Genomic DNA, 142,132 nt, shown 5'->3' with positions numbered 1-142,132 from the left:
CTTTTTTGCACAGTTGAACCCATCACACCCCACCCAAAATCACCAACACAACACTTTGAACATGTTAGATTTTATTAAAAATATTTAACATTGTACAAATATTCCAACACAGTTATGGTACCTGAACACTGTACCAAAAGCATTAATTTTTATTAAACTGCTGATTAAATGGTCTTGCAAATGTTCCTATTTTAATATTCTCATGTTACTGTATGCGTATCAGCAATGTAATGTTTGCAGGCGCTTTCAGCTCAATTATAGAAATAGCCTTATAACAGTACTAGACATCATAATAAGACTCATTAAAGTACAATTCTATCTGTGTTACTCAACAGGCTAGAGAAGTCCCCTTTGTCCAACCGTCATAAATGAGACATCAAGATACGCAATGTTCATGGGATCCTGACAAAGTTACTACAGAAAATGAAAGCCCTTTTTTATATTTGAGGAATTCAAGTTTTCCCCCATAATGCTTCCTTCTTTTTTGGTCCCATGAAATGTATTTTATTGTTAGTGTATAAAAGCCAGTAAGTTTGCACTGCATTTCCTTAAGTTATATGAACCCCTCAGCACTACTTGAGTGATCCTATTGCTAATTATAAAACTTCCCTAGGATAACACGGTATTAAGTGCATCTAAAAGTTCGACACCCCAATCATTTCTATCACTGATACATGCATAAAACGTGTCAGAAGAGAAACAAGTACTTTAACACAATGATACAATCACTGCAGTTCTTAAAAGTATAATTTCATTGTAGTAATATACAGCTACTCTATAGCAAGCTTACAGATAAAGGTTTACATTCATGACACTGACTAGCCCATTAATACCTAGGAGATTCTCCCTAGACTGATACGTCCAACCAACAAAGAAGGCATAAGAATATTGAGGAGGTTCTAGGCATGAAAATTCATAATTACTTTTAACCAGTGCTTATGTTATACTACAATTACTTTTTATGTGGTAAATAGTCAGAAATGCCTAATTATTACATTTAATTTCCTCAATTTATACTTTATCATCATAGAATCCCCTGAGTATGAGATTTTGCTCTTCAGTAATGACCTAAAAATCTACTCTAATTCTATCAATATCTACTAATCCCATCAGCTGTCATGGGTTTCAGACGAAACACAAGTTGATAGATTTGTGTTACTGCTATATTCAAGGTCCTAATATTTCAGTTATGTAATTTCCTCTTGACCTAAAATCATCATATCAAATGTACTTTTAAACTGAGCCCACTCTTGTTTGTCAAATTGCTAAAACTTTTAAGTTTCATTTTATAACATTAGTATCTCTTTTGGAGGACTTTAAAAAATAATTTATCCTAGTGTTTAAACCTTCCATTCTATTAACACCTTCCTATTTTTTTTTTTTTTTTTTTTTTTGCGGTATGCGGGCCTCTCACTATCGTGGCCTCTCCCGTTGCGGAGCACAGGCTCCGGACGTGCAGGCCCAGCGGCCATGGCTCACGGGCCCAGCCGCTCCGCGGCACGTGGGATCCTCCCAGACCGGGGCACGAACCCGCGTCCCCTGCATCGGCAGGCGGACTCTCAACCACTGCACCACCAGGGAAGCCCCACCTTCCTTTTTTTTTTTTACTAACATTCGTGTGCAATAAATATTTTTAAAGATGCATTATAAGCTCATCTACCCCATAAAAATGTAAATATAAGGCAAATATTAGAGGGATTGAAATCACATAAAATAAATTTACTGTTTCTCCAAGAGATTTAGAGTCTATCTTGACCACTTAAAATATACCCTGAATATTTCATTACTTCATACTTGCAGGCCTTTCCTGCTTATATACGAATTTGAGAATAAAGAGTATGAAGTACTTATTATATGTTCCTATTAAGAACCGTATTACCTAATATTAAAGTCTTATTTTTCTACAAGGCTGACATAAATGCCCACTTACAGAATATGGGCATTCTCCCAAACTTAATGACCCACTACTGACAAAAAAAAAAAAATAGGAAAAAAAAAGTTCTTACCAATAATTCCACTGGTTATCGTCCCCAGCGAACCCCACCTAGCAAGTCGACATCATGACATGTCAGGTCAGGGCAGCCTCAACCTCGCTTCCCTGATAGTCAGGTGATAAAAGGAAGGAGTTAAAACAGGAAAAGTACACTTGCAGATTTCTGGATAACATCTGAAAATGATTAAAAAACAGAAACAAAACAAAAAACCCAGAGCTTCTGGTAACCTCTAAATAAAAAGTATATATGTATATATATTTAAAAGGAAAAAAAACTTTCCTAGAAAGATTAATAATGATCACTTCCAATTAAATATTTATATTAAATTACTGACCAATACATTAAATATGCAATATTTTTAAAGTTTAGTGTTTGCATTTCAAAAATAAAAACTAATCAACAAACTTCTAATGCAAAAGTAAACATGCCTTGTCAATGGATTTGTCATTCTGGATTCTCTAGTCAGTCACCCAATCCACTGTCTTAGAACAACTAAGTTAACAGAAGCTCCCATTCTCAGAGAAACATAAACACACTTATAAATCCAGTGCACTCTTTCTATAAGGCTTTTTCTTAGCTGCTCACTTAAGTGGCTTCACATAATAAAGAACAACAATAACAATTCTTCTATATACTTTGGTTGGTTTTAAGAATACTGGATAGTTCAATATATTAAACTTCTCTTTGGAAAAATCAAAATGGTAAATTTTAACATCTTCAGAAGTCTTTTTAATTGACAAGTGATAGCCTTATAGCAAGTATTTACTGGAAGGGTTTGGTTTTACAAATAATACACAATTAATAAAACGTAGGTATGATTATCCAAATGGGCAGGAGGCAAATGATGCAATGAGTTTCAAGAATATTATATGGCTTTATGCTAGGAATGGAATTTTACGTCCCTTCTCTTCTGGAATTTAATATATATAATTTATTTCGATGCATGCTGACCTTTTTAAAAAGAGGGTTCAACTCCTAAATCACATTTCAAAGTCAAATGAGAGAAAAATTATCTACTAACAGAAAGCATTGGGCTTTCTTATGCAGAATAACCCCAGTAACTAGAATAACTGAAAAACAATTATGCTGAACTCTTTTGTTTAAAAAAACTACCTACAGAACCATAGTAACTCAATTTCCACATCAATTGATCAAATAAACTTGGAATTATTAAAAATCTGGCTACTTATTAGAACTTTTTTGCTTTAAAAAAATTAAAACACCATCATATAAATACATACATTTAAGCAACTGCTATAAATGAGTGATCAAATAAAAATTAGTATTTCATTATGGGGAGGGGGCATATATATGTCAATCTCGGGAGGGTACCTACAAAGAAGAGGTCATCCTCAATATAAAGTAAAAATCTTTCCCAACACAAACGTTACTGTAGCAGGCTCAGAAATAAAACCAAATGAATTAGGTTGGGGAACAAAAAAGATGGCAGGAGAGTCAGAAATCAGATTTCCCAGAACTCATAATTTGTGCCTATTTAAGAAAAAATCTCATGCAAATCTAGAATAAAAATCTCCTCAACTGACATTTTTCAGGTTTGTATATTATTTAGATTGTTAAATTTATTACTTCTGTGAAAATTTAAGCTCTGAAGCTATTTTCTCGGAATAGCTTATAATAAGACATCAACAAGGGAAAAGCTCTAGAGTGAGATTTAATGCTTATAAAGTTTTGTCTGTCTGTTAAAAAACCTATAAGGCAATATTAGAGGGACACCTCTATAGATATATTTTTAATTGGTGAGAGCGAAATATAATTTGTAATTAAAGAAAAGGATTTTGACATGGAACCTAGGTTTGATTCTTATGTTCTTACTAGGGTTTATATTTTAGGATGGGCGGGGAAAGCACATAAATTACTTTTTCAGAATCACTTCTATTCCCATTCCTAATTTTGTTCCTAAGAACTTTGTAGCTGGTAACATCTAAGTTGTAAGAAATACAAACAATTCAAATTTTATTTCTAGATCTTCTCTTCTTTCCAAGAAAAATCAAGGTTTTACTTAAGTCTAATTTAGATTTATAGTTATAGCTTCAAATTGTATTTTCAAAGTTTAAAGGCAGAATTTAAAGAATGTTTGGTGTCTTTACTTGCATACATGGGCATGAGAAAAACCACCAGATCTAAGCTTCATCAAATAGATACCCATGTTAACTTGACCCTATTATACACAGCAATTATATATAATTCCTTTATTAGCTTCCAACATAAAAGGAATATTAACAAGGTCTGTTAACTTACTGTACTATGTAATAAGTGTACTTTTAAAGAGAAATCAGATATATTGACTTTCATCAGCAAATATTCATTTTCCTCCTCAAAGTCAAAAAAGAAGCCATGAAACCCAAAATATCTACCTGAGCTCACAAGGAATTAAGTGGCTTATAATTTTGAAATCTAATACTCCACTCCTGTCATAAAAGACACCAAACAAGAACAAAACACAAAATAAAGGTGTGCCCATTTTAATTATTCTCCAATGGCTTATTTTTATAATTTAAAAACATTTTAGATTCACCTAAGAATAGAAGGGAAAATTTTATTGGTAATTTGAAAATGATAGAGTTTTCTGCACTGTTAGGGTCAGATTCTTTTGTTCCTTTTATTCTCAAGCAAAAAAAAGTAGTTACAATAAATCAGAATTTCTCAAGGAAATGGAAATAGATGCTATGACTTGGCCAACAAAACTTTAGCCATTCGAGTAGTAAAAAAAATTAAAATAAGAGGTATTAACAGAAAGTCAGAAGTAGGACTACTGGATATTTTTAAGCCTCTCTTAATAAGGCATGAGTGCTTCTCAGAGTAAATTTACATAGCAATAGGAAATTATATTCCTAAACCAGTAACTGAAGTGGTAGTCACAATCATGTATACTAAAAGTTTACATGAAGTTTAGTCCGCAGAGCAATTGACGCCACAGTACTAACATTTTTTCCTGTTATGTACATTCACTCCAGCAAATAAGGTCTTCAGACAACAAATTATCCTTTATAGAAAGAATGTGGGTCAAAATAAATTGCAGTCTGCTTCCCCAACCCCATTTTATTTAACGCAAATTATCCAATGCCTGCAAGAATGTTCAAAAGCCTTTGAACCTGTTTTTAATAAAAATAAAGGATAAAATTGCCAAATTAGGAAAGACTATGAGAGAACATCAATCAGTGCAGTGCTATTTGGAATAAATACTAGAATTTAGTCTAATTCTCAGTCTGATATCCACGATACATACTGGAATAGACAAATTTTGCATGAATTTGATCACTCACATAGGCAGTTATAGTTGGAAAACAATATTCCTTGCAAGGATTACGAATAAAATAATGTTTTAGGACACAATTGAATTTGAAATAGGTAATGTTTTGAATAGATTTTTGAGTTTTATTGAAATCTTACATGAACAAGAAATTGGAAATACAATCACATCAAAGAACAAATTGTCACGGCTTTGACGTTTAAGCCAAACAAATTTTGTAGGGCAGATTTCAAAAAGGTGTGAAGTTATAACAATTTAAAAACACAGTTGACCTACTTCTAGGAATGCAAAACATACAATCATAGGTTATTTTCAATACAAGAAAACTTAAATTTGTTTGCTTTAATTTCTTAAAACTACTAAGACAAAGCACTAGCTTGTATTTTTATTTACAGCATACTCCATACTGCTAGGTAATCTATCCCAAATCCAAAAAATGAAGCTGTCCAAAACCAAAGGTTCTGCAAAATCATGATTTAACAGTGTGCTCAGCTTGTTTTGAAGCTAAAATGAAGCCTGAAAGGATAAAAGCATTGTAACTCCCAGAATAAGGGAACTCTGCAAGCCCAATAATGTCCAAGAGCATTTATGAAAAGAGGAAAAAATAAAAAGACTTGAGTATATACACAATAGTGATTTCTTCAGCCCAATACAAATGGCAGCAAACTGCTACTTAAAGATGAAACAGATAAGCCAATTTTTTTTTTGAAGGATGTAGATCTAGAGCCAATCGTATCTTGCCAGTATCATTTTCAAGCCCTCACTTGTCTATTTCCACTGTTGCCCATAAGTATCCTGATAAAATTCCTGGTTGTCATTATTGTAACCATAGTTACCAGAATAGTCACCACCTTGCTGAAGCGGCTGTTGAGCGATGGGCTGGGAACCCCAGTTCTGTTGGTTGTTGGTCTGACGGCGCTTGGAATCAGGTTGGTTGTACCCATCTGCCTTTCTCTTGCCTCCTACATTGCCCCCACGGTTGCCCCGAGATCCACGGGAACCACGGCCTCTCTGCTGTTGTGCAGGACCCCCTCTGCCACCCCTAGAGCCTCTTGGTGGTCCCAAAGGTGCCCCCCTTTGTGAATAGCCAGCTCTACCTCTTGGAGGTGGTGCTCCCCGCCCCCTTGGTGGTGGTGGAGCACCTCGCCCTCCCCTTCCTCCTCCTCTTCCTCTTACTGCATAGCCATCATCATAGCCGTAGTAGGGATCTTCATAGCCTCCACGATAGTCATGATAATCATAACCATAGTAATCATCATAGTAATCTTCATAGCCATAGTAATCTGGAGGGTAGCCATATCCACCTCTCCCCCCACCACGACCCCGACCTCTAATTGGAGGTGGCATACGAGGAGGAGGGTGATAGTAATAATCTTCATACCTAGCAACGGAGGGAAGGGAGAAAAGAAAAAACAAATTAGTTTGCTTCAAGACTCTTCCTGACTTTTTAAATTACCTGATCTCTGTTACCAAGTTATTCTCTGTTCAAAGATGTATTTACTAAAATGTAGACTCACGCAGTGCTTCTGGAGGCCTGTCTAGCAGCTTGGCGCTCTTTCCTTTTCTTGTCTGGTGGCTTGGCTAAGACTATTTCAATTTCTTCCCCTTCTATTTCTTTGCCATTCATTTCATCCATGGCCTATACAAAATTAGGAAATAAATTTACTTTACACATAACAGTACTTTAAACATAACAAACATATCTGTGCCATTAACACACTTGATAAGCAATTTACTTCACAACTATTTTAATTTGCAAAATGAATATACCCACCAAGTTAAAAAAAATACACAAAGGAAGTACTTGTTCCCCTCAATCTTACTTTCTTATGTGTAAATTATGTTGAGAACAAAACTGATGTCCTACCATTATATTTAAAAAGATAGGGCTTCCCTGGTGGCACAGTGGTTGAGAGTCCACCTGCCGATGCAGGGGACACGGGTTCGTGCTCCGGTCTGGGAAGATCCCACATGCCGTGGAGCGGCTGGGCCCGTAAGCCATGGCCGCTGAGCCTGTGCGTCCGGAGCCTGCGCTCCGCAACAGGAGAGGCCACAACAGTAAGAGGCCCACATACCGCAAAAAAAAACCGATAAAAGATTGGGGATTCCCTGGTGGCACAGTGGTTAATAATCCGCCTGCCAATGCAGGGGACACGGGTTCGAGCCCTGGTCAGGGAAGATCCCACATGCCGCGGAGTAACTAAGCCCGGGCGCCACAACTACTGAGCCTGCACTCTAGAGCCCGCGAGCCACAACTACTGAAGCCTGTGTGCCACAACTACTGAAGCCCACGCGCCTAGAGCCTGTGCTCCGCAACAAGAGAAGCCACCGCAATGAGAAGCCTGTGCACCACAACGAAGAGTAGCCCCCACTCTCAGCAACCAGAGAAAACCCGCATGCAGTGAAGACCCAATGCAGCCAAAAATTAAATAAATGAATAAATAAATAAAAATAAATAAAAATAAAAAAAGATAAAAGATTGCCAGAGAGCTGCCTGTTGCTGCTACTTAAATCCAAAAACTTAATTTTAAATAACTTCCAAGCTTAGCCAAACCAAAGCAGCAAATTCACAACTGGAAAAACTGCCAGTAGTAACAAACTTTTCAGAATTCAAATTTTTAAACATGTGGCATTCAACATGTAAGTCTTAAACTGTTGATCTATAAAAATTTTAAGGATTTGAAACATAAATGAGGTCATCAGTGAAATTCAATAAGATACTGACCAAAAAAAGCCTAGGTCCCCCCCACAATGCTTAACCTGGAACACACTTTGCCTGAATAGTTAAAAGCACAAGCCTAGCAAAGGCCTGAACTAATGAAGATTCAAGTACTCACCTGGAAAGCAGTAATCAAAAGTATTCTAGGCTCTAGTTTTTCATTTATGTAGTTCCACCTAATAGGCTCTGCCATAGGGTTCAGGGTTCAGGTAACTCAGTAACAAAGTATCACCTCCTCACCACAGCTTTTCTGTTCCCTATACAACCTTTTCCTCTCTGGATATACATAATAAAATGCTTTATCCATAAAGAATATTTAGTGCTTTACAAGTATCTAGACAAAGATTAAATCAGTATCTTCCTCTAACTAGTTTTTCCCCTTTACCACCTTAGCTTTTGGCTGCTTCAACTAAAGCAACTAAATGAGTCTATAAAAGCTTCCTGGTATAAACAAAAGAATGGAGCATCTGTCTACTCTCCCCTCTGGCCATCCTCATTTCCAGTTACTGAGCTAGAAATCTTGTAATTTCAGAGACTTCTTTGGCAAACCACCCTTGAAAATTATTTTAAATTACGAACAACCAGTTATTTAATACCAACTGATTCAAAAGGAGTATTTAGAAGGTATACATGTATTAGTTATCTGTCCTTCGTACCACTGGCAATTCAGAAGCCACACATTAAATTCTGTATTAAGCTGTGAATTTTATAAGCAATATTGTCTCACTAATTAGCTTCCATCAAAAAGCAAACCAATAAATTCTAACTAGTCAAAGATTCTACAAGGCACATTTTAAAGCAGTACCCTGAGCAGGAAACAAAAACTGCTCATATTAGAGGTGGCATCACTTTAACCGACAGAACATGTAGAAGAAGAACCAGGCCTGAGTCATCAAGGATTTCGGATCTATCTACCCAATTACATAAAAAAGCTTTTATTTTGTCTTGTCACCCCCCTCCCCTCCACCCTCCCCCGCCTTCCGCCAAAAAGGAGAGAGGAACAAGAGGAAGAAGAAACCTGAAATTTCACCCACTAAGGATGGTACTGATCCATTATCATCAGAAAGCAGCAGAGTATTCGGGTTATATGTTCTAGACACCTTATGAAAAGACTTGTTTCACACTTTCCAATACTATCATCAACAAATAAATTAACTATTCCATGCAAGAAATATTTCTAACAACTACTGAAACTGGCAAAACACAGTCAATACTATGAGGATTCTAAAATGACTAAAGAAAGGCAAAACTATGAAGAACTAACCATTCCCTCAGAGCACAGCTACTGAATTAAATGTGTTGTACTAGGTATAAAGCCATGTACACTGCTCAGTTCCATTCACAGGTCCACAAACCAAGGTAAACAAAGTAGTTACGATACACTCATTACCATTTTAGTATTTATACCGGCTAATTACTATTCCTTGTAACATTTTCAAGGTATCATGCTATCAAACCTTAGGCTTATAAAAATAACAGAGAGATTAAAAATAACTTGCCTGAGATCACAAACCCAGTTAGTAATAATTAGGCTTTGAAATATGGAGTCTTACCTGTTATACTACTACCACTTCACAGAGATTATTAAAAGAAAGTTCCAGAGTTCGGTAAAAGCTGAAAACAATTTTATTTGCTTTTAAAGTACTTTATGTGTTTAGCAAGTTTCAACAAAATTCAAGTATCAAAAAACAAAATTAAAAATTTTCTACCTTAACAGCTGCTCCTCTGTCTTCGAAATGAACAAATGCATAATCTTTCAACTTCTTCACTCTTTCAAGTTTTCCGAATTCAGAAAACGACTTTTCCAGTATTTCTTCTGTCACTGTAGTAGCCAAGTTTCTCACAAATAAAACTTTCACCTAATATAACAAATATACAAATTGGCATTGGCTACTTAATTTTAGCTGAAGTCCTATATTAAAGTATTTCTTCTTATCTTCATGGCATAGGCTTTTCTTCTCTAAAACATTAAGTATTAAAAGTGCTGTGATCTGGTAACTGACTATACTGCTGAACTGAATAAATAAGCATTTTCAGAACTCTAATGGAAAACTGATGAATTCATAAAAGTGCTAACAAAAGATCAAGATAAAAAAATTAATTACATGGGACTGAGCAAACTGATGAGCAATGATTATAATTTCTGTGACTTTCTGTTTGAATAAAAAAAAAAATCCCACAAGGACTCAGAGGCAGAAAATATACAAATCAATTTTCACTGCAAAGTAAAGGAGCTGTTACAGTGGAGGATTCCTGGACTGAATGTCAATATTATGACATAGTATGAGTGTGTTTCGTGTTTGGTGATTGCAATCATTGCTGCTTTTGTTGTGGTCATCCATTTACAATGCTTGGTGTCAGTTTATTTATCTCTTGTAAAAATAAAATACAGTGTGTGTGTGTAAAAAAAAAAAAGTATATTGTAACTTGGATGCTAATGATACTGTGCTACTGTATTTCTGTACACTATTTTTAGTAAGATAAATGGTATACAGATTAATGCTAAAAAAAGTATACAAAACTGTTCAAAAATATGGTATTGTAAATCTACTAAAATGTTAACATTATAAAGAAAATAAATGGCAATTTATGGAAGTGTTAAAAAAAAAGTGCTGTGATACAGACGTGAAGAACAGACTTGTGGTTGCCAAGGGCTGGGGACGGGGGGCGGGGCGGGGGGAGGGATGGACTGGGAGTTTGGGGTCGGTGGATGCAAACTATTATATTTAGAATGGATAAACAAGGTCCTACTGTATAGCACAGGGAACTATATTCAATATCCTGTGATAAACCATAATACAAAAGAATATTCAAAAAATTGTATATATGTGTATAACCGAGTCACTCTGCTGTACAGCAGACTGGCAAAACATTGTAAATCAACTATACTTCAATTAAAAAAAAAAGTGCTATGATAGAAAGTATGAAAAGTACCAAGAAAATGATTCTGTTAGTTACCAATTTATATAAATTATCAGTTCCTTCTCCTGCCATGTCGTTAAAAGTAACTAATACTGTGAACAGGACCTTCAAGGAACCAAAATATATTTATTACTACGTTAATTTACAAATTTAATATGGTCCCTAAGACCCCCTAAAACAACAAATTTTTGTTTTTACCCCCCAGAACTGGATGTGTTGATTCTAAAGTTCATATGAAAAAATAAACAAGCAGGAAGAGCCAGGAAAAAAATAAGAACAAAATTTAGAGACTAGCCCTACTAGACATGACAAACTCTATCAATTCAATGTTTAAATCATTTAATCAGTGTAGTGTTAATCTGAATAAAGATGAAAATTGGATCCATACCTCACACTATACACCAGGATAAAGTCCAAATAGATAAAAAATTTTAAAGGGGGGGGATGTTGAAAGCATTAGAAGAAAATAAAGGCAATTCCTTTATGTAACACTGACCTTGGAGAAGGCTTTGTGACTTAAAATCTATAAACGACGAAGGACTGAAAAATTCCACTACTGAAAAGAAATGACTTCTACACAGTAGAAAAATACCATAAGCAAAGTCAAAAAACAACTTATATCACAGAGTTAATCTCTTTCATACCAGATCTCCAGAAAATAAGAAAAAGATCAACAGAAAAACAAAATGAATGGAAAGATAGGCAAAATTCATGAATACATGGTTCATACAAAGAAACACAAATGGTCCTTAAATGTATAAAAAACATAAACTCACGCATGCATAGTAAAGAGAAGCAAATCATAACAGCTTTGAGGTACCATTTGTTATGAGATTTGGCAAAACCCAGAAGTTTGGTCCTATCCTCTTTTGACAAGGATGAGGAACATCAGCCTGTTGTATTCTGCTGGTGGGGAGCAGAATACAAGTACACCTCCTACAGAGAATATGGTCAGTATCTTAATAATTACAGATGCATTTACCCTTTGGCCCACAATTCTACCCTCAAGAATCTATCCTACAGACATATTTGCACTTGAATTAACTGAAACAATATAAGCTTACTCACTGGAGTACTGTAATAACAAAAGATTAGAAACATCCAATGCCCAGCTGGTTGAATATACTATGGTATATGGTACATCTACAAAATGGAAAATTGTGTAGTCAAAAAATTAAGAAGAGCTCTAAGAGCTACTTTGAAAAAAATGCGAGGATACACTGTTGCTAAGATTTTTTTCCCCATTTTTATACCTCCAAATACGGATCCAATTTACAGTCAATGTGACAGATAAGCACTTGTCATAGTTTAATTGGCAGCATTTTATAATTTCTTAGTGGTACATAAAATAACGGTATATTTCCTTAGAGCTGAAATATATGAGATGAGATGAAATATGACAGTGAATAAAGCAAACACAGATCATTAATACAGCTACCAGTAACTGTTTGTGTAAAAAGTAGGGAAGGAAAGAATATATACTAATATTTGCCTGTGTTTGTCCAAGGAAGCACTAAAAGGACAAACCAGAGACCATTAACACTGGATGTCTACAAGGGACAAGGAGGACATGGTAGATGGGGCTAGAGGTGGAAGTAGGACTTCCTACTTAGGATTTAGGATGAATTTCTATGTATAATTTTGATTTGTGAACTAAGGAAATACATTACTCATTCAAAAAAAAAAAAAATGAACACACCTACCGAACAAAGTCGCCTCAGATAAACGGCTATCTGAGTAAAAAGGATTTTGGGAGAAGACATTAATTCAAGGGAGGAAAGTTTTCCACCTCTATCATTACACCCTTTGTCTTTCTCAATGTTGTCATACTGAAGTCTGATTTCTACATTAGACAGGCCTCCAATTGGTTTATTTACCTTTTTTTTTAAAACTTAACATGGACCTTTTATTCTTTTCTGAGATGAAACCAAAGCATCCTATATAAAAATTACTAGTTGAAACTGTGTTTAAAACATTCAGTAGGAAAAAGGTCCCTTTAAGAAAGATATATTTATGTACACCTGAAACTAACATAACACTGTAAATCAAACTATAATCCAATATTAAAATTAAAATAAAAGAAAGATACATTTAGGCTCTTTGGTTCTGGTTGATTATAAAAATGACCCAACTTGGCAAAAAAATCTTCAATGAATGATAACACTGATACAGTGAATCAACAGCAGAAGCTTTACACTATTGGGTATACTCCCCCTTGCCCAACCCTGGAACAGAAAACAATAAAGGAGCATTATTCAATCAAGTTTATTCAAATCGGTATTGTTCAAGTTTATAGAGGCTTCCTTTTCATTCTGAAACTTGTTTTTGATCCAGGAAGAATAGTTACTAGAATAAAATCATGAGGTTTTTCTAATCTTATAAAAAGATTTAAGATGAATTTCAATCTGAAAGGTTACCAGAGGTATGTGAAAAGGGGTCGAATAAGCAAATTACTAGCTACACTTTAGATATTCTGGGGGATGTTATTCCCCTCTCAATCTGTAAGTTATTTTTAAAATGTTTTTATACGAAATGCAATACAGGCTACAGTTTCCACAAGGTAGATTCAAAGTTGTAAGAGATCTTGTAAAGAGATTTATCCAACTCCAATAAAACAGATGACATCCAAATTCAGTAAGTTTGCTCAAAGTCACAATTGTGACTTTGTGAAGAAACAAGTGGAATTAAAATCAAGCTAGTAATAAATAAAAATAAAAAATCAGGGCTCTTTAGATTCCCAGTTCCTTTCCTTGACACCTATCTACTCACAGAATATGAGAAAAAGAGTGAGTGACACATCTGAGTCTCTCCAGTTCATTCTCAATGAATCTTCCTTGCTTAATCCAAAAATGCTTTTGCTTACAAAAACTTTTACCATGCTAGTATAAACCAGGGCTCTCCTCCAAACTAATCAAGAGTGAGGACTGTCTCCTCAGAATCTGGAATAAAAAGCTTGAGGAAAAGACTTCTCAGTCCAGAATAATCCAACCACTCATTTATCACCATCCATAGAGTTGCTGCCTCCGAAAAGGAAAGAGACATACACCAAAATACTCGAAAACTCACTAAAAGCAGCAGAGATGCAACTTCAGATGTGTCCCTTCAACCCCAGGAGTCTCCCAGAGGAAAGTCTAAGAACCAGAACCCTTGGAACCATCCTTTACCAGGCAGAGATCCTGGCAACGCAAGTACAGGACTTAGGAGGAAAGTGAGGGCCCGCTACAGGACTTGTCATGCATACTTTGCCACTACGGTGTAACAGGAAACGTGATAACCCTTTGCCCGTCTTCATGGAGACAATACTCTAAGGGAGCTTGATCATTAAAAAAGAAAAGCTTTAAAAAAAGAAAAACGGGGCTTCCCTGGTGGCGCAGTGTTTGAGAGTCCGCCTGCCGATGCAGGGGACACGGGTTCGTGCCCCGGTCCAGGAAGATCCCACATGCTGCGGAGCGGCTGGGCCCGTGAGCCATGGCCGCTGAGCCTGCGCGTCCGGAGCCTGTGCTCCGCAACGGGAGAGGCCACAACAACACAACAATGAGAGGCCCGCGTACCGCAAAAAAAAAAAAAAAAAAGAAAAAAGAGAAGAAAAGCTTTAAAAAAAGAAACATGGGGCTTCCCTGGTAGCGCAGTGGTTGAGAATCTGCCTGCTAATGCGAGGGACACGGGTTCGAGCCCTGGTCTGGGAGGATCCCACGTGCCGCAGAGCAACTAGGCCCGTGAGCCACAACTACTGAGCCTGTGCGTCTGGAGTCCGTGCTCCACAACAAGAGAGGCTGCGATAGTGAGAGACCCGCGCACCGCGATGAAGAGTGGCCCCCGCTTGCCACAACTGGAGAAAGCCCTCGCACAGAAATGAACACCCAACACAGCCATAAATAAATAAATAATAAATAAAAAAAATTAAAAATGAAGGCAGTTTAAAAAGAAAAAGGAAAGTAAACTATAAATCTCAATAAAATATAATTCATGGCCATGTAATAAAAGTCACAGTATGGTCAATGAAGATTATAACTCATAATCACCAGAACATTACTTCTCTCTTTATTCAGTAAGACCTTGTCTTTTTTCTTTTCTTAACTTTTTTACCTTTGTATCTCTCATAGTGCCTAGCACTAAACACTTAATTGAAGGGATTTCATTTCAGTTCCTTTTACACATTTAATCTGCAGAAAAAGGAATGGTTAATGGAAATTGCTGGATACCAAGACAGACTGTTAAATTTGGTGTCTAAATAGTTAAGATCAAGGGCTACAATTTGTATTTACTGTAAAATTTGAAATATTCGAGCATTATTCTGAGTACAAAATTTAAATGACAACCGCACCCCCAACCCAAGCAATTGCATTTACCTTAGCCATGACTTCTGGATCTGGTTCTTCCACAGGGTCAGCCCATTCAACCGTAACTACATTTCCCCATACTTTTACTTTTCCACTCATCAGCCGGCGTCTGGCTTGTGCTGCTGACTTGTGATCCTCATACTCAAGGAAGCAGAACCCCCGATTCTTCTTTTTGTCATCGGGTTGATGATAGAGAATAACGTCCACCAAACCCTCTGTTAAACCAACAGCCAGATATATAAGCCAAAAGCATCCACCACACATTTAGCGATTAGGCAGACCTAAATCCACTTGCCGAAGAGCAAAACATAACTGAAGAAGCCTCAAAATGATTTGCTAATTACCTAGTAGACAATTAAATCAGCGTTATTAGATATGGAGCTAGGGATAGTATTTTATGTTCCCTTTTAATTTTAGGGATCCTGAAGGTACAGCCATAAACAAGTCCAACTACTGTATTCTGACATACAAGAATGTTTTAGAGTGTTTGACATAACGTGAGCTTAAAATTTATGAAAATACTACCAAGGAACTTAAAAACAAAATTATAATATAAATCCAAGAGAACATTCAACAACTAATCATGACCAAAAATCATCCTTGAATCTAACTTTTTAAAAGTTACTATTTTTACCAAGAATAAAAGTAATTGCTTAAAACCAGTGTACCTCTGGTCTTAGTCCTGTACCCTCATCTTTCCATATATGTTCTTTCTAGGTGGTCCCTACTTTTAAATACCATCCATATCCTTAAGAGTGCTTAGATTTTACTCCCAGCAGCAAGATCCAGAATGTGATTTGGATGTGGGAGAGCTGAAGTGAAGGACCAGAGATGAGGCAGTCATAAACTAGGAGGTTACAGCACTGGATGGTTCATCCACATAGATGTTAAAAGTACTAACAATAAGTCAATTTCGGGCAGAAGAGAAAGACTGTGAACCAGAAAAAATCTTCAATTAATGCAAGACTGAAACCAGAAGAGCAACAGGTGACAGTTTGAAGGAGGGAGAAAGGATTGTTTATCTGTAGTATATGTCTGGATGACAAAAATGTAAAGAAATAATGGTTTTTATATGGGATGGAGAAGTAATCGTCTAAAAGTGTTTTTTTAAATGCAGCTAGCATTAGTGGATCTCCATTAGCATTTAAAACAATGAAATGGAATAGGAAATGTAAGACTAAATCATATGCAGTAAGCGAAAATATAATTTTGTTAAATTTTGTTTCAGTTATATATAAGTGTATATAAATCTGTGATATAAAATGTTCTTTTCAATCACTTCCATGAATTTAAAATTGGAAATTTGGAAAAATCTGATCTAGACAACGTAAGAGGAAGAAGGAGGATTAAGAACTCTCATCCCCTTAGCCCTAAAGCACATTGAATGTCAAGGGGGAAAAAAGCCTTCCTTCACTTGAGCTATAGGGCAAAGACTGTGTCAAAAGCTAGGGTTCAATTAAGGCAAAGTAAAGAGGACATTCCAAGAAATTGAGGCTACGAGGGAAGCTGCTTAGTCCAAACCACTAAAAAGAAGAAGGAGGCAATTTAGACACTGAATAGACATGTGAATTCTTAGATTAAGATACACCTCGTTTTTTTGCACCTATAAATAGTACCACAGATTTCCCAAAACTAATTTCTAAATACATTTTTGTTTTACCTGTGACTTTACTGAATTCTTCCAGAATGTTTTCTTTAGTCTTATTCTTCGGAATTGATCCAACAAAAAGCCTGTTGTTTGCCACAGAAATGCACACTCCAAGGTGTTTACCAGGGCGAATTTCATAGCTGTCACACTGAAAGGAAGAAAAGAACCAGACACCCCACAACCACCCCAAACTCAGAACAACTGATCTCAAGCTAAAAAACTGAACAATTTAAGGTCAAATACTCCCTGCCTCATGAACTCACGGAGTTCCCTCATGCTTGCCGTAACATAAAATGTGTATTTTTAAACCTGTTACAGCCTCTCGTTTTAGTTTTAACCTTCACTGCTATTCACTTTATCTTTAAAAAGATCTGATCTCATATTTCAGTATTATCTATCTGAAGATTTTCTCCCAGAGAATTTCAGAAAAAATACCTGAGACTGATCATTCATCTGCCCTTGGAGATGAAATCAGATATAGATAAGCCACAGGCAAAATAACAATATATAAAGAATACCAGCTATGTTTAATCAATGTAAAGAAATTTAGAAGAATTTCACATTTTACATAAAACATAGAATTCCAACATCTGAAACTACATGTCGAACACAATACTTATAAAATTATATGAAATGATACGAATAAAAAATGTTTCATTTAAATGGCTATGGTGATGATTTCCTTGATAAACTTTAGCTTTTTAATGGCTTAACATTACTTACCTATTAGTTTACTAAAAGATATGTAATTTTTTAAAAAAATCATCCATATGTTGTCAGAAACAAGGAAATAAAGCTTTGAAACTTCTCGGTACTGAATAAACAAACTGGAAGGAAAAGTCCGTAATAAAAACGAAAATCTGGGTCACGCTACAAGTAAAACTAATTTTGAGGCAACTAATAAAACCAAAAGCCTTGGTGAAAGAGGTTACTATTCTAGAAGAACTAGAACTAGACTAAGTGAGGCCTTTAGCTGTCTGGCAAAAGAATATGCCAAGGAACAACGATATTGCTATTTTGGGTTACTGAGAGGGTTGTATCTTAACAGAATAGGAGTAAAGATATACTTAATTGGCATAACTGTTAATACTACTACTACTACTACTCTGGAATAAGTACAAAGGGTAAAAGGCCCTACACAAAGGAAATTACTAGATTGGTTATAAAACAGTAGAAAAAGAGAGAAAGATTAAAGACAGAGAGAACTGGAGGGCTTGGAAACAAAGAGATAGGAAAGAACAAGAATATACTTAGAAAATAAACTGTATGATTAGGCTATGACAAAAACAAAAGAGATTCATAGCCATTTCCTGAATTGTGTCCTAAAAGTCACTGTTGCCCAGTTATGTTCCCGAGAACCCAACCCAGACTTCATCACACTTTAAGAACCCTACCCTAAAGTTTAACAGCAAGAACTGACATTTTTGTCTAAGATCAAAAGAGAGACCTGCAGAAGCCAAATATTCAATGAAACTTTAGATACTAATCACTCTAATAAATAACTTCTTAGAATTACGGGAGACTTTCTCTAACACCTTATTTCTTGGGTACTTTCATTTCTTTTTTACTTTTATAATCAGAAAAAAATAGCCAATGGTCACATACCAACTCAGTCAATATAAAAACTCTCAAAGCAAAAACTAAAGAAAGTGAAACAATGTTAACTGCAAATGTTTTTAATTGAGGTATTTCTCTCAAATGACTTGCTAGACAGTGGGCATTTGCTTATCACATACCAGTTTAACAGCTTCCTGTGCAGCTTCCTTTCCACAGAAGGTGATAAATGCATACCCTCTGTTCTGACCAGACAGTGGATCCATCATAAGACGTAGATCCCAAATGGGACCAGCCTTTTCAAAAAGGGGCACCAACTCATCCTCATATAAATCTCTCGGTATTTTACCTACAAAGACCTGAAATAAAACCTCTGTGTTAGAATCCCAATGTAAGCATTTGATTTTAGAGCCACAAAGCCCAGTTGCCTTTTTTTTAAGGGGTGGGGACAGAAAGATGGTTAAGGAAAAATGGGGACAATTTGAATCTTGCAAAGCTAACCTTAGTTTTTATTATAATGACTTTCAAGGCATCAACAAAGAACAATATTCTATATTGAAAAATGGAAAATGATTAATAAAAGTGTGCAAAATTTGTAGTAACTCTAAATTCTGAATTTTTATAATTTGTTTTTTTCTCACAAAAAACAGAAAGGCATGTATAAATCTTCATGGAAATACCTCTGCATTTTTATAAAAACAATAATTGAACAAAAAGATTGATGAGGTCTTCCTCATATTTTCTCCTCAACTCCAAATTCTTTACTACTTAGAACTCCAGTGCTGGTACTTCCCTGTTGGTCCAGTGGTTAACACTCGGCCCTTCCAATGCAGGGGGCGCGGGTTCAATCCCTGGTCAGGGAACTAAGATCCCACATGCTGTGTGGCTTAAAAAAAAAAAACTCCAGTGCTTCAATCTATCCCTTTCTCTATCAGGATATTACATTTTAAGTAAGTATGAAAAAAATTTTCAACACTTGAAGATTTTGTGTGCTTAGTTAGAATTAAATAGTAAGTAGGATTAAGTTATATAAGAATGATAAATTAGAATCAAACAATCAGAAACCCTCTCAGTATTTAATATCAGACTACAATTTTCTTCAAATTTCCACCATGTCAGCAACATTGAAAATAATCTTTTATGTTAAAACATTTGCAATCCACACACAAAGTCTTAAAGAGTATATTAGTGTTTGCATGAGACGAATTTTTTAGTGAAACTCATCTACATCAGCATTTCATATTCTGAAATGACCTGATTAATGAAGTAATAATAACAGCAATCCAAAAGATGCCAATATTATTACTGGAGATTAAGTTTCTGGTATTAAGCTCTACTACAGTTGTGCTATCTTAAGACAATCCTTTTCAAAATAATCAGATTCACCTTCACTGCTACCTGGTAAAACTTGAGGTCTTCTTCTAAATCTCTAGCACAATTCTCACACGACAGCTATTCTCATTTGTCTACTTCCTTAAAGTCTCCAATCCCCGTTCACTAAACCTCATTCTAAGGAGATCACCTGAAAAGCCATTGGTTTCCTAACATTCTTTCCTCTCAGTCTTAAAAACCTTTCTCAACATCTATTTTCACTTCTTTCCTTTATACCTCAGAAATTTACCTCCTTTCCAAAAAAAGGTTAGCTCCTTAACCCTAATAAATAAGCCCATTTCTTCTCACTACCTTCTTCTGGAAATAATCGCAAATCTTCATCTCTTCAACTGTCCTATTTTGCTCAGTGCATTCTCTCCTTCCCAGTGGTTCCTCCGTCTTCAAACATGCCAAATCTCCCATAACAAAACAAAATACAAACAAAAAAACCCTTTTTTAGCCTGTATCTTTCCTTTCACTTTTAAATGCTTTGAACACATGGCCCATATCTGTTTTATTTCACTCATGCAGTTATTCTTTTCAACACATCTACTGTATGCTTAGTACTGTGCAGCTACGAGAAGTATAAATAAGACATCAGGCATCATCTGAGTGACATCCCTACAGAACCATCTTTCTAATAAAAGCTCACTCTGAAAAGTACTTGCATCTACGCTCTCTTTAACTCTCTAAAAATTGGCTGCTTCTTCTATCACTAAACTGTATGCCCTAACGTCACTAATGGACTTCTAAGGACCAAATTCAGAAGTCTTTCCTTCCTCAGTCTCATCATCCTTGCCTTCTCAACAAGCATTAACACTGGTGATGTTATCTTCTGAAAATTCTCTTCCCTTAAGCTTTCAGAATCCTCCACTAACCTGGTCTTAATCTTTAACTACTCCTCTATCCTTTCCATGGTGATTTGTCTATCCATCTAATAATAATCTGCATGTTTCCCAAAGTTATGGCCCTATTTCCCATAATTCACTGTATTTTCTTCACTCATAAGGATCATATCCATTCCCAAAGGCTACAACTCTACAGTCATCTCCCAATACATCCCATACATCCTGAGACCTAATTCTATATCTCCAACTACCTATTAAACATTTCCTCTGATAGTCCTGATCTTACCCCAAATCATCAGTAAGTTCAGCAACGCCAATTTCTGGTTTTCGATTATAAATGTATGTATAGATAAGAATGACTATGTATCAGAATATTAAAAGTTGTTATCAATGCATGAAAAAAAACTACTCTAATTTTATTCTCCTTATTATATTTTCTAAATATTTTACAATAAAGGTATAATATATTTATAACAAACGTTTCCTTTATCCGAAAATCAAAATGACTAAAACCCACCCTTGTCAGTTGGCTCCTCTGATTTTCCCCACATTTCTCTTGGTAGAACGTAATTTCTGCTCTCCCCCTCCACCCCAAGATGACTGAGGAAATAATACTCTCATAAAAACCTCAGATATTTTTAATCCCTCCCATCCCCATCCATATCCAATTTATTTTTTAAATATAAGCTGAAGTTGCTCCAATGTATAATGCTACCCTATACAGATAACTGGCTCCCTTCCTATTCAGAGAACTTGTCCAGACCTTTCACGAGACATGGACTCATAAGCCATGCATTTTTCTACATTCTAGAGATAAGAGTGAACACCAGACAGGTCTAGGCATTAATGAAGCTTATATTCTACTGACAAGAAAAATTTTTAAAGATAAACAATATGATTTCAGCAGATGTTAAAGGCTAAGTAAAATAAAAGCAAAGGGACTTCCCTGGTGGTGCAGTGGTTAAGAATCTGCCTGCCAATGCAGGGGACATGGGCTCGAGCCCTGGTCCGGGAAGATCCCACATGCCACAGAGCAACTAAGCCCGTGCACCACAACTACTGAGCCCGCATGCCACAACTATTGAAGCCCACGCGCCTTGGGCCCACGCTCCACTACAAGAGAAGCCACCGCAATGAGAAGCCTGCACACCGCAATGAAGAGTAGCCCCCACCCGCCAAAACTAGAGAAAGCCCACACACAGCAATGAAGACCCAACGCAGCCAAAAATAAATAAAATAAATTTATTTTTAAAAAATTAAAAAAATAAAAGCAAAGCAAAGGGGGACTTCCCTGATGGCCCAGTGGCTAAGACTCCATATTCCCAATGCAGGGGGCCCGGGTTCAATCCCTGGTCAGGGAACTAGATCTCACATGCATGTAGCAACTAAGAGTTTGCATGCCACAACTAAAAGATCCCACATGCCGCAACTAAAAAAAAAAAAAAAGTCCTGCGAGCCCCAACTAAGACCTGGCGCAGCCCAATAAACAAATAAATATTTTTTTTAAAAAAGCAAAGAAAAGGGATAAAGGAAGAAGAGGCTGTATTTTAATAGAAGGGCCTCCCTGAAAAGGTGAATTTGAACTGAGACCTAAGAGAGAAAATTAAGTAAAAAATCTGAGGAAAGAGCATTCCAAGGTGATGGAACAAGTACAAAAAGATGGGGAGTACAACTGACATTATCTGAAGAACAACAAATAGGTCAGTGATTAAAATAAAAGATCTGGGACTTCCCTGGTGGCGCACTGGGTAAGACTCTGCGCTCCCAATGCAGGGGGTCCAGGTTTGACCCCTGGTCAGGGAACTAGATCCCACATGCATGCCACAACTAAGAGTTTGCATGCCACACCTAAGGAGCCCACCAGCTGCAACTAAGACCTGGTGCAACCAAATAAATATTTATTTTAAAAAAATAAAATAAAATGTCCACACAGGAGACAGTGATGGGAAAGACAGAACAGGAGCCAGATTAAGTTAAACCATGGTTAGACGTTTGAGTTTTATTTCTTACGAAGACAGAGGATTTGAGCAGACAAATAACTAGGTATTACTTATGTTCTAAAAGGAATATTCTGGGGCCTCCCTGGTGGCGCAGTGGTTAAGAACTCGCCTGCTAATGCAGGGGACATGGGTTCGAGCCCTGGTCAGGGAAGATCCCACAAGCCGAGGAGCAACAAAGCCTGTGCACCACAACTACTGAGCCTGCGCTCTAGAGCCCACAAGCCACAACTACTGAAGCCCGCACACCTAGAGCCCGTGCTCCACAGCAAGAGAAGCCACCGCAATGAGAAGCCCACGCACTGCAACGAAGAGTAGCCCCCGTTCGCCACAACCAGAGAAAAGCCCACGCACAGCAACCAAGACCCAACGCAGCCAAAAATAAAATTAATTAATTTTAAAAAAAGAAAAAGAAAGAAAAGGAATATTCTGGCAGCTGGATAGAAAGTGGACTGTATGGAAAAACAGGCTGACCAGTCAGCTTAATACGGCAAGGGATGATGGTGGCTTGGTGTAGTAGGGTGATAGCTTAAAGGTAGGGAGAATTTGAGAAACAGTGAGTTTTTAGTTATGTGGGATTCAAACCTACATTTACCTTGAGCAAGTTTCTCAATCAGCGAGTCTCAAGATCCTTATCTGGGAATAACATCAGCAAGAGGGTTCAACTGCCATGTGAGCAGAGAGCCCACATCTTGATCCTCATTTTATTCCCAGCACTGAACACTGCCAGGGACACAACAGCTGCTCATCTTTGAATGAATATACAAATGAACATCTACCTCATACTATAACTTACACACTAGATTCCATCCTTTCTTTCTTACTCAAGGACACTTGGTCCGGCAACAATTTTATCATCAATTTCTCCCTTTATACATGGATCATTCCTATCAGCACATAGTATGTTATAATTTCTCCCTTAAAATTTAAATTAAAATAAAAAATAGGGGCTTCCCTGGTGGCGCAGTGGTTGAGAGTCCGCCTGCCGATGCAGGGGACACGGGTTCGTGCCCCGGTCCGGGAAGTTCCCACATGCCGCGGAGTGGCTGGGCCTGTGAGCCATGGCCGCTGAGCCTATGCGTCCGGAGCCTGCGCTCCGCAACAGGAGAGGCCACAACAGTGAGAGGCCCGCGTACCGCAAAAAAAATAAATAAATAAAAAATAAAGAATATACCTTGATTATAACACCTTCTAGCTATTGCCCCGTTTCTCTGCTACCCTTTGTAGCAAAATTGCTCAAAAGAGCCATATATACTTGCTGCCTCAAATTTCTCATCTCCTTAGTCTCTTGAATCTTCTGCAAATCTGGCTTTTACCACCATTCCAGTCAAAGTCATTAATGCCATCAATGCTGTCACAATCAAATGTCAATTCTTAGTCTTCATCTTACTTGGGAAGTTTGATATAATTAACCATTCTTCCTTCTGTGAAAACTTTCTTCACTTGACTTCTGGGACACCCCACTCCTGGTTTTTCTTACCTCATTGGCTCTTTCTTCTCAGTCCCCTTTGCTAGTTCCTCCTTGTCTCCCCAAACTCTAAATGTTGAAGGACTGCAGGAATCAGATCTCAGACCTTTTCTCTAGCTACACACACTTCCTTGGTGACACACCCAAACTCACGGTTTTAAAATACCATCTAGAGACTTCCCTGGTGGTCCAGTGGTTAAGAATCCGCCTTCCAATGCAGGGGATGCAGGCTCGATCCCTGGTCGGGGAACTAAGATTCCACATGCCGCAGGGCAACTAAGCCCATGCTGCAACTACTGAGCCCGCACGCTCTAGAGCCTGTGTGCCACAGCTAGAGAGCCTGCGTGCCAGAATTACAGAGCCCACACAGTCTGGCGCCTGCACGCCACAACTAGAGAGAAGCCTGCACGCCACAACTAAGACCCAAGGCAGCCAAAAATAAATAAATAAATATATATATATATATTTAAAAACCCATCTAGTTGCTTATGCCTCCCACATTTATAATCTCCAGCCAGAATTCTCCTATGAACTCCATGATATAAGCAACTGCTCACTCAACAGCTCCATCTGGATGTCTAAGAGACATCTAACTCATAACATGTCCAGAACTGAACTACTATCTTTCAATCCCGCTAATTTGCTCTTCTCTATAGCCTTCCTCATTTCAACAAATGGCAATTCCATCCTTCCAGCCGCTCAGGTCATGAGTCTTAAAGTCATCTTTGGTTCCTTTCTCTCATATCTCCATATCCAACTCATCAATAAATCCTGTTAGATATGCTTTCAAATTATCCAGAATCTGACCACTTCTCACTAGCTTCAGCCATATCACCCTACAACATTATCAACTCTATAAATCAGCATTAACAGGGCACAGCACTTTAAAAAAAAAAAAAAGCTACTGATAAAAGGTATCCTGAAACAAAAAATACACAAGAGTAATTGGTATTAATTCTGAAATGTATTTTTTGGTGTGGCTAGGTTCTCTGGCCACACTAGGCCTAGCCTGGTTTGAATATTTTTAAATTTGAGAATATCTGTATTTGAGTATTTTAAAACTGTTCTGGGAAGAAAATTTTGCTTTATATTGTTTCTATTAACATAATGCAGTTGTGCCTCATTATTACATCATCCACCATCCATATTTTCTCCCTACCCATTACAAATACAGGCAAAAGCAAAGAAAGCACATGCAGTGGCACTATGAAAATACAGTTGAGGGGCTTCCCTGGTGGCGCAGTGGTTAAGAATCCACCTCCCGATGCAGGAGACATGGGTTCGAGCCCTGGTCCAGGAAGATCCCACGTGCCGCGGAGCAACTAAGCCAGTGCGCCACAACTACTGAGCCTGCGCTCTAGATCCCGTGAGCCACGACTACTGAAGCCCGCGTGCCTAGAGCCCACGCTCCGCAACAAGAGAAGCCACCGCAATGAGAAGCCCACGCACCGCAACAAAGATTAGCCCCCGCTCACCCCAACTAGGGAAAGCCTGTGGGCAGCAACAAAGACCCAACGCAGCCAAAAATAAATTAAAAAAAAAAAATAGTTGAACACACCTAAGTGAGGAAGCTAAGTGTCAGATTATTATACTTCTTTCATAACACGTCTATATTTTTAGAACCATTCAGGTTTGCTTCATTAAGCATATCTAAAATGAAAAAAATCTGTATTTTCAGGAAAAGCAATTTAATGATTACCTTACAGAAAGAATTCGTAACAGCAAGCTCCTCATACTCTAAATTATCATTTGAATGTTAGAAGTCCAACTTATAGCTTTTCCATAAGAATACTGCTCTATTTTAAAAGAAACATCAGGGAATCCCCTGGTGGTCCAGTGGTTAGGACTCCATGCTTTTACTGCAGGGGGCATGGGTTTGATCCCTGGTTGGGGAACTAAGATCCCACATGCCCCGTGGCACGGCCAAAACAAAACAAAAAATTAAAAATATAAATAAATAAAAGAAACATCCACAAACCTATGGTTAACTAAGTGCCCAATATTATAATCACTGAGGTCCATGAAGAAACATGCCAAAAATACTGATTTGTTTGAGAAATAGGAGATGGTCTCATTTCAAGATCAATTTAACTTAGGACATTAAAAGAACTTAAAAAGGCTGAAGATAATTAGTATTCAAAAACTAAGATCACTCTTTTTAAAGTTTTTAAGCTCAATTTTTAATTAACTAAAATGTAACATAAATGTTTTCCTTTTATTAACTTGTTGAGCCATTCTGGCTCCATATGAGCTGTTCAGAGTAACCACTCAATCATGTGCAGGTTAATCCTCCCCCTCCAGGACCAACAGAATCTAGTGAATACCCTAACAACAGTTCTTCCTTTACTCACTAGGCATTAAGGCTTTGAAAGTTTTGGCTGTCTATTATCTATCCACTCATTACTTCAACAGTAATAGAGGAAGCCCTCTGAGACTCTGGAAGGAATCAACAGAAGTAACCAGACAGCTAAACAGTGTCTTTTTTTTTTTTGGGGGGGGGGAGCTGCATAGGGTCCTAGTTGTAGCACACGGGGAGTCTCCGTTGAGGGGTATGGGATCTTTCGTTGCGGCGCGGGCTCTTTGTTGTGGCACACAGGCTCCAGGGTACGTGGACTCTGTAGTCTGCGGCACTCGTGCTCTGTAGCTGAGGCGTGCAGGCTTAGCTGTCCCACTGCATGTGGGATCTTAGTTCTCCAAAAAGGGATCGAACCCGCGTCCCGTGCATTGGAAGGCGGATTCTTTAAGTCCCTCAACAGTGTCTTTTGATTATCTACTAGGGTTGTTCCCTTATCCAGCTCCTATTCACTATTTTGCAAACACAGCAGCTTTTCTTTATATGTAATTCAAGTCAGATGCTACAAAGTCATATACTTACAGGTCTGTTAAATACACTGGTTCTTTAACACTTCAACTAGCTAATACACCAAAGAGTTAGATCCCAATCTACCATTTCCTTTGAATTCCTCCACAGATCATCAGTGCTATGCTCTTTAAACAAGAGTTTATTACATAGACATGATCACCACAGAGATTACATTTGTCAATGGAAACAAATTAAAACAGTTTTACAATACCAGCTGAAGAATACAAAGATACTGTGACACATGGTAACTAGACTTATCATGGTAACCATTTTGAAACTACAGAAATATCAAATTACTGTGTTGTGCACCTGGAACTAACATAGTGTTGAAAGTCAACTGTACTTCAAAAACAAACTCATAGAAAAAGAGATTAATCTGTGGCTACCAGAGGCAGGGTTGAGGAGAGGATGAACTAGATGAAGGTAGTCAAAAGGTACAAAAGTACTAGGGGTACAATGTACAACATAATATAATTAGCACGGCTGTATGTTATATAAGAAAGTTGCTAAGAGAGTAAATCCTAAGACTTCTCATCACAAGGAAAAATCATTATTTTTTTCTATTTCTTTAATTTTATGAAATGATGGACACCCACTAAACTTAGTGTGGTCATCATTTCATGATGTATGTAAGTGAAACCATTATGCTGTACACCTTAAGTTTATATAGTGCTGTATGTCAAGTATTTCTCAATAAAACTGGAAGAAAAAGGAAAAAAAAGATACAAAGATACTATAACCAGACTAAGTCTGAGAGCCAAGGCACACACACACAAAAAAACGCATTTCAAAACTGATACTTATCAAAAAAAAAAAAAATTGATACTTAACATTCTTGTGTATTTCTCATCTCAAGGTCAATGCTTAGCAACTATGTCCATTAATGAGTACTCACTTATAGGGTTAATTTACAGTAGATTTTTATTTATTTATTTATGGCTGCATTGGGTCTTCGTTGCTGTGCTTGGGCTTTCTTTAGTTGTGGTGAGCAGGGGCTACTCTTCATTGCGGTGTGCGGGCTTATTGTGGTGGCTTCTCTTGTTGCGGAGCACGGGCTCTAGGCACGCGGGCTTCTGTAGTTGTGGCTCTTGGGCTCTAGAGTTGCTCCACGGCATGTGGAATCTTCCCGGACCAGGGCTTGAACCTGTGTCCCCTGCACTAGCAGGCAGATTCTTAACCAATGAACCACCAGGGAAGCCCTTTACAGTAGATTTTATCCAAAGATAAAACCTCATAGTCTTCTGATAGCTTAATTTTAATAATGTCAGTCTCATGTACTGACCCTAATTTCAACTTCCTCAGTCAAGAGCTAATAATAATTTTGGGAGACTTCCCTGGTGGTCCGGTAGTTAAGAATCCACCTTCCAATGCAGGGGACGTGGGTTAGATACCTGGTCGGGAAACTAAGATCTCACATGCTGTGGAGCAACTAAGCCCGCACGCCTCAACTAGAGAGCCCAAGTGCCGCAAACTACAGAGTCCACACACTCTGGAGCCCGCTCACCACAACTAGAGACAGAAAACCCGCATGCCACAACTAGAGAGAAGCCCGCACACTGCAACGAAGAGCCCGAGTGCCACAACGAAGACCCGACGCAGCCAAAAATGAAAATAAATTAATAAAATAAAACATTAAAAGAAAGAGCTAATAATAATTTTTAGTAACTGTAATGAACCATAAAAGAACAAAAACCCAAACCTTAGAGCATCAATATGACACCAATTAAAACCAATTATGTACCAAACCTATCATCAACCCAGTATGTTAAAAAATTTAATTTTCAAAACATATAGGCCAAATCTCATGAAATCTAAACTTAAGGGAGAAATCCAAACTTTTACACTGCACTCTTATTGCAACAAACTGCTTGACAAGAGTGGCTTAGGCTGGTGATCTCATATAGGGATTTTTGCTGCAACCATATCTGCTGTAGGTAATGATATCTAACATAGAGAAAAACGCACGTTTCTGCTAAAGAGAGAGTGCAATATAAGAGAATGTATACATATTTTACAATTAGCATACTATTTGTTTCTAATTGGATACTCAAAAGTTTACTCTATTAAATTGTTCAAATACTTCCAGTGAAATCTTAAAGTACTAGCAAACTCTTTCTTTATCTACATAAAGCAAAGATAAAACAAGTTTCCATTAAAGAGCTCATTAATGAAACCAATCTAATAAAAAAAGTTTATTTCTATAATTATGAGATAGATACAACCAACTAATTTTACACCAGGCTATATTCGACATTGTGAAGAACAGAACCATATGATACAATTTTTACTCCTAAGGATTTTATAATTAGTCAAAGAAACAAAACTAAGAAAATGTAGCAATAATTGATAAGGATATCACATGGTATACTACAGATAACTTTTTCAAAATGTATTCTCCTCTTGGAAGTGTTTCAAGCTGCCTCAAGAACAAGAAAAAGGGCAAAGCATCAATTCCATTTTTATTCATTTTGTATGAGGGCTTAAGGTAAGGGAAAAAAAAAATCCTGATGCCAGGAACAAAATTTAAAACCATTAGAAAAAAATACATATGGTGTAGGAGTCCCTGTAAGAAAGCTGAACTATATTTCCATACTGCTTAAAAATAAAATATAAATGTAGATTTTGTGTGTGTTTTTTTTTTGTTTTTTTTTTGCTGTACGCGGGCCTCTCACTGTTGTGGCCTCTCCCGTTGTGGAGCACAGGCTCCGGACGCACAGGCTCAGCGGCCATGGCTCACGGGCCCAGCCGCTCCGCGGCATGTGGGATCTTCCCGGACCGGGGCACGAACCCGTGTCCCCTGCATCGGCAGGCGGACTCTCAACCACTGCGCCACCAGGGAAGCCCTAAATGTAGATTTTAAAGGGTCACAACATAAATAGAACATTAAAGATAAAGGATGGTGGAGGGGAATTCATGAGAGGACAAAAGTGAGTGAAAGGCTAAAGATATCATTCACTTGTATATTGTTTCAATGACACTTTCTTCTGTAAGGAATGTAGATGGTTTAGAGTCCCAATCCCAACTCTATCAATAATTATATAGCATTAAGTAATTTTTTGAGACTCAAAACAAACATATGTAGCTGATACAGGTATCACAAAAAACAAAAATGCTTAGAGCCCTTTTAATAATGTTAAATATTAAGAAACAGAACATTAATTGTAATAACGTATAAAAGAAGTTCAGGGAACAAAGACCAATAACTGTAAACATTTACATACAGAGAACATCCTACATACAGAGAACATAATTAGAATTAGCTCTGATATACATCTAAAGTGTTATGTTAAATGGTGATGTCTTTATTTATCGATTCACAAACCAGAAATAATAATCTTTGCTTCTGTCTACCTGAAAAGTTAAGTTTCAGCTTTTAGAAGGGTGCCACTGACAACGTTTAAGTAAAGTTTTAAGATTTCTTAGAATTCTAATATAAGTAGGAGATACATAACAATACCACCTAAATATTTTAACTGACATCGTCACCTAAGGAAGCTACTGCCATCACTTTGTTTTAAAGAAAATCCTGTAAGATTATCATTTAACCTAGTTTAAATTTTAAGTTACGAAGTCTGGATTACAGTACTCAAAGAAAAAAAGCATAACCAATTATTTGTCAAATACTGTGTGCCTACTATACTCCTGGCACTACGCTAGGCACCAAACAGAAAAGGTCCGTGCAGTAACAGGGCTTACCTTCTGGCACACAGTTTTTTCCCTTTAAAGGATTAGAATAGGCTATAGCACAAAGGTATATGAAGAGACCTTCATGAAAACACAGATGGAGGACGGATTCCTTCTTTGTTCAAGTATAGACCAATGTGCTCAACCTTTTATCTGATTCTACATCCCTTCCCTTGTGCAACCCACTCCCTTCAATAAATCTCTCTGTGAACACTGAGTATCTTCTATGTGATGAAGGGGAGGGTCAAGGAGGGAGGACAAGCACCATTCAAAATTCCTGACATAAAACAGAATAAAGCAACTGTTTCTCCTTAATAACCTCACCCCAAGGACCTAAAATGGTGTTGTTAGTTGCATAGTTTTAGTAGCCAGTTCCAAAAACTCTACATTCCTTTACAAAGTGTTTGGGTATCTACCAGTCACATGATTATCCCTACTTATGATGGCAGCAAAATACAGATGGATATCCAAAAAAATAATAATAGCTCTTTGAAAAAAATCAATTTTTCCCCCATCATACAATAGGTAGAATTATTTACAAACTGGAAAGATTTCAGCGAAGAGCTGAAGAACACTTACTTCTGTTCCAATTCCAGGTTGCATGCCAGAGTACACACTGTCTGGTGGAGGACCACCATACTTCCTCTGTCCTGTGGTTACATCCAGGGTATAACCAGTCCTCTCAAGCAAGGCCTAAAGATAATTATACATAATTATTTATAGTTGAATATTAAATATCATACACACACAAATCAAAATATAAATCTTTTCCAAAAGGTACCCTAACATCTTAGGTTATGTATTTCAGTTAGGGGAAAAAAATCACGAAGTTCACGCTGGTTCCTCTCACACGTGTTGACCTTTACTTCTCCTTTCCATACATTTAATGGAAAGAGTTGCAGGCAAGTTAAGTCTCCAAGCACACATCACTTTTTTGTTATGAGAACAGAAAAAAGGGGAAAGGATTACTAAAACTTCGACATAAGCTGACCCCAGGCTACCTATTCATACTTATGTACCACAGTATTCCTCATTTTGCACCCCCTCTATGTCAACCAGATTTTTTCCTTATTTGCTCCCTTTACGTAGCATACTTACATCCAGTGACTCTTTTCAAATGAAATGTTCTCTATCCCCTTTCAAGAACATTGTGGAAAGGTTGTATTAATTCCAGTGAGGATGCTGGCATTAAAGGATATCAAAGTGATTTGAGAGTCCGTATCATACTGACAATAATAAATTCATAATACAACTAACAAAGTTCTCTATCCTTAAAAAAAGCAGAAGTCCTAGCTCTTTTATGCAACTTCTCTAATTTACTATTTCTCACATCATCCTACTCTTTCTACTGTACTCAAATAATTTAACCTTTATTTTGTTTAATCCTGTTGTTTTGTACTCCTACTATACCATAAACTCCATAAAAACCAGACCATTTCTCATACAGCACAGACTCAAAACATCTGGCAATTACCAAATGAATATACTCTCAGGTTTCAAAAAACAAACTATGTTTCCTGATTTCCAACCTTCCTCACAACATTATATTAGGTATTAAGAGGAATCATAGAAAAGAAGATAATGTCCTTGCCCTTAAGGGTTTGTATTCATATGAAAGGCCTACAGAACAAAGACACATGGAAAAAAAGAAATGGAATCTACCTAGAAAGGAGAATTTTACACTTCAGGTTTTTAAAATCACAGCATGTCAGAGCAGCAAGAGACTTCAGACATCACCAAGTTCAATAGTTTTCAAAAATATCTCTGGAGGAACCCCGGGATTCCAGTTACCTTAGACTCTCCATTCTTCTACCTTTGACTATTTTAACCACAGAAATACATGTAATATAGAATACACACAAAACATATTACATATTATACATTACTTGTATAATATGTAATATACACATATTACATATATAATATGCACCTTCTCAAAAGCAAATAGCCAGCTTTAGGGAAATCATACACATCTATCCAGTGAACAGCAATAAGTTTTTAAAAAACAACCATTACAGCAAATAGAGTTTTCATCTATTAGTTAAAAGATATAAGAATGGGATTGTGGGGCTTCCCTGGTGGCGCAGTGATTGAGAGTCCGCCTGCCGATGCAGGGGACACGGGTTCGTGCCCCGGTCCGGGAGGATCCCACATGCCGCAGAGCGGCTGGGCCCGTGAGCCATGGCCACTGAGCCTGCGCATCCGGAGCCTGTGCTCCACAACGGGAGAGGCCACAGCAGTGAGAGGCCCACATACCGCAAAAAAAAAAAAAAAAGAATGGGATTGTGCCATTTTACAGATGAGGGAAAAAAGGTACAAAGGAGCTTTATATAAGCTAGTTACATGATAAAAACTATATTTCTTGTCTAAAACGTAAAATTGGACAAACTTCAACATTAAATAAATTAACTATTTCAAACTCAAAAGTCTATCACTGCAGCAAAACATCAATAGCCATTTAATTCTTTTACTAAAAGCCCTATATTCACCTTTCAGTTTATCTAAAGACTAATAGTAATAATAATAATGGCTCATAGTTACACTGTTCTCGCTACATTCCAGGCATTACTCTAAGCACTTTGAGTATCTTAATTCCTTTAACCTTCACACTTCATGAGGTAGGTACTATTACTGTTCCCAGTTTACAAACAAAGAAACTGAAGTAAATAAAAACTGAGAAGGAGGAAAGCAGTTATTAAAACACCTCTTCAGGGCTTCCCTGATGGCGCAGTGGTTGAGAGTCCGCCTGCCGATGCAGGGGACACGGGTTGGTGCCCCAGTCCGGGAAGACCCCACATGCCGCGGAGCGGCTGGGCCCGTGAGCCATGGCTGCTGGGCCTGCGCATCCGGAGCCTGTACTCCGCAACGGGAGAGGCCACAGCAGGGAGAGGCCACAGCAGTGAGAGGCCTGCGTACCGGTAAAAAAAAAAACCAAAAAACCACCTCTTCAGCAAGAGAAAAGACACAAAATACTTGGAAAGAAACTGAAGAGACATGATTGAATCAATCTAAAAAACTATTATTGGAAGTATCAATAAATATGTCATTCATAGCCAAAAAAACAAGGAATAAGGGAGAGTATGTTTAGGAATTTTCACCAAACATACAATTAAATGTCTGCCCCTAAAATTCTTCTTATGTAATTTTCCCTAAATCATCTCATTTCCAAACACTAGTTTTTCTTTTTCTTTTTTTTTTTTACGTGCAGTAAAAACTGTTTCTAGGGCTTCCCTGGTGGCGCAGTGGTTGAGAGTCCGCCTGCTGATCCAGGGGACACGGGTTCGTGTCCCGGTCCGGGAAGATCCCACATGCCATGGAGCGGCTAAGCCTGTGAGCCATGGCCACTGAGCCTGCGCGTCCGGAGCCTGTGCTCCGCAAGGGGAGAGGCCACAACAGTGAGAGGCTCGCGTACCACAAAAGAAAAAAAACTGCTTCTAGGAAACATGAAAAGAAGCATTTGATCTCATAATTAAATTTAATTTCATTGCAACCATCCAAGTCAAGTTTTACCTTGATCTTTGCTTCATCGGGTCCCTTTGTAGACTCTTGCACCTTGCTCCCCTGTTTCTCCCTTTGCCTGTAGGTCTTCATAACTCCACATAAAAATGCACTTTTGTTCTAGAACAGCCAAGTAATTCAATGAAAAAGAATCACCAGGAATTGATGAAGGGTCAAATACATATTTAAATTTCAGAAGACCAGAATTTTAACAAAATATTTACTCATTTATTCACTCAACAAATATTTGCAGAGTGGTTGTTACATGCCAGACTGGAACAGACAGCAGTTAAGACACACAAGACCTCCGGGGAGCTTACCTGCTACACTGGCAAAACAGTCTTCCATGGGTTGATATTTAAATGTATCTGGGCTATTTTGCCAGGTGTCCTGAATTTATTCCTCCCACCAACATTATTTCCCTCCAAGATAATAAAACAGGACCACATAATCCAAAAATATTACAAAGGAGTGGGAGACTTTTACTTTATGCTTGTGTTTCTGAAAACTCTCTGCCATGTAGATCATTTTTTCTTTAAGCTTATTTTTTAAAAGAAGCAGAGGTAGTCAGAAACAAAAATACCACTCCTCCACAGGAAAAAAAGTCACAGTAAAATAATTTCAGATCATTAGTTGTTCAAAGACATTTCTGAATAATGACCTTACCTGAACATGTGATAAGTCACTTTCCTTGAACTGCTGTAGTACAGACAGAGCTCCTTCTTCATTAAATTCCCTGAGAGCATCAATGGCTCTTTCATCAAGATCGACATAAGCTACCAAGCCTAAAAATTAAATTGAAAAGGGGTAACATTATTGCAACAAAGGGGATAATCCAAACTGTGCTATCAGTGTTTAATCAAGAATTGTTATATTTAATACTATCACTAACTACATTTTCATTTAACTATATGCATATAGGCAGCTATACAAATACTATACAGAAAGGTCAAGAGTACAAATATGAAAACAAAAGATAAAATGTCAACATCTATAAACATAAATTTCAATCCCCATATCCCCACAAAAACCAAAAAAATCCTAACCCCATTTCCCACTCCCCAAAACGTTTAAGTTCCGGAAGTTAAATCTGATGTACACATTGTACTACAGATTAAGCATTAATATAACATGATAGGGTGATAAGAACACACTGTATTTCCCAAGGAGCAACCTTCAAATTACATGCACTGTTGGAGTTATTGCTAACCACACAAGAAGTGGGGAAAAAAATAAGAGAACCTTTTTTACTAAATAATTCTTTCCACTCTCCAAAAAGTGTCACAGGCTTTCCCTCCTTAACACCTAAGATAAAATGAAATTCATCTATTTATCTGAACATCTACTTTGCTGCAGTCAGAATGTGGAAAGGCATAATTTTAAACTTTTCTATAAATGCCAGTGCAGCTTGATTAATCAATTCTGAAAGTCATATTTTAAGGCATTTTTTTGTTCTTCATAAGTGTCACAATGAGATTTTAAAAGATGCTGGGGCATTCACAACACTGTCAATGACAATTTTTGCAAATGGCATTAAAAGGACTTTACTGTGGACTTAACGAGCAAACTATACAGAAAATATATGCACTGCATTCTATATATATACAGTATATTTAACTGCACACAGAACATTTACTAAGTTTAATTTCTTAAGTCTGTTAAATTTTATATTTCTCAATATATTTCAGAATTGATCCAAAGTAAAATGGAAATATTTGGCAGATTAAAACCCCCAAATCCATATGAACTAACATCAAAAGTGACTCCATTTTGGTAAAGCCAAAAAGAACTTTACTCCATAATAAATACTGTCACTTGTGAGGTTACTTTTAAAAAACTGTTGCCATGATTTGTTTTAAGAGCTCAAAATGAGCATGCCTAAATAACTGGAGTTTCCTTACTTGAATATTCCATATCACCACCCAAAGACACAACTCAGGATACCCATCAGTCCGTTCTGTCAATCCAACCCTACACCCAAACCATCAGCCTCTTATCAGTAACAGAACACTCTACAAGAGAGTATCTCGAAGCAGATCACTGCCAATTCTCCATGGCAGAATGTCACAGAAAGTTCCTGAGGACTGATTTTCAAATGGGACCATCACCCAGGAGTCATTTTGAGAAGTCATTTTAATGTCTAAAATTATCTTGAGCTTCTCAGATTAAAAAAAAAAAAATGTTTTAAAGACAAAAAACCCCCAGATATTTGTTACTACGGTACTTAAGACATGTTTGTGAGACAGTTCAATTCTCTCTCCCAGAATCTGGATAGGCACACAAAACACAGAGGAAGAAAGTTTCCATCTATGGCCCCAAAGGGGGAGGACACATTTATTTATGAACAACACTTCCTAAGGGGATACATTTCTCTCCCTCTTTAGAACTTCAAACCACTTACAACCACCATATTAAAATGTTCAAATTTCCTTAAGCACTTAACCATGGGACTCCTAGATTTAAAAAAAAACAAAGAAAGAAAAAAAAAGCAGCTGTTACAAACCAAACACTTCCAAATTACTGAGAGTTGTGGATTTCTGTCTGTTAGAAACTAGACAGGCCACAAACTCTCAAGGAGTCGGACATTTATTATCATTTCAGACAATACAGTCTAACTAGTCCTCTTATTATGCCACCTAATCAGACCTAAGCTGTTTTAACAATCACTTTAAGAAGCTAAAGTAGAAAAGTAAAAGCAAAATGATGACTGATTTAGATTAAGAAAAAATGTAAAATTTGATATGCTGAAACATATATATTAATTGATGGTAAATCTAAGACAAATTGATGTACTGTTCTGAAACAACTAAGACTGCATATTCAACACTAAGAAGGCTTTGAAATAATGAAATAAGAATATCAAAGTCAAACCCAATATGCCCTCAATGAAGGGAAAGTAACATTCAGCTCTATATAGATCAGAAACAATAATATTTAACCTTAAAAAAAGTCTATAAAATTCAAAGTGGTTTGCCCTCACTTTCATAACCAGTCAGAAACAAGAAATGTATATTATACCTGTCTGAAATATTTCATCAAGTCTTTCTGCCACCTTCTGTGGGAGGCCTGCCTCTATCAGTGTCTTGTAGTGTTCTGTGTGAGTTACACTGGAAGTATCCATTGGTTCTTCCTCTTCTTTTAACTGTACCGCATTACCATTCACCTGATTAGCCATTTTATTATGCTGCTGGAAAAAATTCAGGAGCTATATTACATTAAGCCAGAAATAACTAGTTTGTAGGACAATGCATGATTTATCTAAACTAATTTGTATACATGCTGCTAATAACTTCTATCAAAATATTATTTTATGATGCCTTTTCTGATGTATCTGACCTAAATTTGCATAATAAGTCTGTAAAACCATGGAAAATGTACATGGAAGTGTTATTTAAGGAACTTCATGTACACTAGGTTAAATAAAGGCTTGAATTTACTTAAGGTAGAATCACTGATTAACAAAAGCAGCTGTTGTGTCCTGACGAGCTTATCAACAAATCACCACAAAATCCTAAAAAGCCCCTCAAGCTCTCAATTCTTACACAGTTTTAAAAAGTTTCGTTTAAAAACAGAATGAACACCCACAGACAACTTAAGGTTCAAGGACTTTCAAATTTTCCTAGCTCTGCTTCAAATCCAAGATAGGTGTGAAATAAATGCCCTGTTGTCTCTAGTTCAACATTCTGGTGATTTGGGTTTTCTCCGCCTCACTTAAAACAAAACAAAAAACACAACTTGACATTAATTTTTGTTCTAAAATTAATTTGCTATTCCCATTCACAGATTTAAAAGAAAAAATGACCAGGTTTAAAAGCTAAATGATTGTTTTAAGTCCACATAAAATAAAAAGTGAGCTACAGTTAAGGTTGCTTCTCAAAAAAAAAAAAATCATGAGTGTATACTGAATTTTTCGTATCAGTAAAATAAACCTAAAAAACATATTTTAGAACGGATAACTAATTTCTTCCAAATAGTTTCAACAAACATTACCTAATTAGGATAAACTTAGGTCAGATGTCTCAGATTAACCTACCCAAATCATTTTGGGTGTTCGACCTGTACGTAATGCTGAAGTGGATCAACTCCCTGAAGAAAGAGATTAAATAATAAAACCATACAAGGCCAGTCTCTATACTACCTCCTCAAAAGACGGAATTAAAGTTAAAATGCATTTGTCTGTGGTGAAATTATAATGTGATGAAGGTAATAAGCACCAGAATAAAGACATTGCAACGAATACTGAAATAAAGGACATGAAGATGGATTTCAAGGAAAAGCCTACTTTTCTTGATGAAACTCAAGATACCTAGTCAGCTATAAAGAAAATACAAGTTTCCTAAAAAGCACTAAAACCCATACGTAAGATAACCACACCTCCAGACTGCTTATCGAAACACTGTGCAAATGCACCAGGTGCAGTTTTCCGACTTAAAACAACTTCATTTCAAAGTCCACCGATACTAAGTTGAAGTTAATGAAAACGGGAGGAAGACTGAGAAGGAGGTAATACAGGGTAGGAAGAGAGGAAAATGCAGAAAGGGTTACTTTGAAAATGGGATAAACAATATCATGACTTCTTATGATTACAAAACATTATTAAGACTTAGTAACCCTCTAATGTCTACACAGACGCAGACTCCATGGTTAATCGCTGGGTGGATAAATGTTTCTCAAGGCAAGCCTCAAATTCTGATGAACTGGCAAAAACAAAAACATTCAAAACTGGCACTTTTGATCAAGAAACTACTTACAGTTTAAGATGAATAGTTTACTGATTAATACACCTACTTCTATAAAGATGCATCCTAAAGTCCAAAACATCTTTGTGAACATTGAGTTTTCCATGCTCCCCCACCCCCAAATACGACCATAAGATCATCAGAACTCAGAAGTTCTCCGTATCACAAGACCCTTGCAGTATTGCACCTTGGAATACTATTAGTTACGGAAAGAAAGCAAATTTTAACAGAAAAGTTCAACGAACATCTGTTAAGGTGGTATTTTTTAAGTATGTGTAAAGCAAAAAGACAAGTTGCATATCAAGCACAAGACAGAAATATTTATGACTACCATCCATTGCAAAGGCTCTCTACAAGTTGATTCTGAAATTGTTTGAAATTTACAAAAAAAGTCTGTAAACTTTAACAACAACAAAAACGTACAACTATTAGAGTCCAGAAAATAAAACCTTTCGGATCAAGGAAAAAGCTCTCTTCAAGCCAAATACAATGTGCTCATTTTAAAAAAGACTTTCATGTCATATGAGACCATTTAAAACTCTTGTGTGTATTCAATACGATGCCACACAGCCAAACCATATTTCTGGATGCAGCAAATACACTAATGTGACTTAAGTCATTTGATCTAAACTTTTTTGCGAAAAGTAGAAATTTAAATAAGGACTCCTGGGAGATTTGGGAAGTCTGGCACTAGCCCCTCCCTGATTTTTTCTGAACATCTCGTGAAAATTCTTCACATTTAAGAGACCGGCTTTAAAAGAACCAACGAAATGAAGACTAACGGTTATCTCATGGCTTAGGAAGTGTCAAGCCCTTAACCTACGACTGACTCATGAGACATAAATTCAGCCTCCGGAGGACAGCAAAAATCTGAAACAGGTAGTGTGAAAGGACTGAACCCTTCAAGAGCCCCGTGGCTTCAAGTTTTAAATTTTGGCAATTACGGTTTTTACCGCAGAAGAAAAAGAATCGCCTTTCCAATTTAGTGCGCCTACGACAGTCTTAGAATTAGGTATCTCAGGCGCCGCTCGAAGGCTAAGTTTCATGGCCTCTAGTAGTCATTTTTTCCTTCAAATCTCGACTCGAAGCATGCAGAATGGAGGAGGGGAGGGAGGCTTCCTACACAAACCAGCCTTTTGGCCTCTGCTTCACACAAAAGTTTTCTCCCGGCTCAGGTCACCCGGGGTTTGCATCCCGCCCTCTGCCCACCCGCTCCCCATGCCGGTCCGGATCACCAACACATCCCACTCGTGGCTAGGCCGGAAGAGACGGGAGCGAGACGGCTCCGGCGGGGAAAAGCAATGGGGCCGCGGGCGCCCCAGGCCGCCGGCCCGGCCCGGCCGCGTGGAGCAGCGGGCGGAGGCGGGAAAAGCGCGCCCGGCCCGGCAGCCTGCGCGGAGGGCGCCGGGCCGGCCGGACCGCGAGCCGGGAGTTGGAGGGGCGGGGGGAGGATGAGCGAGGGCGAGGAGACGCCTCGGCTGGGTCAGGCCCTCAACTGAGCGGCCGGACGAGGCTGAAACCGCCACCAGCCCATCCCCACCCCCACCCCGGGGCCTCGGAGCGAAAACGAAACTGGGGACAAGGCGCCGTGCCCCGGCCGGGCCCAGTAGGGTCAGATCGGAGCTCCCGGCCCCTCCCCCCGCGGGCCGGCGCGAGACTCACCGGGGCAGAGCTGGGGCCGACGGCCGGGCCCGTGAGAATCAGCGCGAGGCGCTTTGAAAACGACTAGAAATGGCGCGCGCGCCACCCCCTCCCCCCCTCATGGACAGAGACGCGATCCCGGCAGCACGCGGGGTTTCCCGGAACTGCTTCCAGGGACTCCGAGAGGCCGGGCAATCACCGCGCGCGGCGGCCTGAGGAGCAGCTCAGAAGACCAATAGTAGCGAGAAGAGGCGCACCACGCCGGACGACTTGGGAGCCAATCGATGAAGCCGTCGGCTGAGCCAATGAGGGAACTCAGCGCCGCCGGCTGGGGAGCCTCCGGGGCGGGGGCAGGAACACAAAGGGGTCTGTGGCGAAGCCCCGGGTGGAGGCGAAGACGCGGTGCTCCAGGCCCAGGGTGCCGAGGCTCCTCCCTCTTCGTCTGCAGCCGGCGCGAGGCCGAAAAAGTAGGCCGCCTCCGGAGCCCCGCCCCCTACCGTCAGCACCGGCTTGTTCGGCCGCGGCCCTCCCGCCCCTTGGCTGGCGCCACAAGCGCCTGTAATCCCCCCGGGAGCCGCCGCCGCCGGCGTTCGCCCCAGACACGCCCACCGCCACGCGGTCCGGCCTCCCTCTTGGTCGTCTTTTGGGCGCTAGTTAGAACACGGTGTAAGGATTTGGCTCGTCTGTTTTGTTGGAGAATTTCTTCGTGTAGAAAATCATCCCATGGAACGCTCGGAAAGCTGACTCCCGGGCTCCCTTCCACACATCGTTGGGAGCAGCTCAGAATGTGAGGGAAATCGCTAAAGTGGGCGTTTCTCAAGAGCAATGTTACCTACAAATGACAGAGCAGAGACCTTTCTTCACGGGGTTTGGAGCTAATGAATATTCACAAGGTAGATAGGGCAGATGTATGCATCTACGAAACCAAAGGAATCGTGCAAGGAAAAGGGCTCATTCCCAAAGGAGACTAATCCCGTTATTCCTAAACATTTCTCACCTTCCACCCCCTACTGGTTTGTTCCCTGTCTTGCCTTAGTCCAAACCTATCTCATCCCACGGCCCTTCCTTCCCGACCCCATCTCCACTGCCCCATCCCTCTCGGGAAGTGGAGTAAGCCAAGCGGTGGTCTGCAAGATTTCCAGATAACTTCGAGGATCGTTTAAATTTCCCAGAAGCTATCAACCAAAAATTAATTATGGAAAACCTATGTGCCCGGTACTGGGCTAAACGTCACGGTGAATCCAACTTTTGTATTATGGGGTGTGAAACTTATGCTGGGATCCTTTAGAAAAATAATATAAAATGATGAGTGCAAATTTAGGAAGAGTCTTGGAAGGGCATGGTAAAGGGACTTTGAAGCTTAACCCTTATTAGCTTCACATAAATCTGCGTCTAGCTCGAGGGTTCTTAACCTATTTTGTGCCATTCGACAGTCTGGTAAAAGCTATGGATCTTTTAGGTTTTTAAATGCGTAAAATAAAGTAAAATACATAGCATTACAAATGTTGAAATACAATCAGGAAATACTTTTTTTTTTTTTTTTTTTTGGTGGTACGCGGGCTTCTCACTGTTGTGGCCTCTCCCGTTGCGGAGCACAGGCTCCGGACGCGCAGGCTCAGCGGCCATGGCTCACAGGCCCAGCCGCTCCGTGGCATGGAGGGATCTTCCTGGACTGGGGCACGAACCCGTGTCCCCTGCCTCGTTAGGCGGACTCTCAACCACTGCGCCACCAGGAAAGCCCGGTAATACATTTTTAAAACTCTTGTGACATAGTAATCTTTTTCTTTAAATATTAAATATCAAGATCGTGAAGCAGGTCAAACAACTACTGAAATGTAAGCAATGAGGAGGTATTTCAAGAAATCCCACAACTATAATGTGTATGAAAATATCTGTGATTCCTATTGGTGACAGAGTGAAAAGTACTGCTAATTCTCTGGTTTGTTGCCTACATTCACAATGGGGGAAAATGCTTAATTTTGGCAGTATATTAGTGAGAATAAAGTTGTTATTTCATTCCCTTCCAAGTTGAAGGGCCAGTGAATTCCATTCAGAGATTCTTTTAAGTCCATTTAACACAGGATAAGAACCCCTGGACTGGATACTGTAATTAAAGTGATTCTATCATCCAATATTTTCTGAGATAATATTTCAAATATTCACCCATATGGTCCTCCTAAGTATTGTAAGGAACGGCACCAAGAAATAAATGGAGGAGAGCTTCAACAAGCTTTATTTGGGAACGCTCCCGGGCGAGGTTCACTGGTCCGAGTGAAAGGGGCCAGAGAAGTCGCGCCCGGGCGAGGGTTTGGGCAGAATTTATAGGGGAAGAAGGGAAAGGGGTGTGGTGAATCTGGGAGGGCGCAGGGTATTCCTTATTTGGTGGTCTTTTCGGGTATCGTGGCAATATCTGGTGCCGGTCGCATCAGTCTTGGGACCGTTAGTCCCGCCCCTCGAAAGGCGGGAAGGCTGGGCCCGGTGGAAAGCCCCCAGGTCAGTTCCTGGAACTGGGTGGTCCGGAAAGTCTCCAGGTCAGTTTCTGGAACTGGGTGGTCCGGAAAGTTTCGGTCTGATGCAACCTGTGAGTCTAATTGCGTTCCCCTGCCTCGGGCCAGTTGGCCTTACAAGTATACTCCACCTTTTCAGACCATATATCTTGATTTTTTTGAATTGGAAAGTATGGTCATCTGAGCTTTGCATTTCAAAAACAACTGTGTGTGTGTGTGCATTCGTGAATGCAGTATTATACAGATATTTGTTGTACGCCCTCTACATATAAATCACTGTGCTGAAAGTAGGAAATATAAAATGAATAAAACAATCTGTCCTCTGAGAGCTTACATTCTAGCTGACAAGTCAGGACAAGTATACAAATAGATATAATAAAAATGAGTTGCTAGGGAGAGCTCCAGCTAACCTTTTTTTAACCTTTTAACCTTTTTCTTTTTAAAACTAGCTGTATTTTTTTAGTAGATGTTTTTATTTTATTTTATTTGTCTGTGCTGGGTCTTAGTTGCGACATGTGGGATCTAGTTCCCTGACCAGGGATTGAACCCAGGCCCCCTGCATTGGGAGCGCAGTCCTAGCCACTGGACCACCAGGGAAGTCCCAGTAGATGTTCTTTATTACTTTGAAGAAGTTCCGTTTTATTTCTAATTTGTTGAGAGTTTTTTAGAATGGATGTTGGATTTTCCCAAATGTTTTTTCTCTATTGATCATGTGGTTTTTGTCCTTTATTAGTACAGTAAATGATTTTGGATTTTAAACAAATCTTGTATCCAATTTGTTTTTGAGCTTCTCAGATGTGTAGATTAGTGTTTTCTATTAATTTGGGGATTTTTTTGGCCATTCTTTCTTTCCTTATTTCTTCTTTTTTTTATACAGCAGGTTCTTATTAGTCATCAATTTTATACACATAAGTGTATACATGTCAATCCCAATTGCCCAATTCATCACACCCCCACCCCCACCCCCCCGCAGCTTTCCCCCCTTGGTGTCCATACGTTTGTTCTCTACATCTGTGTCTCAATTTCTGCCCTGCAAACCGGTTCATCTGTACCATTTTTCTAGGTTCCACATATATGCATTAATATACGATATTTGTTTTTCTCCTTCTGACTTACTTCACTCTGTATGACAGTCTCTAGATCCATCCACGTCTCAACAAATGACCCAATTCCATTCCTTTTTATGGCTGAGTAATATTCCATTGTATATATGTACCACATCTTCTGTATCCATTCGTCTGTCGATGGGCATTTAGGTTGCTTCCATGACCTGGCTATTGTAAATAGTGCTGCAGTGAACATTAGGGTGCATGTGTCTTTTTGAATTGTGGTTTTCTCTGGGTATATGCCCAGTAGTGGGACTGATGGATCATCTGGTAATTCTATTCTTAGTTTTTTAAGGAACCTCCATACTGTTCTCCGTGGTGGCTGTATCAGTTTACATTCCCACCAACAGTGCAAGAGGGTTCCGTTTTCTCCACACCCTCTCCAGCATTTGTTGTTTGTAGATTTTCTGATGAAGCCCATTCTAACTGCTGTGAGGTGATACCTCATTGTAGTTTTGATTTGCAGTTCTCTAATAATTAGTGATGTTGAGTAGCCTTTCATGTGCTTCTTGGCCATCTGTATGTCTTCTTTGGAGAAATGTCTGTTTAGGTCTTCTGCCCATTTTTGGATTGGGTTGTTTGTTCTTTTAATATTGAGCTGCATGAGCTGTTTATATATTTTGGAGATTAATCCTTTGTCCGTTGATTTGTTTGCAAATATTTTCTCCCGTTCTGAGGGTTGTCTTTTCGTCTTGTTTATGGTTTCCTTTGCTGTGCAAAAGGTTTTAAGTTTCATTAGGTCCCATTTGTTTATTTTTGTTTTTATTTCCACTACTGTAGGAGGTGGATCAAAAAAGATCTTGCTGTGATTTATGTCAAAGAGCATTCTTCCTATGTTTTCCTCTAAGAGTTTTATAGTGTCCAGTCTTACATTTAGGTCTCTAATCCATTTTGAGTTCATTTTTGTGTATGGTGTTAGGGAGTGTTCTAATTTCATTCTTTTACATGTAGCTGTCCAGTTTTCCCAGCACCACTTATTGAAGAGACTGTCTTTTCTCCATTGTATATCCTTGCCTCCTTTGTCATAGATTAGTTGACAATAGGTACGTGGGTTTACTTCTGGGCTTTCTATCTTGTTCCATTGATCTATGTTTCTGTTTTTGTGCCAGTACCATATTGTCTTGATTACTGTAGCTTTGTAGTATAGTCTGAAGTCAGGGAGTCTGATTCCTCCAGCTCTGTTTTTTTTCCCTCAAGACTGCTTTGGCTATTCAGGGTCTTTTGTGTCTCCATACAAATTTTAAGATTTTTTGTTCTAGATCCGTAAAAAGTGCCATTGGTAATTTGATAGGGATTGCATTGAATCTGTAGATTGCTTTCGGTAGTATAGTCATTTTCACAATATTGATTCTTCCAATCCAAGAACATGGTATACCTCTCCATCTGTTGGTACCATCTTTAATTTCTTTCATCAGTGTCTTCTAGTTGTCATTGTCATTTGTCTCTAGGTATTTTTTGATTTCCTCTTGATTTCTTCAGTGATCTCTTGGTTATTTAGCAACGTAGTGTTTAGCCTCCATGTGTTTGTGTTTTTTACGTTTTTTCCCCTGTAATTCATTTCTAATTTCATAGTGTTGTGGTCAGAAAAGATGCTTGATATGATTTCACTTTTCTTAAATTTACTGAGGCTTGATTTGTGACCCAAGATGTGATCTATCCTGGAGAATGTTCCATGTTCACGTGAGAAGAAAGTGTAATCTGCTGTTTTTGGATGGAATGTCCTATAAATATCAATTAAATCTATCTGGTCTATTGTGTCATTTAAAGCTTCTGTTTCCTTATTTATTTTCATTTTGGATGATCTGTCCATTGGTGTAAGTGAGGTGTTAAAGTCCCCCACTATTATTGTGTTACTGTCGATTTCCACTTTTACAGCTGTTAGCGGTTGCCTTACGTATTGAGGTGCTCCTATGTTGGGTGCATGTATATTTATAATTGTTATATCTTCTTCTTGGATTGATCCCTTGATCATTATGTACTGTCCTCCCTTGTCTCTTGTAACATTCTTTATTTTAAAGTCTATTTTATCTGATATGAGTATTGCTACTCCAGCTTTCTTTTGATTTCCATTTGCATGGAATATCTTTTTCCATCCCCTCACTTTCAGTCTCTATGTGTCCCTAGGTCTGAAGTGGGTCTCTTGTAGACAGTATATATATGGGTTTTGTTTTTGTATCCATTCAGCAAGCCTGTGTCTTTTTGTTCGAGCATTTAATCCATTCACGTTTAAGGTAATTATCGATGTGTATGTTCCTATGACTATTTTCTTAATTGTTTTGGGTTTGTTGTTGTAGGTCCTTTTCTTCTCTTGTGTTTCCACTTAGAGAAGTTCCTTTAGCATTTGTTGTAGAGCTGGTTTGGTGGTGCTGAATTCTCTTAGCTTTTGCTTGTCTGTAAAGCTTCTGATTTCTCCATCGAATCTGAATGAGATCCTTGCCGGGTAGAGTAATCTTGGTTGTAGGTTCTTCCCTTTCATCACTTTAAATATGTCATGCCACTCCCTTCTGGTTTGTAGAGTTTCTGCTGAGAAATCAGCTGTTAACCTTATGGGAGTTCCCTTGTATGTTATTTGTCGTTTTTCCCTTGCTGCTTTCAATAATTTTTCTTTGTCTTTAATTTTTGCCAACTTGATTACTATGTGTCTCGGTGTGTTTCTCCTTGGGTTTATCCTGTATGGGACTTGCTGCACTTCCTGGACTTGGGTGGCTATTTCCTTTCCCATGTTAGGGAAGTTGTCAACTATAATCTCTTCAAATATTTTCTCGGGTCCTTTCTCTCTCTCTTCTCCTTCTGGGACCCCTATAATGCGAATGTTGTTCTGTTTAATGCTATCCCAGAGATCTCTTAGGCTGTCTTCATTTCTTTTCATTTTTTTTCTTTATTCTGTTCTGCAGCAGTGAATTCCACCATTCTGTCTTCCAGGTCACTTATCCGTTCTTCTGCCTCAGTTATTCTGCTATTGATTCCTTCTAGTGTCGTTTTCATTTCAGTTATTGTATTGTTCATCTCTGTTTGTTTGTTCTTTAATTCTTCTAGGTCTTTGTTAAACATTTCTTGCATCTTCTAGATCTTTGCCTCCATTCTTTTTCTGAGGTCCTGGATCATCTTCACTATCATTATTCTGAATTCCTTTTCTGGAAGGTTGCCCATCTCCACTTCATTTAGTTGTTTTTCTGGGGTTTTATCTTGTTCCTTCATCTGGTACATAGCTCTCTGCCTTTTCATCTTGTCTATCTTTCTTTGAATGTGGTTTTTGTTCCACAGCCAGCAGGATTGTAGTTCTTCTTGCTTCTGCTGTCTGCCCTCTGGTGGATGAGGCTATCTAGGAGACTTGTGCAGGTTTCCTGATGGGAGGGACTGTTGGTGGGTAGCTATCTCTAACCTTTTAAGATGAGGTAACACAGCACGGCCGAGACGAGTCCACAGCCCTGCCCCGTGACAGACCAAATCTGTGGTCTGACTGGTATGTCAATGAACAACATGCTTTTGCTTCTTAAAACAATTACAGGGCACCAGAATATTCAAACTGAAGCTTTGACTTTTACCACTTACAACCTGAAATAACAAAGAATGTTTAAAATTACCAAACCTTTTTATTGGATCCTTAGATTAATCTTCATCTTGCTTGTCCCTTTCATTATTCTAAAAGAAACAGTCTGTTCCTCAGACTCCAAACAAGATTACATCAATTCAGCCTCTTCAAAATGCCTTCACTTGCTACTAACAAGGTTAAGCCATCCAAGACACAGTTTGAAGTCACACACAGGGGAAAGGAAAAAAGAGATAATATAGAGGGACTTACCTGGTGGTACAGTGGTAAAGGATCCGCCTTACAATGCAGGGGACGTGGGTTCGATCCCTGGTCAGGGGACTAAGATTCCACATGCTGTGGGCCAATTAAGCCCACATGCGACAACTACTGAGCTCACACGCCTCAACTAGAGCCCGCGTGAGGTAAACTACAGAGCGCACGTGCTCTGGAACCCATGCGCCACAACTAGAGAAGAGGAAACCTGCACGCCACAAGTAGAAGCCCACGCTGCAAGGAAAGATCCTGCATGCCTCAGCGAAGATCCCACATGCTGCACCTAAGACCCAACGCAGCCAAAAATAAAATAAATAATAAATGTCTTTATTTACCATTTTCCAAAATGATAGTGCTCCAACCAAGACTGGCCAGAGCTGAACACTGTCTCTCATTTTTACCTCCTAGGATTATGCTTCTTTTAAAAAATAAATTGCCGCATGGGTGGCTTGCAATAATAGCTTGTAGTCAACTTACCCCAAGGCCTGCTTTATCATCATTTTTGTGTGCCTGCTTTATCATCATTTCTGCATTTGTTCTTTTGAAGATTATCCTAGCTGGCCCAATGAGTTCCCTTCTAATTCTCAAATTCATCAAGCTGTTTTAAAGTGGAAAGAGTGTTTCTTCATCTTAGTGACACAACGTTTTAAACAATAATCACTACCATTTATGGAGCTCTTACCATGTTCCAGTGTTTTACAAATGCTGTTCCTGATCCTCTCATGAAATCTTAAAGGCTAGTAATATTACCCCATTTTATTGAAGAAACAAGGCTCAGGGAGGTTAAAACATTTGCTCAAAGCCACACAGCTGAACAAAGACTCAAACCGAGTTGTTTTTTTTTTTGTTTTGCATTACTAGGGCCTCTCACTGTTGTGGCCTCTCCTGTCGCGGAGCCCAGGCTCCGGACGCGCAGGCTCAGCGGCCATGGCTCACGGGCCCAGACGCTCCGTGGCATGTGGGATCTTCCCGGACCGGGACACTAACCCCTGTCCCCTGCATCGGCAGGCTGACTCTCAACCACTGCGCCACCAGGGAAGCCCTCAAACCGAGTTTTGAGCTACTTCATCAAGCTCCTTTTCAATTAAAGTCTTATTGTTGGCAGATTCTTCATTTGTAGAGGTAGACATTTTTATCAGTCAAAAACCCATCATTGTCAATCTGATGAATAAGTTAGAAAATACTATTTAGAGCCCAAAGCAAACTGTGATATAAGATAATGAGAACATTTTCCTTATGTGCTTTGCAAATTGGCTCTGCAATGCAGTTTGAACATGTTCTGAGAAATGACAGTATCTAAGAACAAAACTGTGGACTCACAACGTCTCAATATTGAGGAGCAACAACCGTTTGGGTAGCTTTGCTAGAAAAGAAAACATCCCATGGAGATTATACCTACATAGACTTCATGATACTAGTTAGCGTTTTAAAGCATTTGCCATGCTATCTCATTTAATTCTCACAATATATGAGGCAAGTACCAAAAGGTATCATCTCCCTTTTGCCGATGAAGAAACTAATTCCCAGGTCAGAGTTGAGACTCAGACTCTGATGTAACTCCAAATTCCAGTCTCATAATCATTACGGTACACAGCCAGAAGAGATGAATGAAACCCAATAAAGTTAAACCTTTGTCTTTTTAAGCCTTCATATTTCCAAACCTGAAGTTGGTAGTCTCTGATTTTGAAATTATTTTTGTCCTTCTTTTTTAAATGAATTCTCTGCTCTCCTTGGGTTCTGTTGAGGGAATATAGAAAAAGTGGGGGAAAAAAGTGAAAAAGAAAGTTAGCAAAATGAGCTCTCCTTTCCAACCTTCCATTTCCTCAATCAAACTCAGGAAAACAAGAATTGGACTTCCCTGGTGGTGCAGTGGTTAAGAATCCGCCTGCCAATACAGGGGATAGGGGTTCGAGCCCTGGTACGGGAAGATCCCACATGCTGAGGAGCAACTAAGCCCGTGAGCCACAACTACTGAGCCTGCACTCTAGAGCCCATGTGCCACCACAACTGAAGCCTGCAAGCCTAGAGCCTATGCTTCACAATGAAAAGCCACCGAAATGAGAAGCCCGCTCACTGCAACTAGAGAAAGCCCACGTGCAGCAACGGAGACCCAATGTAGCCAAAAATAAATAAATTTATTTTTTTAAAAAAAAGAAGAAAAAATCAGGAATTCCCTGGTGGTCCAGTGATTAGGACTCCGCGCTTCCACTGCAGGGGGCACGGGTTTGATTCCTGGTTGGGGAACTAAGATCCCGCATACCACGTGGTGTGGCAAAAAAAAAAAAAAAGAATCAACTTTCAAGTTCAATTAGGTTTGTTAAGTCCAATTTAAGAGTGATGAACACTTGGTCTTTGGAAGAATTTAACACCACATTTTCCCGCTTAGCAACAGCAGGATTCCCTGGAGACTCACCATCAGCACCTTGGTGCATCTACCCGCTAACACTGAACTCTGCAGCCATTAAAGAGACTGGCACAGGTGGTGGCAGCAGCTCCACCTAAATTCCAGAAATCAAATTCTAGGATACTGTTGAACATAATATTTGGTCCATTGAGTTTTAATTATTTTAAGGCTTCCCTATAGGCAGACAGAAGAGTTATGTGTGACAAACCTTAGGAAGTGTTACTGCAAGCTTTTAACCAAAATCCAGTAGAATTCTACGATTATTACCCATATACCAATATACGTTATACTGTTACACAAATCAGATTTAACAGGGATTGTGAGTCCTGCTCCCTCAGTATAACTTACTTACGTTTGTTTTGTTTTGAAAGTGCAATAAAATAGTAAGGATTGATTATAAATAGACTACATGTGTATAACTAAACTTTCATTAAGTTAAAATAACTATTAGAGGAAGGGGGAAAGTGCTCTCTAATTATCATTAATACTAACAGTAATATAATACCTATGCTTGCATGGAGTTTTTCCATTTACAAAGAGTTTCAAATACAGTATCTCACTAGACATCTGCTACATTTGGACATCTTGAAATGTGTCACGTCCTTTGCCCTCTGACCCTCCTCTCCGGATTTTTCTCTGGGTTCTGTAATACTCCTCTCCTCTGCCCATCATTACCTATTGGTGCTCCCAGGATTCCATCCTTGATGCTGTTCTCACACTCAATCAGGGCCACCCCATTCACTTGCATGGTTTTCACTGCTCATTTCCATACTCACTATTCCCATTTCTTTATCTACAAGCCCATTTGGGCTCCTGAGCTCTGGACTCATATTTTCAACTACCTGCTGGGCATATGAACATGTGTTTGGATGTAACAGGTGCTTCAAACTCCTCAACAAGTCTCTAAAGATGGTTTTTATCTCCCACCATTTGCCCCCTTCCTCCCTGACTTCCACCCACCCCAGTCTGGTTCCTCCAGTATGCCAACCGCTGCCTAGCACCTTACATTTGCTCTTTGGTAAACTAAGTACTTAGAACACTTTCCTCCAGATATCCTGACAGCTCCTTCAGAACTCTGCTCTAATGTCACCCCTTTAGAGAGTCTTGACCATCCTGTCTAAAATAGCAGTCCCCCTTCACTCCCCTTCCCTTACTCTTTTTCTTTATTGTACTTGTTACCACCTGATGTTATATATAACTTTGTTGATTGTCCATCTCCCCCACAGAATACAAGTTCAACAAGGGCAGAGTCTTTGCCTCATTCATTCCTATGCCAGGTACATTGTTGGTGCTCAACAAATTTTTGTTAAATGACTTAATTTCTATTCTTTATACCCACCCCAGATTCCTCCTCTTTGTGTGTTCTGGTTCCATCCATAGCATACTCGTCCATCCAACAAATTACTCACCTCAGGAATCTGGATATCATAGGTTCTGACTCCTTATAAGTCACTGGTAAAAACAGTTGATAGTATGCCTGGAGGCTAGGACGAGGAGTTGAACAAGAGTACAAATAAGGGACTTCCCTGATGGTACAGTGTTGAAGACTCCACGCTTCCAATGCAGGGGTGTAGGTTTGATCCCTGGTCTGGAAACTAACATCCCACATGCAGCATGGCCAAAAACAAAAGCAGATGAAAGCTTGCCCCCCTTCTTTTCCTGTTCTGGCTTTGTCCTATTCCAGGAGGGCCCTCAGGTCCACGTGTGGCTGCAGGTCCAATCTCTGTCCATCCTCCCAAACCAAGGGCTATGGGTACACACATGGAGATTGGTTTGCCCTCAAGAGAACAAACTTGGGGAAGAGGCTTGAAGTGGGCTGTCCGGGCAAAGAATTCCAAGGTCCTAAATAGTTGAGGTTTGTAATCTAGAAGGGGAGGGGGGAGAATGAGCTCTAGGTGGGCACATCCCCTTGGCCTAGTGGGGAAAGGTGCAACGTTAAAGTGCAGGGCTCAGGGAGATGGCCCTGTTGCTCTGGTATAATGGCAGTACTACCTGGGCTAAAATCCAAACTCCAATAGAGTGGACATAACCAAATGAGGGTGAAGTCTAGAAAGCATTCTTCTTCCCTCCCTTGCCTAAAAACCAAAGATTGAAGTCTTGTAACTCAAGAACTATCAGTATGGAGATTTAGAAAAGGAAATCTTGGGTAAAAATCCTATTAGAAAACAGGACTTCATCAAAATTTAAAACTTTTGTTCTTTGGGTTTTTCTTTTTTAATATAACTGTACTTATTTATTTATCTTTGGCTGTGTTGGGTCTTTGTTGCTGCGCATGGGCTTCCTCTAGTTGCGGGGAGTGGGGGCTACTCTTCATTGTGGTGCGCAGGCTTCTCATTGCGGTGGCTTCTCTTGTTGCAGAGCATAGGCTCTAGGTGCACGGGCTTCAGTAGTTGTGGCACGTGGGCTCAGTAGTTGTGGCTCACAGGCTCTAGAGCTCAGGCTCCATAGTTGTGGCGCATGGGCTTAGTTGCTCCGCAGCATGTGGGATCCTCCTGGATCAGGGCTTGAACCCGTGTCCCCTGCATTGGCAGGCGGATTCTGAACCACTGCGCCAAGAGGTAAGTCCCAAAACGTTGGTTCTTTGAAAGGCACTGTTAAGGGAATGGAAAGCCAAAGACTAGGAAAAATATTTGCAAATCATATCTGATAAAGGACTTCTAAGCAAAATAAATAAAGAACTCTCAAACAAAAGATCCAAAACTTTCATTAGATTCTCAAAGGAATCTGAATCCTCCTGAAAATATTAACAACTATTGGCTTATGTGCTCAGCTTGGAGAATTTCAGAGGTTGACCAACAGCCAAACCTGCAGCTGGGAACTTAGAATCCTGCCCAAGCTTCCTGTATTGAGAGCTTGCCTTGTAACATGTCACCAAAGTTGCCATGATGTCTAATCCTAGATAACACTCCAAAGATGACAATGATTCAAGTACTGGAGCGTGAGGGGCCGGTGACTTTATCCCAGCTTTACCTTGGGAGGGGGTGTCTTAGTTGGGCCACATTGCCTTTAGGTGCCTTTTTTCTCTTGCATTAGGCCTCACCAGATATGCAATGAGAGAATATCTACCGTTTCTACAGAATTTCTTTGACAAATAGCTTGTGCAGTGACAAATCAGAAATAAAGTCACCAGTCCTAATGAAGGGAATGAAGTTTATATATATTCTCCTCTCATTTATCCAAGAAATATTTGTTGCCTGCCTACTCTAAGTCAAATATTTTGCTAGGGGCTGAAGATACAATGATTAGCAAGACAGTGATTTCTTCAAGGATATCAAAGTCTAATGGAGGAGATGAAAAAGTGAACAGGCAATTACAAAATGAATAAAGTGCTTTCAGTGGGATAATCCCAGGGAACACTGAACAGGAACACCTGATCCAGTCTCATGGGATCGGGAAAGGTTCCCTAGAACAAGTTAAGTATGAGACCTGAAGGATGAAGAGGAGTTGACCAGAAGAGTGGAGAGAAAGAGATGCAGCTTGAAGAGCGTTGCAAGTACAGGGCAAGTGCAGAGAACTGAAGCTGATGAGGGCAGCAGAGGCCAGATCTTGATGACCTACATCACACTGTATGCTGCTGGCAATGGAAAGCATGAAAAAGTTTTGCACAGAAGAGTGGCATGAAGGGATTTGCCCTTCAGAAAGATCATTCTAGCTGCAGCAAGGGAGAATAGATGGAAGGGGGTTGAAAATAGATGAGACTCATTAAGAGGTTGTTTCAGTAAGCAGGATGTGGCTTGGTGATGGTCTGAATAACTGCAGCTAATATTTTGAGCCCCATTATTTAATTTAATCTTTGCAACTCTATGAGATGGATATAATTACCCCCATTTTACAGATGGGCAATCCAAGGAACAGAGAAGCTAAGTAACTTGCCCAAGGTCACAGGATAAGTAGTGGCAGTACATAGAGCAGGTAGACGGATCTGAGAACTACTTAGGAGGTGGTATGTCATAAGACTAATTATTGAAGACTAATTATTCAACTAATTTTCATTATTCATTTTGGGAAGATGGCTAAAGGAGAAGTTTTCAAGTATGATATGCAAGTTTCTAGCTTGGATGACTATGCCATGACTGAGTTAGGAAATAACATGAGAAGCAGGTGAGGGGGGATGGTGATAGCACAAAGTGGTAAATTCAGTTTGGGGTCTGCCTGGGTAATTTCCAAGTGGAGACCTCTACAGGGCAGCCGCAGGGGCTGGTGTGAAATTCAAAGTGAGATTTTGATGTTATCAGCCTCAGTCTCTGCCAGAGGGAAAAAAAGCACCTTTGAAGAAGCTGAAAATGATACAAACTTCGAATATGAAGCATTTAGGAAAACAGATAATACAATGGGATTCACCATGAAACCGTTTTAGGTCATTACAGTGTAATTTTCTTCTATTCATTTTACTCAACTGTTTTTCACTAACTTTTTATTTTCTCCAGTCCTTTTCTCTCCACTAATTTTCTCCCCTTTGCCTATTCACATATCACAGTGTTCTCTGTCCTTAAATGAAAACCTTTTCCATTGCTTTATTTCCAGGACTTATTCCTCACTTCTTTTCATAAGTCTTATCTCTCATCTTCACAAAAAGTTTGAAATAATTTCAACTGGCTGCTTCTGATTCCTTATCTTCCATCTATTTTTTTTTACATCTTTATTGGAGTATAATTGCTTTACAATGTTTTTTTAAGATTTTTTTTTTTGATGTGGACCATTTTTTAAAATCTTTATTGAATTTGTTACAATATTGCTCCTGTTTTATGTTTTGGTGTTTTGGCCGCGAGGCATGTAGGATCTTAGTTCCCCGACCAGGGCTCGGGCCCACACCCCCTGCATTGGAAGGCAAAGTCTTAACCACCTGACCACCAGGGAAGTCCCACACTAACAACTTTTTATCTTGAAGTCTCCTATAGATAAGCAGGTCCCAGTTGGCTACTCCATTACAGAGTTAGGTATCTAACCAATGCTTCAAAGAGGTGCATTTCTCCCAGGGCGTAGGAACTCCTTTTTCAGCAGGAACACTAACCTTTGAAACGCTAGGGAACCATTTAACAAATTATCATTTCAGTAGACTCAGCGGGGTCCTAATGGGCTGGAAGCACAGCCATAACAAAGAGCTAGCCTCCTAGAGAAAATTCAAAGAGGGAAATCTGCCCCTACTATAATAATGGCGAACATTAACGTGTTAAATGCCCTGGAGGAGAGGTTCCAGGTGAATTTCTCCAGCATTTTCCTTAAACTTTCCTACCCAGAAATAAAAAATGCTGAACATGTTGAAAGGAGAAAAGGAGTTTTAAAAAATGTTTATAGGAGCTCCCTGGAGGTCCAGTGGTTAGGACTCCGCGCTTTCACTGCCAAGGGCACGGGGTTCGATCCCTGGTCGGGGAACTAAGATCCCGCAAGCCATGCGGTGCAGCCAAAAAAAAAAAAAAAAAAAAAAAGGTTTGATAAAATCTCTTTCTTTTTCCAATCTTGGCGATAGGGTTAATTAAAACTTTTCTTTCATATTTGTATTTTTCCCCAATTTAAAGCACTTCCACTCCCTACCTCTGCCTAGACTGGCCTTCCATTTAAAAAAATGTTTCGTAAGATAAAATAATGTGTAAGTAATTTGAAAATCATAGCCACACCCTAGTAGAACATAACCACAGCCTTAGGCAGACTGCACAATCATGTCATGAATATAGAGCCTTTGTTTCTAAGAGTATCTCTGTTCTGGGATCCTAATACCTAATTTAATAGAAATTGTTTTACTATCCTTAACAGATACTCAAAAATATCTCCTTAAAGCAATATGGCCTCCTCTCATTTTTCCATTAGGATTTTTGTTTGTTTGTTTCTGTTTCCCTTCTCCAAAGCTAATGAGTTACCCATAACAAATATTTCCATGTTGCTTTGCCACCAGCCTAATCTTCATAGGGAACTGTCCAGGTTTTTGCACTTGCCAAATTTTGGCAATATCCAGAGGGCTCACCAATATGTGAAGACACGGTATTCCCAAATTCCCACAAGAACATCTGTACAAATGCATCAATATAGAAACAATTGTGCCCAATTTTAATAAATCTGATGAAAAGCCGTTTTATGAATTGGTGCTGGATTACTAAAATAATTCTCAGCTTTTTGATTTTAAAAATTATACTTTTAATTACAGGATATTGTTAGAATAATACAGATATAGATAGACACAAGATAACTGTGACCAATACCATAAGGAAAACTGCTGTACATACTTACTTGTTCACTCACTCTCCACAACCATAGAAAACAGGCACAATGTGTTCAGGGTGTGTGCAGAAGCAGCCAGAGACTTGGGAGCAGAAGGCATGCAAAAAGCTTTAGCAAAGAGAGACTGAGAAATAACTTTACACAGGGTTCAACACAGCAAATGGGCAACAATTGGCAGGAAGAGAGGAGACAGAGCTGGTCCGGCCCTTGCCCTTTTAACTTCCCAACTGAAGTGCACATGTCTGGAGAGATGGCTGGGGCACTCAGAAGCCAAAAGCAGCAGAAAGAACAGCTTGGGGGTGGGGCAGGGGAGTAGGGAAGGAAAAGGGGGTGAAATAGGTCACGGAGATGCTGTCTTCTTCTACAGCCACTCCGAAGCTGATGCCCCTACTGGCTCACAGAAACAACAGGAGAACTTTGATATTCATTAAAACCACCAGCAACACTGATACGGGAAAAAGACATTTGAGTTTAGTCATCAAGAACATGTAAGTCATTCAACAATTAAAATATGAATATCCAAAGTCAGCTAAATTTTGTATAGAACAAAAAACATGCTCCCTGCCCAAGTTTGTATTCAAATAAGAGTGACAACATAAAGACACCTACTTGGTGGAGTGGTTTTTCATTGTTACTTTTGAGGTTGTGTCATTTGCAAGGGATGCAGACCCACGTGGTTGTGGGTCATAATAAATACATAATACACTACCCAAGGGAGACCACTGGCTCCTTTAACGCCAAGTCCCAAAGAGCTATGGCAAAAGATTTTCAAATGTTACAACACTCACAATACAGTAGAAAAAATGTGGGGCAGGCTCAAAAAATATATATTCCTCACTCTAGTCCCATCTCCTGGGCATCAGTTCCCTCCCACTCCCACCCCCAAATGCTTGGATAAGCATCAACATTTGGGATATTTCTTAGTTCCTATTTGGGCTGAGATAAGGAGAACTGACAGTACTGGGCTTAAATTGGGTCAACTCTTACATTAACCACTTAAATCTGTAGGCTGGGAGAATGGAAATACATTCCTATCTAGTTTTATTAATTCCCTGTGACTAGGCCAAAGAGAAGATAATTCAGTCTGAGAACAGGACAATCAACCTATTTGTCTGGTAATAATCTCCAACTGACCGGTACATATAAACAAGTGCTTCGTTCTGTACAAAGACAGATCTTACAGGAGAGTACACATTACAGCACTAGTGTTTCAATTTTCTTTCATGAAGAATGAAAAAAAGGACATTTCTCACATTGGAGTTATGTCTGTAGTTCTGTCACATGATCAATATCACCCAAGAACATGCTAATTCAGTGTGAATTCAGTTTCTATTGGAAAAACAATAGGAATACACATTTTACATGTACATACACATGCCCTTATGCAAGCTAAGATAAACACTGGGATGTGGCCCTTATCAAATCCTAGAGTTAGCAGTATAGGGAGAATTGATTTTAAAGGGTAGAGGGGAAAGAACAGAGAAATGACCTGCATTCCTTGGGAAGGGACTCTGTGTTTCCTTCCCTGAAGTGATCAATTCCACTTGCTCCTTACACTCCACCATCACTTATGGTCCTATCTTTCCTTGAAGATATTTTCCCTACAATATTCCCTACAGTGATCCCCAAAGAAAATTAATAAATTCTGATTAATGGCAATAACAGTGGGCATCTCTTGCTAAAGTCACCACTGTTGATGAGTCCTTGGTCCCCAAACCTGCGTCTCATTTTTCCTTTTAATCTGTATCTTCATGAAAGCTTTAAAAAAGTTAATTAGAAACAATGAGGCAAAAAGTTATGATCATTGCCTTCATCATGCAGAATCCTGCTCTTAGGAAGACAGAAAGATACAAATGCATGAGCAACTCAAGGAGAAAGCCCTTTGAAGGGAAGATGTGTGTGCCCAGCTACCATGGTGAGTGAATAGGTGTGGCAATTCAAGCAAAGTCTCTGGTTGTCTTTTACCAAAGTAGCTGTGACCACCCTATCACAGGTCAATATTTCCCCTAGCATAGTTCTTTGGGCCAAGGATGGGAGAAATTACTTTTAAAGATTTACTCCATTTCCAGGCCTGAGCATTTATCAGCATTTAGCACCTGGTCTTCAGATTTCCAGTTACTTGTGGGGCTGATTTTGATGAAGTAATTCATTAATATTGGGTGAATAAAAATCACTATTTTGGAGGAAGGAATACCATTCCCAAAGCCATTGATCAGAATTTCAAGTGGCTTGTCTTCTTCGATGTTCTAAACTGTGGTCCACAACAAGGAAATTCAGTACAGTAAAAGCAGCTCAGTCTTGAGAGAGCTCTTTGATATCAAATAAAATTGTACCTTCAAATGAATAATTTCTCAGTCGTAATCACAGGACTTAGTCAGTGTGAACTCTCTTATGTTTAATGAGAGCTGAGCTCCGGCTGAAACTCTTCTCACATTCGGTACATTCATAAGGCTTCTCTCCCGTATGAACTCTTTGATGTGTGATGAGGTTGGAGCTCTGGGTGAAACCTTTTCCACACTGCACACACTCATAAGGTTTCTCTCCTGTGTGGGTTCTCTGGTGTTTAATTAGGTCTGACCTTTCACCAAAGCTTCTCCAACACTCGTTGCACTCATAGGGCTTCTCTCCAGTGTGAATTTTCTGGTGTGTGATAAGATGAGAGCTCCGGCTGAAGCTTTTCCCACAGGCGTTACATTCATATGGCTTTTCCCCAGTATGGGTTCTCTGGTGCTGAACCAAGTGTGAGATGCGGCTGAAATTCTCCCCACATTCATTACAGTGGTACGGCTTTTCCCCTGTGTGGGCTCTGCGATGGCGCACAAGATCGGAGTTCTGACTGAAATTCTTCCCACACTCATCACACTTGTAGGGCCTTTCCCCCGTGTGGACACGATAGTGTTTGATCAGATCAGATCTCTCACTGAAGCCTCTCCCACATTCGTTACATTCGTAAGGCTTCTCACCTGTGTGGGTCCTCTGGTGCTGAGCTAGGTGAGAGCTCCGGCTGAAGCTTTTCCCACACTCCTCACACTCATAGGGTTTTTCCCCACTGTGGGTCCTTTGGTGCTGGATTAGGTGAGAGAGCCGGCAGAAACTTTTTCCACACTCGTTACATTTGTGGGGCTTTTCTCCAGTGTGGATTGTCTGATGCTGAATGAGGTGAGAGCTTCTTCCAAAACTTTTCCCGCACTCATTACAGTCATAGGGCCTCTCTCCAGTGTGTGTTCTTTGATGCTGAATAAGGTGGGAACTCCGACTGAAGCCCTTTCCACATTCATAACACTTATAGGGTCTGTCACCGGTGTGGATTTTCTGATGTCGATTAAGGTCTGAGATCTGACCAAAGGCCTTTCCACAATGAGAACATATATGATATCGGATGCTTGTATGGACTTCTTTGTGGACAAGCAGATCGGTGACTTGTTGGAGAGGATAGCTTACCCACTCTTCTGCTGTTAGATCTCCCCATTGTCTTTCTGATCTATCCCTGTTTTCAAAGGCCTCTTCACTTTCAGGACTGTCCTCAGTATTACCAACAGGTCTTTCAGATGCAGTCCCAAATTCCACATCTTCACTAATCTCTTGCTTTGGATTCACCTCGTTTTCACTCCTGATTTCAAAATCTGTAATAAAAGGTGAAGAATAATACTAGTAAACACACACAAAAATTATCTACTGTGTGCTGGGCACTGTGCTAAGTTCTTTTTTTTTTCTTTTTTATTAATTAATTAATTTATTTTGGGCTGTGTTGGGTCTTCGTTTCTGTGCGAGGGCTTTCTCTAGTTGTGGCAAGCGGGGGCCACTCTTCATCGTGATGCGCGGGCCTCACTATCGCAGCCTCTCTTGTTGCAGAGCACAGGCTCCAGACGCGCAGGCTCAGTAGTTGTGGCTCATGGGCCTAGTTGCTCCGCAGCATGTGGGATCTTCCCAGACCAGGGCACGAACCCGTGTCCCCTGCATTAGCAGGCAGATTCTCAACTACTGTGCCACCAGGGAAGCCCCATGTTTTAAGTTCTTTATGTGAATTACTTCAGCCGCCCTGAGAGCCAGGCATTATGATGATTTCTACTTTATGAATGAGAGATTCAAGGCCCACAGAAGTGACTCGCAAAAGGTCATACAGTAGTAAATGGTGAAACTAAGATTCAAATCCAGTTCTGCCTGATAAAAGTTCATGCTCTGTATCACTACAGTTAATAGCTCCTTATGAATATTGTATATGTTCCTGGTGTTTCAAAAGAAGAAAACCATAAACAGAAAATATAAAAGACTCTAAATTAGAATTTCTAAAAGCCAAGAGCCTAGATATTTTATATGTGAATGAATGTGTGTGTATGTGTATGTTCTTGTCAAGCCTTATTCATTACCATTATATAATATTTACTAAGAACCTACTGGGTTAGCATGGAGAAAAACAAATTTTTATCAATCTATATCAAGTCTCGGTTGACAAGAAAAATGACTGCCAAATGTTACTTGCTACTTTTCAATGGCTTTTTTTTTTTTTTGGCCGCGCTATGTGGCTTGCGGGGAACTCCACCAGGGATAAAACCCAGGCCCAGCGCAGTGAAAGTGCAGAGTCCTAACCACGGGACCGCCAGGGAATTCCCTCAGTGGCCTTTTAATGAAAATAGAGGTGGGAAGGTTGGAGAAGGCAAAAGAGATGCCTGGCTCAGAATATTCTTGGCATTGAGTAGGTAAAGACTTTAAATGAAAATCAAAATATACAAAGTCACTGTCTACAAGAAACTTTCTACCAGACACTGCTTTTTCGAAGTTGTGTTTCTTGGTACACTCTTCAGAAAGAGATTACTAGGTATGCTGGGAGAAAAGGGTCCAGGGATAAATTAGTTTGGTAAATGGTGCATACAACATCATCTTCTTAGAAATTAAAAATGCCTGATATCACATTAAAGGTTCTGAAGAGTCTTGAGGTAAAGAAGCCTTGTAAACATTATCTAACCCACTCCCAAACTTATATGGGCAAGAAATATATATATATATATTTTTTTGTGCTTCCATGCTTCCATCCTTCCAAAATGTGCTCCTTGGGCTGGACCACTGACATATAAATTCACATTTCTTTAAGATTCTCATTTCTTGCTTTTGTTGGATTGAGTGGAATATTTGGGTTACTGACTACAATAGATCTGGGTAGATAACTTCACTTCTGGCTGCATTTTGAAAGGAAGGATCCAAGAAAGTTGGGACATCAGAGAGAGCCCAATTTAAAAAGGAAACCCTTCACAGTTTGCCTTTTGTTTGTTAAAAGCTATAGGAATAAAGATTTCATAAAAAGGAATAATCCTAATGAATGGCAGATGACCTAGTCAACCATACATGATTGCTAACTTCTGTCAAGTCCTAACAGGAGACAAAGTGAGTCAAAAGACTTTCAGCTCAAGAATACACTGTTTAGTCTAGTTACACCCAGACCAAAGGATATCTAAGAGAAAAGACAGGTTTGCAGACCACCAAAAAAATTAGCTTCCCTCTCTAATAGAATTTGTGATCTCATTTAGTTCAGGATTCTTCTGGAACAGCATCATCTGACACACTCAAAATCTATGATCAACTCTGAAATGTCTCTAGACAAGTACCTGCTCTGGATAAATAAAGGACCTGAGTCAAAGCTACAGCTCTGAAGCCAAAGCAAACACAAAAAGGTGGCTTTTGCCTTCCCATGAACCTGGGTCAGAACCCCTTTATCTTCTAGTAAAAGCACCATTTACAGGGGCATTTATATCCTGGCAAGCACCATTATGTCAGACCTGTTTGGTCAGTGATCTGTACAGACAGGCTGGAGAATGGCAAATGACTCAGGGCGCAAGAAATCTGAGTGTTTCTAAAATGTGCAGGAACGATCTTTCATTTTAGACCATATGACCTTGATATTCCCACATTCAAAGATCTGCCTGAGGACTCAACTCAAGCCAAAATCCAATTAAGAGCTTTAAGAATCAACTAACTAGGTTGTGTTGACAGAGGTAAGGCATTTTTGACAGTCTCAAAAACGTGGGCTGGAGAAAGATAGAGAATACTTACCTAATGAGACAACATTTCCATAATTCTCCTGCATAACATCCCTGTAAAGGTCCCTTTGTGTAGGGTCCAGAGGTCTCCATTCTTCCCGGGTGAGATACATGGCCATATCTTCAAATGTCACAGGTGCCTGAAATCACATATCGCTTCCTCAATAATTGGTATCTAGGAGGTTAGTACCAGTTTTTCTTCTCGAAATTAGAGACATGGCTAGAATTGTTGAGGAGGCAAAAGGTATTAGGTCTGATATGTAGAGTCCAAAGGAGAAATAAACAAGCAACAAAGAGATGTGGTAAAGGAGAGAGCAATTTATGAGCTGACTGCTTTGGTCCCACGGCCAGATATCCCTGCCCCACTCCGAACCTTACCCTCTAGCAGTACTTTTCTCAGAATACAACTAGCACTTACATCATTCCATACCTTTACCCACAATGTTCCTATTTTCTTGGAATATCTTTCTCAGGGTAGTGAAATCCTACTGTTCCTTAAGGCCCTGTTCCAGCACCGACTGTTCTTCAATGCGCCCCATCTCGCTGCTCTGCTCCACTCCTCCCTCCCTCCCACACCTCAGACAGAATTAATACTCCCACTTCTTGGTCCCCACAGCATGTTGCTCCTACAGAAAATAGTGCTCTTATCATGTAGTTTCACGGTTAACCGGATGCATCTGTCTTCCTACTGATTGTGAGCAGGCAGGGAGGGCATGCCTCATGCATCTTTTGTCTCCCCAGTATTTAAAGGCAAACAGCAGGTGTTCAGTAAATGCTTGTTTGTGGCTATACTGTTCTGATACTGGGTCTCTGGAGGCAGAATACCGAAGCAAGCGAATTACTAATCTCAGAGAATTTCCCACAGAGATTCGCGGAGCAAAGAAACGCAGGAACGAGGTGGGTAAGCACAGGTAGGGTCCGAGAAGCCACCCCCGGCTTACCTGGGACCCAGCCATGAGCAGGGTGGCTGCCATCTCGGGCTCAAGGATTCGCCTCCCAGGAGAGAGAGAGCAGGAAAAGTAGCTAGCAGACAGCGCTAAAGGAGGCGAAAAGCAGGGCGTGAGGCACAGAAACAGGCCCTGCCCACTCCCCGGGTCTGGAGTTCTGGCCGCCAGACGACTGGGGAGGGCCCTGAATCCGGGCCGGGTCACTCTCCTCCCTGACCCTCGAGCGCGACCCGCCCTCCGTGTCTCCGCCACCAAGGGGTGGAGGCTCCCGGAATTACTAAGACAGCCCCCTGGCTCGGTCCCTCCCGGGCCGGGGGTCAAGCCGAGGCTGTCTCAGGGAGGAGGCTCTCAGCCCAGCCCACAGAACGCCTCTGCTCTTCCATGTCGAGGCTGGGCCCTTTCCGGCAGCTGCCTCAGCCAATCAGCGAGCGAAGCGAATACGAGGCCCGCCTCTTGTAGCACGGCCGAGCACCTTTATCACGCCTGAGCCCGCCCCCGTGGCCTGTCGGGAGTTGGAGTTCCATTCGGGCGTACAAAGGCCAGTCAGAGGCCAAAAGCCACGGAGGGAAAAGAACAAAAGGGTGAAGAAAAAAGCGCGTCCTCCTAGCCAGGGCGGAGTATCTTCCGCTCTCCTCTCTTGGAGACCACAGCCGGCTTAAGCCAGGGAGGTTGCCTTGCTTCTCTTCACGTCCCTACAAGCTTATCTTGAGTCGGATCTTAACTGCGACGTCGAGCCTAATTTAGGCGCTGGCCTGTGTTGAGTTCAGCTGGGATTAGCTCTCACTTGATATCCTAGGCCTGAGAGGAAAGCAGCAGCCGCCCACTCCCCAGGGGAGACTCAGCGGCCGCGCTGGAACTTTGAGCTCCACCCACGCACTACATCACCCAGCAGCGACTGCGGCATTCTCACACTGCTACGCAGACTACAACTCCTAGGGGGCAACGCGCCGCCCGTCTGCCAGCAAATGTGGTCCGCGGCTGGGCCAGGCTTGTGTCCCGGCTCCATCGCTGTTAACCCTGTAGGGGCGTCCTTCTAAAGAGGGCGCTCCTTGAGGGGCAGGCTGAGTTGCGCCTAGCGGAGGGGACGCAAAAGCCGGAGGGAAATCAGAAGCGAGGGTGGGGTATAGGGGCGCGTAGGGTGGAGCGAGCCAGACCCCAGGGTTGGGAAGGACCGTCCTTATCATCCCTGAGGGCTTGCCTGCTAAAAGGGTTCCTGGCGGCTTCCCGCATCGATGGGATCGTGGGCCTCTAATGGCCCACGCCCGGCGGACCCTTAGGTTGTTAGCAGTCCCTGACCGACTGAAGGTGGGAAGCCGAAAACCCGAACTGGGAACGAACAGACCTACCTCCTGGCCCGCAAAAGATCCGCTAGGTCGCCGGCTCCAAGATCCAAGAGGCCTCAAACAGATTTCAAATCCTCAGGCAGAGTTCTCTGAGACTACAGACGTTCGGAAAGATTCTGGGGGTCACTGGCAGATCCTGTCTATCTTCAGATCTTCAGGTAGATCTCGAATCCGTAGACGTGCAGGCAAAGCCCAGAGATCGTAGGCGGATCCCAAAGACTCACAGATTCCCGAGACCTCAGACTCTCAGACAGCTCAGAGAAACCACAGGCTCATAGGCAGATTCCTGAGACCACAGCAGCTAGCCAAGAAACACCACCAGCAGCTAAGCTACATTCAACTGGAGTTCTTCCGAACGGAAGGACTTGCAGCCTTCCCTTTCCCCAGCCAGAATGAGAAAATTAGACAATGGAAGCCGAGCACTAGGGAAAGCAGGCATTCTGCGTGGGGAAGAGCTCTGAGCTCGCTGTAGCCTTGGAGAGGGAAGTGATGGAAAAAGAATATAGCAGCTTATTAGGGACTCCCACCCTCTTCGAGTTATAAATATCCCCAGAACCTTGGCTACGTGCCCAGAAGCCTGTTGTCTCTAACTGTACAGGAGACTTCTCTGCCTGGGCTGGGAAAGGGGCTTTTCTTTTGTTTTGCAGATATGTCCACCCACTAAGTGACTTGAATTTTTTTCTTCAAACGTGACTCTAGGCTATGCTTTTATTAGTGAGTGTCCTGTTCCCAGTGCTCAGTTATTTATGGTTAAATTACTCGTGTCTAAAAAGAACTAAGACCCTACCCAGCCATGAGGCAGACTCTCCCACGCCCGCTCCTCTTCTCACTCCCAACTGTGAGGCAAGGGATTTTTTTAGATACCACAGAATTGTACCATCCTACCCCATCTAAAATTAATATGGGAACCACAAAAAGTAGAATCGCAGAGGGTCCCCAAGAGGCAGTGTCCTGAGTGGGAAGTGGGTACCAAGGTGGGTACCACGGTCAGACAGACCTGGGTTGGAATCCAGGCTGTGTATCCCTTGGAAAGACATTTAATCTCTCCAGGCCTATTTCCCTTTCTGTGAAATTGGGTAATCATACCTAAGGTGGTGGTGAGCAGTAAGTGAGATGACTTAAAGCATTCGACACAGAGTGAGCACTCAGATGATAGTTGGTATTATTATTAATCCTGCCTTTGGTGGCAGGAGAGACTTTCAGAAAGGTCTGTGGATATTTTCACCGGCTCAGAACATCTGGGCAGTCAGAGTAGCTGGATAGCTTTGAGGATCTGCTGATGACTGTATTATCCATAGTGTTTCTGCTGAAAATCCAGAGGGAACTGGAAGTTGAGCCAGTTAGTTGGGTTCAAGACAACTGGCGTATTGAGCCGAGTAGAGCAGAGGTATTTGGGGCTGCCAAGAACCCAGCAAGGTGAGGCCTTGCACTCCCAGGGAAACCTCTGGGACAAGGAAGAGGGAGATAGGTTCAGACTTTGACCAAGTAATTGCAGGTTTCTAACTGGGCCGAAGGTGAGGTGAGTGCCTGAGCCCCTCAGCTCAGTGGGGCTCCCTTTTCATCCCTTCTCTGACAGATTGCTTTGTAAACTTTCTTAGGCCTTTTCTTTCCCCTTGTTCCAGAGCTTTAAGTCCTTCTTTGTCCTCTCGCCGTTCCTTTTATTCCTCAGGCCTGCCTGGGGGCAGGATGACTCTCCAAACCCAGCTTGGCTGCTTGCCTCCTTCTATGAGTAAGTGCTTTTCTCTTTCTTCACCTGGGACCCTCCAGAGGCTAGAGGAGAAGAGGGGCGGAGAGCGGATGGAAAGCATGAGTGCATTTGGTGCCCCTGGGTGGGGGTGGCCCCTGAGTGGGGAAGAGAGGGAGGAAAGACAGTGGGTGAGGGGTTTCCTGTTGCAGCCTTCAGCTGGACTCTGAGAGTTGGGGGTCACTGGAGGAGGAGGTGGCTTCCTGCCCCATTGTTCAGGACTTCATTGTTTCCCAGGAATACTTATCGTGTGTGGGTTTTCAATAACCAACTTGGAAAGCTGTGTTTGTTACCATTATTCAGCAAACAATGCGCACCTACTGTGTGTAGAGGCAGCAGCACAGCCTGCCACTGGGGAAAGGGGCCAGGAGTACCATTTCATCAGGGTCTCCAATTTAGGCTTTTGACATTATCTCCAAATGGGGTTTTACATTATGTCAGATCCACTGACCAATTTGATCAAAGAGCCTCCTTGTATATCCTGAAGCTTTTTTCTTATTAACAGACCACTGTGCCTGGGGAGCACTATAAATTATTATATTTTAATAAATCCTATAATTATCTTGTGAGCAGCACAGTTATAATTTTTTGTATTGGAAGCATTCATTTGCTAGACATTGAAAAATATGCCTCAATATTTGAGATCTTGTTTTGTTATCTCTTCATTTTCAAATATACCAGGAACACTGAAAAAGAAAAATCAGGGCTTCTCTTTACCCCTGCTCAGAGCAGAGATGAAGCCTCATCTCAGCACAAGGAGCTGGGGACATGGGGGACACCCTGACTTAAAAACAGTTATTGCAGTCCTACTTCTAGAGCATTTGGAGGAGCTAGCTAGTGGGCTTCGAGGAGGGGCAGGCTCACAGCTGCGGGGGCGGGTAGGGGAGGAGTCTTCACAGAGGAGGTAACTTCGGAGCTCGCTTGCAAAGACTGTAGGAGTCTTGGAGGTGGAGAACGAGGCGAGGGAAAGCATTCCAGGCTTCGAGAACAGCATGTGCAAAGTCACGGAGGCGTGAAAGGACAGAGCGTGTTCCAGAATGGTCAGGATTGGGTATGGTTAGAGGGAAGAGTATGGGGGTGGAGAGGCAGGGGGAGGAAGCAGAGCGGGGACAGTCTCTTATGTCCCTTTGCCTGCCTGCCTGTTTGTCTCTGGCTTTGGCTGTGGATCAGCAATGCTGGTGATGAAGTGCAGATTGGGGGGTGGCCTGGGGTGAGAAGAGCAGATTGACTCTGCAGGAGGAGAGGGGAGTGGCCAAGATTGGGAAGCTCTTTATGACCTCATGCATTTCAGCTGGTTTTCTCCTTACAGAGTCAACATTTTCAAATAATGTAAACAATTGCATTAAAAATGCAAAACAAACTTATTTAGTATTGTTTAACCTATTTAAAGGCATCAAATAGGCCTGTATTCACTGAACATATTTACTGTCTCTGTCCTGTACCGGCACTGTGCTGGGAGTTAGGATACTGCCCCCTCACAGTGACTACAGGGCTGCTGTGAGGATTAAATGTGAGAATGGCTGCAAAACGTAAAATGCATGGGCACAGAGGAGGGCCTTGTCACACAGTGGCCATCATGGTTGTAGGAGAGGTAAAACGCATCACAGATGATTTTTCACCTCCCATCTGTGAGGTGAAATCATGTTTCAAAGTGCATGAACGGAGGCCCAGGTTCAAGTCCAGATTCTGTCTCATAGAAGCAAATTACTCTCTGAGCCTCGGTTGTTTTGGTTTGTAAAAAGAATATAATAATACAGTTCATAGAGACAGAAAGTAAAATAGTGCTTGCCAGGGGCGGGGGAAGGGGGAAATGGGGAATTGTTTAATAGGAATAGAAGTTCAGGGTTTTTTTTAAAATATTTATTTTATTTACTTATTTATTTGGTTACATTTTCTTTATTTATTTGGTTGTGCTGGGTCTTAGTTGCAGCACGTGGGCTCCTTAGTTCTGGCTCGCCGGCTCCTTAGTTGTGGCATGGGAACTGTTAGTTGCGGCATGCACGTGGGACCTAGTTCCCTGACCAGGGATCGAACCTGGGCCCCCTGCATTGGGAACGTGGAGCGTTAACCATTGCTCCACCAGGGAAGCCCCAGAAGTTCAGTTTTGCGAAATGAAAAGAGCTCCTGGAGATTGGCTGCACAACAATGTGAATGTACTTAACACTACTGGACTTTATGTACACTTAAAAATGGTTAAGATGGTAAATTTTTTGTTATGTATATTTTCTCACAATTTAAAATTTTTATTTTATTTTTTTAAATAAATTTATTTTATTTATTTTTGGCTGTATTGGGTCTTCGTTGCTGCGCGCAGACTTTCTCTAGCTGCGGTGAGCGGGAGCTACTCTTCGTTGCAGTGCGTGGGCTTCTCATTGTGGTGGCTTTTCTTGTTGTGGAGCACGGACTCTAGGCGCATGGGCTTCAGTAGTTGCATCACATGGGCTCAGTAGTTGTGGCTCATGGGCTCTAGAGTGCAGGCTCAGTAGTTGTGGTGCACGGGCTTAGTTGCTCCGTGGCGTGTGGGATCTTCCCGGACCAGGGCTTGAACCCGTGTCCCCTGCATTGGCAGGCGGATTCTTAACCACTGCACCACCAGGGAAGCCCTCCCACAATTTTTTTTTGCACACAAGTTCATTTAATCTAAAACTCACCAGTTCTCAACCCACAAATTTTTTTAAAAAGAACCTGGTTCAGGGGGTCTGAGGATTAGTTGAGACAATATAAAGTACCCCTATACTCATAACAATAGCTAATGTTCACTAGTCAGGTACTTTGTGTCAGGTATGATTCTAATGAATCCTCACAACAGCCCTATGAGCTATGTGCTATTATTACCATCATTTTACAGATGAAAGACGAAGGCATGAATTTACATAATGTGCCCAAGACACCCAGCTAGTAAATGCTCAAAAATTAATAGATATTATTTTTTAAATTAATATTTATTTTCGCTGCGCTGCGCCAGGTCTTCGTTGCAGCACATGGGATCTTCACTGCAGCATATGGATCTTTAGTTACGGCATGCGGACTCTTAGTTGCAACATCCATGTGGGATCTAGCTCCCCGACCAGGGATCGAACCCAGGCCCCCTGCATTGGGAGTGTGGACTCTTACCCACTGGACCACCAGGGAAGTCCCCTTAATAGATATTATTGATACTGTCATAGAAAGGAATTATTATCATTATCATGGTAGAATGCACTGTAATTATTGGCATTTCACAGTGCTGTGGGAGTTCTGAGGAACCATCTCTTGTGGCCAGGGTTATCAGAGAAGACTTCGTAGAAGACGTGTATCTGAGGTAAGCCTTGAAGAATGGGCAAGATTTGGACTGGGGTGGAGGAGGGGGAATCGGAATAGGCAGTCACAGTTGGGAAGGTCCATCAGGTTTTCAAGAACAGGACAAATACCTCCCTTAGGCTGGAGCATGAGGGGCAGCAGGGGTGGAAGATAAATCACTAAAGACAGGCAGATGGAAGGGAACTTTGAAAGTCAGACCAGGTATAGCTGGTGAAAATCCACTGAAAATGATTGGGGGAATGATGCTCAGAGCCGTGCATGGCTCATGCTGGTAAGGTAGGGACTGTTTTCTGTTTGCTTATTTGTTTTTGTTTTTTTGGCTGCACCACGTGGCATGTGGTTTCTTAGTTCCGAGACCAGGGACGGAACCTGCGCCCCCTGCATTGGAAGCGTGGAGTCTTAACCACTGGACTGCCAGGGAAGTCCCGGTAGGGAGTGTTTTGAGTTGGGAGACCAGTAGAAGGCCTTGGCATCAGTTGGAGAAAAAAGAAGACCTGAGAGAAAATGTTGATGGTGATGGCAATGGAGAGAAGGATTGGGTAAGGAAGAGACTATAAAATGAAGAGGCCAAGGGAAAAGGCTCAAAGATGGTTCTAAGTAATGAACTAGTTGACAAATAGAAAAGACAGAAGAGGGGATTTAAGAAAGAGAAGACGTGAATTCAGTTTGTGATTAATCGTATTGAGAGGGCCAGTGGGGTACTTGGAGTAGATATCCAGATAGGCACTTGGTGACTGAAGTCTCAAGCTCAAAAAAATAAAAAACCTCAGAGCTAAAGACAGAAATTTGGTAGTCTGGATGAGACTACTAAGAAAGACTTCTCTGTAGTATTCCAGGTTTCTGTAACATTTGAAATCCTCTTTTAAACTGGTCATAGGATCTTTTTTTTTTCTTTACATCTTTATTGGAGTATAATTGTTTGACAATGGTGTGTTAGTTTCTGCTTTATAACAAAGTGAATCAGTTATACATATACATGGTCATAGGATCTTGACTCTGGTTTTCAAGGTCATTTGGCCCTAACGTTCCTGGTGAGACCTTCCTTCCTCCATCCCAGCCACGTTGCTTCTCTGTTTCACCTAATGTCGTCTTTTTCCTCCTGTAAGGTAGCAGCAATCTCCCTCCCTCTAGGAAGCCTTTCAGGGAGGTAGAGTTAACACTAACTCCCTTGAAGCTCGCACCCTCTTCATCGTTGTTTTTTCCTCTTCATCTTTGATATTAGGGAGGCGATGGGGTTAAACCATGTATTCTGGCCAACAGCATGTGCAAAGCCTGTGTGACGAGGAGGAACACAGCACGGCCAGTGTGGCTGGAGCACAAAGTGTCGGGGAGAGGCAGAGGCCAGCCCTGCAGGGCCTTATAGGCCCTGCCAAGAGTAGCGGGAAAAAATGAAAGGTTGCAAATGGGGGTGGTGGAGTGGTGGGGCAGGGGCTGTAACATGATCAGACTTGCAATTTTGAAAAGCCTATTCTGGTCAGCGCAGTGGAGAGCATGAACTGGAGGGGGTCCTGGGTGGACACAGGAAGACCAGTGGGGAGGGTATTGACGCCTGCTGATGAACACAGTCTGAGGCCTATTCATGCTTTTCTGTGTCCTTTTGCGAATGTAGATGTGTACTGTATAGATGTGCGAACTGGAGCCGACTTGTTCTTCTGCTGTTTAATCTGACTCATCTCCTTTGTAAACAGTAAGGTTATTGAGTTTTGTATTTTTTCCTATGCTGTAAATCCTTGTGACACCGGGAGCACAATGGACATTTAGACTGTGACTACTGAAGATCGCCCCAGGGTGGCATATTTAAAAAGCCCAAAAGTAACATTTATTGATATTATTATATTAATAGTGGTTGCTATTTTGTTCTGCTTTTGATTTCTAGACGTTTGGATGGAGGATTAGATAATGCAGAGAAAAATCTGGATGTCTCAGCCAGTACTCCTCAAGTGTGGTCTGTGGACCAGCCGCATTGGCATCACCTGGGCGCTCGTTAGAAAAGAAGAAAATCTCAGGCCCCACCCCAGACCCACTGAATCAGAATCTGCGTTTTAACATGATCCCCAGGGGATTCCCACCTATATTACAGTTTAAAAAGCACCTGGGTATCTAAGCAACACCCTTCTACACTTCTGTGGGTAATATTCATACCTCAGGCTTTATCACAGCCCATCTGGTGTGGAAGTCTCTACCTGTGGCTTCTTCCCCTGCCAGGCTGGGAGCTCCTGGAAGGTAGAGGCCGAGCACTGTGTATGGCCCTGGATTTCTCAGAGCATAAAGCACAATGACAGGAAGCAGGAGACCTGGGTTTCCGTCCTGGATCTGCCATTTATGAGCTGTGTGTATTGTATCTTCTGTGAGAGGATTTTCAGTCCTTCCAAAGGACCCACCCCAAATCTGACCGCTGAAAACCTGGAGATGGTGGCAGGTTTCTGTACACAGTTTTATTTACAGGCTTCATCTACAGGAGGAGGCACTTGGGTAGAAGGAGGAAGGTGATAACCAATTCCGCCAGGGCACGTAAGAAACTTGGGCTGAAGTTACCCCAACAGCTACCCTAAGTGTGAACCAAGGCAGATGGAAACTCTATGAAGCAGGCACTAGTACCACTCCCATTTTTGATGGGTAAGGAAATGGCTCAGAGAGGTTAAGTGACTTGCCCAAGCTCCCAGGAGTTCACAAGCTCTTACGCGTTAGTTATTTTAGAAAACACGGTCCAGGAGCCTCAGCCTGGGGCTGCTGGAAGGCCAGGGACAGTCAGCGACTGAGACCCAGGACAGACCCACCAGACCTGCCCCCAAGGCTTTTCCAGAAGGTTCCAGATTTGCCTAAAATTCCTATCAGCTTAAAGCAAGCCAATTTCATCACGGGAGAAACACAACAAGGGCCCTTGTGCACTGCAGACTTCCTCTGTAGCTCGGGCCACAATAGAGCTGTGAGGAACGCATTGCCTGGGCCTGGATGGGTTCCAAGGCTCAGGACCTCCCAGGGGCCACCAAACTTGGGCACCACTGTACACTTCACTCAGAAACCCTCAGCTCAAGATGATGTGTCCCCTGCCTAGAGGGACCAGGTCTGGAGTCCTCAAAGGCCCCCAAACAAGCTAGGAACAGGGAATAGCAGAGAGTCTGGGAAGAGATGAGGAGTGGGGAAGAAATCTTTCTACACGATGTGGAAGTCATATCTGCCAAACCATGTGCCAACTGTTCTGCACGTGTGATTCATGGTGGGGTGGGTAAGATTTGAGTCGGTCTGGTAGTTTTCAACTCAGAAAAGGCCAAGAGGTTCAGATGTGAAGGAAGGGACTCAAAGCAAAGGTCTACCGGTCACTGTCAAAGATACGGCACCTCAGCTCTGAGGCTCTGAGTTTCTACAAGAGGTCCGTCAACACGGACTAAGCATTGTACCCCAATTAGCCTCCCCCTATTAGTCAATCACTATTAATAACTGATTATTAATTTGTAAAAGAATTCTCCCTCTGATCCCTAATGCCCCATTCAGAGTTAAGTACTTTTCTTCGTTTTAATTTTTATTTTTCTCCAGTTACGATGGCTTAGTGCTTTCTCTTTGTTCTTCCTCACCTTGTTCACTGAAATCCTGGCTGGTGGTTCTCTCAGCAGAACTACAAAACCAAAAAGGCAACAGTGTTTTAGAAGTTTCTTTGCCGTGACTCAGGGAGGCTAGAGGCAGGTGGAGGGACATGAAAAGGAAGGTGGGGTCTGGAGCCACACAGACCAGAGTCCAGATCCCAGCTCTGCCATTATTAGCGTGTGACCCCGAGCAAATCACTCATCTGCATAGTGGGATCATAACGCCGATCAATGCAGAAAAGCATATCAAGTAATGAATGGAAATTCGATGGCGGACATGCAGTAGGCTCTCAGTTTATGGTCAGAAATAACACCGTGATTATTACTCATAGCTTGGTTAGACTTTAGGTCTCCCACATGGCAATGGACACTACCTGAAAATTTTGTCAGAAGCCATGTAGCTGCCACCTCTAGTGGGACCTGCCTCTCCAACTTCCAAATTCCAGTTTCTCTCCAGGAATCAGGGAGGAGGAGCTGGGTTTGGAGCTTTGCCCAATAGTAACACAATAGCTACAATTGATTGAGCACTTACTCTGGGCTAGGCGGCATTAACGTATATTAACTCATTTCATCCTCACAGCCACCCTGTGAGATAGGCACTGTCATAACTCTTCCATTTTCCCAGGTAAAGAAGCAATTCAGACAGGTTAAATGACTTGCTGAAGCTCCCATAATACTAATAGGTAACAAACTCACAATAATAAGAATGGTGGTTTCTATGTACCAGGCACGTGTGTGCTCAGGGCTTTTTTGTATGGCTGTACTGCTTGTTCACTGCACAAGAGAGCTTGGCCAAAGGGGCAGGTTGGGGCTGAAACTCAGCCCCTGCTCATTGCCAAGCTCTGTACCCTGGTGCAAGGCTGTGTCTACATGGAGGCAAGGACACTTCTTTCTAATTTGACAAAGATACCACATGAGCTATCAGAGGCCCTGTTAATTCTTTATGTGTATTACCTTCTCAATCCTCAAAACAGCTCTGTGGGCTAAGTATTCCTACCCTTATTTTATAGATGAGGAAATCCAGACCTAGAGAGTTCAGGTCATTTAGCAAAGTCACCTTGTAAGTCATAAAGCTAGGATTTGAGCCTGGTACCAAAGCCCATGCTCTAAACCAGCAGGCCATTATACTGGCCCCATCCCTAAGTGCGCAATAAGTGAATAAAAGAAAAATACATAATTGTCTGACTTTTACCCTAAAATACATGGCAGTTCTTATGAGGCCCCATGGCTGTTGAGGCCCTACATAAAGTTGTAGAAAACTCAATCGATCAGGAATGTGGAGTACTGTCTGTCAGTGCTCAAAACTCTGTGACTTTATGCTTGTTAACCATGTCAGTAGCTCAATTTCCTCATCTGAAAATGAGAATAATATTATAAAGGAACATTTCTCTTAGTTGTTGCAGAGTGTGTGTGCATATGTAATAATCGTCACATCAACCATGGGAGGAGAGTGACACGCTCAGGGTCACCCAGCGAGTAGGGCAGAGCAGAGACCTGAAACCAGGGCTCCTGACTCCCAGTCTCGTGCTCAGTCCTTGCTAAGTACCTTAGAATTTTAGGAGCACCTGCAGCCTGCCCGGTGGCCCAGACATTACACAGCACACATGCAAGTCAGATGGTACTGTAACCGTACATTAACCATGTGACCACACTCAGTTGCTTCAGAAGACGAGGCAGGAAGGAGCACTGTGAAGGGAGTCTTTGCTTGGCTCCCATGCCTGAAAACAAAACCGCTGCCTTTGCAGGGGCTGGGGCCCACCTGGGTTACAGCCTTGGGTAATGTAAGGCTTTTCCAGAGCTGCTTTAGGAGGGGAGGATGACCTGGGAGCATCTGGGGGCAACGCTGTCTCCTCATCCCTGGCAGTGACCAGGTTCAAAGGAAAGACCATCTGTGGAACCACTTTGCAGAGAGGCGTGGTCCAAATGCAGAGTGCTATTGTTTTTCCTCCCCTCTGTGGATCCCAGGAGGCTGATTCCATCTGTGTTCGAATGACAGACTTGCCCTTCCTGTGATAAAATGCAGGCTGCTGTCCCCACCCCAGCTGGGTGCTTTCCAAAAAAAAACATGCACATACAAATGTACAGTGTCCCCACCTCCCCAAAACAACCCACCACTATCTCCAGCTCTGCAGGTCTGCTCTGCGGAGGCTGGCAAGCCCCCCATGTATGAGGCCCCTTTTGGGCTGTGGGCATCCTACTCCTTATGTGGGCAGCATCTGTGGATGACAGGGAAGGAAGAAAGATACAGATACAGATAATACAGACCTTCCAGCGATTGCCACATTCATTGCATAAGACAAAGGTAGTCATGGGCTCATCAGCACTGCGTGTCTGCACCTGAGAGAAAAAGAGCAGGGACCACTCATGAAGTCACTTTCCTGCTCTAGGACCTGCTATGGCTCCCACTGTCTGTAGAAGTAGGTCCAAATCCCAGAGGCTGGCACCATTACTCCCACTCCACTTTGGCAATTCCCTTATCACTAAGAATTCTATTGTGTATTCATATGTTTTCCATCAGCTCACTTCCAGTATCTCCCTGGCTCAACCTGACGTTGCACTCTCACTCTTTGTTGTTGATTCTTCCGAACTGATGTGTCTTCTCTTGCTTCAAGACTCATCTCCTACTGGAAAAATGAACACATCCTATTGGATGTACCTCTCTGATCAGAACTGAGTGAGCTGGAAGCAACCTTAGGGATCATCCAGTTTGTTGTTTATTTTACAGGTGGAAGAACTGAGACCCAGAGAGGAAAAGGGATTTGAAGATCATTGGGGATATTTAATATTGTTTTCTAGTTTCTCATCCCCTTAACCAGACCATTCAGGTGCAGAAACCAGGTTTCCCACAGCAAATCCCTGGTATTTCCAGATTTAACAATTGCTGTTCTGATTTTCTGCAGCCAACCCTGGATGGCCATGACATGTAGCAAGTTGTTGCTTTGTGGACACTCAGCTACGAACGTGTCAGCTGGAGTCTATGGAGTGGGGGGAAGTCCCCCTGCTAATGGGTGAGTCCAGCAGTGGGCCAGGAGGACACAGCCTAGCACAGCCTTGTCACTGCAGAGCAATGACACCTGAGGAAGGATACCACTGGGGTCTCTCTGTGGAGAGAGAACTTTGCGAATGGGCATTTGACTTCTGGTGGGAGGCGATGCACAGGAGGCATGTCACTCCACAGGGAAACGTGCTTGGAAGGGAGCAGGAACTTGCACACACAGCTCTAGATTCCTGAACTAGAATTCTCCAAGAGACTCCAGAAGGGCAAAGCTCACTATTTCTGGTTGTAGCCACAGATCCCCAAGGGCAAGGTGCTCTGATAAACCTTGCTTGAGAGCAGATGGGGGAATGAACAGAGTTCTAGAGTGACAAAGCACCCGTTAGAATCCAGGAATATTGGTGCCCCAAGGGCATAACACACACAACCCGGAAACAGCTTTTAAGTCTCGGAGAAGAGGCCTCCACAGCCTCCCACGGCTCCCCAGGCCAGGGCAGTGGTCTTCACCCTTACCTTACCACTCGGCGCTAGATCCCTTAGGCTTTACTACCAAGTTGGCTGTATTGCAGGCAGAAAGGTCTGGATCTGGGTTTATTAACATCTCTGCCACTGTCTTTGCCACTTTAGACAAAGCCGCAAAACTTGTCCCCGTCTGGACCTCGGCTTCCTTGTGTGTAAAGTGAGCGAGCAGAGTTTTATTGCTAAGTTCCCTTCCAACCAGTTGTGACTGTACAGTTGTTCTGTGCCCTGTGAGTCTAGTCCCTCTTATTCTTGCTTCAGGGCAGCCCAGAACACGCCGGCCAAGCCTCACAGACTCAGATCTGGGTGCTTCTGCATGCATCTTTTCTAGAAGCCACAGATGTATCATGTTGGTGTACCAAGACTTGCCCTTCTCTCTGCAGCCCAGGGTTTTAGCCCTTTCTCCCCGCTGGCTTGTCCCTAAGCTCCTCCTGGCCCCTGTCGCGTCCTCCCCCACTGGCCCCTCCCCCACCCCATACCTGGTTATAGGTGCAGTTTTTCTTCTTGCATTTGCTGCACTGGAAGAGGTCAGTGGTGGTGCCGCCTGTCTTGGCCATCTGGTGCTCACGGATGGCCTCTTGGGTCATGGCGTTCCTCAACTCCCTCAGCTCATCACTGGCCATTTCCTGGAGAGAAATGAGTCTGCCCTTCAGGGCCAGGGAGCCCCAGGAGCCCTGGCCCTGTCCCAGCTGGGAAAAGCCTTTATCAGAAGAGTCCCCATTCTGCCTTTGGGTGGAAGGTCAAACTCGGGTGCTCCAACTGGGCCAAGTACAGTAGGGCACATATAGGAGGGTACAAGGCAAACAGCTTCCCCCAGGATCAACACTCTTGTGTACATCTCCTCAGGTACTCTTGTGTACCTTCCTGCTTAATCTGACTTGATTACTGGCCACCTGATCTATGATGTTCCCCTTGTCCTTCCAGTCTGGACTTGACCCACTGCCCGTCTGAGCTGGGATCCCTGCCCAGCCAGGCCATTCTGCCTGGTGGGAACCTTGGTCTCGACTATTCATGACTTACTGCTGTTAACCCCACCCAAGCAGGACCTGAAGCTCCTGGGTTCACACAACTAACTGCTCACCTGTGATTGCATCATGGAATATCTTTTTCTGTAAGTTCCTACAGAACAGAGCCTCCTGTCTCTCATCAGCTCACTGTAGGCACTTAGTGTCTGCATTATCCAGGTCCTCCCCTTTTCTGTCCCTCCCCTGGCCATCTGACTTGCCTTGAACGTCTTCCAGAAGAGAGCAGAGAGGGAGACACTCAAACTGGAGAGAGCTCTAGTTAGTGTTGGTTTGGGGGGAGGAAGATGGCTGAAGCTAATTTTTTTCCTTTTTAAGATTTTTTTGATGTGGACCATTTCTAAAGTCTTTAATGAATCTGTCACAACCCTGCCTCCGCTTCTATGCTTTGGTTTTTCGGCCGAGAGGCATGGGGGATCCCAGCTCCCCAGCCAGGGATGGAACACACACCCCTTGCACTGGAAGGCAAAGTCCCAGCCACCGGACCGCTGGGGAAGTCCCGAAGCTAATGTTAAAAGAAGATTTGGGGAGTTCCCTGGTGGGCTACTGGTTAGGATTCAGTGCTTTCACTGCTGTGGCCTGGGTTCAATCCCCGGTCAGGGAACTAAGATCCCGCAAGCCATGAGGCACGGCCAAAAAAAAAAAAAAACAACGAAACTTTTTTTTTTTTAAAGAGGATTTGGCACTGGCTAAACATTTTAATTATTGCCATCTAGCATGACCCCTTAAACTGTGGAGAACAGAGTTGGTACAAAGGTCAAACGAATTTAGTATGCTGACTGCTACATTATAACCACTTGGGTTTCTTGACAAAATGCAGATTCCTATGAATCCAAAACTCTAAGGGCAGGTCCAGGAATATGCATTTTTATTAGTGCCCCCAAGTTATCCTAGTACACACACGAATGTCCTACTGTGTCAAATTCAAGGACTAGGTCCTAACCAATGGCAGAGGTATATACAAAAACAAGTCAACCCCAGGCCATATAAGCAAAAAGCAGCTGACTTTAATGTTGGGGGACTTTCCAGAGCATAATACATTTATTCATTCAAAATGTATTGGATGTCAATTTCTTGAATGCACTGCACTGCACTGGTGTGCTGGTAAACTGGCTTTGGCTGCAGTGGTGGCTAATTTGTAGCATTTACCGATTTCCATGGTGTAAACACTCCCACCGTGGCCATTTTCAAGCTACTAATGTGATATAACTGAATGCAGAGTTGGGAAGAGCTACACATAATCATCTCTCTTGAGCTGGTAGGAGCTGGCTCCAGCCTACCACTGCCTCTAAGCCCTAAGGATTCAGACCTGATTTGGTTCCTGTCCCCAGGTAATGCTTATCTAGTACAACAGCCAAACATTTAAGCAAGATTGCAAGATAGTGTAGGAGGTACTAAAGCAAAGGTATACAAAGTGTAGGGAAAGCCCATATGGGGGCAGGTAGGCTCATTAAAGAAGCTGACACCTTCACCAGTCTTGAAAGATAAGCAGGACTTCCTGAGGGGGATGGCACAAGAGAATAATAGATGCCAGAGATCAGAGGACAAGAATAACGTGTTTGGGGAAGGGTACTCAGTGTGGGTCAAGGTGAGGAGTGTGGGAGACGTGGCTGTGGGTCAGACTGTGCCAGCTAAGAAATAAACAGGAAATCAACTATGCTTCAATTAAAAAAGAAAAGAAAAGAAAGAAATAGAGATCAGGAGAACTCTATCCACTTACCAATCCATTTACCTATCTCTTCCTGCCTCATTTAGGAGGCAGCATCAAAGACACACGGGGTCAGTACAGTAATATAGAAAATAAGATCCAAAATGAGGAAAATAAGTGTAGAGATGACACTGGATCTTCACGTCATGTACAATGTGAATTTGCTAAGTATTTGTTGAGTACTTATGACACACCAGGCACTGGCTTTGACTCTGGGAACAAAACCCCTCTCCTTGTGGGCTGCCAGTATGTCCACTCAACAGCTCTAACGGGTATCTCAGAATCTGCCCTATTCTTTGAATCATCTGGGTTTGAGAGAAAAAGAGAGGAGGAAGAATGAGGGAATCAGGTGGACCAGGAAAGAGACATAAAAAGGGAGTTAGGGAGACACAGGAGGCAGAGAGGGATGTCCACTCACTCACACAGGCATCAGCTGCCCCAGGCTTTGCCTGACGGGAGCCTCTGGCCTCTGAGCCACAGCATAGCAGGCAGCCCAACCCTAAGCTATTATTTTTCTTTTTTCTTTTTTTTTTTTTTTTGCGGTACAAGGACCTCTCACTGTTGTGGCCTCTCCCGTTGCGGAGCACAGGCTCCGGACGTGCAGGCTCAGCGGCCATGGCCCACGGCTCACGGGCCCAGCCATTCCGCGGCACATGGGATCCCCCCCAGACCGGGGCACGAACCCGTGCCCCCCGCATCGGCAGGCGGACTCCCAACCACTGTGCCACCAGGGAAGCCCCATCTTTTAAAAAATATTTATTTATTTGGCTGTGTCGGGTCTTCGTTGTGGTACACGGGATCTTCATTGCGGCACGTGGGATCATGCACTCGTTGTGGTGCACGGGCTTCTCTCTAGTTGTGGCGCATGGGCTTAGCTGCTCTGCAGCATGTGGAATCTTAGTTCCCTGACCAGGGATCGCACCTGCACCCCCTGCATTGGAAGGCGGATTCTTTACCACTGGACCACCAGGGAAGTCCCTGTTATTTTTCTTCCTGGAGCAAAAATGGTCCTATATTTCTTTCTTTTTTTTTTTTTTTTTAAGAAATTTATTTATTTGGCTGCACCAAGTCTTAGCTGCGTCATGTGGGATCTTTTAGTTGCAGCACGCGGGATCTAGTTCCCTGACCAGGGATCGAACCTGGGCCCCCTGCATTGGGAGCACAGAGTCTTAACCACTGGACCACCAGGGAAGTCCGATCCTCTATTTCTTATAAAAGCTTCCTGCCTAGAGCAAAAGTTGACCCCAGGAAGGAGGGCCCCTGGGCCTCCGTTGCCTGGGTTGCGGGCAGGGGGCTCCTCAGCGGCTGGCATTGGCAGTCCCTGTGGAGGGCGTGATGCAGTCCTGGCTTGCTGCCTTTGGCCTGGTCAGCCTCTTCTTGGGCCTGTGTTGATCACCTGATTCTCTTGCCCTGTTCTAGTGAATAGTCCTTGGATGGGGCCAGACTTGGCCGGTTCCTTTGCTGAGACTTCTGGGGCCTGTCTTTGTCCTAATTCAGTCACCCAGCTCTGTTCTGGCCTCCAGCTTCTGGGAACTTGCTGGGTTTGGCTCACACCTGTGCCTACACCTTGCTCTTGGCTCTCTGGGGCCTGGTTTCCCAATGTTTCTCGAACTGCCTGTAAGACAGTCTCTTGATAGCATTCCCACGACACACACACAAAGAGAAGCAGAGGGACCCCAGAGCCACAGGGTGAGGGCCAGAGAGAAGGAAATGCAGGCTGGATTCCCATCAAAGTCACAGCTTCACCTCACAGGGAAGGATAATACTCTGTAAGCCAAGTTGCAATTTGTAACTCTGGGTATATGTTGTTATTTGCCTAAAAAGAGCATATATTTTAGATTAAGCCAAAAGATATCCCTGTCCACCTGTGCCAAGTTCCCCATTTTATCCTAAAGCCAGGGCTCTTTGTAAAATTTTGGGTATTTGAGGAAAGCAGCAAACCCTCTTCTCAGAAAAATGTACGCGTACATATTACATAACACACACTCCACACACCTGCATACACCACACACTAACCACAGACACCACACACACATACGCTACATCACACAAACCACACATACACACACATCACGCACACCATAAACACACAGAGGCACACTCTTGACAATAGTTTCAGAGGGTTCCCAGACACCCCAAGGCACACCCGGACTCCAGGACGTCGGTGCGTTTCCCCTCCCCTTCTCTGGGCCGCTTGGATTTAGTAGCGCTTTGGCAGTGCCATTGCCACGTGCTCGCGGGGAATCCCCTGAGTTAGCTCTGGCAGCAAAGAGCCACTCATACCTGAGGGTGTACAAAGGTCTTTCCAAGACAGAGACTCTGAAATAAACAGATCTGGGATCAAATCCTCATCATCACTTATGAGCTGAGGGTGGCCTCAGTTTTCTCATCCACAAAATGGGGATAATATTTCCTCTTTGATAGCACTGTGATGAAATGGCCAGTGAATGGGCCTAACATATACTAATTCCTGGGAGGGCTTTACTTGCCTTAACCTTCTGAACACTTCACATGTGTTAACTCATTCAATCCTTCATGGGATAGCTGTTATTACTTCCACTTTACGGATGAGAAAACTGAGACACAAAGGGGTTAAGTGGCTGGTCTAAGATCACACAGCTAAGTGGCACAGGCAGAAGTCAAACCCGGGCAGTTCGGCCCAGGCCCCGAGCTTCTAACCACTGCACATACTTCCTCAAACGGCTTGTTCCCTTTACCTTCCCTTACTGACCCCTTCAAACTGGGTCAATCCTTCCCTCCTGTAAGTTCCCGTGGTGGCTCTGTCATGGCAGCCACCACCTCTGTATCATATGTATTTGTATACATGTCTGTTCCCGCACCTTGGGCTGTGCTCCATGGAGTCAGGGACTCCGATTCTGGCTTTGGCCCAGAGCTGAGTAATGGGACATAGGACTGAACGAGGCAGAAGAGGGAGGCAGATCCCAAGGCAGGGAGGAGAGGGTGCTCCGGGGCCAGACAGCTTGGCTCCTGGCATCAACCTTTTCTAGCTGTGTGCACGGGCAGGTCACTTAAGTCCTCTGAGCCTCAGTATCCTCACCTATAAGATGGAGATGATAAACATTTCTGTCTCGGTTGGTGTGAAGCTAGAACTGGCCAACACACCGAAGCGATTAGCACAGTGCTGAAGACATGGTAGCTGTGTTCACTGTCCTGATGGTCCAGGGGCCCTGAGGGATGGGGAGTCTTAGATGGTCCGGCTAGGGAAGCCCCTGGTTCATCACTGAGTTACAAGCCACTGTCTCTCAGACTTGGGCAAGGCTGGAGGGGCCCGGCCCCTTGTCCCACCACACAGAGGTCGCGGCCCCAACTCTCACCTCTGCCGTCATCTTGGCAATGAGCCCAGAGGAGATGGCCCCGCTGAGCACGTTCCGCCTCAGGCCGGGGTTCCTGGGGTCCTTGAGGTTGCTGATGCGGCTGCGCACGCGGTTCCGGTACTTCATATCTGTGCTCTTGAGCTCCTGGTAGATATGTGACACAGTCAAGGGCCGGCCAGCCACTTGCAGAGGAGCACAGAAGGACGGGGAGCCTGTCCCTGAAGGCCGAGGAGCTGCAAGGCCACCTCTTCCTTTCCTTGGACTTTTACAAGTGGTCAGGCACCTTTGTGGCCTCTGACTCCCCAAGTAGGGGGTCTCACTTGGGCATTTGGGGTCAGCTGCATATCAAGGAAAGGAAATAGCCTCCAAGGTGACAGCAGGTCATCTCAAGCGCTGTGGTGTCAGGGACCCCAGGAATGGGCAGCCTGGGTTTGTCTAAGCCTCTTGTGTGACCTCAGGTGAGTCCCATGACCTCTTTTGGGCCTCAGCTTCTTTATTTATAAATAAAAGGCTGTTATGAGGATTCCGTGAGCTAAGCTGCATGAGGCACTAGCGTGATGTCTGGGGCATGTCAAGTGCTCAACATGTAAGGGCTAAGATGATAGTGATGACGATAGCCTCTAGTTTGAAAGGGTCTCTGGAAGTTGTAAGTCCAGCCATCAGAGGAAAACATAAGATAAGATTAGGGGCCACGTGTCTAAGGCTCCAGGCAGTATTGCAATAAAGAAATCGTTGAGTTTTGTTTACTCTGGTGTTGCCAACATATTAGAGCATAGACCCACCTGCCTGCCCCTCCTCCCTTTTCTCTGGGAATACCTATCGTGGAACCCACTTTGGGAACTGCTGGTCAGAGTTACTTTGCTCATTAATAGATGAAGAAGATGAGGCTTAGAAAGGGTGCAGGCCCTTGCTCAAGGTCACAGGGCACATTCCCAGCAGAGCCAAGGCTGGAAGCCAGACCCCCTCCTAACCGTAATGCTCTCTCCACTCACCCCGCAGGAAGTTGCCCCTGGCCACCGACCACAGTGAGTTATCTGTCCAGACACTGCATCCCAGACAGGCCTCCCCCCGCCTCCCTTCTCCATCCTCTGGAGGACCTCAGGGAACAAAGCCACATTTTCTTGGTCTCCTAAGCTAAGAAGAATCAGGAAGATGAAGCCTTTGCTGGGAAAAACCATATACAAGAAAGAGAACGTGGGGAATGTGGGAAAATGGACACAGCTGGCTTTTTCGAAGTGGCGGGAGGGAAGGTGGTATTATTTATGTTTTCCTTGATTGTTGTTTGCACAATACAACTATGAAAAGAAAGAATATGCCCTAATGCATTTGAAAGCCAAAATATTTGTTTAAAAATCTGTGTTTGAGATTCTTGGAGGTGGGGATTTGCTTGATATGTGGGGACAGCAGGGCTGGCAATCCTTTCATCGGCCTCTTCCTGAGTCTGCCTCCATTTCCTGAGGTCACAGAGGGGGATGAGGTGGAGTGCAGACCTAGGGATCATAGGCCCCTACCCCCAAGACGAGCATATGTGAGCCCCACAGCTGCCATGTTAGTCCTGGGTTGCTCCAAAGAGGTCAGATCTTTTTTAAGACATAGAGCTTTCAAGCCCCCAAATTTATCCTTCCCCTGACCTCCCACCACCTAAGAACAAAGAGCTAAAGCGTTGGTGCAGCTTTGATTTCCTGTCCTTCAGAAGAGGGTCGTTCAGAGGAGGGAAGGCCAGCAGTGGAACTATGGACTGGATCATCCACCTTTGTCTCAACTGGGCTTGAAGGTGGAGGGACCTGCTTGGAGGGACAACTGTTTGGGAGAAAACAAAGATGAAGCTCCTGAGAGTTCTGATACCTCATGTTCTGTGTTACTGAATTAATTGGAAATTATGAAAATGTACTTGGAGAGGTGTTAGATTAGCTCAAGAAGTGCTGGTTAAAAACTAAATGATGGTGGAGGGAAACTCCCAGATATGTTGAAAGATAATAGGGTGGTTCTCAGGCAGGAGATGGAAGCAGGAAGTTTGTTTTCTGAGATGGCCCCTGTACCTTCCCAACCCCAGCTGAGCCCCTAGGTAGAGCCCAGAAGGCCAGAAAAGGGCCTTAATGGGACACTCAGACCCCTGTTCCCTGGGGATTCTGTTCCCACCCTCCATACCTTTTTGATATGCAAAGCTTTGTCTCCAGTAAAAGGAATTCCATGCATTCATTCAGTGGGGCACAGTGTGGAGGGATTCCCCCTCCAAGACAGAAATCTCGGGAATTCCCCGGTGGTCCAGTGGTTAGGACTCCACGCTACCACTGCAGGGGGCCCGGGTTTGATACCTAGTCAGGGGACTAAGATCCCTGAATTCTGTGTGGTGCGACCAAAAAAAAAATTCTTTCGGTGCAATCGGCCATATCACATGGTAGTCACCTCCTCTGTCTAGACAAGGCTGCTTTCAGATAGTGGAAGCGTGGTGCATAAGGGAAGAACTCAGGACATGGAATCCAAAGACCAAGGTTTTTAGTTCAGCTTTGATACTCAATAGTTCCTGAGCCTCAGTTTCCTCATCTGTAAAATGGGAACAACAGCCCCTGCCTCACAGAGATTATTGCAAGTACTAACAGAGGTAGGAAGTGTCAATTGCCCAGGACACAGTGCCTGGTACATATTAGGGGGTCAAACATGGGAGCTGTTATCTTCAGAGGAGGAAGAGAGGGAAGGGCTGAGCACAAGGAATGCTGTCCTCTCTCTCTGTCTCGACTCATTGACAATGTCACAACCCAGGCACGTCAAGACACAGCCTGAGGACTTCCCTGGAGGTCCAGTGGTTAAGACTTCACCTTCCAATGTAGGGGATGCAGGTTCGATCCCTGGTTGGGGAGTTAAGATCCCACATGTCTCGTGGCCAAAAACCAAAACATAAAACAGAAGCAATATTGTAGCAAATTCAACAAAGACTTCAAAAAATGGTCCACATCAAAAAAAAAAAAAATCTTAAAAAAAGACACAGCCTGTCTGAGCCCTCAGGTTCTGTCACATTTTCTGGGTTCAAATCATCCCAACTCTGCCACTACTATTAACTCTATGAGCTTGGGCATGTAACTTAGCTGCTCTCAGCCTCAGTTACCTCATCTGTAAAATGGGATTAATCCCACAGGGAACCTACCTTGTGGGATTGTTCTCAACGTGAAATGACGTACTGCTCGTAAACAGCTTATCAAAAGGCCAGCAGGTGCCAAACTTAATAGATGTTAGCTAGAATTAAGAACTCAGGTTCAGGGGCAGAGCAGGGGCCTATGCCTGAGTCCTTCCATTGCCCACTCACTGTCCTGGATCCCTTGTACTTGGGAGACCTGCCGCTGGACAGTTCAGGCACCCACAGCCCTGGCACAGCTCAAGGATATGGTCTTCGATTTCTGATGCCATCTTGTCACAGTTGACCCCATAGTCCTTGTAATCGTCTAAAAGAGATTCGGGAAACACAGACATTAGCTGGAGATGACCTTGGCAGTGAGGCCTGCTTGGACAGGGGACTCTAACATCCTGTACCACTTTCAGGGTGCTGAGAAAGACCACCTCTCCCTGACCTTGGGAAGCCCTCCCTCCCCCGTCCCTGACCCAGGCCCTCTCACCGTCCGCCTTCAGGGCTGCAGAGAGCATCTCCACACACTTGTCCCGGACAGAGTCCCCCGTGAGATAGCAGGGCGCCAGGATGCAGACAGAGGGGGCAAAGGTGGGGCTCGAGGGGCTGCTGGGTGTTCTGGGAGTCTCTGCTTTCGATTTGCCACTGTTTGATCTGAGGATGAAAATCAGTAATAGACATTTTGACATTAAGTGAATAAAGCATTTACTGAGCACCATTCTAGATGTCTTTATGGACGATCTCCTTTAATCCTCATAAAAACCATATGAGGAAAGTACTATTTTTTTTTTTTTTTTGGCTGCACAGCATGTGGGGCCTTACTTCCCTGACCAGGGATCGAACCTGAGTCCCCTGAATTGGAAGCGTGCAGTCTTAACCACTGGATGGCCAGGGAAGTCCGGAAGGTACTGTTTTAGGCACTTGACAAGGATCATCTCATTTAATCCTCCTAACAACCCCATGAGGTCTGTACTATACATAGCCCCATTTTAGAGTTATATTTTAAAGTGCATTTTAGAGAGGTGCATTTAAAGATGCATTTAAAATAATATGACAGGTGACATATCTGGAAACCAGTAGAACCAGAATTGAAACCCAAGAGGGTGAACTCTGGTACCCAGGCACTTAGCCAACCACTGTGCTCTACTGAGAGGTTACAGAAAGTGTAACGATGCCAATAACTCTAACATCCACCAGGAACCATGCTAGCTGCTCTCTCTATCTGCTCTCACAGAACCATCTATTCACTCATTCAATAAATATTAGGCACCTGTTTTCCAGGTACTGTGCTAAGAACAAAGGATAAAGCAGACAAACCAGAGAAGTTCCCTCACTACAGTCCAGTGAATAATGAATTTGCCACCACTTAAGAGAATTGTCTTTAACCACGTGCCAGGAACTGTGCCAGGCACTTTAGGAGCATTTTCTAATTTGATCCTCACAGCAGTCCTTGGAAGTAGATACTGTAAATCATCCCCATTTGCAGATGAGGAAACAGAGTTACACTACTGAGATCTGCCTAAAGTTACAACGCTAAGATTTGAACCTAGATCTACCTGATTCCAATGTCTATGCTCTTGACTCCTATGATACACTGCCTAAGAATGATCCCATTTTGGTTTTGGCTTAAAAGACCACAAATATATATGAACTGGAAGGATAACCATGTGTCTTAGCTCGGGCTGCCATAACAAAATACTATAGACTGCATGACCTAACAGAAATTCATTTCTCACAATTCTGGAGACCGGGAAGTCCAAGATCAAGGTGTTGGTTTATTTGGTTTCTGGTGAGAGCTCTCTTCCTTGTCTTGCTAGCAAGACAGCCTCTTTCTTGCTAAGCCCTCACGTGGTGGAGAGAGAGCAAGTGAGCTCTCAAGGTGTCTCTTATAAAGATGCTAATCCTATTGGATCAGGGTTCCACCCTCATGACCTCATTTAACCTTAATTACCTCCATAAAGGCCCTATCTCCAAATACAGTCAGATTGGGGGTTGGGGCTTTAACATATGAATTTTGAGGGATCACACATATTCAGACCATAACACCATGTTAATAGCAATTATCTCTCTGAGATGGGATTATAGGAGATTTTCATTTTCTTCTTTCACTTATACATATTTTCTAAGTCTTCTATAAAGAATATATCTATTGATACTTTTGTCATGAGAAACACTTTTTTTGTTTGTTAACATTTGACAATCGTGAATGGTCCCTCTGTGCTGATGGCTCAGACCAGAAGCTTCCTGTCTTCCTGTTCTCAAGAAGCCGCCAGCAAAAGGTGGAAGCAACCCAAGTGTCCATCAGTAGATGAATATACGAATAAAATGTGGTATATAACACAATGGAATATTATTCAGCTATAAAAGGAATGGATTTCTGAAACATGCTACAACTTTGAAGACATTATGATAAGTGAAGTAAGCCAGATACAAAAGGACAAATATTGTAAGCGGCCACTAATATGAAGTACCTAGAGTAGTCAGATTCATAGAGTAGAATGGGGCTGGGGGAGGGGAGAATGGGGAGTTATTATTTAAAGAGTATAGAGTTTCAGTTTCAGATGATGAAAAAGTTCTGGAGATGGATGGTGGTGACGGTTGTACAGCAATATGAGCGTACTTAATACTAGTGAAGATGATGCTGGGCTTCTGAAAAGTCAAGCCCAAGAAATTGTGTCTGGGAGTGAGGCTGGCTGAGTAGTTCAAGCTTCCCAGTGTTAAAAACCTGGGGTTACAAGAGAATCCCATCTGACAACTTGAACACTGATCAGTGTGAATTCTGCCGTCTGCCTCCTCGTCCCCCAACTTGTGCTGTTTGTCCTAACCTTGGATCCCGTCTGTCACCATAGATACGCTTGGACCACCGAGAGTTTTGTGTTCTCTGGAGCCTTGAGGCTCCTCAAAGGTGTCTCAGTGCTGCCACAGAAGTGGGGTGGTCTGAGGAGGGAAGCCTCTCCCCTTTTAAGGTTTATGGGTTTTTTTTCATAGTTCCCCAACCTGAGATTGAACCCAGACCCAGGGCAGTGAAAGCACCAAGTCCTAACCACTGGACCACCAGGGAACTCCCAAGGTTTACATTTTGAATTCCCAAAAATTTTGTCCAAAGGGATTCCCTAGCTTTTATTTTTTTTAAAATGCAGTTTGAACTTTACTCTTCTAGATTAATTTACCCTGGATTCTACCCAGCTCTGTCTGACAAGTGGGTTGCCTGGCAGCAGAGCACAGGGAGGGACAGGGAAGCTGAGATCCAACCAGCTCTCTCCTGTAGTCAGATTTCAGCGGGAGTAAAGGTGTGGGTGCGGGAAGGCTGGGAAGGGTATAAACTCTAAAGTCTAAGGGCTGCCTGCGACCAAAATGAATCCCCCTGCACCCAACCCTGGTCTCAGCCCCTGGGCTCTCACCTGCACAGCCACAATAGCCCCAAAGCTGGTCTCTTCTTGCCCTCCTTACAATCTATTTGCCACACAGCAGCCTGGAGGGTTGCTGATCCCATCGCTCCCCTGCTTCTGACCCTCTAACAGCTTCCAATCATTTTCAGCATAAAGTCAAACTCCTCACCATGGCCTCCTACCCTCCCCTCTACAGCTGGCCCCTGTCTTCCCTTCTGACCTAATCTCATGCCCCACTCCCCTCACAGTTCACTGAAGTCCCCCACTGCACTGCTGCTGTTTCTTAAATACACCTATCACTCCCACCACAGTGCCTTTGCACTGGCTGGTCCCTCCTCCTGGAAGTCTCTTCCTCCTCCAGCTTTTCCTACAACTGATGACTGGTGCTTTCCCACCAGGCAGGTCTCAGCTCAAATGTCACATCCTCAGGCAGGCCTTCCCTGACCACCTCAGCCAAACCGACTGTCCTGCCCTGTAACTCTCTAGCACATGACCTGATTTCTTTCATTCACAGCACTTATCCAAGTCTAAAATTAACTTGTTTATGTGTTTATAAACACTGTCTGCCTGCATCTCCAGATTACAGGTCCCAGAGCATGAGGACCCCATCAGCTGGTTCACCACTGTCTTCCAGCACCTGTGACAAGGCTCTAGGTAGACACATGATAAATCTCTGTCAAATGAATGAATAGATGAGGAATTGAGGGAGTTGGCCACAAAGAGATGAAAGGCACATCCAGGGCTCTAGACAGAGCTGAAATGGGCAGAGGCAGGTCCTGTTTGGAAAACCAGCTGCCCCACTTCTCTAGGCTTAAGAGACGGATCTCCCTCTGAGCCAGCATCTGTCAACTCCCACAACCTGGGCCAACCCATCTCCTACAGCTGGGATGGAGCCCCAGATTCTTCCTGGTGCTGCCCTTCACTGACCTGTGTGCCCATCACCACATCCTCAATGTCTGGCACTCACCAACGGGGAGCCACCAGGAGTCAGTAGCACACTGTTTGGAAGGAGGCATAATAGTAAGAAACGTTAACAGCAGTTGTCATTCTGGGGACAGCCACACTGGGGTGGTATATTTATTAAGAACCCAGGCCCCAGAGTCAAACTCCCAGGTTCAGTGTCCGACAGCACCACCTAGTAGCTATTTGACCTTGGGTCAGTTCCTTAACCTCTAGGTGCCTCAGTCTTCTCACATGTAAATGGAGAAAACAATAGTACCCACATTCCAGAGTTGCTTAGAAGAATAAAACACCTAAGGGAGTTCCAGACACAGACTGCTTACAGAGATTGCCACATTAAGTGTGAGTATTATTACTAAGCATTATGCATCTATTGAGTACTCATTTGGGTTAGGGATGGTGCTAAGCATTTCGTTATCTCATTTGATCCTCACAGTGACCTTGAGAGGTGGAGTCATAGTTATCCCCATCTTACAGTTCAATAGACTGAGGCTCACAGAGTTGAACCGACTCTCTCAAGGTTACCCAACTTGCAAATGGCAGAGTCAGACCACACATCTAGCTCTGTCTGCCTTCCAAATTCTTTTCAACACATCTCACTGTGTCTCTAAAAAGCGCAGAGTTTTCCAGAGTCCCCTTACCTGGACTAGGCTGGGCTGCCTGCTGTATTTTCCCCCCACACCTTCCTGGCAAGGCACTCCCAGCCTTAGTCCCTCCTCTTGGCTAGGAGCTGGCTGGCTGGCTGGGATTCGTGTCTGGACGGCATATCAGGCAGCCACGCTCACTTTGCTTTCAATGCACATGATTGGGAACTGCGCCAAGTTGCAGAGAGGGCATCATCGGCGGGGGCGGGGGTGGGGGTGCTGGATTTGTCAGCAGCTTCCTTCTGCTCCCCGGATGTGGCAGTGCCAGCACCAGCCTGTGGTCTGACATCACCAATTCCTTAAAAAATCCTCCTGCCCCAGGACTGAGCAGAGGCCCCTGGAGGCCCGTCTTGCTGCTCCTATGCGCCACCTCGAGGGCATTTTGGTTACTGCACCACCACCTTGCCGAAACGGCTCGGTGGGGGGAAAACAAAAGTCAACCGATTAAGACAAATGGTCCTAAGGGCAGCTGGCAAAGCGCAACCTTATTCTCTGTCACAGTGGTGGCCTTTGTGGTCTGTCCCCTGGTACTCCAGCTACAGTTCCCCGAGCACCATGCTCACTCATACTGCCACACCTCTGCATGTGCCATTCCCTCTGCCTGGGATGCCCTTAGTTGGCTTGTCTACCAGGCAATTCATCTTTCACTTTTCAGCACAAATACTCTCTCTTCCCTGAAGTCTCCTTTGACTTCTCCAGTCATGTTGAGATACTGTGTTCCCAGTATGCGTTATATCTTTGAAAAACAAGCATTTTGGTGTCTGCCTCCACACTAGTGATTAGCTGTGTGAAGGCAGAGATCATGAGTTTATATCCTTGCCTGGCCTTAGAGGCCACAAACTGGTGGGCTACAGATGTGTTTTGTTTGCCCTACTGTGTCTTAGAAAAATCTGAATATGTTGCCAATATATAAAATTGGGCGTTTCTTATGAAAATCGAATTGGCCAGCTTTCCTTAAAAAATTGGAAGGCATGGCACTCTGGGCCTGCATTTCCATACAAGCATCAACCAGCTGGAGTTGGGTAGTGGGTATCCCCTTCAGACGGGCAGGTACTCTCCACTAGTCACCCAGTGTGTAAACATGCCCTTGACCCCTGCAGGATGTTGAGTTTGCAAGAAGGTGCTCAACAAATATGCTTGCTGAATGAATGAATGAATGAGAAAGATAAAATAGAGAGGTAGAGAGTGCAGGAAACAGTCTGGGGAGTGGATAAAGTGAATTCACAAGACTTGCTTCTCTTCCTTTGGGTTGCCCACCCCCAATACTGAACCAGCAAGAAATGGCACAGCTACTGGAAGGCCAAACATACTCTGCTTGACTGACCTTCAGAGAAAGAATGCATTATGGGAAGGGTGCCAAGAGACTTCCAGGCCACAAGGCAAAGTAAGGAGAGGAGCCTGAAGGTATAAATCCTTACACAAATGCCAAATGTGTTTATTATAACATCGAACCCAGAAATGGGTTAGTGCTCAGTGCTTCATTTTCGCATAGGACAATCCTTCTTTATGCAGGGCTGTCCTTCACATCCGGGACATTTAGCATCTCTGGCCCCTGCCTACTCAATTCCAGTAGTGCTCTTCTCCTCCCTCCCATTATTACATTATATTATAGACCAGATGTTTGTGTCTCCCTCAAATTCATATGTTGAAGCCCTAACTGCCAGAGTGATAGTATAAGGAGGTGGGGTATCTGAGAGATAATTAGGTTTAGACGAGGTCATGAGGGTGGGGCCCCATGATGGGATTAATGCCCTTATAAGAAGAAGAGAGGGCTTCCCTGGTGGCGCAGTGGTTGAGAGTCCGCCTGCCGATGCAGGGGGACACGGGTTCGTGCCCTGGTCCGGGAGGATCCCACATGCCGCAGAGCGGCTGGGCCCCTGAGCCATGGCCGCTAAGCCTGCGCGTCCGGAGCCTGTGCTCCACAACGGGAGAGGCCACAACAGTGAGAGGCCCGCGCTCCACAACGGGAGAGGCCACAACAGTGAGAGGCCCGCGTACCGCAAAAAAAAAAAAGAAGAAGAAGAAGAAGAGAGAACACAGACTGAAAGCTCCCTCTCTCCGTCATGTGCAGTCACAGCGAGAAGGTGGCTGTCTGCAAGCCGGGAAGAGGCTGCTTTAGAACCAGGATGATGCTGGAGCCTCAATTCCTAGGCCTCGCCCATGGCAGACGTTGCTAACTGACTACAAAACTTCTTTCTTCTGACGTAGGATCCAGATTCGCTCTCCAAGCACTCCAGGGAGCGTCCACTCAATGGCTGGAGCTGGCACTCGGCTGCCAGGGTGCGGTGATGCAACACAGCAGCCCCATCAACATCCCGGGCCTGTTTTATCTTCATGAAACCTTAAACGACCTAATATTTGCGCCTCTTCTTTTCTTTCCAATGTCAGTCTTACTGGTGCGTTAGGCCTATCATACCTGGGCAGCTCCCACACACGCTCCACTAGAAGCCAACACCCTTACCACTCCCTCTGGTCATCCCAGCATCCAGTACAGCCCCTGGACCTTAATCATTTGCCTTGATAGACCTCTAAGCCACTTCCCGGCCTGCCTTGCTCTCCCCTCGCCCTGCTTCTCCTGCTCTGACCTCTGACCTCCTTCCTGGACGACAGTTCATACTCCTCTCTCCATCCACAATTTCTCCTTGGTGATCTCATCCAGGTTTGTGGCTTCAAATGCTATCTACACATTAATGACTGAAATTTATATTTCCAGCCCAAAATTTCTTCCTGAATTCCAGCCTCGTTTAAGCTATTGCCTATTCAACTTCTTCACCTGAATGATTTATACACCCCTAAATCCAACATATCCAAACCTGAACCCTTGATCTCCCACCTCAAGCCTGATGTACACACAGTCCTCCCCATACCAATCCATGGCGACGCCATCCTTGCAGACGCTCAAGTGAAAAGTCCTGGAGTCATCCTGACATGTATTCTTCTCTCGTACCCCACATCCAGTCCGTCAGAAAATCCTGACCGCTCTCCCTTCAGAATATACCCGGGGTCCCCCACTTCTCCCCACATCCACTGCTGCCACTCTGATCCAAGCCACCGTCATATCTTGCCTGAATTATGGAAACAGTCTCCTGGCTGGTCTGTCCGCTTCTGCCCCTGGCCCTAACAATCTAGCACAGCAGCTAGAGGGATCCTGATAAATTCGGTCATAGAATTTCCACGCTCAGCAGCCTCCAGTGGCTCCTGTTTCACTCCATCTTCCAACTCCCCCCCTCGCTTATTCACTGCAGACCCACTGGCCACCTCACTGCTCCCTGACCCTGCCAGGCACACTCCCACTTCCGAGCACTTGGTTTGGAATGACCCCGATGTCTGCCAGGCTAATTCCTTAAATTTCTTTCACCTCCTCAACGAGGGCTCTCCTGACCACTGCAGTGACCATCCTTCCCCAATCCCCCTCACTCTGCCCTATTGTTTTCCACAGCATTTATCACCTTTTGAACCATCGTGTGATTTACTTATCATATGTATTACCTGTCTCCCCCATGAGAAAAATAGGCCTCATGCCTGTGGGGATTTTTGTTTCTTTTGTTCACTGCTATATCCTTGGCACCTAGAACAGTTCTTGGCATATAGCAGGCCCTCAATAAATATTTGATGAATGAGTGACTTGATGATTTAGGGTAGATACCCTAACCAGTTCTGCCCAAGCCCAGAGATCCCAGTCCGGGTACAGTCTCTCAAGACCCATTCTCATTGGGTTCGACTTGACCTTGAGAATGTTCCCCAAACAGTGAAGGGGCAATAGTGATTGGTCAGCCACCCCAGTGAAGGAGCCACACCTCTGATTCAGAGGCCCACCGAGTCTTACTGTGTGGTCTTAGAAATCAGAGGCAACATAAGATATGACGTTTCCTCCTCTCCCCTGCCTCGGGCTTCCTTCAGTAAAACAGAGAGAGACAAACATGCTGAACAGGACTGCTGGGGTGGAGAAGTCCATGGTTTCCTTTACCTTTCCATCGATGGTCTTTTTGGAGAGGAGGTGGCCGAAGCCTTGGAGTCCACAGAGTCTCTCCTGAAAGAAAAGAAACTGGAGATGAGATACTCTCGTAGGCTAGCATGAGTACTGGTCTAGAGAGCTCAGAGGCCGGAGAGAAGGCATCCTGGAGCCAGGCCTGCTGCGCTGAGGATGACGAAGCCCACCTGGGCCACAGCTGCCTGGGAGTGAGAGCTCCAGGAGGTGCTGGCTGGTCACCCTCCCCTACCCTCCATCAAACGAAGTAATACGAGGGAAGGAAACCAAGATCTGCCAAGCACCTAATACGTGTCAGATATGTTACATGTGTTATGTCATGTGTTACTAATTATTAATAACTAATTCTCAGTAGGCCCTTCCTCCTTGCTGACAGGCAGGCCTTGGCTAGCTGGAATCGATGGATTGGAATTCCTGGGATTGTCAATTCTCATGAGGAGCTGGAGAAGATCAGCTTCAGACTCTCCTGTGGGCACCTTAAGAGGAGGAGAGAAGCACGTGGGCCTTGGAGCTAGAAGAGCTGGGTTTAAAATGGCAAGTGAAAAAGCAGGATACAGGACTTTGCTGGTGGTCTAGTGGTTAAGACTCTGTGCTTCCGCGGCAGCGGGGCACGGGTTTGATCCCAGGTTGGGGAAGTTTCGCATGCCACACCAGTGCAGCCAAAAAGAAAAAGAAAAAAGCAGGGCACAAATTTAGATGCATACTGTGTCTTAAGTCAGGCAAGAAAAGTAATGCTTAGGAGGGGAAAAGATGAAAAGAAAATACATCCAAATGCTAACCATGGTTATATCAGGGTGATGGGATTAGAAGGGAAAAGTTTCCCCCCATTTTCCAAAATACATGTAGCCAGTCTTTATACGGTAGAATGCATTTTCCCCTTTTTTTGGTTTTATCATTTTAATCTGCTTGTAAATTGTAACTCCCCATGTCACTTACCCAGCTCTCCTTTTTATTTATTTTAAAATATTTATTTATTTATTTATTTATGGCTGCATTGGGTCTTTGTTGCTGCACGTGGGCTTTCTCCAGTTGCAGTGAGCAGGGGCTACACTTCATTAGAGTGTGCAGGCTCCTCATTGCGGTGGCTTCTCTTGTTGCGGAGCACGGGCTCTAGGCACGCGAGCATCAGTAGCTGCGGCTCAGTAGTTGTGGCTCGCAGGCTCCAGAGCGCAGGCTCAGCAGTTGTGGCACATGGGCTCAGCTGCTCCACGGCATGTGGGATCTTCCCAGACCAGGGCTCGAACCCGTGTCCCCTGCATTGGCAGGCGGATTCCCAACCACTGCGCCACCAGGGAAGTCCCCCAGCTCTCCTTTTAATTCCAGCACAAAGTATCACTTTCTAACAGACTATTTGTTTACTTATTTTACGCATTGTCCGAGCACCTCTCATGTAAATTTCGAAAGAGCAGAATTTGGTGGGTTTTGTTCACTGTGGTGGACGCTGTCTCTGCTGAGCCCACATTATTCCTTGGGCACTCCTTCTCCCAAGTCCACTGGGGCCCAAGGTCTTCCTCCTGCAAAATCCCCTGGGCCTCTGCCCCAGGGAGTTCTCCATGCCAGCCAGCGCCAGCAGACCGGTAGGCAGGAAGTGCTGGGGAGTTAGCCCCAGGAGCAGCCCTCAACCAGACACATGGAAATAGGTGGGCAAATACCCCAGCTTCCTCGGCCCTCCAGAGGGTGAGTTGAGGTGTGTTCTCCACTGCTCTCCAGCGGGATGTAAGCCCTGGTGGCCCAGGGCAGTTACCTGCCCACGAACGCACCCTGTGCCAGTTCCCTTCCCTTCCCTGTCTCACTTCCTCACTCCTCGGTCTGCGTTTTCTGAAATCACTTCCCAAATAAGCCTCTTGCACTTGAATCCGTATCTCAGGGTCTGCTTCTGGGAGGCCCAATCTAATATATTCAACTGACTTCTCCCAAGTGAATAGAACAGTGCCTGGCACAGAGTAGGTGCTCTATAAATGTTTGTTGCTGAATGCTATGAAGTCGAACAGTAAAGAAATATTTTAAAAAGTGGAAAAAGAAACCTGCCCAGAGGTAACAACTGTTAGGTTTAATGTCCTTCCTTCCAAATCTTTTTCTACACGCATACAAACATATATGACATTTATCATTCTAAAAAGGGAGGCATACAAACATATATGACATTTATCATTCTAAAAAGGGAGGCAACGACGACTTGACTTGTAATCCCAGCCCTGCCCCTGGGCAGGTCATGTTCTCTGAGCATCGGTTCCCTCATCTGTCAAATGGAGAGTAAAGGACCTATGTTTGGGGCTGGCTGGGAAGAAGAATTTAGATCATTAACATCCCTACAGCAGTTCCCACCACAAAGCTGTCCTCCATACTCCATAATCCTAGGTATCTGATTTCTGGTCTTCCAGATTATGCAAGGTTCCTGCATGGATTTCCAGCTCCCATCTCATCCTCCAGGTGGTCCGGGAGACAGTGGGTGAGGAAGGTTCAGGGGCCAGCTCTAATTATCCTGTGGACCAGACTCATCCAGCTCTGGACCTTTGCCCCAGCTTAAACACAGGGAGAGGCAGCAGAAAGGGAGAGGGGCAGAGACCCTCCTTCACACGCCCCTCCAGTCCCACACGGGGCCCTGGGAGTTCCTCTGCGGGGTTCCTCCCCGAGTGCCCCATGGGGATGGACAGGTGCAGGCAGAGCCGGAAGCTGAAATTCTTGCAGCGGGAGAAAGGAGGGAAGATGTGAGCCTCTCCCCACAACTCCCGAGACTCCCCATTTTCTGGCCCTTCCTCATTGCTTTTCCTTTCAGAACAAACCAGAAATATTCCGCAGTTTTTGCAAATGATTATGAAAACTATTCAGGAACATGAGAAAATGCCTAGAATATACTAGGAAGATAACTGAACAGGGACGTTATAGTTTGTAGACTCTGCCTACAGGAATTGGGAAATTATGTATGTAAGTAGATCAGGACAGGGAGGGAAGAGAAGAAAATGAAAGCTGTTTCATTTGTCAGAAGTGGCAAACTGTGAAGAAATATTTTAAGTTCTTACTTTACATTTTACTAATGTGGTTATACTGTTTATATAATAAATAATGATAATGAATTGTCATTAAGAAAACTAAAAAGAAAGGAAGTTCATCAACTGAGCTGAAATAGGAACCCTGCCCACTAGATTCTCCCAGCAAGGTGGGGGGACCACTGTCTGCTCAGCCGTGGTGACAGCTTCATCTCATAGCTCCAGCTGTGAAAAGTGAGCTGGCATTAACAATTCAATGCCCCAGGATGTTGTTATCTGTAAAATGCTGGTTACAACACAGTACATACAGTGAGGTCCCAATTTTATTAAGAAAATACAACTCTCTCTATGTTCTTAAAAAAGATGAGAAAGATATACATCAAAATGTTAACAGTGTTATTTTCTTCTTGTGTTTGACTTTCTAAACTTTTTATAAAAATGTGACTCACCGTTGAAATAAATAAATATATTATGTGAAAATGCTACAAAATAGAACGCAGAGTTTAATTCCATTTTATGAATACAATAAGTATTTCATGGGTAAATGCATAGGAAAAATTCTAGAAGGATATATATATGTGTATGTATACACACACACACACACACACACACACACACACACATACATTTTATATATAGTGAGATAATGATGCTTAGGCCATAATACTGAGTCTCAGAGTCTAAGGGTGTGTGTAAGTGATTAAGTTCAGCCCAGAATTTGGCTTTCTGCTTTCCAACCGTCTTCTTGCCATTACCTATTGTCCTTGTAGGCCTTTAAAAGAAATCCCTTTGCTGATCATTCAGTGGGATTTGGGGACAGAGCAAAAGGAAACACCTGTGTTCAGGCTGCCATCTGTTCCCAGACGTCTGCACTTGCTATTCCACAGGTTAGTCCCGTAGCCCATTTGGTCTCCTCAGCCTCTGTCTTTCAACTACATCTCACAAGATCCTGAGGCTTCATTTGCTAAGGTGCTCAGAACCAAACAGTGGCTCCAGACATGGCCAGACCAGCCAGAGCATGAATTTTCCACAGGGGACTGCAATGGTACAGCCGGGCCTAGCAGTATTCAATAAATGCTCACTCCATGCTGGGCACGGTGGCTCACAGGATCCCTGGCAGCCAACCTTCTAACCCGTTTGGGAAAACCAAACACACCATGTGAAAAGTTAAATGCCAATCAGTATTTCTCCAAGTGGGATATAATTGCAAAATTAGCAAAATGAAAGGAATAGAACATACAAAAGATTACACAATCATTTGACAAGTACTGCATTTTAAAAAGCAGACTATAAAATTGATGATGACTATAGAAAACAAAGAGAAAATAGAAAGAAAAAACATATACCAAAATATTAATAGTGATTGTTTTGGGGTGGTGGGGATGTGAGTGATTTTTTTTCCTACTTTTTATTATTTATTTATTAAAATTTATTTTATTTATTTATTTTTGGCTGCATTGGGTCTTCACTGCTGCATGTGGGCTTTCTCTAGCTGCTGCGAGCAGGGGTTATTCTTTGTTGTGGTGCGTGGGCTTCTCATTGCGGTGGCTTCTCTTGTTGCAGAGCATGGGGTCTAGGCACAGGGGCTTCAGTAGTTGTGGTGCGTGGGTTCAGTAGTTGTGGCTCGCAGGCTCAGTAGTTGTGGTGCATGGGCTTAGTTGCTCCGCAGCGTGTGGGATCTTCCCGGACCAGGGCTCAAACCTGTGTCCCCTGCATTGGCAGGTGGATTCTTAACCACTGCGCCACCAGGAAGGCCCTAAAAGTACTGTTGTTCTGATTTCAAAAGCAATACAGAATCATTGTGAAAAAAACAATACAGATGAAAAAATTTTATTGTAAAAACAGATGAAAAAATTTTATTGTAAAACATAGAATATGAAGCTCTTCTTAACTACAATCACACAGATACAATTTTGTTTTTTTAAAGATGGTTTCATTATTTTTTCTCATTTCAAAATTGGTATATATTTATTGGGAAAACATTAGGAATACAGAAATTTGCAAAAAGAAGAAGAGGGACTTCCCTGGTGGTCCAGTGGTAAAGAATCTGCCTTACAATGCAGGGGGCACGGGTTCAATCCCTGGTCAGGGAACTAAGATCCCACATGCCGCGGGGCAACTATGCCCGCGTGCCACAACTACTGAGCTCGCGCACCTCAACTAGAGCCCTTGTGCCGCAAACTACAGAGCCCACACACCCTGGAGCCTGAGCGCCACAACTAGAGAGAGAAAACCCGCACGTCATAACTAGAGAGAAGCCCGCGCACCACAACGGAAGATCGTGCATGCCTCAACGAAGATCCCGCATACCGCAGCTAAGACCCGATGCAGCCAAAAATAAATAATAAATAAATAAAAATAAATCTTAAAAAAATTACATCTTAAAAAAAAAAAAGAAGATGAAGAAAAAAACCTCTCAATCTTACCACCCAGAAATAATCACTATTACCATCCTGGTGTATATCCTTCATGTCTTTTTTCCTATGCATGTGCATAAAATTCACTTAATTAATTTTTATAAAAATGGAATCAAACGATATAGTACACTATATAGTACACAGCTTCACTTAATACTTAGTGAATATTTTTCCACGTCATTAAATATTCTTCCATTCTCTCCATGGGGGCCCTATTGGCATTTTGAACATAATAAATGGTTCTTTGGTGTGTAGGACTATTCTGTGCATTGTGGGAAGAGTAGCACAGAGCATCTCCTCTGCCCCACAGTTATTTTTACAACTAAAAATAGGAGTAGTGTGGTGGAGGTATATCTTCCTCCTGGTCAAGAAACACTCCTCTTACAGCATCATTTCCTAAAAACACTTATTTCATAGAATTATAATAAACATTCATTTAAAAAGCGTTCAGAGGAAAAAATGTTTCAGAAATGTCAGCTGAAAAATGTTACACACAGAACATAACATCTGTATGTTTAATCTGATTAATTCCTTAAAATGAATACCTTGTAGTGGATATACTTGGCAAAAAATGTATGTACATTAAAAATGTTGGTATATCACGATACTATCTGTATTATCTAGTACCATCAGGTACCATTCAGTGTTATCTAGTCTCACCCCCTTATCTATTAGATGACCCCCTCCCTAAGGAATTAAGTGATCTTTCTAGTCACACAGGGAATAGGTAGGACTTACTAATCCATCCGTGAAGGCTTTTATCTACTGTCATGGATAAGGCATTTGGGTCTATCAGAAAGTCATGCATTTTGGGGGACCCTGGCTGGGGTGGGCAAAGGGGAATGGGCACGGTGTTGAGACCTCAGCAGAGGTCTGGGGGCCTGACAGACAAAGATGGGAATCCCACTCTGTCACATAATGGCTGAGTGATATTGAGAAAGGCCCTGCTCCCCAACCTTCAGCTTCTGCGTTGCAAATTGGCAATTTGAATAAAGAGCCAACAAAACACTTTTCCTTCTCTGTGGACAAGTTCCTAGCCCCATTTACCTGGAACCCTGCCAAAGGTGGAACGTCAGCTGTACTACTAGGCAGCGTTGCTTCTAGTGCAAATGAGTACTGATTGGTAAACTGTGTCTAGACAGGAAGGGCTATGAAAGAACTATAAATGATTAGTGGAAAACCACGGCCTTTGGGCTACCTTGAGTGCAGTGGTCATTGCTCTTGTAACTGGTCATTGCCCTTGCTGGGATCCTGGAAACTTTGTCTATGGGACTGTTATAAGATTTAGGACGTGGGGCTTCTAAGTCAGGGGGTTCCTACCCATTGTGGTCTCATTCTCTGCACCTGAGAATGTCACCTGGGTGGGCCAGAGAATAGCTCTGGAGGCTGCGTGGTCCCCTGTGAGAACTCTTGGTGATGAGAAACACCTGAGGCTACCCTGCTGCACCGTGCATCTCCTGTCCCTGAATCCTTCTAGGCAAAGCCTATGTCAGGGATGGCCTGTTTGGGTCTTGTGAGTCTGTCTGGTTGAGCCAAGAAGACCCCCAGAGGGGCCACTGTAGGAGATAATAACAATAACCACCTCCTGGTGTGTGAGGATTCAATGAAGTTATATAAACAGAGGTGTTGCTATAGGATGTGACAAGTGTCAGCTCCCTTCTCTCCATCCCAGAAAAAATACCTGTCTTTGGGCTCTTCCACTCGTTTTTTCCTTGGTGGAGAAAGGCTTGTCTCTGGCTTCCAATCTGAACAGTCAAGCCCTTTTTCCTTCTTCTTTGCTTTTACTCTTTCCTCTCCTTTTTCTCCTTTAGGGGGTGCTGGGGAGTGTAAAAACAAAATGGTAACATTGTTCCTTAACTCTCTGTCTCAGCCCAACCCAGGACCTGGGGAAGAAGGGGCAAAGGTCAGGGACTGAGATAGCCTCCACCTCCCCCAACAAATACCTGTTTAGAAACAAGCGCATATCCAATATGCACATGTGTGTGCAAACCGAAGCTCACACATGGGGACAGAAAGACCTTTGCACACACCTATGCACATATTCATATCAATGTGTATATACAGATATGTGCAAACACACAAGAACACAGATATATATACACAGGAACATGTACAGGAAAACCCACCCATCTACAAATCTCCCACTTGTTTAGACAAGCACTGGCAGTCCCACTAGAGGCCATCTGTCACTTATTAAGTCATTCAACAACCATACGCTGAGTGCCTGTTATAAGCTGGGCACCGTCCATCCAGGTGCTGGGAGGAAAACTTGGCCCAAGCGACCCTGCCCCTCTCACCCAGCAGCTGCTTCCAGTTTCTGATGAGGACTTTGGCCAAGGACACCACCTCCTTGTCAGAGCAGTGCTTGCGGACCCCATTCACGGCAACTCCAATCCTGGTGGTCTGCAAAGCGAGAGCGTTAGTGGCTGGCCTGGGAATTAGGACCCACTGGACTGGCTGCCCTAACTGGCAAGACCTGCCCCAGCTCAATCACCCCCTTCCCCTGGCGCAGCCTCTCCCGAGTCCCAGCCTGGACCTGTGGCTGAGGTAATAACCCTGACCTTATAACTGAGGCCCTGACCTGCTGTCCTGAGTGAGGTCAGTGCCCAAGGCCCAGCGCCCTGCAGGGATGGGTAACTGCGGCTCTGGTGAAAAGCTGGAGCAGTGGTGGTGGGTCTGGCTGATGACCAGGACTCCTCCCTATTCTCTGTCCCCTGGTGTCTTTGAGTTCAAATTTCAGCTTAAGACACAGCTCTGGCTACTACAGCTTGGGTATTGCTGATTTTTCAGGGCTAAGAGCTTCTGGTAAAGTTTGGGGGCTACATGGGTAACACATGGAGGATCTAAAAATGGGGGGCTTTTCCCTCTCCCTGAGTCACTGGCCTCTTGGATCCCACAGGCCCAGGGCCTTGGGAATTGGGGTACACAAGGAAAGCAAGTCAGTCTTTCCCCCAGACCCAGAGGGCCCCGAGGGCTTAGAAGCTACCCTGCCATCATCTAAAGGCCTGGGTTCCCACCCCCAGAGTACCTCAAGATCCCATCCTGCCGCCTTCCCTTCAGAAATTCCTCCCAGACCCCATCCTTGGAGGGTTCCCCCTAAAGGGTCTTTCCCTACCCCACAAAGTCACCCTCCACTCCAGGCACTGCCCATCCCCACCCACCTGGAGTAGCTGGATGGACATCTGCCAGCTGTTCAGCTTCTTCAGAAGGTCGAGGGCCCCTTCCTGTGGGAGGCCACAAGGTGAGGGCTGAGGCCAGTGGGGTCTGCCCCAGGCCCCTCTCTGACCGTTGTGTGGTCTCAGTGGGAAGGAGGGTGGCAGGAGGTAGGGAGGAGACTCTTCCAGTGACAGGATACAGGCAGCCAAGTGGTCGAAGAACAGAAGGAGAGAAGGAAAATCTTCTGCCCCAAACCAGCTCTCTAACTTCACCTCCCACCACCCAGCTGGGTTCAAGCCCCTCTGAGCAAGGGTCCAGCCCTACCCACTCACCCTGACCCCCAGCCATTGGTTCTGCTGTTCCTTCCACTGGGCATTCTCTTCCCTTCCCCATCTCTTCCTCTAAAATTAATTGCTTCATGGCTTATTGCTTCTGCTTTTATGTCTGTATATGCCTCCCCTCACTTCCCAACTGGGAACGTCTGTAGGTTGAGGACTGTGGCTTTTTCTAAACAGCTTTATAGAGGTATAACTGACATACAATAAAACGCACATGTTGTAGGCTACAATGTGATGAGTTTTGACATACATATACTCCCCTGAAACCATCACCACAGTCAAGATAAGGACATAGTCAGCATCCCCGACATATCCCTTGTGCCCCTTTGTCACACATCCCTCGCTGCACCCCCAACCCCTCTAGATGAGCTTGCATTTTGAAGGATTTTATAGAAAGTGACTGTAATGGAATTTCGTATCTGGCTTCTTTCACTCTGTAATCATTTTGAGATTCACGCACATTGTAGCACAGATCCACAGCTCCTTTTTTTTCTGAGTTGTTTGCCATGGCCTGTATATACCACAATTTGTTTATCCATTCACCTGTTAATAGCACTGTTAGGTAGTTTCCAGTTTGCAGCAATTACAAACAAAGCTGCTGGGAACGTTCATGTACAAGTGTTTGTGTGGACATGTACTTTCTTTTCTCTCCAGTGAAGAGGACTGTTTAATCTCTGAGACCTCCGGGTTCAGCATGCTGAACTCATCACTCAGGGAGCATCTCCCTGAGTGAGTGAATAAAGCAGAAAGCACAAGGCAGGGGGGGAGAGTGGGAGGGGAAGAAAGGAGACTCGGATGTGAAAAGCTGTTGGCTGCCAGGCCCTGAACAACCCCTGACCCATTTCAGCCTTCTCTTTCTTTCCACCCACTTCCTAGAAGCCAGCCCCGGTCTCCGGTGCTGAGATGGGTTCCCCGGGGAGCAGCAGCTGACTGTGTTCTGTATGCCCGAGTCCTGGTCCCACTGTGCACTGCCAGCCACCAAGCCCCTCCCTATTAGTCTTCCTGGGCCACATCCCAAGAGCTGCCCTCTGTCAGTCCTCAGCCTCCCTTAGAACTTGGGTTCATAGTCTGTTTTCCAAGGTGTGACCTGCGGATGTGTGTGCACGTGAACTTGTGGGCATATAAGCCTGCATGTATCACTAGTTAAAGGCTTATTATCTGCTGGACACGGTTCTAAGTATTTTACATGCATTATCTCTTCTAACTCTCTCAATGACCCCATGAGGTAGGTCCTATTACTATTCCCATTTTTACAGAATCATTATCCCATTTTCAGAGAAGAGAAATAGGAACTGAGCTGGGATTCAAACTTAGGCCCTTTGGGTTCGACCCAATATACAACCATGTAGATAGGTATGGACGTAGGTCTGGCTAGACGTGTGCAATCATGAAATATCAACATGGGTAAGTGCAGTGGTATGTTGGTCAATGTTTAACAACAAGTTCTCAAAGAAAAAAAATTGATTTGTAGTGTTTGCCCATTTCTGTGGTGTCAATACTCCTCCCATGGCCAATGTCAAGATACCAATATGCTGTGACTGACCTGAAGGAGGTATTGGGAAGAGATGTGTGATGTGAAACCATATTGATATAACAGAAGCAAATAACCTCCAGACCATAGATGACAGTAAAATGCAATAAAATAATAAAGAAGTGATGATTTTGGAGTATTTATGACCTTTGTTTTTTTGTTTTTTTTTTTTTGCGGTACGCGGACCTCTCACTGCTGTGGCCTCTCCCGTTGTGGAGCACAGGCTCCGGACGCGCAGGCTCAGCGTCCATGGCTCACGGGGCCCAGCCGCTCCGCGGCATGTGGGATCCTCCCGGACCGGGGCACAAACCCGCGTCCCCTGCATCGGCAGGCGGACTCTCAACCACTGCGCCACCAGGGAAGCCCTATGACCTTTGTTTTTAATATAATTTATTTAATTGTAAACGTATAATTTAATGTTAAAAATAATGGCTGTATTTAACAACTGGCTTGCAAAATTCCTGAAAGTTCAACAGTGTTAAGCCAGTTCTAGCTCACCACTGGGCGTGTGCCTCTGCATGTCACACTGTATAACTGGGTCATGTTGGAGAACAGCCGTGAGCCTGGGTTGTAGCTGGATTCACAAAGCCTTGTGCAAATGTTGCCAGCTGTGTCTCTCTGCATGCACGAATGGGATGTTCAGCCGGCGGTATCTCTGGTCCAGGTGGGGAGCTGCTGTGTGTACGCTGCTCGAAGCATAATGTGTTTATTTGTCTTTGAGGGATGATGGCCGTGTCATAACATGTCTGAACATGTAAGTGTGGCTGTCTGCTAAGTTTGTAGATTTGCATGTCGGGGTGTAGCTTATTGCACACGTGTAGGCATGTGTGTAGTTGTTTTTGTGTATCCTTCTGCAAATATAATGGTCAGTGTGTCAGTCATGCCAGGGTCAGTAACCACGTCTTTTATGTAGTTATGTTCATAGTTGTGTGTGATATATGTTCATGTATTGTGTGTGGCTGCATGTACGTAGTTATGTTTGTTGTGTGTGATCATGAGGATGTTTGGCTGTAAGTCTGAAGCTGTTACAGTTGCTGTGTGCTCCCAGCATCTGACAAAAGCTCTAAGTTGCTGGGACTTCAGTAATTGGCAGTAAACCCCGGGCCTGAGCTGCAACGTGGAAGATCCGTCTTATTACAGGAAGTGTGTCCTCCTCTCCCTAACCACCACTGGGCGGGCCCACTTTCGCTCCCAGAGCAGGCCCCACCTTTCTAGGTCACATGCCCAGAGCTCTGTGCCCACCCAGATGCTGCCAAGAACCCAGGCGCAGACGTGGCTGCAGACTGGCTCTGTGCTACAGGGACCCTGAGGCCAGGCTTGCATCTTTCCTGGAGAAAGCTCTGGGTACTTCCACAGGAATCCTCACCAAGGGACACCATTTCCTCTTCCCATTTCGCAGAAGAGGAAATCGAGGCCAGAGAGGGAAAATAGAGCGGTGGGTCTAGGTCCATAAAAGGAGTGAGGGGAGGCCGGGGCAGGTCCCTTCCTCCTCAGCCAAGCTGCCTTTCTCAGGTCTCCTAAGCCGCCCCCACACCCCTCACGCAGAGGTCCAGAATCTCCTGGCCCAAACCCGGGGTCAGCAAGGGGCAGGGCTGGGATAACCCGTCTACTTGAGTTTGAATGTGGTTCAGGAGCCCCGGGCTGGGCTCTGCCGCCCCCAGTGGAGCCTGATGACTTGAGGCTCAGTTTCACTGACTTTGGAGCATCCTGGAATGGGGGGTCCCAACACTCTGCAGGCTTGTGTGTTTCCTCTGGCTGTGTGAAAGCAGGAGTCACTCTCGAAGCCTTCCCAAGCACCAGTCCAGGTCTTCCTAAGGGTTTCACATCTCTTCCACCCTCACCACCACCAGCAGAGACAAAAATCCAGTGACATTCCTTCCCAGGAGATAGGTAATCTCATCTTACAGATGAAGAAACTGAGGCTCTGGTCTTTATATGGACACCAACTCATTACTGCCCATGTCTACGGGAGAGCTCCCTGACACTCCATGGATCCAGTGACCTCTCCCTCTTCCCTGCTCTAAAACCACCCTTAGGGTCCATCCCTCTCTCAAGCTCCTAGGATTACAGAATGTGCTGGAAACGCAGGTCCTGCTCCAGCATATGCCTACAGATGGTAGGAGGAGGAGGGCTCTGGGACAGGGCAAAGTGAGGGACTTGCCTGCTGGCCTACCCTCCTCTCTCTTCCCTCTCCTGGTGAGCTCCAGCCCTCTCCGTCCCAAGGCCAAGTTTGCTTGTCTAGGCAACAGGGCGGCAGCCAACTTGAGGCAAAGATCACAGGGAGGATCAAATATTAACTTCAAGTCGGCCCGCGCTGAGGGCTCCTGGCACTGAGCGCTCAGGGATCCGCAGGTAAGGCCTCCATCTCTGATTCCCCGCAACCTCCGGGCCCCTCTCTCCCCCCCACCCCGGCCTCCTCCGCCCCGCAGCCCAGGCCTGCAGCCGGTCCCCCTTCCCCCGCCCCGCGGGCCCCATGGGGGCAGCGGCTGCCCGACACCTGTTCGGCCCCCGCCCGCCTGGGCCCCAACCCTCGGCCAAGGAAAGGGAGAGTTGCAAACAGAGCAGCTCCTGGAGCCTCAAGCTGTGGGGTTGCGGGATCCGAGGCCCTTCGCTTTTCTCCGCCAGATCCACTCCCGGGGTGCGGCGTAGACGCGGCTCAGCACCCCTCATCAGTTCGAGTTTCTTTGCCCCTTCTCGGGTCACCCAGGATTTTGTTTTCCCCAGTCTCCGGCTCCCCCGTCCCGCAGTCACCGTCGCTCCCTGGGCTTTGCACACGCCGAGTCCCGGGGCTTCGAAAGTCCTTTTCCAGCTGCCGGTCTCTTCACTCTCTTTCCCGGGCCCTGCACAAGCTACCCAGGGGCCCCAACCCTGCAGGTCCAGGCGTACGTGCTCAAGCCCAGTCTTTGGGGCCGGCACGGTCCACCCCGGAGCCCCGGGCCATGCACACGCCCACCCCGAGGTGCCAGCAGTCCCCAAGGGGCGCTGAGCCCTGCCCCGGCCGTGCCTCCCTCCGGTCCCCGAGTCCCGCACGCGCCTCCCGGGCGTCCAGCCAGCACGGGCCCCCGGGACTCCTGGGCTCGCACGCGCCGCGCCTCCCGGGGGCTGGGGCTGTGGCCCGAACTCTGCAGCCTCACCGTGTTCTTCCTGGCCACCATCTTCTCCAGCTTCTTGGCGATCCTCAGCAGCTCCTCTTCCTGGCCCATGTTGGCCCGCGACGCCCGGCGGGACGAGGGGCGCAGGGGCGGCAGCCGGGTTTCGGGTGCAGGAGGCGCAAAGGCTGAGGGCGCGCAAGCCGCGCGGGCCCCAGACGCACCCGACACACACGCCCGGCGGGGGCGGGGCTCTCCCCCCACACCCCCTCGGCCGCCTGCCTCCCGGCAGTGGGGGAGGGGTGGCATGCGCTAAATATAGACTTCAAGGACTCGCCGGGGCAAAGATTGCCCGCGCCCGCCAGTCGGGCTACCCGAGAGAGGGACGTGGCTGCGAAAGCGGGCCCTCCACCTCGGGCCGGTCCTGGGGCGCCGGGAGCTGAAGGGAGATTTGGGAAGGAGGGCTCTCTGGCGAATGGGGAGGCCGTCGTCCCTGGCCACAAGAGGCTGTTGCGGCGAGGAGGGCACCCGAGGGTGCCCTGGGAGCTTCCAGAAGAGTTCTGGGCTCCCGTGTCTCTGCACCGTTGCAGCTCACAGCCGGCCGACCTAGTTCATGCCTATGCCCAAGTGGAGGCAGTTTGGTATGCTTGAATCACATTATTTTGCATGATCATTAAATCCAATTTTGTCCTACCCTGTGCTCACTATTCGTGCACACGCGTGTATCCAGGCCCACTGTTGCCCTCAATTTTGTTTGTTACAGTGAGGTTTTGCATTTCTAACAAGCTCTCCGAGTGCTGCTGGTCCCACGGACTACACTTTGAGTAGTGAGGGCTTGGGAAATTCTTAAGCGCACCAAACTTTGAGAAATCCGTGTCCAGGTGCATGTGCCCCTTATTTAGTCGGGGTCAGGACACTGCCTCCCCAGTGGGATTGGATCTGGAAGGGAGGAAACAGAATCATGCCTCCACAGCTGTGCACACATCTGTGTTCCTGTGGAAAGACCTTCCAAGTGTCCCCAGCAGACCCAGATCCCTTCCTAAACGTGAGTTTAATTGATAGAAAATGACCTATGTGTGTGTGGAGTGTGTGTGTGGGTGCTTATGGGCCTGGAAGGGAGGCATGAAAAATGGTCCGCTGTGTGTGGGGATGGGAAGTTGTGGCTTGGAGTGTTCAGTGAAATCTCCACTTTCCTGAGAGAAACTTAGAGAACCTCATCCTCCATCACAGGGTGGACTCACCTGGCTTCTGATGACAAATTGAAATTAACACAGCGTGATCACAATTCAGGCATGCAAAAATGGAGTCCGATTAAAAAAAGAAAATGGAGTCCCGTAGCAGTTGAGGATCTGGTTTCAGACACATCTCTGCATCACTGAAAACCTGAACTTTCTTTGAGCTCTACCAGATCCATGGACATCACCAGAGTACTCAGAACAACACTTGCCAGCTGCAAACCTTATGGTCTCAAGGTCTCCCCTTGAAATTATTTAACCATTTCGGACCCCAACCAATCCTTATTAAATAAGCACCTTTACTTCTGGCTAGCTCCAATTGTAATTCTTGACAAACAACTCCTGTAACTAACTGTAACCTTGCGGTTTCTGCCTTCATAAGCCTCCCCATTTTGTAGTCCTGCAGAACACAATTGAAGAGCTTCTATATATATTTTTTTTTTTTCGTTATTTTATTTATTTATTTATTTTTGGCCCCCTTGGGTCTTTGTTGCTGCGGGAGGGCTTTCTCTAGACCCGGCGAGCGGAGGCTACTCTTCCTTGCGGTGGCTTCTCCTGTTGCGGAGCGCAGATTCTTAACCTCTGCGCCACCAGGGAAGCCCTGAAGCGCTTCTTGAATCTGTGTCTCCAGGAGTGCAGTGCTAGCAAACCCCAAATAAGCACCTTGTTTTTCAATCAGGTCTCCATTTCTAAAATTTTGGTTAAATCTTCTAACTGTGCTGGGACTAAGGTAGGAAGGGGTGGGTTTCTCATTCATTCAGCAGATACGTATTGAATGTCCAAGCAATGAATAAGACAGCCCCAGCCCCAGCAAGCTTGAGACTCAGTCTATGGGTAAGAAAAACCTTAAACAAATACGTACACCATCAATTCTGTGTTATCACAATTGGGGTGAGGGTCAGGAAGAAGTAGAGGATAACTTGCAGACATCTGAGGGGACTTGCACCATTTGGGGTGTCATGTTCTCTGAAGAAATGAAGTTTAAACTTTGGGTGGAAGTGCTCAGTGGGAGTTGGCGGGAGGAGGAGGAGAGTGTTAAAGAGAAGAAGAAACATTTATACATATATTTATTGAGCACCTACTAGGTGCCAGAACTTTTAGCCCTGGGCATCCTGAGAGGTACAAATCAGTCCTCCTGGAGTTCCGAACGTGCAAAGCTTGGGGAGGGGAGGGTGCTTCACGTGCCGGGGGTTGAAGGAAAAACTGGTGTGACTACAGCACAGCGATGAGAGGGGTGTTCGGAGGGGAGGGGCGGAGAGTCGGAGGTGGGTGGGGCCTGACCATGAAAAGCACTCTAGGCCGCTTTTAGGAGGTTAGACTAAAACTTCTTGGCCAACCCCCAAGCAAGCCCCTCTGGGTTGAAGAGACAGCTGTCTGCAATTACTTAGGATTGGCTTTTAGAAGCAGATTTTAGTTTCCTCAAACTTCTACCCAGCTCCCACTGTGAGTTGACTGACATCAAAAGAAGCTAAGACTTCAGGGCTTGAAGGACCCTAAGAAAACATCAACTCCAACCCTTTCTTTGTACAGATTGGAAGACTGAGGCCCAGTGAGGCCCAGGATTGCCCTGCTCAACCGTATCAGACACGTCAGTACTCTCTACATCCCCTCTGCCTACCCATCCACCTTGGAGTTCACCAGCAGGCAATTCCTGGACACACCTCTGACAGCTTCCTGCATCTCTCTGACTGACGGCTTCAGGGCAGCCTGGAAGTAGAGAATTAGGAATTGACACCCCCAGAAAGGACCCTTGAACCAGCGAGAGACCAGAGTTGGTAGTAAATACACCAATTTCTTCACTCCTGATGGGATAACTTGAAGGCACGTTCCTTTTTTTTCACATCCCTACTAACCATTGTGCTTCCTGGGATCACCTCACAAATAAGCAGGGACTGTGGCAGAGTTAAACTGCAAGTCTCCAGACTCCTAGTCCAGTGCTCTTTCCTCACACCAGTGTTTCTCAACCTCGGCACTATTACCATTTTGGACTGGATAATTCCTTGTTCACGGGGGCTGGCCTGTGTATTGAAGAATGTTTAGCAGCATCCCTGAACTCTAGCCACTAGATGCCAGCAGCACCCTCCAGTTGGGAATAAAAAATGTGTCTTCCTTGTCAAATGTCCCCTGGGGGAAAATCACCCCTGGTTGCAAACCACTGCTGTACACCAGGCTGTCCCTCTTAGCAGGTCTAGAGAAAGAATTCCAAGCCCTAAGAATCCCTCCCCTTCCCGACGGCTCTTCAGAGAACATAAATGAAACCACTGAAATTTACTCTGAAAAATCTTTTATTAGAGATGAGTGAAATAACAAGACACTGGGGGCTCTGAAGACAACCTTGCTCCTGTGGGATCACAGACCTGTCAGGTCTCCAGGGTAAACAGCGCAGCCTCCCGGACCAGGCTGCTGCATTGGCCATTGGCATCCTCTGGCCTCCCCTGTTTGTCCTGGTCCATCCCAGCGCCCAGGGCCTATAAAGCTGACCTGTTAGAGACTGATGGTGGCTTAGGTGTATCTGTTTTCCAATATGGGCCTGAAAGCGACGGTGGAATTTCTGGCGCTGGGAAGTAGAACCTTTAAGTCTCCACCCTCCATTTCTATCACTCTCCTTTCTCCTTTCTTGGCCCTTTCCTGCCCCGAGACTGGAAGGTTCCTGAGTTGACTGACAAAGAGGAGAGAAGTGAGGATAATCATTCCAGACTATTCCTTTCATTCTTGCTAAATCAAGGAGAGTAAGCAAATGGGGGTGAGCCCTCCTCTACTTCCTGGCTGGGAATCTATTATAACAGCGGTCCCCAGCAAGGCTGTGCTGTCCCTCAAAAGGAGTGATATTCAGAATATTTATTTAACAGCCAGTACAGCATGGGCACTGAGAAACCAGAATGGATACAGGCTGTAGACAACTGCAGTGCTATTCAGGTGCAAGCCAGCTGATTGTCAGTCTGCCCCTAGGCCCAGGACCATCCTCTGGAATCTAGCCCTGTCCATTTCCAAGCCTAATTCGTGGGACCGGCTGCCCAGAAAGGGACCACATCTTTAGGACCTTTGTCTTATTCCTGTGACATCTGCAGTGCCTAGCACAGGAATGGACAGAGCCAGAACTCAGTCAAAGAATACTAGGCTAGTGAATGGCTGAGAAGACAGTCCCTAGTCTGGCAGAATCCCTGGCCTGCAGAATAATGAAGGCAGGTTAGAGCCCCCCAGACTGATGGAAGAAACACAGTCCTGGTCTGATGAGGGACTGGAGGTTCTGCAGTTGGAGCTGGGTCAGGAGCACTTGGGTCCAGCCATAGGGCTCCCTGGTCCCTGGCAGGTATGAGATGGAGACAAACCACCATCAGCCCTAACATGGAGGGGCCCAGTGTCCTTGGCAGGGGCATGGGCCCATGTCAGGGAGGAAGGCCAGCCACAGAGGCACAAGGGACAGAGACAGCAAGACCCCAGGGCATAAACACCTCAGCTCCCCAGTCTTGTAGGCTCAAGTCCTAGCTCTGAATGCTGGCATCCAGCATGGGGGTGGTTCAGGCGTGCAAGGGCTAGTAAGGAGCTAGTCTTGCAAAAGCTGCACAGAACTTGCTGGGAGAACCCCAGTCCTTGAACCGTCTCCTTCAGTGAAGCCAACCTGGGAAGAGAAGGATGAAAATTGACATTTCTTAAGCACCTGTTATACACCAGCCGTTTATCTCAGTTTCAAAAGGTCCTATTGTGGGAACATGAAATTATCCCTATTTTACAGATGAAGCTGAAGCTTGAAGAAGCTTTTCCAAGACCTTTTCCAAGACCTCCACGCTTCAAAGCCCAGGCTCTTATTATCACACACGTCTCAACAACAGGCATCAACTAAATGCTGGGTGATGGACACCTGGTTGTAGACACACATTTGTGTCTGGTACCTGACTCTGATAGACTTGAGGATGATGATTCCCTAGAGAGACCCAGCTCCTTCCATCCCCTACTCTCAACACAGACAACCAACGCCAACCCCGACAAATCCCCAGGGGAACCAGGAACAGAGATGGCTTCCTTCTCGGCACAACTGCCTCTGTCCTATGCCCACTCCCAGGCTCCTCATCTAAATATGTATGATTGTGCGAGACTGATTCAGCAGGGAGAAGCTGGATTAAGGATGACAGCTCTTGCCTTGTCCCTGTCACATCCCTCTATGCCTGGAAGTTTCAGTGGATTCCAGGAGACTCTTGTATAAGAGGAGAGTTGTGCAAACCAATGGCTGGTACACGGCCACCCTAATCCTTCCTCGTCTGCAGGGAGTGCTTCCTTCTCTGAGCGACCAGCCTGGCTGACACAGCTTTGCTCACCCTCCTTTGGGGAACAGTCAGAGCTTGGGCCTTGTCATCTCTGCCGCCTCTCAAGGCCTGGGCTCTCCCCAGCTGCACCCATCCTGGACTGGGGAAGGAGAAGCAACAGAACAGGGACTGGGCAAATGATGGCTGCCCCCAGTCCTGGACAGAGGTCTGCCGCCCTAATACACTTACTCTTGACCAGCTCTGCCTCCCACGTACCCTTTCACCGCCCTTCAAACCACAGTCCCGGAGTCTTACCGGCATGTTCCTTCTGGGTAGAGGCTGCCGGGCTGAAGGACAGTCCTCCAGGCTCCGGCCCCCCCGCCGATAGGAGCGAGTGCTCTCAGAGCTGGAAGACACGGAAAGGCCAAGGTGACCCCTGCACCCAGAGAGCCCCTTAGAGTAGGGGGAAGGGCTCAGGGATAGAGCAAGGCTGGGGGCTTGGACTGGGTGGGTAGAGAGTCCACGAGGCCCCCAGGCTGGGTGCATCACAGGCCCCAGAGGCCCAGAACTGACCTCCACACTGAAAAGTTCACCATATCTATTCCCCAAACTCCAAACTGAAAGCGTTTGCAAGGAAGAGAGGACTGGATCCTGGGCTGGAGGTGGGGACAGAGTGAAAACCCCACCGTGAACCTCTAGAACAAGCCACCGTTGGCACTAGGCCTTCGCTCTTCCAGCTTCAGCAGCCTGAGCCCCAGACTCCTCCCCAGCTCTCCAGGCCAGAGGCAGGAGCAGGTGTGTGAAGGGGGAAGGGGTCCAATCACCCTCCACTTATGGTCTAGCATTTCTGCATTGTTCATGGGCCTCGGCGCTGGAAGGTATCCCAGGCTACAGGCAGGCACCGTTTAGAGGTGGCGAAGTAAATGGATGCTCAGAGAGGTCAGGAGACTTGCTGAGACTGCACAGTTGGGGTTTCACCAACCTGAACCTGACAGGGGGATACATCTCTGAAGGGGTGGTTCCAGATGTCAGGTTGGGTCGGGAGGGGCCCGGGGGCTCCCAGAGGCCCTCTTCAGAGCTGGGTAGGGTTTGGTTGGGACCCCCAGGCTCCACGGGGCTTGTGAGGTTGCAGGAGGAGGAGGCTGGACTGCTCAGGTTCTCAGGGACCCCAGCAGACTCCGAGCTCAGGCTGGGAACTTCGGAACGATCTGAAATCAGAAGTGATAAAGCCTGTCTTTATCACTTACTCTGTGCTCAACTTCAAAGCAGCTTTTGGCCTCTGGGATCTATCATGGTTCTCTCCCAATTCCCCAGCTCTCATCTACCTGTCCAGCACTCTCCTTCAACTCTTCACCATCATGCTTCAGTCTCACGGTTCATGATGTTCATTCCTGATGGCCAGGGCCACACTGACTAGCACTGTTCACTTCTGCTCACACCCTCTCCTCAATCTGGACTCTCCTGCTTGTCCCTCAGGCTCAGCTCTGATGCTGCCTCCACCAGGAAGCCTTCCTAACCTCCCTACCAATCCCAGCAGGAGACGTTCCCTCCCTCTCCCGAGTTCCCAGAACAAGCCTGTTCATTCATTCAACAAATAGTTCTTGACAACAGCCAAGCACTGTGCTAGGTGCTGGAGAAATAGTAGTCAACAAAACTTGCTTCTGTCCTTTTGGAATTTATCTTCTATGTCGCACTGTGCCTTATATTATAATGAATTACATTCCAGTTTTTATCTATCCCACTAGACTGTGTCTCAGTAGCCCCCAAGGGACTCAAGACAATGCACGCTTAAAAAATGCTTCTCTCTCTTTTTATTTCAGTGAAGCATTGAGGAATTTGGAATAAGACGGACTTGGGTTGGAAGCCCACATCAGGGACTTAGCTATGGGATTTTGGACATGTTACTTAACATCTCTCTTCCTTTACCTGTGATGGGGAGATAATAACCCCTACCTGACAGGTGACAGTGAGGACAGTATGGACTAACACAGCACTCTGAGCTCAGTGCTCCAGCACATAGCAGGCCCTCAATGAATGGCACGAGAGCATTTTTCTGGGCAGGCAACTATACCTCCACTGGCATGTCCCGCACGCCCTTGGGCCATGGTCCGAGAAGGGTTTTTGACCGGCAAAGGTGGGGGGCAATCCTCACTCTGGATCTTAGGGGCAGCTGGTCCCAGGCTGGCAATGGTCTCGTAGGTCTTGTTGCTGATGTCCAGCCTCCCACTGGCCCAGCGGACCTGGGCTGGCGGCTTCAGCGGGCAGCGCTGCTGGGGCAGAAGTGTGGGAGGTAGGATGCCCTTGGTTCCTCCAGCTCAGCCTCGCCCCTCCCCACATCAGGTCCCATGTGGACCTGGAAGACCATCAGGTCTTCCCTTCGGCTGGCTGGAGGCCTGAGAGGCGAGGGCTGGGACGCACCTTCTCTTCCTCATCCTCCTCACTGTCAGAGCCAGGCTCTGTGGAGATCCCCCAGGGGTAGTCCAGGTGCAGGGGGAAGGCGAGGGTCCCGGCATGGGCCTGCTCCAGCTGCCAAAAACAAAGCCTTGGCAGTTCAGAAGGTCAGGGGCTCAGAAGAGAGATAGAAAGGGTCAGGGGCTCCCTCTCCTTCCCTAGACCTCACCAGGTCCTCACACTCTTTGTGCTGCTTCTTCCTGGCTATGTCCAGAGCTGTCTCTCCTGCCTCGTTCACTGTGAGGGATAAAGTCAGGGGTCGTGGTCAGGGTCAAAGAGGCATTATAACTTAGAGGTTAGGATGAGCCTTTGGGATCAAGATTGTCTGGGTTTGAATCCTGGCTCTGCTACTTCCTGGCTGTGTGACTTTGGACAAGTGACTTAACCTCTCTGGGCCTTAATTTTCTCATCTATAAAATGAGTATGATACTTGGAACTACTGACGAGGTTGTTATGAGGATTAAATGAGTTAATATACATAGAGCACTTGGCACATTACCAGGTACACATTAAACAGTAAATCATAGCTATTACAAGCACTATTATTCAGATTCAGTTAATGTTTATTTGTCTAGGTACTTTAAGAAATGTTGTTTTATTTTATCCTTTCAGCAGGTCTGCTAGGTCAGTGGTATTATTCCCATTTTACAGATGAAGAAGCTTAGGTTCAAGAGATGAATGGACAAACCCCAAAGTCACAAAGGTGGTCAGAAGCAAGCCAGGATTAGAACCCAAGTCTGTGTGCAAAGTCCATGCTTGTTACCAGTGCTCTCTGTCTGGAAATAAGGCAGGAAGTCCCCCAGGAGGGGATGGGAGTCTGATGGAGGAGTTGTCGGAGCCCCACCTGTGCCAAGTGAGGCTCTCCCTTTCAGCAGCAGCTTGAGGCAGTCGGGTTGGTTGTAGAGAGCAGCGCAGTGCAGGGCGCTGTTCCCGTCAGCAGCCTTGGCATCCAGGTGACCACTGTGGCGGGGTGTGGGGGGGTAGGTCAGGGAGGAAGGAAGGGAACAGACAGGTGAAGGGGTCAAAGTCAGGGGGAAAAGAGAGAGAGGAAAGGAGGGAGGAGAGGGGGAGAAGAGGAAGGCAAGGGGAGCGTGAGGAGGTGGGCAGGGAGGTTCTCACCCGTTTTGGATGATGAAATCCACCAGGGGCAGGGAGGCCTGGTTGGTGACTCTGACAGCCAAGTGCAGGGCGAGCTCTCCAGGTGCCTGAATACATGTCCACACCTCTGAGTTTACCCCAGTTCACCTGCCCCCCAATATTACCCTCTTAAACTCTTGCTGCCCCCTGACACCTCCAGATATGAAGCTGCCAGAACCCCTGAGAGAGGAAACTGAATGGTGACACCTCATGTTTGGGAGGAGGATGAAAGGCCATTCCTTCACTGCTTCCTTCAGTGGTTCTACCTCCTCCTCCCCAGTAGAAGGTGTTTCCCAAACTTGGTTCTTGGCCTTGGACTCTTCTCTCTGCTCCTCTCTCACTGCCCCCAGAGACATCGAATAACCTCAAGCTTTCAGTTAACACTCACGTGTAGGCTGTTCCAAATTCTTACCCCGTCTAAGTGCTACACCCACCCTGCCCACTGGATAGCCCACAAGATATCAGGCAGACAGCTCAAAGACATGGCATCCAATTTTTGATGTCCAATCAGTGTCAATTTATTCCTTCAAATGTCTCTGATATCCTTTCCCCCTTGGCTCACGTGATGTTTGTTACTAGAATCACCAGTGCAATAGCCTTCCTTGCTCTGATCTGACACACCCTTCCCCATTTCTAAGGCTATTCAAGGGAAAAAAAGATTCTAACGTTTATCGCACATATATTATGCACCAGGCCCTTTCATATGGGACTTAATTCTCACTTCAACCCCATGGGTGCTATCATTAACCCGTTTTACAGATGAGAAAATGAGACTCAGAGTTCAGTAAACTGCTCAGGATCACACAGCTAGGAAAAGACAGAGCCAGGATTTTGGCTCAGGACTGCCTGACTTAAGTTGTGCTCTCTCCCATTTACCCCTCTGATGGGTGGGGTTTGAGCAGATGTCAGAGGTGGGGCAGGGGGGAGTAACAGCCAGCCCTGGAGGAGGACTGGGGCGTGCTAAGTGTGGCTGGGTTATAAGTGGCCCTTGGAGAGGGTTCTCACCTGCCCCTCAGGCCCCGGCAGTGGCTGTCCAAAGTCCTGCCCATTAGCGAAGGCCTCCAGTACTGACAGGAGGTCCCGGTTGCAAATGGCCGTCCAGAGTCTCTGAGGCTCGGGGGTGGACCGCCGGGCAAACCTGTGTTCCACATACTTGGCCACGATATAGTCCCTGCGGGTGCTCCTGTCAAAAATAACCGCGGGATGTCAGAGCAAGGACCGTTTCTACTCAGCTGACCCTTGAAACCACCCCACATGTCCTGGACTCTTCCAGATCTGAGGCTCCCCTCTCCCCAGACTTCTCCCTGGGAGCCGGGAAAGCAGAATCCCCCGGCCAGAATCTGCCCCCAGCTGAGAATCGCCTTACATGTCACTCTCAGTTGAGGGTTTAGGGCCGCCGTGCGAGGGCAGCTGGGCCTCCATGACCTCATTGAAGCGAGTGTTTCCGATGTTCAAGGCCAGCTGGGTTCGCGGGAAAGTAGTGGGGGTAAGACGCGGTGGTTAGGACAGCGCCCCCTGGAGGATTGAGCTTCCAGAGGTCCCGCCCCTCAGCCTCCCTCCTGGTCCAGGCTCGACTCCGCCCCGCCCATCCTCTTTTTGGCTCGTCTGGGTCCTGCCCCAACTTGGCCCCGCCCCATCCGACCCCATAGGCTCCAGCTGAGTCCTTCGGGCCCAAGCCACGCCCCCTCATCAGACCACGCCCCTGATCGCCCTCCGGCCCCGCCCCGCCCTCACCAACAGCTCGGAGGGGCCCAGCAGGTCCAAGGTGAGGGACTGCATGCGTGAGAAGCGCACGCCCAGCTCGCGGTGAACGCCGGAGCACTGGATGCAGGTGAGCACGCCCAGGTTGGTGCTGAGCCAAGTGGGGTCTGCAAAGTAGCGCAGCTCGTGCCTGGAGGCGCGGGCCCCTCCCCTCCGTTTCCACCTCCCTCCTCGTCCGGCCCCACCTGCAGCCCCGCAGTCGCAGCACTGGCCATTCCCGGGCCTGCTCTTGACCTCGGCGATGAGCAGCTTGGTGAGGTCCTGGGGCTCCCCGTCCAGCCCGGCGCCCCCCCAGGGCCCCGGGCCGCCGCTGGGCTCCCCCAGAAAGGCACTACTCAAGGCTTCGTCCTTGCTGTTCTGCAGCACTGACACCCACCTGCGGAGAGTGCGGCGTGGCGTGGGCATGACGCCCGCGGTGGTGCGGTCCTGTATCGGGCCGGAGGCTGCTCCCCTGCCCCCACCCCCAGGCTAGCCGTGGGGGCACTCACGCCTCACACTCATGTTCGTCCTCCGCCTGGAAGTGGTATGTCCTGTTGTCTGTGGGGAGAGGGGCGTTGTCTGGCTCACAGAAATCCGGCTGTCCTTGCTGCCCTGGGCCTGGGAAGCCCTGACCCCCCACTGCCGGCTCCAGACGGAGGTTTTGTTCCTTGGGGCCAGGCTCTGCTAAGCTACCGTGGGCGGGTAATGACAGTGGCCAGCAGAGGGGGCAGTTTCTCAGAAGAAACCTCCAGAGTAGGACCCCAAGAAGGCCCTCTGTGTGGAGCCCAGCTTCCAGGGTCAGGCGAGGTTTCCCAGGGCACAGGACCCCCCCTCAGCTCACGGGCAGAGAAGCCTCTGAACCTACGGCCACCTCCCCTCCCAGCCCCACAGCCTCCCTTCGGCTCTTCCTGCTCCCCACCTCTCCCCCTCGTCCCCCAGCCCGCACCAGCTGCCAGATTGCTGGGCCAAAGGTTCCACTCAAATCACGCCACTTCCCTGCTCCAAGGCCTCCCATGGCTCCCTCCTGCCAGGAAATAAGGTCCAAACCTTTAAGAGGCAGTCCCAGGCTTCATCTCCCACTACTGCTATGGGAACCCTGCACCCTGTCTAAACTGGAGGACCCATTCTCCTGGTTCCATGCCTTTCATCTCCTGAAACATCCTCCCCCAGACTCTATGTTCTGTGTCCTTCAAGGCTAAACTCCGAGAAGGCTTTCCTGATTCCTCACAGCAGGGCAGGCCTTCCCTCACTCTAATATATCTTTTTAAATTTTATTTATTTATTTATTTATTTATGGCCACGCCGCATGGCTTGCGGGATCTTAGTTCCCTGACCAGGGATTGAACCCAGGCCCTCGGTAGTGAGAGTGCTGAGTCCTAAACACTGGACCCGACAGGGAATTCCCCGCTCACTCTAATCTCTGATGGTGCTATATCTGCACCTCTCTTCTGGACATTCCCCATCATCTTGCAGTTCCGGGTCCCCACCTCACAACCCTGCCAGCCAGAGCTCCCTGAAGACCAGATCTAGGTCCTTCTCAGCCTGCGCTGGTGCTCATGAAAAGCCTGTCACCAAGACCCCAAAAGATGAAAACTGAACATTTTAAAGTAATAATTTTGAAAGCCAAATTACCCAAATCCATTTAAATATGCTTTACAGAAATACTCATATTTAATGTGGGGTGTGGGTGCATTTTAATGTTTAATGTGACATGGGGTGAAGCCTCTGAAAAGTGTCCAGAGCTTAAGGAGTCTTATGCCTGCCGTAGCAACTATTTGATAAACACATGTGGAATTGGACACAGGCCCCTAATTGGAGCCTCCCAGGAGCTGACAGGTCTCTCAGAGAAGCCCTGGGCAGCTGCTGGGTAGGGAGGGGGCAGGGACTACTCACGGGTCACCAGGTCAAAGCACTTTTTCTCCTCAGGGTTTGGCCTCACTTGGCACGTCAGCAAGGTCAGCTTCACTGGTGGCCGGTTTATCTGTGCGAAGTTGGGGATGGAGGATGTACATGTTACCCTCTGGGCCTCCCAAACTCTTAGGCTTGTTTCCCAATCTGTTAAATGGGCACAATAATCGTGTTCCAGTTTATGTCTCCCCTCTCCTAGCACCTCAAGGATGTGGAGTGTGAGGCTTTGGATCCCTTCCTTCCTCCCACAGGGGGTCTCCAGTTCCCTGGATCCAGGTTTGCAACCAGTCTTAGAGGGAGGGTTTGACATCTGTCTGCTCTGAACACCAGGAGAGGACCTATCATGTCCTGAGACCACCCACCCCTCCAGGCCTCACCGTGCTGTGTGAGATGGTCAGGCAGCCATACTTGACTCCACACTTCCTTTTCTGCCAGACTCTTCGAATTCTAGGGCCCAGAGGGATAGAAAGACAGTCACTCAAGGCTCACACCTAATTCCCCTGTATCAGTGAACAGAGTCCTGGACCAGGACTCACTTCTTCACCTCTTCTGTCCCGTGACCCCTATGCCCCTCACTCCCTGGGCTCCCTTCTGCTGGAGGGGACACAGCCCTGCCATTAGGAAGCTCTCAGTCAGACAGCCCCACTCTCTAGGAATCTTTACTCTAAAGGGGCATGTGACCTTGGCCCTCTGAGACCTTCCAGTCTGATGGACGAGACAGTTCCCAACCTTAGGGACCTCCTAGTCTGAGAGGAGGAACAGGTTCTTGACCACAACAGATGAATTATGGTTAAAGACAAAGCAAGATAAATATCGAGCCCTCAAAAATAAAATTAGCAAATCCATGATCAAAGCTACTTGACACTTTTCCTGTAAGAGGTAAATATTAATCGGTTTAACAAAGGTATTCTTCTCTGATAAAAACCGATTAGTAAGTAAAAAAATTAACGGATTCCCATAAAGGCCTTTGCATTTCACGGACTGATTTTTTTTTACACCAGGGAGCAGGGCACAGTCAACAGTTTCATTTCCAGGCAGTCAATATATTATAGAGATTACGGGTGAGGCCATGGAGACTGTCTAGTGCATAATAAGTGCTCAGAAATTGTTCGCTGCTGCTATTCTTCTTCTTTACATTAAGAACAACCACCAACTTTAGCAGAAATTCACGAGCCCAGGATTCTGATGATTTTGCACTGCCGGAGTGGAGGGTCCTGGAACCCTCAGGGTCTACACAAATGATAGGAACAGTCCCTTCAGGCAGCTCACCCAACCCTGTCATTTACTGGCTGGGTGGCTTTGGGCAAGTTACTTGAGCTCTCTGAGTCACTTACCCATCACTTTTCTTGTACAGAAAGCCCAGCTTCTCTGTCCCAAACTGCTTGTTGCCTTGGTGCTGGTGGATGCTGTAGCCACCTCCTGAGTTCTTCCGGCTCAGAGTCTCCTGTTCCTCGGACATGCAAAGGAGACCTCAGGGCATGTGGGTGGGAAGAGCCCCAGTCTGCAGGGGTCTCACTCAGGGAGACTTCTCAAGGGGACGCTATGGGGTCTTCCTTCTCTCCCTCCCTCCAGGGTAGGCCTTGGGAGTGGGCACTTGGTTGGGTATGATTCAGGGGCTGACTTCTCTGCTCTCAAGCTGCAGCGTCCCTCGAAGGGAGTCCCGGAGCTGGGTCAGCTTCTGTAGCTCCTCCTCCTGGGCTTGATGCAGCTATGGGACAAAGGGCAGCACCCCATCATCAGCCAGCGGATGTGCCAGGTACAGAGCCCAGACCCAGAGCAGCAGGGCAGTAGCCTCCTTGCTCTCTGGACAGAAACCAGCAATTCCACGGCCACAGATTCTCCCGGAAGGACAGGGGACTTGACCACAAGCTCAAGGGTGAGGCCCAACTTACTGCGTGTACTGAGGCTGCCAGCTTCTCAATGAAGGGGGACAGGCTCTGAGCAGCCTTCCAGCCATCTTGGAAAAAGCTAAGGGTGTGAGGCCAAACAAGGGACCAGAGAGAGAGATGAAAATGAGAGGGGAAGTGTGAGAGAAGGTGCTCTAAAGGTCACAGGGCACCTGGGGGCAATAGAGTGTGACGGCCACGAGCAGGCACTCCGGAGTCAGAGTGTCTAGGTCCAGATCCCACTTCCTAGCTGTGTGGCCTTGGTAAACCTGAGCCTGAATTTTCTCATCTATAAAATGGGGACACTAGCAGTAGCTGCTCACAGGGGTGTGTGTAGGGTACGTAGTGCTTGATACGTGGTGAGCACTCAATGAAGAGCAGCCGTGAAAAGCACTACCAGTGAGGTACAGACACACACGGAAGCCTCAAGCGTCTGCCAGAGCCTGGGGATGGCCCTGTTCTCGGTTGCCTGAAGGGTTAAGGGGCAAGCGACCGTGGGGATGGGGGTGGCACACGGGGAGAAACCTACTTGTGCTGGGCGTGGAAGAACTTGATGAGGCTCTGCAGGAAATCAGGACCTTGCTTCATCTGGCTCTCCCCGGCTTTCAGCAGATACTGGGGAGAGGGCAGGGAAAGGTGTGTGATGTGAGCAAAGCTGAATCCTGGGCACAAGGGGCTGCCGTCCCCATCCCAGGCTAATCCTTTTGGCCATGACTGGACCTTGGTGACCCCTCAAGGGCCATCTGGCAAGGACCTGGGCTGAGACTGTGACTGGGACCCCGGGGACGTTCAGGGATGCAGACAGGAAGACACATCCCACCCCTCCCTCGGCCTGGGGCACCCCTTACCTCACACATGTGCAGCTGGAAGACGCGTCGCTCTCTCTGGGTGTCCTGCGCCACCTCCCCGGCACTCCCTCCTGTCACCCTGGCCCGGTCCCTCTCCTTCTCCATCCTGGCCCTAGGCCCCCAGGAAAGAGAGGCCTGAACAACTCTCACTATCCCCTTGCATGTCCCACCATCCCTACATGCTCCTGTCTGTACAGGCACACGAGAGGGAGGGGACCCTCCTCTGCGCAGCTGTGTGGTGGGGCTGGGGTACAATGGTCAACAGTGTGGATTCAGGGAATGTACAGGCTGGTGAGCGGGGGAGTCAGCCCCGTGAATCAAATCCCAGCCTTGAAGAGAGCAATGGGAGAGTAAAATGGGGGATCCGACCTCATCCAGCTACTCAGGAAGTGATGCTGGAGCTGGGATCTGAAGTCAGAGGAAGCTAGGGCTGGGTGGGAGGATCAGGCCGCAGGACAGCCCGGAGGCAGGAGAGATCAGGGCTCACAGCGGAGACAGAGAGGGAGGTGGTTCCACGTGAGGTAAAGAGAGGCCAGACCATGCAGGGCCTGAGTCAGACCTTGTTGGCGTTCTTGGTCTTTATCCCAAGAGCAATGGGAAGGAGTTGATGGTTTCTAGGCAGGGAGGGGATGGGCTCAGATAGGGCCAGGTGGGATTTGGGGTAACCAGTTCTGATTTTTTGGGAAGGGATTTAGGACCATGTGGGTTAAAAGACCACAAGGTGCCTTCATTCTTCTGAGCCATGGAGCTTCCCATTTAAAGCTTAAAAAACCTTGATTCTTTTCTTTGTAGGTGAAGACAGAAAGTGCTTCCCATCCTGTAGCTAAGAGTAACCTGGGCTTTCTCCCCTAAGGATCTCAGAGTTGGTGGTTTCTGTTTGTGGATGGGTGGAACTGTGTATAAATGGTTTCCTGGAAATCCCACACCCATCAGACCACCCACTCCCAGCCAGGAGAGTATTTCCAAATCTTGGGCTGGACGCATGAGACCGTGAATCCCGTGTAAAGGAGACAGCTTGTGTATAGTTTTGCTCCCAGTGGGTGCCAGCCCTGAGCAAAGAAAAGAGACGTGGGATAACCTTACATCTGCATTACTTCCCCTCTCCAAGCCCCAGTCTCCTTATCTGGAAAATGGGGACCTCTATCTGTACCCAGATGAGATAAAGTATGCAAAAGACTTAGCAGACAGAAGACACTACAGTATAATATTATAGGCCCCTTTAAGCTTCAGTTTTCCCATCTGTAAACTGAGGAAGCAATGACCCAGACTGAGTTCTCAGGCCCCTTCTGGTTCTAAAGTTCTAGACCTTACTGACGTCAGACCTCTGGAATGGTGTTTATTTGCAGAATCTGTCCCTGAGACCCAGAGGGCAGTTTCTCAACCTTGGAACTAAAGACATTTTGACTAGATAATTCTTTGCTGTGGGGGCCCTCCTGTGCATTGTAAGACGTTTAGCAGCATCCCTGGCCTCTGCCCACTAGATGCCAGTAGCGTCTGCCCTGTTGTGACAACCGCAAATGTCTCCTGGGGGTGCAAAATCACCCCTGGGTGAAAACCACTGCTCTAGAGCAGAGTTCTGCAGGGTTTTTGTGTGTGTGTGTGTGTGTGTGTGTGTGTGTGTGTGTGTGTGTGTGTGGTTTTGTTTGTTTTTAATGGTTTAGGTTTTCCTTTAGGTTTTCCCTAAAGCTTTGTGATACCTCAAGAGGGAATCTGTGGCAGGGGAGTGGAGTTAGGTGAGGACTGACCCTGTGAACGGGCCTGGGGGTCAGGGCAGATGCTTTTTTGGGATCTGAAGATGAGCAGCAGAGAGAGAAGTGGTGGCCAGGCCTGAGCAACAATAAGCCTGGCAGCTTGCTAAGGAGGGCGGGAGACTGAGGGGGCAGAGCAGCTGGGAGAGGGCAAGGGCAGCTCCCGTCTACATTGTTACCATATCTGCAAAAAGTGAGAGGGACTTCCCTGGTGCTCCAGATTTAACAGACTCTGCGCTTCCACTGCAGGGGGCATGGGTTCGATCCCTGGTGGGGGAACTAAGATCCCGCATGATGCATGGCATGCACCCCCCAAAAAGTAAATAAATAGGGAGAAGTGAAAAAATAAGCTAAATATTTATCAACAGGAAGTAGTTAAATAAATGATGCTATGTGCACATATAGGAATACTATGCAGCTGTTAAAAAGGATGGGGGAAATCTATATATACTGGCATGGAAAGAAGTCTGCTCCAGAGTATATGGACAAAAAGGAAGCCACAATATAGTACAGTGGCTAGAAATGTGGATTCTGGATTTGAATGGCAGCTCCCTCAATTACTTAATCTTATAAATCTTTCTAAGCTTCAGTTTCCCCATTTCAAATACGAGACTAATACTGCCTAGTTCTCAGATGATTTAATGTACTGGAAACATTTAGTACAGTCCCTGGTGTATGGTAAGCCCTCAATAAATGACAGGATTATGATGATGCTAATGATACTGATGATATAGTAATAACTTGATGATTCCCTTAGATAATTTATTTTTATTTATTTATGCATTTATTTATCTATCTATCTATGGCTGCTCCATGTGGCTTGTGGGATGTTAGTTCACCGACCAGGGATTGAACCTGGCCCCCAGCAGTGAAAGCGCTGAGTCCTAACCACTGCACCGTCAGGGAATTCCCTAGATAATTTTTTTAGTGTAGCATACTTCCTATTTATTTATTTAACATTTTTTATGCAAGGTCTAGTGGAGGTTAAAGGACAGAAGCTACTTAGCTCAGGATGAAGATAAGCTGTGAAGTATGATACATGGCCTTGTGAATTACCATAGCTCTGTCCCTCAGTCTCAGCTATGGTAATTTACAAAGATTTCCCTACAAAGTCTGAAATAGTCACCTGAAATGACCTGATACACCTCAGACTAACACCTGGGAGTGCTTTCATTCCACCGCACGCAACCCCACACAGAAAATAGCGAATCCCATTCCCTCCCTGTCCTCAAAGTATGACCAATGTTTCATAAACATTTCAAATGTTAGGAATATTTTTATTTTCTTTGAATGGAGTTGCAGCAGGAATGAAAAGTGCTGAAAGGCTAGTTACTAAGAAGACAGAGATAACTGGAGGAGGGGACCACAGCCACAGTCTAACACTATTCAGGGGATGAGGAACAGGTGCCAGTGGAGTGAGGAGGTCAGTGGGGAGGGAGATGGGAGAGGAAAGGAATCAAAACGAATCATGCATCTGCCAACCTGGCACCTTGAAACACCTCTCCTGTGATGCCTTTTCCAACCACCCTTCCCTCCACCCCAAAACTGCCTGCCTGTTCTGCCGCCTCTGTGCTGATGCCTTCATTATAGCACTGTCACTTTGTATTTTCATTATTTTGGGACCCACCTCCCTTCTTGCTTACAAACCAGTGGGATCCACTAAGGCAGGGATTGTGGTGATATTTTTTCCCTCACTACTTACCTATAAATTGAGGATAATAGCACCTTTCCCTTCCAAGATGAATAACTGATGACAGATGTAAAGAGCTTATCACAGCAGTTGGCACAAAGGAAGCTCTTAAGTAAGTATAAGTATTAGCTGCTATTATTAATAATTATTTTTAAGTGCTAATTTTGTGCTGAGTGCTCTGCTAGGCCCTTCACACACTAAAGCAATAATCTCATAAGGCAGGAATCATTACTCCATTTTACAGATAAGTCACTTGTCCAAGGCACACAGCTGCTAAGTACCAGAGGATATGAACCCAAGTCAGCCTGATGCTGGAGCCTCAGGGACAGCAGTGGTAACAAACACTGTGGCTCAGATTTGTTCCATCCCTCCTTCCCTGCCTGGTTCCCCCAGCCGGTGACAGTCACAGTGTCTTTTGTGATAGATCACGGTCAGGGACTATTTTCCAAAAGATGAAGCTGAGATCCAGAGAAGGGAGGTAATTGCCCAAGATCCCAGGCTGGTCGGGGAAATGCTAGGAGCAGAGGTCTGGGCTTTTGCCTCTGAACCCCTTGCTGTGTTATTCTGGCCCCAGTTCTGGCTCAGAAAGATGGCCAATAAGTACATGTTGAACTGCAGTGCCAGGTGCTGTATATGCACTGCACTTATTTCATCTCCACATCAACCCTGCAAGGTATCGTTGGCCCCATTTTTCAGGTGAGGAAACAGCCCTGAAAATGGAACAGCCTAGATAACTGTGTCCCTTGCACAGGGCCTGGGATGCCTTCCTTAGCAGCCCCAGGTGGAGAGGGAGACCCCCTGTATGAACAACCAGGGGGTGAGAATCCCGGTGGTATTCAACAGATACTATCAGGGCCCTTGGGCCCTTGCAGTTGCTGCCCAGACTGGTTTGGTTAAGAATGAATTTGGAATTACACAGTAACGCATGGCTCGGTAATATCTAGCTATACCTGGAGCCCTCATAAAACGAATGTACACAGACACCTGTGCCAGGACATGTAGCTCGATCTATGTTATAGAAGCAGGAGCCAGGAGACCACCGGAAGAAGAAGGCCAGACTCAGAAGTCCTGGGTTCTAGCCCAGGTCCTATCGATAACTCACTGCGTAACCTCAGACAAGCCCCTTTCCCCATTATTACACACAGTCTTTTCTTTAAACGAAACCTTACAGGCAAGATCAATATATCAATCTGGTAAAAGCAGAGCTACTTGGGGAAGGTCAGCAAGGTAGGGCTTATTCTTTCTATTTAGTAGATGATGCCCTGAAAGGCTAAAAGGCTAAGGGCTTAGTCAAGGTCACTCAGGAAGATGAAGACCATGTGATCACACATCAAATCAGAAAGAGAAAGATCACCTGCCTGCCTGTCCACACCCCTCCCTAGGCCTCTGATGAGAACAGATGGCCACGCTCATCACAGCTCCCACACCCTTCACCACAAGATCTACACCCACGGCGGGAGTGTAGATGGAGATCCTCGTTGGGGGGGAGGAGTTTCGGCCTCCTTCAGACTCAGGGAGTTCCCCGTGGTGCTGGGAGCTTGAGGAACAATAAAGCTCCAGGATCTACTTCTTGGAAGGATTTTACAGAAATAATTATGGGTGGGAGCAAGGATTTAGTTCCAAGGATGCTTCCCCAACAACAAGGGCAGATTAAATACACTGTGGATTATGCATATGTTGACACACAGTGCATCCATTTAAGTGACATTGTATAAAAATATGTAATGATGTAGAAAGATGGTCACAATGTATTTTTAAGCAAAAAAACCCCAGTATGATTATTATGATCTTGGTTTTGTAAAAATATTTCTTTATATATAGAAAAATGACTAGAAAGATGTTAATACTTTAGGCTTGGAAATGAAGGATCTTCCTGGTTTTTGGTAGTTTCCCCTCCCCCCGCTTCCCCCTTCCAACCCCCGGCCTCAACATGCCACTTGTGGGATCTTAGTTCTCCGATCAGGGATTGAACCTGGGCCACGGCAGGGAAAGCACCGAGTCCTAACCACTGGATCACCAGGGAACTCTCCCCCACCCTCCGCTTTTTTAAAATGATGAAATTACAGTGCTACACACACTATGTAAAAAAATTCTAACAATAGAGAAGTACTAGATATTCCCCCACATGGCCCTCATCTTCTCCTAGAGATAATTAAAAATGTTTCCTCTTCTACTTCTCCATATTTTCTAAGTTATTCATAATGAACACATATTGCTTTTGCAAAATGCAAGAGAAGCCAAAATTTTACAAAGAAGAGCAAACGGTGCCCTGAGGTACAGTGGGCCCAGCTGGGTCCTGGCAGAGGGCTGGGGCCAGGACCTGAACAGAGTTTGGCAGGCAGAGCCCGAGGAGTTCCTGCTCAGGGGCAGTTGGTTACTGGGTACCTGGGACTCCCTCTGTCTCCCTAATGTCCCAGTAGCTAGGGAGAAATCTGGAGTATTGTGTGTTGCACACAAGAGGCCCGGGTATGGCCTTTCATCCTCTGTGTCCAGCTAAATGTTTATAGATACTGCCTGGTGCTGCAGAAACAGGATCAACGAACGTGAATCCCAGCTCGGCCTCTGCCTAGCTGTGTGGCCTCGGGCAAGTAACTTAACCACTCTGAACCTCTAATTCCTCCTCTGATAATTGGCATACTCATATCTCCCTCACAGGGCTGGGTGAGTGTGAGGATGGATGTCTGGCACATGGAGGTGTTGAGTAAATGGATGCTCCTTTCCATCTCTCTGCCCATGTCTGGCACCACTGAGCAGATGAGTCTCTGAGAGCAGCAGCTTGGGGTCCCTTCACAATAGCTCCCCTTTAGTCATCTCGTGGTCCAGCCCCCAGACTCCCGTCAGGCCTGGGCATAAACCAGCCCCCATAAACATTTCTAGAGAGCGAGGTGCCATGTGCTTCTGGGTGACGTGCCCTGGCAGCACTTAGGTTCTTCCCCATATCCAGCCTCCCACTGCAACAGAAACACTGCTCTCCTGGACAAACCAATCTGGCTGCAGCCACTTACATTTTGGCTTCGTAGTCCTTCCATGCCTTCTCCAGTTGCTTTTTGGAATCCTGTAGTTCAGAAAGAACAATTTGCCCAAAGGGGCTCTTGGGGTCTGGAATCTACAGTACACTTTGCTACCATTAGGGGGACCCTGCACTTGCATGCTCCCCTGTGCTGCTCAGAGCCACAATCCAACCCCCCCCGCTGCCCACATAGCCCTGACTGCAAACCTGACCCCCCAAAATAGACCCAACCAACCCCATTTCTCAGAGCTGAGCCGCTTCTTCCAACTGACCTGTTCCCACAGTTGCCAGTAATCCGTTTGAATTGGTAGGCTCAGGCCTAGGGTACTGGGGAGATTTTGGGGGGTCTGCCCTGAGTCCCCTCCCTTAGAAGATGGAGATCACCATGAGGAAAAGGATGGAGGATAAAGATCAGAATCCTCCCCTAACTTTACCCCACTGTTTTCTCCTGCCTGGTACTTGCTTACCCTTTCAACAGGAAGGTACACGTGGAGGGACATATGCACAGAGAGGCTAAGAAGTCTGCCTGAGGCCACACAGCAAGCCGGAGAGACCTGGCTTATCCCTGGCCTAGTTTGCCTGGGCCTCATCCAGCAGGCTGCTCACACGCTTCAGAACAGCCCCCCTGCCCCCACCCCTAAACTTCCAAGGTGCCCCAGTCTACCAGGCGAAAAAGCTGCTGGTCTGGTTTGGGTGGTTCCCGGGGCGAGGAGGAAAGCCTCTGTGGGGAGAACCTCTCAGGGGCCTTCTGGGGCAGACTTCCCAGGGAGATTATTCTGTTACTCTCTTTGAGTTCTACTTTGCCTCTAGCCAGGAGCTGCCTGCTGCAGAGAGAGCAGCCAAGCATGGGAGTCAGGAGGCCTGACTCTCACACTGGCTCCTCCACTGACCAGCTGTGTAAACTGGAAGCAGGTACCAAACCCCCTGAGCCTCAGTTTCCTCAACTGCAAAATGGGGATAACAGCACCTACAGGACCCCCGCCTCATTGGGTTGTTGTAAAGGGCCCAGGCAGACAGTAAGTCAGCCATCCTAGGCTCACCCCAGGGCCAGGTCCTCCTGTCATCCTGAGGGTCAGTAATGTGGGGTCAGCACACCCACTGTGACAGCCTCGCTTGGCTTCCGTCCTCAGCCCAGCCTTGCCTCCCCTGTCCTCTCCTGCCCACCCCTGTCTTGCTCCATCCCACCACCTCTGCACTCCCCCTGCTGCCCGTGTGGAAACTCACCTGTCGCCCGTCCCTCAGCTGCCCCTTCAACAGACTGTCCAGCGGGAAAGAGACAATGTTGTTCAGGTTCTGAACCTGGAAAAAGCAGAGACCCCCATACCCCCCCCTTGGGTGACTGTCCATCCAGCCCCAAGGGGCTCAGGGTACGGTGAAGCATCACAAGGCCAAGGACAGCACTGGGGTAAAGGAGGCAGGGGAGAGAAAGACAAGAAGGTGAAGGAGTACAAGGGGTGGCGGGCCTCCTGTGGAAGCTCTTCCCCTCCCCTGGCTAATCCGCCTTATCACCTCACTGCTTAATCCACGGCATCCATGGTCAGCCTGTCTTTGTCCCTTTGCCAGAGGGACACCCTCACCTCTCCTCTCTGACCCTCTGAGGTCCACCTGTAGCGCCATCTGTTGTTTCTGTCTGGCTAGTTCCTCGACTCCCCTTATAATGTGGGGAACCCATTCCCTATGGTCACATGGGGTGAACACAGGAGTCAGAGCTGACCAGAGTGCCCCACCCTCCGGCTACTGTGATTGGATCAGAAACAGGCACATGACCCAAACCAGCCAATCAGGATACTTCCTGGGACTTCTCTGCCAAAGTCACGGGAGAAAGATTGTCTTTCTTCTGTAAGGTGTGAATCTGGGCCTGCCCACTGAGCAGAGACAGAGAGAAACTCTCTAAGAGAAAGAAAAGGAGCCTAAGACCAGCTGCATACCTGGACTTCCCATTACAGGGGCCAGTGAATTCTCTTTTTAAAAATTAACCTAGGGAATTCCCTGCCGGTCCAATGGTTAGGACTCAGCGCTTTCACTGCCGGGGCTGGGTGGGCCCAGGTTCAATCCCTAGTCAGGGAACTAAGATCCCACAAGTTATGTGGCGTGGCCAAAAAAAAAAAAAAGATTGAAAGAGAGAAAAAGACATATAAAAAGAAAAAAATTAACCTAGTTTGAGTTGAATTTCTGTCATTTGGCAACTCAAAACAGCCTATCTAATATTTCAGCCCATCTTTCAAGGTATAGCTCAGGCCTCCCCTCCTCCAGGAAGCCTTCCTGACTACTTCCTCCTGTGGCCTATCCTGACCTCCCCTTTTCTGAGCCATGGCAGCCCTAGGCCTCTGACCCAAGCCACTGGGTCCTTGAGTTTGTGCCACACTGCTGGTCTTGCTTGCTGTCATTTCACATCTCAGTTCCTCGACTAGGTTGTGGCTCTCCGAGGCAGTCTGACTCCTCCCTGTGTCACCAGCCCCTGGTACACCACCCACCACTGAGGAGATGCTCAGCAAACACTAGTTTGACTGAAACAAGGGGAGGAGAGGTAAAGACAAAAGATGTCACTGATTCAGTTGAACCCAAACACTGTTAAAGGCCTCTACGTGCAGGACAGGGTGCGAGGCAGTGCTACGCAAAAAGACAAAATGATGACAGATGGCAATATTAGCTAATGTTAACTGAGCGCTACCCCGGAGCAGGCACTTAACTTGCGAAATCCTCATCACCACTCTGTGAGGTGGGGACCACTGTTATCCTCATTTTACAGATGAGGCTTGGGCAGACTGAGGCACTTGCCCAGGGTCATACACCTAGTGAGCAGCAAAGCAGGGATTCAAGGCCTGAGTCTAAGCCTGAGGTGTGGGTGCTTGATCACTAAGCAAACTGCCTCGTAGAGATGATGTGGTCCCCGCCAGCCAGGAAGGGCCCTGGGTGGAACTTGAGCCACGAAAGCTGGGCCAAGAGCTATGAAGCCTAGAGGGAGACAGGCTTTCCTGGGAGGTGGTACAGCCAGGCTTGTGCTCGGATGCTGGGTTCAAAGCAGCTGTGTGACCTCGGACAAGGTGCTTAACCTCGTGTCTTAGTTTCCTAGCCTGTACAGGGGTGGACAATAGTAAAAACAACCCCACAGAGCTGTGCTCCAGGATGAAATGTTAACACATGTGAAGTACTGAGAACATGCCTGCACCAGGAAAGAGCTCATGTCTTGGGGTAGCCTTGAGGCGGGGGCTTGGCGGACGGGGAGGAGGCCATCTCAGGAAGGAACCTGAGGCCACTGGGCCACGTGCAGGAGCTGAGAGGCTTGCTGAGGCGAGGCACGTTCTTGCCTTTGAGGACAAAGCAGGTATGGCTGGGAAAGCAGAGGACAAAGAGGGTGAAGGAGAGGCAGTGGTGCAAAGACAGGAACCCGAGCCTGCCCTCCCTTGAGTGGGGCTCCTCCCCACTGTGAGAACCCCTCTGCTCCTGGGTGCTCACCACAGAGGAGAAGGAGGAGGGCAGGGAGCGAGGGAGAGAGGGGAGAGGAGACGCTGGCCGGAAAGAAGTCAGAGAGGAAGAAGAATGCAAATAGGAGGTCAGAACTGGGAAGGGGGACTTCCCTGGTGGTCCAGTGGGTAAGACTCTGCGCTCCCAATGCAGGGGGCCCGGGTTCCGTCCCTGGTCAGGGAACTAGATCCCACACGCACGCCGCAACTAAGAAGTCCGCATGCCGCAACTAAAGATCCTGCGTGCTGCAACTAAGACCTGCGCAGCCAAAATAAATAAATAAATATTAAAAAAAAAATAAAAGAACTGGAAAGGAACCTCAGGTCATGGGTCAGAGGTCAAGGGAGACTAGAGGTCATGGGAAACCTGAAAGAAGGGTGGAAACCAACCCTTTCCCAGTCGGTTTTTTTTGTTTTTTTTTTTGCGGTACGCGGGCCTCTCACTGTTGTGGCCTCTCCCGTTGCGGAGCACAGGCTCCGGAAGCGCAGGCTCAGCGGCCATGGCTCACGGGCCCAGCCGCTCCGCGGCATGTGGGATCTTCCCGAACCGGGGCACGAACCTGCGTCCCCTGCATCGGCAGGTGGACTCTCAACCACTGCACCACCAGGGAAGCCCTCCCAGTCGGGTTTTTAAGTCACTGATTAGATTTGCCCTGAGCCTGGGCTGAGGCTGAGTGAAAGAGGAGCAGGGCCTCACCAGGTTCTTGAAGAGCGCGGCCACCTCACGGGTGAACACGGCCAAGTTCAGGAAGCCGGTGGACAGCTCGTGACTGTTTTGAGACAGGTGGCTGTTGCCCAAGGACTCCACGGCCTCTCGGTACTGCTCCTCGTTCTCCACGTGCCCTGTGGAGCAGGGAGGCGCAGAGTTAGTTCCAGGCTGGAGCTGGGGAAAGGGCTGCCTCGCCAGGCTGGCACCAAGCAGGCTCACTCACCGAGGCCGGAGCTATGGATCGCCCGCACAGCCTTCTTTATTCTCTGTAGGATGGCCTGGTCTCCTTCCAGCATCTGGAAACAAATGTGGACAGAGGTTCAGGGATGCTCAGCTGGGAGGGGTGCCTGACTCTGCAATCCCACCCTCCAAACACACACATAGTTCCCTCCCTAGGGTCCCCCTGCACCCCGACGAAACATAAGCAGGCCACCCTCCCCCACCCAGACCACATGGGAAGCCACAGACCAGTCACACCACACCAGGAAGGCCAGGCTTTCCTCCTCATGCGGGACAAGTAAACAGCAATTCCAAGGCATGTGGCATGGTGGGGTATACCAGGCCAGGGTCTGAATCTCGGCTCTGGCACTAACTAGTGTGTCAACCTAGATAAATCTGTTTGCCTCTCTGAGCCTAGGGTGCCTCATCTGCAAAATGAGGATGACACTACAGAGTTGTTGAGAGAGTGATTTGACGAACACATACATGACGCTTAGCAAAATACTAGAGGAAAACATGGACATCTCTATATTCTCGAAAGACTCAGATGGGGAAAGACTTGTTCCCCAAACCCCAGGCTCAGTAAGCAGCCACGTGAGGATAAGGAGGAAGAGGCTGGGACACCGTCGGTGAGAAGTGAGATGAGGAGGGTAGAGGTGGACACTCAGCCCCCCCTGGAGAGAATTGCTGGGACATCAGGCAACCCCAAATTCCAGGGGTTGCAGAACAAACAGCAGACTGTGGGGAAGCCAGAAGATGTGACAGCATCACGTGCAGGAGTCACGTGCCCCGGGCGGCTCAGCCCGGATGGAAACCTCCCAGGCACACCCCTATTTCAGTGGGGTACAGAAGCTGCCAACCTCATGAAATCCTCATGAAATGCATAGTTAAGTGGGAAATTATAGAATTAGGGCTGCAAAGGGCCCACAGAGCCACAGATGAGGAAACTGAGGCCAAGAGAGGGGTGGGTCTTGCCTAGAGTCAAATAGTGGGGAAGGGGCAGAGCTGGGCTTCCAGGGGGTGCCCTAGTACAGCGCTCCATCCACACACGATGGCTGCACCCTGACCCCAGCCCCCCCTATTTTGTCCAGTGACGATAATGGGATCAAAGTTTGATCGCCAAAGAGTTACTTCAATGTGGCAAGAGTTAGCAAACATTTGGAATGGTATCTGCAAAGATTCTAAACCAAACTCACAGGAGGACAAGCACGAGGCAGTCCTTGGAGGCAATGCAGTGTGTTTTCAGACGCCTTGGGCACACGGGAAGCCTCTGGAGGGAGAGGGGTCTGGTTTTGAAGCCAGCTCCACTGCCCAGATGCTGTGTGACTTTGGGCAAGTTGCCTATTCTTTCTGAGCTCCCTGATTAGCTATCTGTAAAATGAGGGAAATAATGCCTACCTCTCAGGGTTATTATGAGGACTGTATGTATGAGATGATTCACATAAAGGGTTTAGTTTGGTGCTGAGCACAGAGTGTGTCCTAAATGAACAGTACCTCTGACTGTCAGCAGTTGCTCCTGATGCTAAAAAGTACCCATCAAATTCTGGGTCCTTTTCCTCCAGGGAATAGAAACCTAACAGTCTCTCCCCTGAGTATGACCTTGAGATACTTTCATGTTTGGGACCAGTAGAGGCCCATCCCAGGGCTGAAGAAAGAAAGTTGAGGACTTGGGGAGATTGGGGAGAGGGGGCCATAACTGACTCAGCTAAAGAACTAAGACGTTTCTATCTGAGAGACAAAGACAAGAGGGGAGAACACGGACATGTCTGTAGCTCCCAAAGAGCTAGACGGGGAAACACGTGTTTGCCAAAGCCCTTGACTCCCACCTTGAAAACTGAAAGGGAAAGATAAGAGTTGATTAATTTAAGGAGCTAGGACTCCAAAAGACAGTGCAGGTTAAAGATATGAACAAATTCCAAAGAGGTTTAGAAAACTCCCTAGAAGGCAGATCCGTGTGCCTAGCATACAAAAGGTGCTCAATAATTGTTTATCTAAATGAATGATGGTTTTCAAAGCCCTGGACACAGACCTGAGAGGTCTATGTCCATGCTCTAGATACCCTTTGGGGAGTCTTCCTATCCCATGACACCCGTTCCCTGAAAACCCCTCTACAGTTGGGCCCTTGCTGCCTTGTTTGTCCTAGCCAGAGTTGACTGGGCCAGGGTTGACACCTGACCTAAGCTGGGCCAATCAGATTCTCTTTCCAAGGAATTTGGAATCAGGCTCTGGAAAGCTAGCTAATTGATTGGAAGTGTTTAAGCAAAGGGAAAAGAAAAAAGTAGATGTGTAGAAAGAAGCAAATGAGACCCATGCTGCCACAGAGAAGCACAAGAGAAGAGCTGCCCTGGTTTCTGGCAACTTTCCAGATCCTTCACCCTCAGAGGCCCTTCCATACTTCCTGTCCTTGGGCCTCCATGAAATACCCCTGAACCTAGCAAACAAATTCCTTTACTGCTTAAGCTAGTTTGAGAGGATCTCTCTTCCCTGCAGTGTAGCAGAGGCTGCAGGTTGGCTCCTAATCCATTCTCTCTTCCTCCTTAGCAATTAGGACTCTGACTTTTCAGATGGCCACTCAGCCACTCAGCCACTCACAATAAAGACTACATTTCTGGGGCTTCCCTGGTGGCGCAGTGGTTAAGAATCCGCCTGCCAATGCAGGAGACACAGGTTCAAGCCCTGGGCCGGGAAGATCCCACATGCTGCGGAGCAACTAAGCCCGTGCGCCACAGCTACTGAGCCTGCGCTCTAGAGCCTGCAAGCCACAGCTACTGAGTCCATGTGCCACAACTACTGAAGCCCGTGCACCTAGAGCCCATGCTCCGCGGCAAGAGAAGCAGCCGCAATGAGAAGACCACGCACTACAACAAAGAGTAGCCCCGGCTCCCCGCAACTACAGAAAGCCCGCGTGCAGCAATTAAGACCCAACACAGCCAAAAAAAAAAAAAGAGACTACATTTCCCAGCCTAACTTGCAGCTAAATGTGGTCATGTGACAGTTCTAACCAATGGTATGTAATGGATATATCATTTGTTAGCTTCCAGAAAGTAGTTTTGAAAGGAAGGGAGGGGACTTTCCTGGTGGTGCAGTGGTTGAGAGTCCGCCTGCCAGTGCAGGGGATGTGGGCTCGAGCCCTGGTCCAGGAGGATCCCGTGTGCAGCAGAACAACTGAGCCCGTGCACCACAGCTGCTGAGTTTGCCTCTGGAGCCCGCGACCCACAACTACTGAAGCCCGTGTGCCTAGAGCCTGTGCTCTGCAACAAGAGAAGCCACCGCAATGAGAAGCCGGCACACTGCAATGAAGAGTAGCCCCTGCTCGCCGCAAACAGAGAAAGCAACAAAGACCCAATGCAGCCAAAAATAAATAAATAAATTTAAAAAAAAGAGTGAACCTTAATGTAAACTATGGACTTTGGGTGATAATGATGTGTCAGTGTAGGTTCACTGATAATAACAAATGTACCATGCTGGTGTGGGATGGTAATTGTAGGGGAGGCTGTGCCTGTGTAGGGCCAGGGGTGTTTGGGAACTCTCTATACTTTCCACTCAATTTTGCTGTGAACCTAAAACTGCTCCAAAAATAAAGAAAAAAATTAATAAAGAAAAGAAAAGAAAAAAAAGGAAGGGAGGGGTGTCCTGTCATACTTTTCTCCTATCTAGAATGCACTTGTGAGGTCTAGAGCTCAGGCAGCCATCTTGGACCATGAGGTAGAAGCCACATGTTATGGATGGTGGAGCAACAAAGTAGTAGCCTTGTCCCTGGTGACTGTGGAGCCACCCTATCAACTCTGGACTATTTATCTGTAGACGTCTTTTACATGGAAGAAAAGTAAATGTCTATCTTATTTGAGCCACTGTTATGCTAGGTATTCTGTCACTTGTAGCTGAACCTAGCTCTTACTGGTACAAGCAGGCAAGTCATCCTAATCACCCACAAACTGTCCCTTGATGTCAGAAATGTATCAGGAAATGGCTTCCTGGCTAGATACCATTCCTGCCCCTACTGCTCTTAGCAACCAAGGTTCACACAGCTATTCATTCATTCATTCAACTAGTTATTGAGTGCCTGCTATGTGTTTACATCCTGCATAAGAGACACAATCTCAGCTCTTAGGGACACCACCATCTAAGGGAAGAGCAAGACAAGTAAATAGATATTTATAATGCAATGTGATTAGGGTTATAATGGAAGATGGACAAGGTACCTCAGAGCCCAGGGAAAGCAGAGCTGTGTCTGCTTAGGAGGAACAGGGAAAGCTTTAAGCTGTGGTGCTTGGCTGTGAGCACTGGACTAAGAGGCTGCACTGTGACGTGGTGTGGGGGAGTACTAGGTATAAATGGTAGAAATGCTAGAGGAGGGAGGCTCGCTCTGGGAAGGATGGGCAAGGAGAGGATCATTCATTCATTCATTCATTTCAACAAGCATCTCCTGGTGCCTATTTTATGGCCCCTTCCTTCAAAAGGCTCACAGACATATAAACACAAAGTGTCCGAAGGGGAAACAAAGAGGGGGGAATTCTAATCACCCTTTTCTCAAGAAAATATTTGAAAATCATTCAAACTGGGGTATCAATGACTGATAACACCTACCCTCTATGATACAATGGGGCAAAAATTTAAGCTAAAGAAATACCGTTTTAAGGAGAAAATTCAGACCAAAGCCTAGGGATGGGAAGGGATTTGGGGAAAGGCACAGAGGTTTTTAGAACTCCAGTAATGAAGCAACCATAGCACGATGAGTCACAAGCTACGATTCTAGCCCCAGTCTCCCGAAAACTATCTCCCTGGGTGATAGTAATCCAGCCAGATCTCTAAACCTCCCCTTCTTTAAAATGGGAGAAAGATAATATCACATGGGGAAAAAATCCATTCTCCACTTAACTCACAGAGTTACTGTGAGGCTTAGGTGAGATCACAGACATAACAGCATGGTGCCAAGGCTTGGGGCATTTGGAAAACATGAGTATGATTTTTAGTGTGATTTGTTTTCTGCCTCTGTATGAGATCAGCCCTCATTCCTCGTGCCTGTGACTGGATAGGTTAACAAAACCCCAAAATCAGCCTCTGGACTCAGGGAGTCCTTTTAATCCCCAGTAGTCAGTGATTCTCAAAGTAGGTTCAGCAGCAACAGCCTCACCCGGGAACGTGTTAGAAATGCAGATTCTTCAGCTGAATCAGAAAATCTGGAGGTGGGGCCCAGCGATTTGTGTTTCAACGAGCCCTCTGGGTGATTGCGACACATGCTCCAGTTTGGGGATCACTGGTCTAATTCCACCTTTCAGAGATGCAGTAACTCATCATTGCTAAAAGTATGAGGCTGGCCCCAAACTACCTGGTTTTGAATTCTAGCTCCATTTTGGTATTTACTATGTGACCTCTCTGTGCCTCAATTTCCATTCACGAAATGAGGATGATAATAGTTTCTACTATATAGGGTTGTTGGGGAGACTAAATGAACTCACATAGGTAAAGTGCTTAGAACATTATTATTTGATTGCTAATGATGTTATCCATTGCAAAATTAAATGGAATTTGATTTAGGAATTTCTCAACTTTCCTTGAGCTAATTAAAGATACCTCCCCCCATCCCCATGACCCTGCTCAGCAAGACATGGGAACCACAGGTACAGAGGGACTGCAGTGTAACCTCTGTCACTGGGCAGACACAGAATGCAAGATGTTACATGTCCTGAGTGCCTGAGTAAGGGCTCTGGGCCAGACTCTTACTTGTCACCCTCCCAGCCACCATTTGAGACAGGCATCACCATCTGCATTTTTATAGATGAAGCTGTCAGGGGAAGGAACACGTCCAAGTATGTCCAGGTCACATAATGCTGAACAGTGGCAGAGTCATAATTTAGACCCAGGTCTGGTCAAATCCAGGGCCAATGTTCTTTCCATAACACCAAGCTGCCCCACAGAGGTTAAGGGACACGGCTTCTTTGACCCTGGGACTGGCTCTGCCTCTGAGCCTGAATTTCAGCTCCACCATCTCTACCATATCCCCTCAACATCCCCTCACACAGGAAGGGAGGAGGGAGGGACAGAGGGAGACCTGTCCAAAGAAAAGGAAGTTGACAGCAGTGTCAGGGCCCCAGCTGCAAATACTCCAAGGGCTGTCCTACTAGAGAGAAAACAGATTTATTGAAGTTGGCCCTGAAGAGGATTTCCAGGACTGAGAGGTAGAATTAGAGACACAGAAACAGATTTCAGCTCAAACACAGGAAGAAGTTCCTAAGCAAGAATAAGTGACCCTGGAAGGAGTGACCTTGAAGTGTTTAGGGACTTCAGGTGGTAGAGCATGATTCAGGCACCAGATTTTGGATTAGTAGTGATGGCCATTTAGGTTTCTCTCAAAGCTAAGAGTCCATGCAAGAGCCTGGGCAGGCACTGGGCAAAGGCAGGTGAAACTCAGAGTACCAGGGACATGTCTGAACTTGGAAAACCAACTGGAGTCCTTTGGGCAGCCTTGCCTGGCTAGGCCTAGACAAAGTCTGAATTCCAGTTGGTGATACTGCCCTTTGTGCCCCGCCACCCCCTACACACACACACACACACACACACACACACACACACACACACACACACACACACACACACACTGTGCTCTTGCTCTCTGCAGGCAAAAGATCATAGATGGCAGCACTAGGGCCAGGCCCAGCTGCCTTGCTTGGAAGGGCCTTCTGCATGCCCCCTTCCTGGGTCAGGATGCATCAATAAGGGCCATTCTTCATTCCTGTGATTTCTCAGAGCCAGCTGTGGTAACCATGGTGACCCAGCCCAGGGGGCAGAGCTGCTAAAGCTAAGGCCTTGAGAGCTGCAGATTAAATTTCACCATTAGACATTCACTCCTTTGGACTATTATAATACGGGGCATGGGCACCCCTTTTGTGGCATCCCATGACCATTGGAGCCATCATTAATCAGTGACAGTATTTTTCCCACTGACTCTGGTTTTGTTCCATCATTTTGTTGAGGCAGCTCTTCAGGTAGCCTCTACCAATTAAAGTATAGTTCACACAGGAGAAGAAAACCAGTTTCTAGCTTTGTTTTGGACCATGATGTTGTGCCTTGAGAGACTAAATCACAGAATATTGGAGATAATCTAACATTA

At 45.2% G+C, this 142,132-nt stretch overlaps 4 protein-coding genes, 1 long non-coding RNA gene and 1 other non-coding gene across 18 annotated transcripts; 1 reads left to right on the top strand and 5 right to left on the bottom strand.

The window, feature by feature from the left end:
* Positions 1-5,369: 5,369 nt before the first annotated feature.
* Positions 5,370-40,718, bottom strand: HNRNPR (heterogeneous nuclear ribonucleoprotein R). Of its 5 annotated transcripts, none has more exons than XM_060141149.1 (11): positions 40,579-40,718; positions 37,196-37,361; positions 34,844-34,962; positions 34,190-34,297; positions 31,259-31,372; positions 18,631-18,807; positions 16,908-17,042; positions 15,256-15,471; positions 9,694-9,843; positions 6,783-6,904; positions 5,370-6,646 (listed from the first exon to the last, which is right to left on the bottom strand). In XM_060141149.1, the coding sequence occupies exons 2-11, from the start codon at positions 37,350-37,352 to the stop codon at positions 6,034-6,036; spliced, it is 1,911 nt and encodes a 636-aa protein (XP_059997132.1). In that variant the 5' UTR covers positions 37,353-37,361; positions 40,579-40,718; the 3' UTR covers positions 5,370-6,033. The 5 variants fall into 5 exon arrangements, with proteins under 5 accessions (XP_059997132.1, XP_059997131.1, XP_059997133.1 ...); XM_060141148.1 differs by having other exon boundaries at positions 37,196-37,364; positions 40,579-40,701; XM_060141150.1 differs by having other exon boundaries at positions 15,256-15,461; positions 16,907-17,042; positions 37,196-37,364; positions 40,579-40,700.
* A 15,676-nt stretch (positions 40,719-56,394) lies between these two features.
* ZNF436 (zinc finger protein 436) lies at positions 56,395-65,249 on the bottom strand. 3 transcript variants are annotated; one of them, XM_060141145.1, is made up of 4 exons: positions 64,044-64,185; positions 63,566-63,660; positions 62,638-62,764; positions 56,395-60,215 (listed from the first exon to the last, which is right to left on the bottom strand). In XM_060141145.1, the coding sequence occupies exons 1-4, from the start codon at positions 64,093-64,095 to the stop codon at positions 58,963-58,965; spliced, it is 1,527 nt and encodes a 508-aa protein (XP_059997128.1). In that variant the 5' UTR covers positions 64,096-64,185; the 3' UTR covers positions 56,395-58,962. The 3 variants fall into 3 exon arrangements, with proteins under 3 accessions (XP_059997128.1, XP_059997129.1, XP_059997130.1); XM_060141146.1 differs by lacking the exon at positions 64,044-64,185 and adding an exon at positions 63,850-63,957; XM_060141147.1 differs by lacking the exons at positions 63,566-63,660; positions 64,044-64,185 and adding an exon at positions 64,918-65,249.
* A 7,125-nt stretch (positions 65,250-72,374) lies between these two features.
* TCEA3 (transcription elongation factor A3) lies at positions 72,375-108,986 on the bottom strand. Of its 2 annotated transcripts, none has more exons than XM_060141143.1 (11): positions 108,781-108,986; positions 103,783-103,869; positions 102,919-103,024; positions 102,303-102,438; positions 95,197-95,259; positions 86,727-86,890; positions 86,500-86,555; positions 83,119-83,274; positions 77,533-77,679; positions 75,805-75,876; positions 72,375-73,571 (listed from the first exon to the last, which is right to left on the bottom strand). In XM_060141143.1, the coding sequence occupies exons 1-11, from the start codon at positions 108,847-108,849 to the stop codon at positions 73,563-73,565; spliced, it is 1,065 nt and encodes a 354-aa protein (XP_059997126.1). In that variant the 5' UTR covers positions 108,850-108,986; the 3' UTR covers positions 72,375-73,562. The 2 variants fall into 2 exon arrangements, with proteins under 2 accessions (XP_059997126.1, XP_059997127.1); XM_060141144.1 differs by having other exon boundaries at positions 103,783-103,845; positions 108,781-108,984.
* Positions 80,902-80,974, bottom strand: TRNAG-CCC (transfer RNA glycine (anticodon CCC)). Its single transcript has one exon. It is a non-coding gene; the product is annotated as a tRNA-Gly (tRNA).
* Positions 107,836-110,260, top strand: LOC132515130 (uncharacterized). Its single transcript, XR_009539058.1, has 3 exons — positions 107,836-107,998; positions 109,709-109,780; positions 109,966-110,260. It is a non-coding gene; the product is annotated as an uncharacterized LOC132515130 (long non-coding RNA).
* Positions 110,261-112,243: 1,983 nt separating this feature from the next.
* On the bottom strand, positions 112,244-135,098 carry ASAP3 (ArfGAP with SH3 domain, ankyrin repeat and PH domain 3). Of its 6 annotated transcripts, none has more exons than XM_060141136.1 (25): positions 135,026-135,098; positions 134,791-134,936; positions 131,854-131,928; positions 130,902-130,994; positions 130,625-130,674; positions 124,182-124,293; positions 123,863-123,948; positions 123,340-123,415; positions 123,069-123,155; positions 122,782-122,891; positions 121,825-121,894; positions 121,433-121,520; positions 120,049-120,097; positions 119,746-119,936; positions 119,534-119,667; positions 119,166-119,260; positions 118,805-118,982; positions 117,782-117,867; positions 117,507-117,622; positions 116,832-116,899; positions 116,630-116,737; positions 116,283-116,481; positions 115,194-115,419; positions 114,527-114,617; positions 112,244-113,589 (listed from the first exon to the last, which is right to left on the bottom strand). In XM_060141136.1, the coding sequence occupies exons 1-25, from the start codon at positions 135,096-135,098 to the stop codon at positions 113,515-113,517; spliced, it is 2,682 nt and encodes an 893-aa protein (XP_059997119.1). In that variant the 3' UTR covers positions 112,244-113,514. The 6 variants fall into 6 exon arrangements, with proteins under 6 accessions (XP_059997119.1, XP_059997121.1, XP_059997120.1 ...); XM_060141138.1 differs by having other exon boundaries at positions 116,364-116,481; XM_060141137.1 differs by having other exon boundaries at positions 116,283-116,478.
* Between the last annotated feature and the right edge of the window lie 7,034 nt (positions 135,099-142,132).

Source organism: Lagenorhynchus albirostris, chromosome 2 (genome assembly GCF_949774975.1).
Source record: "Lagenorhynchus albirostris chromosome 2, mLagAlb1.1, whole genome shotgun sequence".
Lineage (NCBI taxonomy): Eukaryota > Metazoa > Chordata > Mammalia > Artiodactyla > Delphinidae > Lagenorhynchus > Lagenorhynchus albirostris.
The sequence above is the reverse complement of the archived record's forward strand: the minus strand, read 5'-3'. Positions and strand labels throughout refer to the sequence as shown.

Coding starts and splice junctions, on each gene's coding strand:
- HNRNPR (XM_060141149.1), bottom strand. CDS start 37,352: ATGGCTAATCAGGTGAATGGTAATGCGGTACAGTTAAAAGAAGAGGAA. Junction 31,373..34,189: donor CCGATGAAGCAAAGATCAAG/GTAAAACTTGAC, acceptor AATTATCTTTAG/GCCTTGCTTGAGAGGACTGG. Junction 17,043..18,630: donor CACAGGAAGCTGTTAAACTG/GTATGTGATAAG, acceptor TCTTCCTTTCAG/TGTGACAGCTATGAAATTCG.
- ZNF436 (XM_060141145.1), bottom strand. CDS start 64,095: ATGGAACTCCAACTCCCGACAGGCCACGGGGGCGGGCTCAGGCGTGAT. Junction 63,661..64,043: donor CGGGCTCAGGCGTGATAAAG/GTGCTCGGCCGT, acceptor CGCCTCCTTTAG/CGCTGTCTGCTAGCTACTTT. Junction 62,765..63,565: donor TGCTCATGGCTGGGTCCCAG/GTAAGCCGGGGG, acceptor ATGTGATTTCAG/GCACCTGTGACATTTGAAGA.
- TCEA3 (XM_060141143.1), bottom strand. CDS start 108,849: ATGGGCCAGGAAGAGGAGCTGCTGAGGATCGCCAAGAAGCTGGAGAAG. Junction 102,439..102,918: donor AAACTGGAAGCAGCTGCTGG/GTGAGAGGGGCA, acceptor TACACTCCCCAG/CACCCCCTAAAGGAGAAAAA. Junction 75,877..77,532: donor AAAACTGCACCTATAACCAG/GTATGGGGTGGG, acceptor TTTTTCTCTCAG/GTGCAGACACGCAGTGCTGA.
- ASAP3 (XM_060141136.1), bottom strand. CDS start 135,098: ATGCTGGAAGGAGACCAGGCCATCCTACAGAGAATAAAGAAGGCTGTG. Junction 118,983..119,165: donor CCCTCAACTGAGAGTGACAT/GTAAGGCGATTC, acceptor TATTTTTGACAG/GAGCACCCGCAGGGACTATA. Junction 113,590..114,526: donor TACCCAGAAGGAACATGCCG/GTAAGACTCCGG, acceptor TTCTCTTCCCAG/GTTGGCTTCACTGAAGGAGA.